This window comes from Sceloporus occidentalis, unplaced genomic scaffold (assembly GCF_023333645.1).
Source record: "Sceloporus occidentalis isolate IW3139 unplaced genomic scaffold, rSceOcc1.0.p SCAF_3, whole genome shotgun sequence".
NCBI classification, from domain to species: domain Eukaryota; kingdom Metazoa; phylum Chordata; class Lepidosauria; order Squamata; family Phrynosomatidae; genus Sceloporus; species Sceloporus occidentalis.
Genome location: NW_028316983.1, coordinates 198,434,745 through 198,578,923, shown reverse-complemented (window position 1 = coordinate 198,578,923; position 144,179 = coordinate 198,434,745). Strand labels below are relative to the sequence as shown.

General features: G+C 40.1%; 1 protein-coding gene and 1 non-coding gene across 4 annotated transcripts; both read left to right on the top strand.

Moving 5' to 3' along the window:
* Positions 1 to 25,169: 25,169 nt before the first annotated feature.
* On the top strand, positions 25,170 to 105,378 carry RB1CC1 (RB1 inducible coiled-coil 1). 3 transcript variants are annotated; one of them, XM_089517304.1, is made up of 24 exons: positions 25,170 to 25,402; positions 36,664 to 36,783; positions 37,571 to 37,697; positions 38,224 to 38,350; positions 38,434 to 38,604; positions 41,343 to 41,545; positions 42,388 to 42,823; positions 50,232 to 50,402; positions 56,613 to 56,797; positions 62,724 to 62,910; positions 63,027 to 63,108; positions 64,101 to 64,162; positions 64,490 to 64,593; positions 66,762 to 66,888; positions 70,083 to 71,995; positions 85,679 to 85,832; positions 87,387 to 87,495; positions 87,594 to 87,828; positions 88,839 to 88,893; positions 91,783 to 91,830; positions 97,795 to 97,853; positions 99,369 to 99,496; positions 100,792 to 100,862; positions 104,399 to 105,378. In XM_089517304.1, the coding sequence occupies exons 3-24, from the start codon at positions 37,627 to 37,629 to the stop codon at positions 104,474 to 104,476; spliced, it is 4,776 nt and encodes a 1,591-aa protein (XP_089373430.1). In that variant the 5' UTR covers positions 25,170 to 25,402; positions 36,664 to 36,783; positions 37,571 to 37,626; the 3' UTR covers positions 104,477 to 105,378. The 3 variants fall into 3 exon arrangements, with proteins under 3 accessions (XP_089373430.1, XP_089373428.1, XP_089373429.1); XM_089517302.1 differs by having other exon boundaries at positions 99,369 to 99,505; XM_089517303.1 differs by lacking the exon at positions 25,170 to 25,402 and adding an exon at positions 33,618 to 33,747 and having other exon boundaries at positions 99,369 to 99,505.
* Positions 105,379 to 137,403: 32,025 nt separating this feature from the next.
* LOC149317310 (U1 spliceosomal RNA) lies at positions 137,404 to 137,568 on the top strand. Its single transcript, XR_016280792.1, has one exon. It is a non-coding gene; the product is annotated as a U1 spliceosomal RNA (small nuclear RNA).
* The last annotated feature ends 6,611 nt before the right edge of the window (positions 137,569 to 144,179 follow it).

The following is a 144,179-nucleotide window of genomic DNA, read 5'->3' as shown; positions in this document are numbered from 1 at the left end:
CAGTCACTCCTCCCAGTAAGACCAGCCATGTCCTCCTTCTCTAGAGGGGATGGGAGACTGTCTACTGGAAGCCTTTATATGCAGAAGCATGGTGGTGAGAAAGCTTCTGTGAGCTTTCCTTTTTCCCTTTTGCTTACACTCTTTCCTCTTCTTCTGGTCTATGGGAGCTGCCATTTCCGCATAATGCATTTTAAAGCACCTTTTGGAAGGCTGTTTCTTTTTCTTCAGCTTCAAATGGAGGAAGGAGCTCTCAGATGGTCTCAAGAACTTCTCTGATCCTGTTCCATCTGCATCTCCCTGCCTTGCAGTCAGTGGCATCACTGTAGTGTGTAGGGAGTGTGGCCCACACAGTCTGAGACTGAGACTAATATTAGTGTAGATAGCCATGAAAAGTATGGTATGAATGAAGCTGTTACTGTTATGGTAGTTACATGTAATAATCTATAAAAATACTTTGTGGTATTAAATATGTTATGTCTCCCACGACATTTGAAAGCTATATTAGATAGACTCATGACTTGATATACAGAGATGAAAGGTATTCTTCCCATTACTATTCCATCATATGCTGGTATGAGCTAAGCAGCAGAGGCTCCCCAAAGAAATGAGGCCTGCTCCTTAATGATAAAGTAAAATGCACTGCTGGCAAAGTAAAATTGGTGATATTTTTATTGTCTTGCCAGGAATCATGATAGCTGAACTTCACTCACCCTTGAAGCAATGGTAAGGTGCTGGCTTCTATGTCAGTGTGGCAGTGAATCCCCTACAAGTTGTAGCATAAACTTTAAAAGAACAGCCTGTGGTGCTAAAGCCAAATCCTCAAACAGTTTCAGTACTTGGAACAGCTTCTTTAAATGTCAGACTAAACACTGAAGTAGATTCACTGCACTAACGTGCAGCCACATTGTTAAAGATTTTCCACCAGCTGTAAAGATACCATTGGTGGGAGCTGCAGATCATTTTCTCATCCCGCATTCTTTCCCCCCTATAGTTTGTCACTGGATCTGGATAAGAAAACCACTTCATTGTAGTTTTCTTAGCCTAAAAGCACATTAATGTTTTTCAAAGAAACAAAAATATACAATTAAATTCAGAAATCCAGAACAAAGGAGAGAGAATGAATTTAGAAGATTACAAGGAGGGACAACTAAGAAATCTAGGATTGCCTTGACAACAAGGAACACTTGAGAAACAACAGAGTGAGCTGCAAACCTGATAAGAAAAAGGCAACAGAATATAGCAAATTTATACCTAAAAATGCTCACAGAATGAAATTGGAGTAGAGATAGGAAGAGGAAATTACATAATCTTGATTTGTTCTTTTCTTATTGACTTCCACTTTATCAAGAATTGTCATCTTTACAATGAAGCACATCATCTTGATATGTTGAGAGAAAAGTTATCTTGGGTTCTAGTATGAATCCAAACCTGATTTTAGTTACATGCATCTTTAACTAATAGTACATGAATGCCATAAACAGGCATTACCTTCATGGCCCATGAAGACTTTCAATGATCTTCTCTGCCACTGTACATTTTATTTGGGTTTAGTAAAGTTTTAGTCAACAGATTTGAAAAGTGAGGCACATGTTACTTCAGCTCCCTTCAGTGAGCAATGACAGTAGTGACAATATGAAATAGATTGCCCTTTCCAATATTTTCCCCTCCAAGCTCTCAGAAGACATTTTCTTTAAATTAAAGTTCTGCTAGACTTTCTATACAATTGTGGAGTCTTTTGACAGGGTAGCTAGCAATCATGCTGACTATGAAATTTCATAAACAAGGCAGTGAAATGAATTAAGACTGCAATTCTACTTATGTGGGAGTGAGTTGCATTGTACACAGTGGGATCTCTGTAATCCCACTAAAATCCATCTGTTCTTTGCAGTGCCTCAGTGGGATAAAGCCATCAACAAGAGTTAATTCTGAATAGGCATGCATGGGATTACATTGTTAGCCAATAAAATGTATGATTTTAAGGGCACAAATTTATACTGCAGATACATCCAATGGCTATTGGTCTACATGGAATCTTCATTACACAAGCAGAATGCAAAATGTATCCCCATCATGCTAAATTGCTAGCCCTCCTCTTTTGATAAAAGAATTGCAATGAAATGCCAGTTAAGTGGCATTTCTATGTCCCTACTGTGGACACCATTATTAGAATTCCTCCTTCACATGTAGGCTAGCATTAGGGCTCTGTTTTTCCCAGACACTCTAGAGGTGGTGAGAAATGCCAACAATGGGCTGATGCCAAGGAGTCAATGACTCTAGTAGTCCTGCGTGCTAATCTCTCTTGCCTTGGAAATCCACATCCATCACTCACATTGACACCCCAGTGTTACCACCTTGGAAAAGTGACTTCAAAGTGATCCAAACCCACTTCAAAGAAGGCATCACTGTTTGGCCTTTTTCTATACCCTCAATTTTGCCCCAGGGTTGAAATTCTCTATAAATATTGGTTCCTTTCCTTTCTTTCTTCAGCTTAGTCTAGTAATAGTCTAACCCCTTTCTCACTTGTCGACCTTCATTTATCTTGGGAGTGATTGACCTGTAACAAGGAGAGCAAATATCTATTCAGGTGTAGTGTTTCTGTTAGTTTGGCCTACTCTGTTCCAATGTAACACCTTTAATTTCTTAGTCCTTGTGAGTGTGTGTGGTTGCGTGTGGTGTGTGGTTGTTGATTTCCCCCTTTAAAAATAAAACTGATTACTTCTTAGAATCCTGCCTCTTAGGAATTCTTAGTGTCTCTAGACTTCGTATAAATAGAGAGTTGGTCCCAAGGCTAAATAACCCAGCTACAATACCTTGCTACCTTTGAGCTAACTTTAATTCGTAATTCCCCAAACATACATTAGTATTTGAGTGTTCTTTTTGAACAGGTATACATCCAAGATTACATCACAAAATTCACTGCCATCTTGTATATTTGTTTCACTAGCTATCAGTTTAAAGTACCAGTATTTGAGAAGCTGTAGATTACCACTTTATCCATGGCAGTTTATTAATACACATTAAGCAAAAGCTATACCAAGCATTATTTGATGGCATCAGTATTGGCTTTATACTGAGAAGCTGTATGACTGGATGGAGCTATGGGGGAGGGGAAAATGACGCCATTGTCTTCAGTTTACTTTCATTTTCCAAATTTCTAGTATTGCAGTTAAAATTGTTTATATTTAGATCTCTAATATTTCTGTTATTTACATTCCCATAGTAATTTTATCTGCTTCTTTTCTTTGGATGCCTAAACTATAATTGTAAATGCTCTGCTGATGTTTTAATTTAATGTAATGTTAGAAATTTGAGGATTAAAGAAAAAAATTCATTAGAGGGTAGAATTTTTATAGGGGAGCAATGCCCCATCCTCCCTCACCTGACTTGGTATGGGGATGTATATCTCATGCCTTATCATGGACAATGCTGGCATGGTGCACATATAATTCTTGGTTGCACATGTTGATGTATGTTTTCTAGGTTCACAAAAGAAGTTCCAGACTGTTGTCTAGAGACCAGACACCAGCTGGCCATCCTAGCATAGTTCTACCCCAACAAGGCACTGCCAGATCTATAAAGTCTGTTCCCACCCACCCCAGAAAACAAATTATTCTTTAAAAACTGTTTTTAACTGTTCAGATTTGGCTGTTAACTTTGTTACTTTTTTCCCTTGCACTATTTTCCTAGAACAGTAAGTTAATTTAAAGTTAAAACTTTAAGATAAGGTATAAGGATAATGGAAATTATAATGAAATGACAGTGTACTTGAAAAAAGAGAGCTTTTTTTGTTTTGTTCTATACCAAATAGGGGACAGTCAATGATGCAGCATAAGGAAAGGCATGCCAAGAGTATGCTTCATTATTACCCATAATCCAATGCCTGAGATCTCTTCCCCCGGCCCCTCTTCAAGTTTTTGATGATCTGGGCATAGCCCCATATTCCTGGTACTCTACCTCTGCCAGAATTGCCTACCTAAACCTCTTGTGGGGCAGGCTGAGAAAGAGAACTGGTACCTTCTCAGTGGTCATGTCCTCGTCCCTGTTGACTAGCTGCACAGGCTTTTCTTTTGCTCTGCCCTGTGCAAGACTACTTCATTCTGCCTTTTATGGTTTTACTTCAGACTGCAGTATAAGGCAAGGCTTTTTATTTATTTATTTATTTATTTATTACATCTGTTCATTTGTTATTTGCAGTGAAGCAGATAGAATTCCTAAGACTTGCTTCTACCTCAATGCTCTGTCTTTTTTGGGGTGCGGGGGTGGGGGGACTCTGACTATCTGCATTCCATCTAACATCTAAGTAACAACAAAACCAACAACTAGGGGAAATTGGAGGGGAGAAGAGAGTTTTGCCACCTAAGGCACAAAGTGATTAAATGGAAAAATTAACAATTAGAGGCAGCAAAAAGAAATTTAAGCTAGGCTATTCAATAAAACAAAAAGCAATTTAAAGACTCAGCAAGATGTACTCAAATGAAAATCACCAACTGCCCACCCTTTACCACATCTCTCATAATCTGCTTTCTCATTGTTAACTGCAATCAAGTTCACTTGACTTACAGAGAATCTATGAATGAGAGACTTCCAAGTCACCCTATCATCATCAGCCCTGCTCAGGACTTGCAGACTCAGGGTCATGGCTTCCTTGATCAAGTCAGTTCTTCTGCAGTGTGGTCTTCTTTTTTCATACTGCCTTCTACCTTACCAAGTATTACTGTCTTTCCTAGGCTTCATTCCTACTACAAAATAAATCATTTTTTGAGTTGAACTGATGAAGTGATTTAGCGCTGAACAGACGCTCACACTATTCAAGCCACCATTGAACTACCTCTTTCAATCTAATCCACTTCACATTCAGCAATGGATCGATTCAACATGGAGTCGCCTCACAGCAGTGACCATGCCATAGGAACCGAATCAAATACAGTGCATTCGCACTTGCACTGAATTGATTCATTTCAAAAGAAGCAGGGAATGCACCAGATCCAGAAGAACTGGTTGAAATGGGTTTAGCGCTGCACCCCCCTCAGCAAATCTCACCAGAAACTCAGTGCAAGTGCAAACAAGGGCCATTTAAACCAGTTCAGATTTGAAAACTGTTTTATTATGTAGTGGGAATGAGGCCTTAGTGTCCTGTCTTCTCATATGTCCAAAGTAAGACAATCTCAGTTTATTCATCTTGGCTTCTAGGGGGAGTTCAGGCCTGATCTGCTCAAGGACCCATTTATTTGTGTTTTAGTATAACTCTTCTACAGCACCACATTTCAGACGAGTTTGTTTTTTTCCTATCAGCTTTCTTCACTGTCCAGCTTTCACAACAATACATAAAAATAGGAGATACGATGGCATGGACAATCCTAACTTCAGTATTTAATGATTTAATCTCCTAGTAACACATAAAGGAGAAATGCTGGAAGGAGATAATTGATAATACAACTTCAATGACTTCATGCAATCCCACCGTATGACAGAAGAGTGCTGGCAAAATTCCTACCCCAGACATCAATGAACAAAACCCTGCTGACCATTTCATCAATGCATTCCACTACTTTGGCATTATTTTTTTGCATCATCATGGAGGAGACAGACTATCTGGCTTTTTCCTGTTTGCTTTTAATGTCTGTTATCAGTACAAAGTGCTTTAGAGTGTGATACTCCATTCAAGAATGGAATTGGGCCAAATCATTCTGATTTAGACTTCATGCATACATATGTCCAAATTAGCACATTTTACTTTGTTATTTGGGATTTTATCAAATAGGATGCACTGCCCTAATACTAAAGCAGAAGAGCTGGAAGCTTCCAATGAACTGAATGTAAAGGGAACCTTAGACTCAGAACGAATAAAAGAAGGTTCCCCCCCCCCTAATTTCAGCAATAAAATTTTCTTTTAGTCTCTCTTTAGTCTCTCTTTTACATCGGACTGTCCTTGTATAGTGTGCCTTAGTTTGTATGCTTAGTACGTTTCTTGAATCTATAAGTATCTGTGCTTGGTGGGTTAAAACCAATAGTGTTTATTTACCTGGAAAATCAAATTTGTTCCCATACAGACTGCTAACTAGTGAGGTGCTTATTACTCTGGCATACAGAATTCATTGAAGCTCTTAAAAATTCACAGTGATGGCCAAATGCATTTTGACCATGTTGCATGAAAGAGTGGCACTTGCATATCGCCTCTACTTCAATTAGGAGAGAATATCTCTGGTTGCTGGGCAGTCTTGGCTCTGTTTTCCTTGGGAAGCTTTTCAGCAAGAGACTAAAGTAATAACATAATTAAAGATTCATTATCTTTGATTGATAGCTTTCGTTAATTAAGCCTGCAAGGACATCTAAGGACATGTCATCACAGGGAACAGCAAAAGCCCTGGTACCTTTTAAGGCAAGCTTATTTGAACTCTTTGAAACACCCTTCATCTATGAATTTAATTGGAAATTATTAAGCCCATAATTCTTTAATATGTTTTACACAGTCTCTGATATTGTTCATTATGTGGCATTATACACTGTTCTCCCACCACCAATATAATATGACGAACTCAGGGTCAGAGTATTTTGGAAGACTACATTACAAACCACTCATAGAATGCATTAGAGTGCTTTTGAAGCACCACACAGCTCTTGAAATATGAACAGGCGTTCGGTTAGAAAAGGCATGAAGTAATGAATAATACATGTATTTGGTTACTTGGGCCTCCTGCGTCAGCCACATCCACAAACATTAGAGGATTTGTGAGCATGTTGATTGCTTCCTTTCTCATCACCTTCCTATTAATCACACATATCTCTGTAATGGACACAAATCACTGGAGGGGGGGCTTGTTTTGTTGCTGTTGGTATCATTTTTATAAGTACCAATTCTGGACAGATTAAATTGCCATTGTTATGTGATTTCAAGTTGTTTCTGATTCATGGCAAACATATCATGGGGATTTTTTGGTAAAATTTGTTCTGACAGTGTTACATGTCCAAGGTCACCCAATGGTTTATAGCTGAGTGCATATTTGAATCCTGGTCTCCAGTCATAGTCCAACACTCAGAGCACTACACCACACTGTCTCTCCTACAATTGTTAGCACTGTCTTATTTTGAGTAAGAAAAGAATATGAAACTTCAGAAATAAGAATTCACAAATGGAGAGAAAATGTGGGACCAAATACAGGCTACATTTCAGCATATTCCCTGGTAGTAACAGCAGAGAAAGGGGGCAAATACTTCATTATCATTTCATCTGCTTGTTAAAACCTAGTAGTGTTTTCTGCAGTGGTATGAAATTGGCTTGATTCTGGAACTCACTGTGGCTTGACTGAAACATGTTGCTAATCAAGTCCCTTACACTAGTTTAGAATCTGCAATGGCTTCACCTCAATCTCAAGATCAGGACTTGGCAACTGTGGAAGACTAAGGGGCTACATTAGCCATCCACACACCTTCGAAGGCTGCACCCAAATCATACCTGCTGGGACATGGGGTCATATTTTAGGGCTTTCATGGGACCCTAGAGGCCAATTGGGGGCATTTTAAGGCAAATAAAAATGAAAGATTTAGCAAAAATTCATTTTGACCCCTGGGAGGTCCAGTGGGGCTCCAAATGTGGTGAAAATGCCTCCACACCCTTAGGAGATAATTTTTGTGCATTTATTTACTGCAGAAGGGGGAATATGCAACCCATGAGCTACACTTTGCCCACCCCTGCTCTAGATGTTCTCTACAAAAAAACTACAAAATAACTTTGTAGTTATTTTCATTTGGATTAGTGGTAGCAAACAATGATGGATGATCTTGGACGCCCAGCCTTTCTGCATCAGTTCCCTAAAGCAGACCACTGAGAAAGTGTACTGAAAGACCAGTCTACATGGTTGAATGTGCCATTATTGCATATTATATTTTTAGATTCTGAATATATGATAGTACTCCTACTAAAGCAGGGGTAGGCAACCTACGGCCCGCGGGCCGAATCCAGCCCGGCAAGGCCTTGGAACCGGCCCCAGCCCAGTCCTGCCGCCGGGGTCTTTGGTCTATCAGGAGGAGGTGGGCAAGGGGGGGACAAGGGGGAGCAAGCACTGGCAAGGGGAGCAAGCGGTGGGCAAGGGGGGCAAGCGGGGGCAAGGGAGGGCAATTGTCTATAGAAGCCTCAGAAACATGCATTTATATTAACATTTTTTAAAAAATCAGCAATTTTTTTTGCATGTCCTCCATTTTTTGAAAAAAAAAGTGTCCTACATTTGTCCCAGTTTATTTATTTATATAATTTTTAAAAATTATTTGATTATTTATTTTTTGGCTTTGGCCCCCCAGTTGTCTGAGGGACAGCAACCCAGCCCCCGGGTCAAAAAGGTTGCCTACCCCTGAAGTGTAGCTTTGTTCTTCAGTTTTTTCCCCACATGGTTGCAGGTGATCATTCTCTACTACATCCATCTAGATCATTTGAGTTACAGACTTGTGTACAAGCTGAACTAATGTATAAGTCTATGGCAGGTTTGAGGGCCAAAGTTATGGGTGTTGATATGATATGATTTGTGGATAGATTGAGGGTAAAACTTTAGGGATCAGCACAGGTCTCTTCAGATTGACAGTGGCTCTCTGGCATTACCCCACTGAGATGTACAGAAGTCACCTCTCTCTGTGGGACAAACACCAAATAGTTGCTACTGCTGCTGCCGCCATTTTTCCTCCCAGGCATTGCAAAAGGCTACTGGAGACAGTAGAGTTGGTGCTCCTCTAAGGTTCTCCTGGGATGGACTATGGCAAGAGCTTCTCATCTGTAGTAAAGAGCTTTTGCCAAGTTGCCAAGAAGTCTTCTTGGCCCCTATGCCTTTCAGAGGTGGCTAGTGACAAGTGAGACTGAAGAGGCACCCCACACTCTTCACCCATAGTAATGACCAGCCATGATTTCTCGCCTTTTACTTAGCTTCTCCAGCTCCTCTTTGCCACCCAACCAACCTCAGTTGCTTGCAGCTAGTCTGCCTACTGCTTACTGCCAACACTATCAACCTCTCCTCCTTGGGTGGGCAGTCAGATGACAAAGAGGCCAAAAAGGCAGGTAAAAGGCAACAAACCATGGCTAGAAGGTCAGCTGGTTTCTCATCTTGTGCCTGCCTTCTGTGGCTCCTCTTCATCACTCAACCACCCAGCCTCAGTTGTCTACAGCCAGCCACCACGATTTTTTCTAGCAGCGTTACTGTGTATAAGTCATCTCAGGTGTTTTGGAGTCAATGTTTTGGCATATATGTTTTAATTTATATACAAGTATATATATTCTCCAAGCTTAAAGCTATTAGAATACAAAGCGGAGAGGACACTCTTTTTTTTTTTTGTTCTTGTAATCATCATAGTGATGAGTTCAGCATTTTCAGCCTGAAAAGTTACCTTGAGTCCCAGGTTTGGGGAAAAGAAAGGGTAAAAACAAAGATGGTGGTGGTGGTGGTGGTGGTGATGATGATGATGATATGGACAGCTTGAAAAATACAGCCCATCACCCATTGGGTTAAGGAAGAATTCCTCATGAGTTGCTATTTCTCTTTTTCTGCCTGTGCAGAAGACACCATATTAGCACAGAACTGGAATGAGAAGCAAATAAAATCTTTTTTTACATTTGCTTTGTTCTGCAACTGAGGATATAGAGGCTGTGGGTATGAACTTTGCCTAGAGCTACCTAACTTCAGTCTGCTTATTAAAGTCAGATGTTCACTCCCCAAATGAGTCAAATGTCCTGGCATGATACTGCACCTCGAGGCCCTTTCTGGTCTTATATCTATATTTTCTCTCCAACAAAACATGGTGCAAAGAAGCCACAGCAAGTTAAACCGTCAGGAATCATTAGATTCTGACCTGAGAGAATGCAACAAAAAAAGCACAAACATTAATGTTGCTGCTAGGCTAAATAATAACAGAATGTCAAAGGACAGACACCTCTTCTACCCATTTATAACACCAAGAGTTAGAATCCATTGCTATAATCCTTGAAACATTCATTTGGCATGCAATACAAACTTAGCAGACAGTGATTTCCATCAAACCTAACGGTGTTACCTCTGAGCAGAATGCTCTTTCTTTATTTTCATCAAATGTTAAAATAAACGAAAGAAAAAAAATCTATGGTGTTTCATTTCAAGGATGGTGAAAAAAGGCATACAATTTATTCACCCCTGGATTTCAGTGTACCTGGTGCCATTCATGCTGCTTGCTGATCAATATTTTGAACTTGCTCAAACTCACATTTGATTGCTTCAGAATGGTCTTTTGGATTTTACACAGTTCTTTGTTGCCATTATATTAGACTTTAATCATTTTTTATTAAAAAGCAGAGTTGTAGATTAAATTATTAAAATTAATACTTAGAAAGAACATGAAAAGCACAGAGGAGCCACAGGGCTTATATGTCTAGGAATTAAGGATGCACTTGCACTGCAGAAATACTCTGGTTTGACACCGCTTTAACTGCCCTGGCTTAATGCTATGGAATTCTGGTAACTGTAGTTTGTTGTAAGTAGGACCACACCCTTTGCTTGCTGTTTCCTGACAGTGGCTGCATTTGCACTGCAGAAATAATACAGGTTGACTCCACTTAAACTGTCATGGTTCAATGCTATGGAATTCTAGGAATTGTACTTTTATGGGACATTTAGGTTTTTTTTGTCAGAAAACTATGGTTCCACAACAAACTACAGTTCTAAGAATTCCATAGCATTAAGCCAGGGCAGTTAAGCAATGTCAAACTGGAATATTTCTGCAGTGAAGATGCAGTTTAAGGTCTGGTCAAGGATTATTGGGAGCCTTCACCAGAGATCCCTGTGTTCCAAATGGCTTGACTAACGCCAGTGTCTTAGAAGTAGTAACCTCAACATGCCACCATCAGATTCTCCATAGCTAGAAAGTGAAGCCAGGGGTGAGTGGTAAATGCTATCAACTCCTAAAATGGTGGGAAAAGAGATCTACAGGCCTCTGTCTTGCCAGGAGCATTTTGGTTTTGACAGGACAAGGCAAGAAGCATGTATGTGTGTGGCACCTGCAGCAATACAGGGCCACTATTCACCAAGGGCTCTGTAGAATTTGCTCCAGTTGGACACTGCTAATGTTTAGCAGGAAGACTGCCTTGCATTCAAATACTCTCCAACTTTTCACAGATGAAGACCAGGACACATAGGCCCCAAGAACATCAGAGCATGGTTGAGATGGCAAGCTATTTTTCACAGATGAAGACCAGGACACATAGGCCCCAAGAACATCAGAGCATGGTTGAGATGGCAAGCTATTAGAGAAACTAACTGGGAAAGGCTACAAGAAGGGCAAGATTCCTCCATTTCCTCTTCTCTCCTCATTGATGAGTTAAATTGAGTACAGACTACTGTTACATTTTGAATTCAGTTTGGAGCAACTGACATAAGCTGAGAACAATGGCAAAAATGGGATGAGGAGAGATAAACTAGGACATTTTAAATGCTGATGAAAAAGTGGTAAAACAGATTATTATTATTATTATTGGTTTAATTTTCATTATTGTTTTAGTATTACATACAAATGAACAATAGGACAGATTATTAATTGGGTCGTACCTGCCTAATTGGGACTGTTGGAGAATTTGTGCTCAGTTCTTCTCTTCCCATTCCTAGAAGACAACACTCAGAAGACAGCTCAGTTGAAGCCTCAGTGAATGTTGCCAGTTTCTAAACAATACAGAAAAGAAGATCAGGCAGTCTCCATCTTAAATGTCCTACTGCCAGCAAATCCACTTGCTGGCCATCTAAAGTGTTATTTTTAGTGGAAATGTGGGCTGAACATAAACAGAAGCAATCTAGGACTAACAACTTGAAATCCTCAAGAGTAGAAGCAGAAAACATGTACTTCTTCAGATATATCTGGATCACAAACCCCATCATCCCACATCACTGACTCCAGTATTTAAATAATATGTTTGAAGAGCCAAAGAAAGATGGGATCTCTGTGCTGCCTCTGCTCCCTAAGGATTTAATTCCTCGTGAATTCTTCATTAATGTTCTTCTTAAAGGGAGCAATGAGTAATTTTGGCATTTTTTTTCCTGTTGAGTTTTCAAAGCCTATTTATAATTCAGGGCTCATGTGCAAAATTTGCATGTGGCTGTTCTGTACAGAGAACATTTTCTTCACAGGAAACAGCATTTTGTGCAGAATAAATCATAAACTGCAAGGATCTTCATTAAGTGCAGGAGTCTTCTCATAAGGATTTATTGATGTTTGGGATAAAAATGGGTTTTGACAATCGTTCCCGGTGCAACATCCATCAACAGGTTTGGGGCACAGCATGGAGACTTTGGATCCACAGGCAATAAGCCTTCCTAGCCCTTCACCTCTTTAATTTCTTTCTCCATCCAAGAAACAAAGGGGATCTAGGAGTCTTAGTAAACCATAGACTGAACATGAGTCAGCAATGTGATGCATCAGCTAAGAAAGCCAATGCAATTCTAGTCTGTATCAATAGGAGTATAGTGACCTGATCAAGGGGAGTAATTGTGCCACTTGGAATACGGTGTCCAATTCTGGTCACAACTTAAGAAAGATGTTGAAAAGCTGGAGCATGTCCAGAGGAGAGTGACCAAAATGGTGAAAGTTCTGGAAACCATGTCCTATGAGGAGTGACTTAGGGACCTGGGTATGTTTAGCCTGGAGAAGGTTAAGGGGTAATATGTTAACCATCTTTAAATATTTGAAGGGAAATCATACTGAAAATGGAGCAAGTTTGTTTTTTGCAGCTCCAGAGAATAGTACCTGGAGTTCAAATTACATGAAAAGAGATTCCACCTCAACATTAGGAAGAACTCCCTAACAGTAAGAGCTATTCAACAGTAGAATATGGTGTCTCGGACAGTGGTGGTCTCCTTCTTTGGAGGTTTTTAAACAGAGGCTAGATAGCCATCTGTTGAGGGTGCATTGATTATGTATTTCTGCATGGCAGGAGGTTGGACTGGGTGGCCGTTGTGGTCTCTAGGGAGGAAGATCTCACCTAGTGGCAAGATAAAAATGGTCTTAGGCTGATTACAGGGGCCTGGCAAGATCATATAATAGGACATAGTCTAAGTTTTCCTGGTCTTGGTCAAAGTCACTGTCATCTTCTTAAATGGTATCACCAAGTGGTAAAACTTTACAAGATTAGAATGATCTAACTATATTCCTATTAAAATTCCTATTAAAATCCTACCATCATTTTTTTCCATGCACATTTTGAAAAATATGAATATCCAATGACATGACAAATACTTCCTAGTGGTGAATGAGACTCATACTACTTATGCTTACATAAGTTGAACAGTGTAAGATATGGTCTTTATAAACCTCACTGTGATCAACAGAACTTCATTCCAATTTAGTGTATTAATTTACGGGAATGATATAGCCTCCTTTCATTAAATCACACAGTGAAGAAGTGTGATTATTGTGTGCCTGGTGTTATTGTGCGACTTCAAGTTGTTTCCAACATAGTGACCCTGAGGCAAACGTATCATAAGGGTTTTGTTGGCAAGATTTGTTCACAGGGGGTTTGCCAATGCCATCATCTAAGGCTGAGAATGTGAGGCTTGTCCAAGGTCACCCAGTGGGTTTACATGGCTGAACTAGGATTGGAAACCTGGTCTCCAGAGTCACAGTCCAACATTCAGACCATGCTGGCTCTCAAAATACTTGAATAAATTTAAATGCACACACATTTCCACAGAAATAATGTCATTCTCCAGTCTTATATATCTTTTTCACAAAGGATGTGGAAAAGATAAACATTTGAGAAATTCAAATTGGAAATTATGGTTTGAACTGCCCTCTAGTGGTGATTTAGAAATCTTGTACTTTGCCGTTGTGAAAAATCAGGTCATAAAACAATTGAGATATACTAAACAATACATTGCAAGAAGAAAACTAACTCATGGATTCACTACGCATTACAAGGTATCATGTCCAGAAAACGGGAAAGCCACAACTGGAGTTATATTTCAGAGGAACATTAAATTCACTTTCAGAACATAAAGGCAGGGAATTTGAGCATATTTTAGGCCACATATGTACATTCATCACTCTGTGTGGGGTGAGGGAGGAAAAAACAGTCTTCATAGAATTGATAAATTAATTAAGACCCGATAAAGTAAATTCTTTCTAGTAGCACATCACACAAATCACACTGTATGTGGGGGGCTAATCTCTCTTCCATGAAACAGATACAGAGCACCCTTCTTATCCCCAGGGGTTTAGTCACATCACCACCACTGTGGGTGAGAAAAAACACACATAATCAAGCCCCATTAGAATTAATGGGTGGCAACATGCATGTGGCCGTGTGCATGTGCACCACTGACAAGAATAGAGAAGTGATGCTCAAAGACATGAGTCCACAGATGGCTGGTCCACTGATATGTCAGGCCCACTGTACTTTGAATCCAATCCTGTATCGCTTAAGGTGGATGTAACCCAGTAGCCTGAATCCTACTGTTATTCTTCATTACAGTAAATCTGTTGAGTCAGTGAGGTTTGCTTGCATCAGAAAAGGACAACTAGAAAGGGAGTAGGGGGCATTTTATGTACCCATACTTTTCAGAAGCCCACACCACTGTGCCCAATACAACCAAAAGTGAAGCTACACCACTTCTAGGTTAATATTTGGCTAATTACAATTCATTTTGGGGGTGGGGGGTTAATCTGAGGGTTTGGGGATTGTGAGGGGCAAATCCACTCCAATTTGTAACACCTTTGACTCATTTGATGTGGGTTTGGGAACAAAAAAACACTGGAAAAAATTACAGGGGCCACACATTGCACCGTTGGCTGCACTTTAGTTACACTAACCTACATGTTGATTCATGTGATGTCATGGAGTTTTGGGTTTGCTTGTTTTTAAGAAAATGTTTTATAGTAAGGAAACATGGTTTTATATGTATTGAATAATAGAGATAATTTGGTAAGGATCTGGCAGGAAGGGGCCAAATGGAATTGATTTGAATAAAGATGGCTGTTGACTGAGAGTTCAGTTGGTGTGGAGGGATTGCTACAGTATGTGGGGTAGATGATGGTTAAGAATATCAGTTAAGTTTAGGATTTTTAAGAGTCTAAGTTAAGAAAAGAGTATGAGAGTGAAATGCCCATTTTAGATGTACTAAATTATTAATCTATTTTGTTTTATTCAATTTCTGGTAACAAAGTGTTTTTGTGTATCTATCATTTTGGCCTCCAAGAACTCTATCATCTATTTATCTTTTGTTGTTGTGTGCCTTCAAGTCATTTGCTATGTAGGCAAACCGACCATGGGGTTTTCTGGGGTTCAGTGTGTGTGATTCACCCAAGGTCACCCTGTGGGGAGTGTGTGTGTGGTGTGGCCATAGTAGTGGGACAGGAGGAAGTTCTTACACTGATGGCAGAGGTGGAGATAGTGGAAAGCCCTCACTTTTGGTGGTAGTACTCTTGGTGATAACACAACTCACCATTCAACAACTGATTCAATGATTCTACTCTAGTTGAGACTAACCAATATTTTTCAGGTCAGAAACTACATTTGACTTGTCCAGTGCTCAAATGATTGAGTGAAGGGGGTGTTGGATAAACTTAACGAAATCTACTAGGTTTTCTGCAGTGTCCAAAAACAGTTTGAGGCCGCTTTAACTGCCCTGGTTCAATGCTAAGGAATGCTGGGAATGTAGTTTTGTGAGACATTTGGCCTTCTCTGTCAAAGAGAGCTCTGTTGCCCCAACAAACAATAGTTTCCAGGATTCCCTAGCACTGAGCCATGGCAGTTAAAGCAGCCTCAAACTGGATTATTTCTGCAGAAAGTGAACAACAATGGCTTCTGGTCATATTCTGTTCTGAAAAGGATTCTCTTGGGTCTAAAGGCCCAGGGGTTGCTGTGATGGGTGCAGTCCTCCACAGTCTCTGGTAGGGGATCTAAACCACCCCTCACGCCCCCATTACCCAGAGTTGCCCACTCCTGTTTTAAAGCAAAGATAAAACCTGCATTCTTTTCCTGCACATAGTGGGAGGAAAGTGCAACATGCACGCCCACTGCTTGCTGTGACTTGTTCAGAGCCATGTTTACTCTTTTCTACAATTCCTTTCAACTCCATAATATCCTGAAAAGACACCATGTTGGAAAAGGTGTAGAAAAAGGCAATCAAAATGGTGAAGGGACAGAATAACTCCTCCATGAGGAAATATCACAATGTTTGGGGCTTTAGGGTATGACATGGGTTTGGGAATCTTTTAACTATTTGGATTTCAAATTTCAGAAGTACCAGCTATCACAGCCAATGTCAAATGATTATGGAAATTGCAGCTATTACCTCTAACGTGAAAAGTAATAGTGGATAGCAGTAATTGCACTCATGTCCTATTTGTGGGCTTCTCTTGGGGACCTGGTTAGCCACTGTGAAGATTATATAGGATCTTGGTCTGTATATAGGATTTTAATCAGTATATAGGATTTTGGTTTGATCCAATACAGCTGTTATGGTTTTATGGAAACAGCAAACCCACTTTATGCACTATTTATTTAGCAGTTTATTAGACAACTGCTCTCACCAGGCCTAGCTAGTATAGCCAATGGTGAGAAATGATAGTAGATACAGTAAGCAACATCTGGAGAGCTGCAGATACTGGCTTCACACAGAATACTGTAGCTAGTAGCCTACCTTGCCCAAAACACCTGAACCAATAAATAGATGGGGCTAGAAAAAGGAAAGCATTACACCGCTGACATTCAGCTGAACTATAGTTTCTTTCAAAATATGAATAATGGTGTCCTACACACACACACACACACACACACACCCCTCCATATTTGCGGCTTTGATATTTGCGGATTTGATTAATACATTCTCTCTAGGAATATCTAGTTCCTCTAGTGCAACTCTATGGTCAACTTTAACCAAAGATTGCACTGAAAGGCCTAGAGATTCCTAGAGAGAATACTCTGCTAGGCATCTGTAGCTCCTCCAGCGCAGTTCTATGGTCAGTGTCTGTTGGACGTTGACTACAGAGTTCCACTGGAGGACCCAGAGATTCTTAGAGAGGTGTTCTCTCAGGTAAAAAACATGGTGCTTTAGTTATTTGCAGTTTTTCCATATTCACAGGGGTCTTGTGCCCCTAACCCTAGCGAATATGGATGGACAAGTTGTTAAGGAAAATGCAACATGGGATATACAGTGAAAGAAATAAAACATGTATGTGAGAGTCAGGATGACTCAGCAAAAGCAATTAGGAGCCACACAGGTGTAAATGGTAATGTAATTAGCAAGTGCTAAATGCCAAGGGCAGAAATGCAAAGTGGATAATTGAACACACCTGAGAATTGTTAAGTGGACAAGGTGAAATGATGAAATCATTAATTGTGGGATGAACCAAGAGAACCAATGAAAGTGGTTGTACACGCCCACTGGGTGGAAACTGACAAGAGTGGGTGGTGTTTTCCAAGGGCTATAATAATTGCTATGAATCCCAATGTATTTTGTGGGTAGTAGTGGATAGTTGAGGAGTTTTGGAGCTGTATATAGTAGAATAAAGTAGATCTTTTTTATAAGACTACTGAGTTGTCTGGTGTCTTGAGTGAAGATACAAGAGCCAGCTGGATCCTGAAGAAGTGGGAAGACTTCTGTGGAAGCAAGAGTGAGAAGGCTTGGAGAGTTTGTCAGGGTCTTCAGCCTATTCTCTGTAACTCTGCTGCTTTAGAGCAAAGCTTTAACCACTGGCCAAAACTGGTCAGCGCCGGTGCGTAACAAGGTGGTGAGTTCGAGCCAGAGGTGAAGAGCTACAACTCCCATCATCCCTGACACAAGTGTGTGTGTGTGCACACACACACTCACGCGCACACTCTCTCTCTCTCTCTCACACACACACAAAACATCAATTTTTGCTGAACCAAAAATAAGATTGGAATCTAAATAATTGTTACGATTGAAGCAAGAGCAATTTTTTTGAGGTATACAAAACCTAGTCAGCTGCCAAGATTACAAACAATGACATATTTCTACAAGCAATTAACAAAAAGTAGTAGTAAGAAAAAACTGGATCTAACCCAAGTAGGTTTCAAGCGGAAAGGCAAGGAACTGTTGAACAATTTAGCCAAGAAAAGGATAACCTAGAAATGAAATCTTTACTAGCTTCAAGATGAAGAGTGAGATTTTTTTCTTCCCCATATATTTCCTATTTGTATTGAATAGAAAATTGGATTTAAAAATTAGAAAATGTTGTGACAGAAGAGGCAAGCAGCAGTAATAAAATAAATCATGCCATGAACAATCTTTTCTATTGATTGTGTCAGAGAACAGACTTCATTTGACAACTACAAAAGTAAACAAAATTTACCAAGAACTCTGTTGTGTAAGCTTAAAATATTTGGTTGCATGCTGGCAGAGAATTGTCCTCTGTCAGTGGACCAAAAGGACCATGGCCTTGGATGTTAATTAGGAAAATGGCATCTAAAAGGCTCTGTCCCACAAAACAGGAATAAAACTCAGACTTCTAGCAGGAGGAGCTGGAGTGTTCTAGCCCAGAGGATTTGTAAGTGAAGAGGACAAGTAGTGGGTTTCAGGCTAGTTCTGCAGATCTGGATGTGGCACACTGTAAAGATTGAGCGGCTAATAGATGCTAGAAAGAGCACGATTAGCAAGGCCCTTTCTAGCTAGGTCCCTTCTTGGGCCATCTGGGCCAACGTCTGTTAGAGTATGGGTTATTTTCATACTCTACAACAAGGGACTACAGCCAAGGTCATGTAACTGCAGAACATCTGGCAAGCCACCTTTATGCCCTGGACCCTTTGGCTGCATGAACTACTAAAAAACAAACAAAAAAACTGAAATGGGCTACTTTTGTTTTCAAGAATAGGTACAAGCGTACCTCAGTTAATAAAGCCTCTGGCAAAATATATCCTTTTTATGAAGTCTTTTTTTGCTCACCCAGCCCCACTTTCATTCCTTGACCTAGAGGTTTTTAACCAGCATCTTTATTTTGGGGGGTGGGGGGATGGGGAAGGAGGAAACACAGACTTTTGTAATCAGGTTTCAGCAGTGTTTGCAGTAATGAAATAAACAAACATGGGAAAGCTGACTTGGAAGAGCACGATTCTCTTCTAGCCAATCCTACTTTATCTATGTGAGCCTACTGACACTAGACTCTAGTGTCAGTAGGTAGACAAAGATAAACAGCAGCTGTTTCCAGCATCCTAAAGAAGCATAAAGGGCATGAGCAGACAGGAATATCATGGGTTAGGCCCATGGTATCCTGCCCTTGGTTCTGACCTGGGTCAATCCCTGAGCCAGCACATGAATAGGTGTTTACATGTGTGGCAGGTGTCATGCCATTGGCCCTGCCTCTGTGCACCCCTTATCTGCCAGCACCCATTGTGTCCTCTCCAAAGGCCCCTGTTGCAGCCCATAAGGGCAGAAACAGGGCTCCTGGCTACACCCACATGCACAGGTGCCCCTTTTTGACATCAGAGGTTGTGATGGCAAGTAAGCATTGTGTGGGTCCATCTGGCCTGCCAGCTATCACCAGTCTGCTGGAAACTCTGTGGCAAACACCAAGTCTTTTCTGACCAGATCTGTGTCTGGATTCCAGCCTGGCGCTAATGGCCTGTACACAGCACATAGACCCTAAAAGTCTGACCACCAAAATAGAATTCATAAGAAAAAAATCGAGTGAAATTGGAAAAAACATTCCTGGGTACATTTTGGAATAACTCCAAGTTGTTTCTAGACGTTTCAAGGTGTTTTCATTTACTTATACAGTGCGCCCTCCCCTTAAGCGGGGATCCATTCTGGATCCCTTTGCATAAGGGGAATTTCGCATGTGCTGGAGCGCCATTGGAAGTAATGGGGCTTGCGCCTGTGGCGTATGCTGAAAACCGCATATGGCGCGCCCGCGTAAAACACAGGTGCGCTGTACAAGACTTATCTGACCCAGTTGTTTCATTTTACATGTGCATATTTTGTTTTGGATAAAAAGTTGGTTGAATGTTGAACTGCTCTTCTTTTTTGTGGTGTAAGAATCTATTACTATTCTTTCCATGTTATTTCTGTCTCTACTACCAAATTTTCTGTGAAAGAAATAATGTCTAGGAATGCGTCTACCTCTTTAATGGAGGTATATCTCTATTTGTTTTATGTTAAATTACAGAGGAAGCATTGGGACCTATTTTACAAGTAAACGTACATTTTGAAGCTTCCATGAAAAGCTATTCTCCTTCATTTTTGGCCAAGAAATGGTCAGTCTGGGAATTCTGGACACAAAGTAATTCTTGGCAGCCATGTGGTCCCATTTTCCCCATTCCAGGATTTTAGGCTGGAACTGCAGTCTTTTTGTTATTGTGTTATAATAAGTTATTTGCTGCTTTGGAAGAATCAACAATATGGATCCCTATGATGGCTCAAGTTGCAGTACAAGCATAAGCAGTACAAGTATAGGAAGAGCCTCTAAGGTAAGAATAGCAGCAGAGCTGAGAGCCTAGACTTCACTAAAATATTTCATCTGGGGCAGCAAATGTGAGGTAGGTTTAGGGCCCTTGGAGAAATAGTAGTGTGGGAAAAGAGACAGGAAGGAGACTCTTGTCACCCTCAGTTTTGTTGATGTTATATTTATTTACAGCCTCCTATTCTCCCAAAATTGGGACTCAGTGGGATTCACAATTTAAAAGGACCCTAGAATTGAAAACATACAAAAAGTGAGCATTAAAATAAAATTTAACTATTACAATATTAAAAACACATCACTTAATAAAATAATAAAATGCAATTAAAAACATAAAAGCAATTTAAAACAGTATAATTAAAACAGCACAGCACCCCCTGCCTGTTTTTAAAACTTTGTTTTAGAAACCTGTCTGTACAAAAAGGTTTAGTCTGCAGAATATAGCAATAGCAAGTACATTTCTATACCGCTTATCAGTGCACTTAAACACTCCCTAAGGCAGTTCACAAAGTGTAAGCTAATTGCCCCTAACAATGTGGATACTCCTTTTAGCGACCCTGGAAGGATGCAAGCCTGAGTCGAGTTTCAGCCTTTTTACTAGTATTGAACTCGCAAGCTTATGGTTTGTGAGTGAGTGGCTACAGTAGAGGCATTTAACCACTGCGCCACCAGGGCTGGTCAGAAGGACAACGAGGGTGCCATTCTGGCCTCCTGAGGAAGGAAGCTCCAGAGTCCAGAAGCAGCCACCAATATAGTACTGTTTTATATTGTTTTATGCTGGTCATCGACCATAATAATAAATTTCATTTCACCAAGAAGGCCCTCTTTCATGTCCCCACCAACCATGGTGGTGGGACAGAGAGAAGAGCCTCTCCTGATGATCTCAGAACCTGGGCTGGCTCATACAAGGAGATAAGGTCTGGACCTGAGCCACATAGAGCTTTAGAGTCATAACCAGCACTTTAAATTGTGTCCAGAAACAAACTGGCAGCCACCTACAAATGTGGAACATCATTTCTTATATCATGTCATTTAAACTGTACTATACATTAGACTTTATGGACATGTTACTGTCTTCACAAGTGCACAAATAAATACACATACATATCATTCTCTCTGGCACATGCAAAAGCACGTAAACCTCCACATAATGTACAACTACCACAATATTGGTTATTGCCACACAACAAGTTCAACTTGTGTGTGTTACTCAATTACTCCCAACTGCAGAAATGGCAGAAAAATGAACTCTGGAGTTTCACTGCACAAAAGGTTTATTGTGTTATCTTGCAATAGGCAGCTTCCCTTCTCTATCTGGTTTGTTACACACACAAAACCTAGAGAAAGATGCAAAAAAACAAAGCCTGGATTTTCCTCCAATTTGGGGGGAAGGGAACAAACCAAAGAAAGGCGGCCACCTCAAGATTCATTGTTATTGTACACCTTGAAGTCATTTCCAACTTATGTAGACCTTAAGGCAAACCTATCACGGGTACTTTTGGCAAGATTTGTTCAGAGGTTGAGAGAATGTAACTTTCTAAAGGTCACCCAGTGGGTTTCTATGGCCACATAGGAATTTAAACCCAGAACTCCAGAGTTGTAGCCCAAGACTCAAAACACTATACCATGCTGGTTTTCCCCAAGATACAATACACCAACTGCAGAGCTTCATGGTTTGTTTAGAGACACTCCAGGTATAAACAGGAAGAATCAAACAGTATTTACAAGCATGCTCCTCTGTCATAACAAGTCAGGTTCACAAGGATCTCTGGTTTACTCTGGGAATGTGATCATTACCTGTAGCTCTGTTTAACCCCCCCCCCTTCAGTATTTTCTAAGCCTTTCTTTGATTAGCAGACTCTATAAACTATGACTAACTCTTAAAATGAGAGAAAATGTACCTTTTCCTTCATAATATCACATTAAATAATCAAAGTCCCAACTCACTGCCTGCGACATAGTGACCACAAATATATACAATATTAATCAAGTACTATTTTATTTTACATAGAACAATATTCAGAACATTAACAAGCACATATTTCCATTTATTCCAGGCATTGTCAGTCAAGAAAAAAAGGTGACCCAGGTATATATTCACTTTAAATTGGTGCTTAACAAAATAGAACCTGAAACAAAATATGAGGACCTTAACAATTAATTACAATATATAATGGCCTATTTTTTCATTGGGTGACCTCATATCACTAATTTCTGAGAGGATATGGGTAGATAAATGTAGAGAGTAACTCCACTGGACAGGACTGTTATTGTCTTCATTTACAGGTGAGTGGGGCTGTTCACCCACCCATAATCCATAATGCCTTTGGTTTTTGCATTGGCGAGCAATGGGTCAACAGAGACTGAACTTAACTGTGGGTTTCAGCTCCAAAACAATATCAAATAATCCCTTCTGGATCTAATTTACAATGGCCTCATACAGACAGGCCAAAATTAAACTGCTTCGAGTCACTTTGGAGGTATGCTGTTTAAGTGATGCATGTGTCCTAAGACTGGAGCGTGGCTTTGGTGCGGCTTCCGGACTCTTAGGATGCATGCATCATTTAAACAGCATACCTCCAAAGTGACCCGAAGCAGTTTTATTTTGGCTTGTCTGTATGGGGCCAATATCTCATACACCTCTTTCATGTGATTGGCTAGATTTATTCAATCACATTTCCCTGTACAGAAGTCACAAATGTTATCAATGTAACTCTCCCTTTAGATCAACAATTAAGCATACCTATTAATTCTTGGGAGATAAGTAGCAGGGTATGCATGCACAAATGAACAGAAAACACAATACACTGCCCTTTAACCTGGAATAACCTTCACTGAGAATATTTGTCTCTAAATCAGACTCCACAATATGCGAACGGTCAAACAATGGGCATTGGAGTTTACAAACACATATCAACTTTTCACCTCACACCCAACGTTGTTTTTAATACCTTTATTCATCATTTCAGCAATATACAAACATATTTAACATCAAAAACACCCCAAACACTTCAACATCCTATTATTCACAATAACACCACATATCTTACTGACATACAGTACCTTCACCAACATCATCCTTTCATCCGTATCAAAGCTCATTCTATTCCCTTACAGGTCTTATGCTACATATTATCTTTCCATCTTTTGTCTCCAATCCTTACATATCAATTCTACATACCTTCCTCATCTCTTCCACATCCCTTCTCACCTCATTCATCCATTCCACAAACCTTCACACTTTCAAATCCAACGTTGTTTTAGTGTATAAAAATCCTTATTATCCAACATACTCCTCTCCCAATACAAAACAAAAAGCACGAAATGATCGTTCCCAAAAGGCTAAAATCATTTGTTCTGTATCCATATAAAAATATGACGTAAATGTATATTTCGAAAGGCAGGACAATGAACTTCAGAAATCTTTCCTAAAGAAACCGCCGCCCTTTTCCAAGCCTCGGGTTTTGAAGACAACTTCTAAGCAAAGACTTGGCAACTGATGCAACGTTTCGTCATATCTGCCAGAAGAGGTATTCCTACACCGTAGTAAAACCCCTTTCACGTCTCACAAAGAAATAGCCACATTTAGAGCTTTATCCTTTTCACAAGTGACTGCTTTAACTGCCCTGGCTGAGTGCTGGGGGATTCTGGGAACTGTAATTCGTTGTGGCATCAGGGCTGTCTGACAGAGAAGGCTAAATGTCTCACACAACTACAGTTCCCAGAGTCCCATAACACTGAGCCCTGGCTGTTAAAGTGGTACAAAACCAGATTATTTCTGTGGTGTGGATGCTGCCCTTAGGATACCGAGGGAAACCTCCTCTGTCGCCACGGTGACCAAAGGTCCTCACCGCAAAGGAGGACAAGGCACCTCAGAATGGAGGACAGTCAAGGAAAAAAAGGGAGGACAATACCAAAATAAAGAGCTCAAGACACTCCTATAAATATAAATCCATGCTTCTTAGTTGTGCTCAAAATGGGGGCCGTTCAAGGAGAACATGGCCAAATCAAAAGCTCAAAACACTCCTACTATAAACATAAATTCGTGTTTCTCAAAATGGAGGACAATTTGGAATGGCTCCTGGACTGGAAGTCTGAAATGGAGGACGTGTCCTGGAAAAGGAGGACCGAGTTTGGCCAACCTAAGTTAAAAATGTTAGTATACGTGCGAATCCTTGCTTCTCGGTCATGCTCAAAATGGAGGACCTCCAAGAAAAATGGAGGACACGCCCAAAGAAAAGCTAAAAAAGTACACTCCTATTAATACAAACCCATTCTCCTTAGTCCTGCTCAACATGGAGGACGTTTGGGAATCCCTTCTGGACAGGAAGAAGGTTGAAACGAGGGTGTGTCCTCGAAAAGGAGGACACCTGGTCACCCTGAGCTAAAAAACACTAATATAAATGCGAACCCCTGCCCCTGAGTCCTGCTCAAAATGGAGGACGCGGTCATATAAAAGCTAAAAGCCCCAGACTCCTCCTGTCAATACAGATCCATGCTCTTGAGTGCTGCTGAAAAGAGAGGGCATTGGGGGGACCCTCCTGGAGAGGAAGGCGGCTGAGGCGCTTGGGAGAATTACAGGAGGAGCACGCTTCGTGCGCGGCGCCTGGAGCCTAGTAGCTCGCTCTGAGGCGTCGTTTCCTGGACGCTCTGCACTCTCCTCTCTATGGTCCCGCCCTCTCTGGGCTCTCGGCCGCCCTCTCCTCTCTATGGTTCCGCCCTCACTTCCGGTCGGGGCCCTTTCCCAGCGTGCACTGCGGCGGAAGAGAGTGACGACAATAACAAACAGCGGCGGCGAGGAGGAGATTGGAGAGGCATCGCTGCGCGTCCGTCCGAGGAGAGCCCTGCGCCTTGGCTGCCTGCCTTCGCCTCCTTCCTCCGCAGCCGAGGACGGGAGGGGCTTCCGCCGCCGGTCTCCGGCGCGGGATGGTGGTTCGCGGCCGAGGCGAAGGCGCTGCCCAGCTGTCGCTGCCTCTGCTGCCCTGGCCTCCTTCGGGTAATAAGGCAGGGATACAAGGCTCCCCAGCGAGGCGGCTTTGGGGTTCCTCTGAGGGTGGAAGGGAGGCAGCTCCGGCGGGGAAAGAAAACAAGGCGCACCGGAGGACGCTGTCCCCATGGCGGATGCCAAAGAGGGCCCGGGGCAGGAGGAAGGGGAGGACCCCCGTTCCCTCGCAGGGCCCTGGGGAGGCGGAGGAAGGGCCCCGTTAAGCCGGGTGGGAGTCTGGGGCCTCTCCTTCTCCATCCCCCCCTCCTCCTCCTCCTCCTCCTCCTCCTGTGTCGCTTCCTCCGTCCTCTCCTGTGTCTCTTCTTCCTCTCCTCCTCCCCTTCTCTGCCCTTTGCTCCTCTTCCTTGTCTCTTTCTTCATCTCCTCTTCTGTGTCCCTTCTTTCCTCCTCCTCCTCTGTGTCTCTTCTTTCTCTCTCTCTCTGATCTCTTCTTTGTTCCTTCTTTCCTCCCCTTCCTTGCCTCTTTCTTCCTCTCCTCTTTCTCCTCCACTTGTGTTTCTTTCTTACTCCCTTTGTGTGTCTTTCATCCTCTCCTTCTCTTATGTCTCCTTCTCTCCTCTCCTCTTCTCTGTCTTCCTTTCTCTCCTTCCCCCTTTTGTGTCCCTTCTTCCCTCCTCTTCTGTGTCTTTCCTCCTCCTCTGTATGTCTCCTCTTTCCTCCTCTTTTGTGTCTCCTCTTTCCTTCTCTCCTCTCCTCTTCTGTGTCCCTCCTCTCTTCTTCTGTGTCTCTTTCTTTCTCTCTCTCTCAGAGGAGACGGGATCTCTTCCCAAAACTTTCCTCCCAGGGGCATGACTCAGCCCATCCGCCCACAAGGAAGGACTCGGTTATGAAAAGGAGCCTGTGGTTTTCTGGGTGGCGGCGGCGGCGGCGGCTCTTGTTGTTGTTTTGCTCTCCTCTCTCGGTGTTGCTACTTTCTTCCTCTCCTCCCCTTTTTCCTCATTCGCTGTTGCTATTCCCCCTCCTTTTTTTAATTCGCTTTTGCTAGTTTCTCCCCCTTCCCTGCATGGCATACCTTTGTTATTCTGGAATTATACATCATAAAACAAAGTACATTGCTATGTTTGTTCAAAGGTTCACATAAACATCCTATTGTCCTATGTCTTGCTGTGCCTTCAGTCCACTGCCGAACAGCCCTTACTATCAGGAGGTTCCTCCTAATGTTGAGGTGGACTCTTTTCCTGCAGCTTGCATCCATTGCTCCAGGTCCTACTCTCTAGAGCAGCAGAAAACAAACTTGCTCCCTCCTCAATATGACATCCCTTCAAATATTTAAACAGGGCTATCATATCACCTCTTAAGCTTCTCTTCTCCAAGCTAAACACCCCCCAGCTCCCTCAATAACTCAAACTCTTCTCCTACTCCTCTTGCCCTTTCTCTTACATTCATTGTCTTCCTTTCCTTCTCTTTTCTCCTTCCCCTTCTTGCTTGATCTTCCTTACTCTTTCTTCACTCCAGCTTTTTCCTCTATCTTTACATCCTCTCGCTTCCTTCATCCTCCCTTACACATTCTTTTACCTTCATCCTGCCTTCCTCACACACAGTGTTGCTAGTTTCAAAGCTAGTTCTTTCTCTGCACAGTTGGGAAGGTTTTCTTCCCCACCCCCCTCCACAAACTTTACTTGCCTTGATGTAAATAGTTTTATTTGTGGTGTATTTCATCCAGTGTGTAGTAGTGGTTTGAGCCCTGGCAAGGACGTTCTGGAGACAAAGGTTCAAATCCCTAGTCAGCTAGGCAAGTCACAATCTCAGCATCAGAGGAAGGCAAATGGAGACTTTCCTTTGAACAAATCTTGCCAAGAAAACCCTATCGTAGGTTCACCTTAGGGTTGCCATAAGGTGTAAATGTTTTTAAGGCACAAAACAACAATAGCATTTCATATCATACTGATTTGATGACTACCTCAGGCTCAAAACAACAGTTTTGGTTGTAGCTAAATCTCTTAATGCATGGTTCCCTTCTCTCACTCATTTAGTGTGAAATCTGGAGGTTGACTAAAGTTTTGCTTTTGTTGACAAAATATGCTGTCCTTTTGGTTTTCCCATGGATGTGAGAAGATTCTTTATCTGTTTATAGATGTTGGGAGAAAATTAAACCGCAGAGAAATTAAACGTCACAAAATGAGTCTAGTACATGATCCTACCGGTTAGTCTTTAAAATACCATTAGACACTACTTTGTTACGTTTGCATACAAGCTAATCTAATTCTGTTTAACTTGGTAGTTGGGGTAAAATTAGTTTGGTTTCAATGATATGTAGGTTATGCTGGATATGTTGTAAAAAGTTTATTTGTAAATAAATACATCATTGCTACAGACTGTACACACATGTACTTAGTCCCAAAATGCACTGCAGAAATATCCAGTTTGAGGTCACTTTAATTGTCCTGGCTCAATGCTAGGAAACCCTGGGAATTCTAGTTTATGGTGGCACCAGAGCTCTCTGAAGGAGAAGGCTAAATGTCCCAGAATTCCCTAGCATTGAGCCATGGCAGTTAAAACGTTCTCAAACTGGATTATTTCTGCAGTGTGTTTTGGACTCTACAACTATTAGTATCATTCTTTCCCCCCCCCCCTTTTTTTTTTTAAGTACAAGATGCAGGAGGATTTCTTAGTGTGAGGGACATTCTGGTTGGTATTTAAAAAGAGATTTCCCCAAATTCTGACACTGATTTGCAAAAGTACTTTTGTTATTTTGTATCTTTGTTAGCCTTTTCAGTACATCTGAGTCTTTCATCAAATGAAATGTGAAGAGAAATTTCCCTAATCAAACTGATAATTAGGTTTACTTTTGTGACTTCGTTACAAGCAGTCTGTTTCTTAAATGTGTTTGCTGATGGTTGGAATATAGGTCTTATTATCCATAAATATAGGATATTCATTGTGCATTTTAAAGAAACGACAATTATTTGCACACCCCCATGCATATTCCTTCTGTATTTCCCATTATATTAAGCATGCTCTTTTACAGGAAGAAAAATATTTTCTATCTATATTCATGATTAAGATCTAAATTAAACCTGCAATAAAACCACCTGAGTATTCTTTCTATAAGAAGCCCCTATGAAATTCATGGGGATCACCATAAGTCAACAGGTTACTTGAAGGTGTGTGTATGCGCATGTGCGCACACACACATTTTGCTAATTAAAAAACAAGAACTGTGATATACAGCTCTCTACAGCATATTTTTAATGTAGGATAGACCAGTATATATAAGAGTTGCACAACTATTTGTCACTATAGATGAACTAGCAATTAATGAAGGTTGTCGGTATGTTAACAGGTATCTAGGTCAAAGGAAGCGTTGAAGTAATTATCTCTGTGTATTTGTGTTTGCACAGTCATAATGGCTTGTGATTGCATTGGATCTTGCTGCTTTTCAGTTAGATGTCACTGAAAGAGCATGATTGTTACAGTAATATTGTTGACATGAGAGGAGAATGCTCTGAAATTGAAATTGTTTGCTGACCAGATATGTGGCATGGATTAGTCTCACTTGCTGAAGGACTCCATTCAGTAGTGTCTCCTGAACCTTTGTGTAGTATTTCAGGATACAGGGGTTACCATGAGAGGAAGGGGAGAAGAGTAAATCTGCTTCTGCTAGACCAGTTTCATATGCCTAAATTTGCATTTAACTCCTGAATTTAACAATCCCTGCATTAATGATAGCATACTTTATCTGTAGATGGGCTTGACTTTGTGAACATTTGGATCTTTCACTAATCCTCACAACATTGTAGGCCGTTGTGCAGACAAAGATCACTGATGAGAGTGTATTAACTTGTCCTAGGTCCTATAAAAATGTTGCAGTACCTGGGATTTTTCCATTTTTCCTTGCCATTACATAGTCATGCTCTCAGAGAATTAAAAACACTGTGAAAGACATCAAATGAAAGCATGGAATATGTAACCCTTTAAAAGTTGCATGATGCTGAAATGTAAAATCATTTTGTATGAAGGACAATATCTGAAAAGATCTCAAACAGTTTTTTAAGTAATAGCAAAATGTGTTGGTTGTTTTGTTGTCTTTGCTTAAGGGATGATGTAGACAACTGTTGTTAACTACTGACAAGTTGACTTTGATTTATGGTAGCCCTATATATGAGAGACTTCCAAGTCACCCTGTCATCAACAGTCCAACTCAGGTCTTGCAGTCTCAGGGCCGTGACTTCCTTCATTGAGTCTATCCACCTGTAAAGAGATTTTTTTCCCCTAGTCTCTTCTGCCTTCTCATGCATTATTGTTGTTTTCCCCCCCTAATGAGTTATGCCTTCTCATGATATGGCCAAAGTACTGCATGGCAGTCTCAGTTTAATCATCATGGCTTCTAGGGAGAATTCAGGCTTGTTTTTCTCAGGGAACTGTTTATTTTTCTTTTAGGTAGTTGAAGATGTCTGCAGAACTGTCCTCCACCATATTTCAAATGAATTGATTTTCTTCCTATCAGCTTTCTTCACCGTCCAGCTTTCACAGCCATGCATAGACACTGGAAATACAGTGCCATGGACAATTGTAACTTAAGTATTCAATTATGTGTTAGTGATTGTCACTTAATATTCCATTCCCTTCTATAAATACTCTTTCTTTTTCCCCCAGCATAAGCGATGTTGCATGACAAGCATAGGGACCCTTTGACCCAGGTGCTGTAGAACTTCAGTTCTATCAGCCCTAGCCTGATGGGGCAATAGTGAGTTATAATAATAATAATAATAATAATAATTTTATTTATGTTTCCCCGCCTCTCCCATTGCATCGAAGCAGGGTTACAGACTAGATAAAATCCAACATATACATAAAAATCTTTAAACAAATTACTAACATTAAAATCTCAGCATATCAATAACAATTATCAGTTAAAATATCAGTTAACAATATAGTCAGGGAATAGAGCAGCATCTCTTTCAGCGAACATGTCAGTCAGTATATTATATCATATTGTGGTAAGCTTGGCGGAAAAGCTCAGTTTTAATCGCTTTCTTGAATGCCTGTAGTGAGATCACCAGGCGGATGTCCTCAGGAAGGCTATTCCACAAACTCGGAGCCCTTATAGAAAAGGCTCTTTGCGAAGTGGAGGCATATTTGGATTCCTTGTTTCCAATAAATTTGTACCCAATGATCTGAGGATGCGGGGCGGATTATGAAGAGAGAGGCGGTCCCTTAAGTAACTTGGGCCCAAGCCATATAGGGCTTTATAGGTAATAACCAACACCTTGTATTGTGCCCGGAAGCTAATAGGGAGCCAGTGAAGGTCTTTCAATATAGGTGTTATATGGTCAAACCTTGAAGAACCGGTGACCAGTCTGGCAGCCATATTTTGTACTAATTGAAGCTTCTGAACTTGGTACAAGGGTAGCCCCATGTAGAGCGCATTACAGAAGTCTAGACGAGAGGTTACCAGAACATGTACCACCGTTTCAAGGTCCCTTCAGTCTAGGCAGGGTCGCAGTCGGCCTATCAACCGAAGTTGATAGCAGGCACTCCTGGCCGTCGCATCTACTTGAAATGACAGCTGTAGGGACGAGTCCAGGAGTACTCCTAGACTGCGAACTTCGTCCTTCAGGGGAAATGTGACCCTGTCAAGGATGGGTGGACAAATATCCTTCCTTAGACCTTGGGGTTTATAGAGCATAGATGCCAGCCACAGATGCCAGCAAAACATCAGGAAAAAACTCTTCTAGAACATGATCACATAGCCTGAAAAACCCACAAAAAACTATAGAGCATAGACTTGGGAAACTGATTGGGGCATGGGCCATTTTTTCATATGCCCATGAACCTCTGATGGGGTTTACTGTTGTGTTGGAAATTCAGATTTATTAACCAGTCTCCCCCCCCCCCCCCCCCGGGTTTAGTAGTAACTACTGTAGTTTGTGGTGCTTTTGAATGGTTTGGGGCAATTTGAAGATGAACAATGGCCAGGTGAATTTTTGAATTTTGAAAAAAATTGTGTGTGGGCATCTTGGGGTTTTCATGGGCTGCAAAAAGTGGTCCTAGGGTTCCTTATGGCCTTTGGGACACACTATCCTTTGTCCTGTTTTAGTGTGTTTATTAAGATCTATAAAGGCCAGAGGCTCACTACATTTGTTAAAGCATACATTATTTCTTATTAAGTATTTTTAACTGCATACACATGCAAAAAGAAGGAAAATGAACCATTACTTTTACTAATATAACCATTGTATAATTGGTTTATGCATTAGCTGCAAGTTGTGCTTAAACATTATGCACTTACAGCATCATGTCATCAGGACTTACACAAACAGGAGTGGCTTAAAATTTATAGCTATAAGGATACAGTGATGTGGTGACATGTAGTAAATTGAAGTGGGAGATCTGTGCCATCATAGGAACATGAAAAGTTCCATCTGGCCTAGTACTGGAAGTCATGACAGGGATAATTTTCCTTGGTTTCAGGTAGTAGTCTTTCCTAGCCATTTCTAGAGTGTACTGGTATTTCCTTGTGGTTTCCCACTGAAATTTTCACTAGGTCTGTTCTTGCTTAGTTAACTGAAATCAGGCAAGACAAGCTATGTATGGTCTCAAAATGTGTTTTTTATTTCCTACCTTTTTATTTCCTATTAATTATTTCTGCTGCTTAAAATGAGGAAGAGAAAACATACTTTGAACCTGGATATGACATAGTTCAAATACTGTGTACCTCAGAAGAGTTTTTTTTTTAAGAATTTATATTCATTATCTTGTGATCTGTTTAAGAGGCTGGATTTCTTACATGGTTATTAATATTGAGTATTTTATTCTTTCTTGACAGCAGTATGTAAAGTACAGTAATAGCAGTTAGAAAAGAAAGCAGCAGTGCAGCAATGATGGTCTTTTCTAAAGTGTACCAAGCAGCTGTCACCACCCACCAGTCACAATGTTGCTTCTGATGAAATTAGCCATGTATGGTGAGCATCAGTTGACATGTGACAGCAGGATCATCAAGATGATGTCAGCAATATCACTTTGCACATAATGTGCAGGCACATTATACAAGTCTGTACAGTATACTACAAGGAAATGACACAAGCATAGACTTCATATCCCATTGGAACGAGAGCAACAACTGATTCTTCTAGTCACAGCCTTCTGGACCCACATAGGTGGTGGTCAAATCCTCTGGCAGATCATGTACAGCATGGAACACCTTACGAATAACACTTCTCAGTAGAGATTATGTAATCAGGAAAATAATGGGAACAATTAACTCTTACCACAATCAGGGGTGAGAAGGCCTACATTTAGAACATATATTTAATTTGCCCTCTTCAAAAATGAGAAGTCTGCTGCAGAAGGATGGTTAGTGTTGTAGGCCAAAACATCTGGTGGCTATTATGTTGACAGAAGAAAAGATCATGATGGGGCCCATGTGCTCAGGTATAACCTGTTCTCATTTCCCACAGTTGATAAGCTCCCAAATATATGACATAATTTTGAAAAGACACTGGGCTGAGTTGTGGCTTAGTAGAAATTTACAGGTTTACAGCAGTTTACAGGCTGGCTGTCAAGCTGTGGTTCTGCAGGACAAAGAATTTGGAAGAGGCACGTGCTTAGTTCAAACCAATTGTCTCATTTAGATATAACTCATTCAGCGTCACAGGGTACTTGTACATTTGCTCACATACTTTCTGTCATGGCCTCATAGTGCTAATACAGTAATCTCGGTGGTGGGTGGGTGGCGGTGGTGGTGGTTTGACACCAGAAATTGTTATCCATTATTTCCCTTTTCACCCTCCACATTGTTATGTACTTGGTTTATCATATCAGCACTAACTGTGAAGGGAGAGTTGGCATTTGCTGTATCACCCTTAATGTTAGTCATTAGCAAAGCTGTGGGTGAAATGTAGTCCCTTCATCCTGGTGGAATGAAGTAATGGGAGAACTTGTGGCCTTCATTATAAGGGTATTGGAGGTCAACAGCGCTTGTGTGTGGTCCCTCATTTGCCAAACATCTAAAAAACAACATGTTGCTGAAAAGGACACAGTCTTCATTAAACAACTTGCAGAATCAGCATCACAGTGGAATGGAAGTTGCCACACTTGTATTTTTGCAAAGTTTCTCTGCCTTTGAAAGTTGTGTGTCAGAAGATTACCGTGCATAGTTTGTCCCAACAGTGAATCCTCATGTTAAGTAAAAATTTATGTTCAGCATTTATCTTCAGGGGCATAGAAATCCTACAGGGTCACAAATGTGATAATCCTAAATAGGAAAATCTAGTTTTCAGTGGCTGCTGTTCTGTGTTTTCTTTGTAGTCTGTAAGCATTGAGCCTCTGTGAGCATTGTGTTGGCCTGGTGGCCTATGAAGTTGACAGGAAAAGTGATGCAAAGCAGATGTCAGGTACAGTAGGTTTTGGCATTGTGTGGTTATGAAGAATGGGGGACAGGCTTTTTCCATTGGGTACAGTTCCATTCTGCATGGCTCTGTTGAACAGCTGTGTAGTCACTTAGTGCCTACATTTGGACACTTACCTCTTCATGAAAATGTTAAGAAATGTTCCAGTAGAAAGAGATGCACTGGATCTTTATCTTGAACTATTTCTTGTTCTCCTGCCATGCATCCAGGGTCTGGTAATAGAAATCTGTTAGACCAGCACTGTTTCATCCAGGAGCCCTCACTGTTCCCTTTGGTGAATAATATGTCTAGAATTCTACACAGTATTCCAAATGTGGATGTACTATAAATTATATAAAAGGCATCATGATACTCATGTTTTAGTCTCTTTCATATAGTAATAATCTCTAAAATAATTTTTTTTCACTGCTGATGTACATACTGCTTTTTTCACTGGAAGACCCACATGTGACTTCACATCCTTTAACAGTTAATTTAAATCCCAGTAATGGATATGAAGCTAGGAGGGTTTTTTGCACCAGTGTATGTGACTATTTATAGTTGCATTAAATCTCATTTGTCATGTTGTATGTCTAATTTCTTTTCAAAGGTGTTCACATCCATGTCATATGGTACCACAGTGGTATCTGATTTCATATCATTTGCTAATGTTAAGTAACACCAGTCCCAATACAGATCATTGGAGGGCCACACTGTTTCCTCTGTTCTGAAAATGTTCAGTTTATTCTAGTTTACCACCCACTGTGATTTTGCGACAGTAATTCTTCATCATTTACTGTAGTGATTCCCAGACTTTGGTTCTCCAGATGTTTTGGTCTTCAGCTTCCAGAAGCTCCAACCAGCTTGGCCAATAGTCAGGCATTCTAGGAGGTGAAGTCCAAAACATCTGGAGGACCAAAGTTTGGGAACCACTGATTTACTGTGTTGGCTGACGCTCATAGGAGATACAGTCCAACAAGATGTGAAGAACTGCAGTTTGCCCATCTCGGCGTTGTTTGTTTGCTTGAAGTTCCCCTTCAGAAAGCTCCCATTTTTCTATTCTAAATTCTTTACACATAGAGGCCTAGTGTGGTGGACCCTGTCTATATTTTATAAACTGTGTTTTCTTACCAATATGTCTGTAGTCCAGATATTATGTTTTGGCTTGTTGCAGCTAGGAGCCTGTCTTCTGGTGTGCAGTGTGGGCAGATAAAGCAGAAGCCAATGTGTTGTCCTAATATGTGGTATACTTTAATCATGACACCTTCTTTGCTGATATAATGTCATACCACCATAGTACACAAGACCTAGGCTAAGGAAGGATAATATGTCAACTAGACTAGCCAATCTTCTGTTTCTTCCAAGCTGTTACCTGTCTTGTAATGATGAAGTTGCACCACTGTATGTTCACTGAATTCTATAACTTGGAGTTGCACCAATATAATGAATATAGCTGCAGTCTTATCTTGCTGATTTAATTCCAGAACAGAATTATTTAATCTATTTATATTGTCTCTCACAGCCCTAGACACTGTAAAAATTTGCAGGAATGATAGTCAGATAATATTGATGAGGACAATGTTTTGCACATATAGCAAAAATACTTAGCGCAGTTAACTTTAATTCGTGTTAGATTATCTGAAATGGAGTGATATTTATATTCTGAATATGGAATAGATATATATGATAAAGTCTTCTGGCTATATGCACTGTGGTGAAAGCAGAAAACCTCTACAAAATACATATTGCAAAATAGGAATGTAGAATTAAAAATAAAGGTAATACTCATCAAAGTCAAAACACTCACCATGCTACAAAAATATGCATTATGCTTATTTTCTGCTGCTTCAGAGAACAGGACACGGAACAATGGATGCCAGCTCCAGGAAAAGAGATTCCACCTGAACACTAGGAGGAACTTCCTGACAGTAAGGGCTGTTCGACAGTGGAACACACTCCCTTGGAGTGTAGTGGAGTCTCCTTCTCTGGAGATCTTTAAACAGAGGATTGATGACCATCTATCGGGGATGCTTTGATTGAGAGTTCCTGCATGGCAGGGGGGTTGGACTGGATGGCCCTTGTGGTCTCTCCCAACACTACAATTCTGTGGTTCTAACTATTTATAGGCTGTGACCATCCATCTACAAGGGAGGGGTAGAGGTGTTAAAGTAGAGAATTCCTTGAGTTCATGGATAGGCCACCCATTAAATAATAAATTAAATAATAAATAAGTTTCCAAGACCATCTACTGAGAAAGCACTCAGAATTTTTGTGAGACGTTCATTTGGTGACTGCCTTGTTTCATTAGAAAACCAGGGCAGATTGGATAATTTAAGATTAATTTGGATACATTTTACAGGTTATATGTTTGTTTCAGGAATAAGTAACCTTAACGCCACCCTGCACATGTAGCTTTGCTCATTTGGACTAATATGCTCTATTACTCTAATAATTGTAAGAATATATATGTTACATGTGTCACGGATGGGTATGATGAAGTGTTAGAAGTTCTGGTTTTGTCATAAACTTCGTATTGTCCACTGAGTTATGTACAAAGAATTACCTTGAGCTGCTTTAAGTTAGTGTTGTCAGTGCTGGATAGGTGGACCAGTGATCTGAATCTCGCTTCTCTTGTATGTCTTTATGGAGGAAATTGTTGGCACCAGTATGAACGGGCAGGTGGACTTGTTTTGCAAGGTTGTGTTTGCTATATTAGCTTTGGTAAAATGGCTGCACTCTTCACACAGTGGTGTGTGGCTTACATCTTGAGAACATGGATACATCTACTTTGGATATAATATCCATTTTACATGCTGTGGACAGGGGCAAGTGTTGTGTTGTCATGCATGTTTGAATTGTCATTGTTAAAGACCTTGTTGTTCCACAGATGCTTCTAACTTCATTTCTGTTTTTCTCTTTTAGGTCTTTAATGTTCTGTATTTATTATTTGGCATTCTCTTGCCAAAGCCAAATGAGAAAAATACATCGTTTTGCAGTCCACCTGTTCTTAAAGACAGTGGTACCTCCATGCAGTGCCTGAAGGTAAACTTTCCATCCTGGGAAATAAAGGTTTCACAATGAAACTGTTTAACACACGATCCACAATGGTTGTCCTTTTAGGATTTGATGTTATGTTCTTGTCATCATTTTAGAAATATTTAAGTTTGCCCTTCATCACCCTTTCAGATCAATAAGTATTTCTAATACAGCCTTCTGAAACCTAGCCTCTTCCAGAATTTTTGACTGAAGCTTGAAGAATGCCTGACTACTGACCATGTTGGCTGGGGTTGAAGTCCAAAGCAAATGGAGGGCACCTGACTGGGAAGAAACTGTTACAGTTATTTCTGCTCATTCAATATGTCAATGATACTGACTGACTCGTAAAAACATTGCCACTTAGTACTTCAAAACATCATTTAAGTGGAAGGATTACATTTTGCTTGTGTTACAGATTTCTCAAAGCATGTTTATCTGAACATGCTTAAAAAGACCACCACAGACCTCTATGCCCTGTGTGTATGTGTATGTTTAAAAGGCAGCTGTGAGCACAGGGATGTTGTGGGGGTCTGCAAAGTGCTGTTTTATCCCTCTCTCCACTTTAGCCTTTGCCATGTCTCAAGATGTAAATCTATCAACTGATAAGAGGATACACATACACCACATTGGATTGATCTCCTATTCTGTCAGCTGTTATAGTAGCTGTCCATCATAATTTTCTGGGCCTTGCACAAAAAGTTTAGTATGTGCCTTAAATTTTGGTACTTTGACCATGTGACCATGACCTCATGTATATTAATAGAACTAATTTGTGATGGCTTTTCCTCCCCAGTTTCTGAATAATCACGAAGTCAAAGGTATACGCTTCAGGAACCTGAAGAAGTCAACATGAAGTTATATGTATTTCTGGTGAACACTGGAACTACTCTTACCTTTGACACAGAACTTGCAGTGCAGAAGTAAGAAACATTTTTCCTTTTCTTCTCTAAGGAGTGTGCTATTGAACTGATAATAACAAAACTATCTGTCTTCAAGTTTCAGTGTGTCCTGAATCTGGGACTTACAGTCAAATTAAAACTACTTACAAGTTTTCTGTGTTAGTTGAGAAAATCTCTTGGACAAGTGCATGATTTCTGCTGTTACACAGATGATTGTGACATATTGGGAAAGCCTTTCCCCTTCACTCTTGCCTGCCCTTTTCCCCTCTTTGATAGTAGTTCTCTAAAATAAAGGAGAAGATACTGTATTTATGGCATGATAACTAGGAGGAGACTGTATATGTTGTTAAATAGCTAAAATGGCAGGTGTATGGACAATAGGCAATCATCATTTGTTATTACCTCTCAGTTACATTAGAAATTCAAAGATTGGATAATTGAAGTTGGCATTATTTTATACTATTCAATTCTTAGAGTAAAACTGTTTTGTATGTGTCAGTGGATCATCAGTGAAATGCACTATTTTTTAAAAAATCATTTTCCATAGTGTGGCAGACCTCAAACAGGCAATCCAGACCAAGTACAAGATTGCTATTCAACATCAGGTACTGGTTGTCAATGGAGGAGAGTGTATGGCAGCTGACAGGAAAGTCTGTAGTTACAGTGCTGGAACGGTAAATATCAGTTCTGTTTTCATTCTTTCATTTAAAAGAAAAACTGGAGTGAAAAGGAAATAACAGATTTTATTTTAACACAGGATACAAATCCAATTTTTCTCTTCAACAAAGAAATGATCCTTTGTGAACGTCCTCCAGCTATCCCCAAAACGACATTTTCAGCAGAAAATGAGATGGAATTAAAAGTTGAAGAATCTCTTATGATGCCTGCAGTTTTTCACACAGTCGCTTCACGAACACAGCTTGCTGTGGTAAGCAATTTCAAAGGTTTAACCATTGTAGTGTATTAATGCACTTAAATCTCCGAAATAGAAGCTAGACTGACAGGCTGATAAAGCATCATTTTGTAGTACAAATGTTTTATTTTTTATTTTTTTGTGCTTTTTCATATTGTGGAAATTTAATGTCTTTTGGATTTTTGTATTAGTTTAATCTGGAGTTCTGAAAACAAGTTTGTGTTGTTTCCCAGGTCTGTATCAATCAGCTTTAATATTGGTTGAATGTAATGACAAACTGGAATATCATAGGATACAGTTAAAATGTATTGTAGAAGGGGAGGACAGTATGTTATAGAGCTGGGTGGGAAGTGTGGGGTTTCTTAGGATCGTCTTGTTTGTGTTTTTTAAAATAAATCATAATTCTCTTCTTGTAATTGAAGCCACAAATAAGGGGCACATTTTTTAAAAAAGATGATATTTTAATTACCTAAAATTAAAGTAGGTTGAAGGATATAACATCTTAAGTGCAGATTCTGGGAGTGGCAGATACTCAGGTTGTGTGAACATTATTTGAGTTGTTCTATTATTGAGGTAGAATTAGGTTTCTGGAGTGTTTATAGATGTTCTCATATTTATGCAAAAAACAGAGGATCCAGAACAGAGCAATGTGACAGTAGTTGGGGCACCCTGATGGAGGAAATGTAAAAAAACCCAAGAAGTCTGAGTTTGTAATCACTAAAGAGGTGGTTTCATACAAAATAAAATAATAAAATAAAATACAATTGTGTTAACAGCTTTCAAATGGGTTCATCAAATAATTCTGTTAGGTTTTCAGAAAAACATGTAACAGAAGATTCAGATACAAAGGTTATCATGAAAGTATTTGAATCAACAACAACACCTTCCTCATGTCTCCCTATGGCTTGACTCAGGAGAACAACAGATTAAAACAGAGCAAGAAATAAAATGAGAACCCCAATTAAAAAAAATACATAAGTTAAAAGAGCATAACATTGGTTTAAAAAATATAAAGGTAGAGGTTTCCCCTTGACTAGATTGTCTAGTTGTGTCCAACTGTAGGAGTCACAAATAGACAAGTCTACTCATCTCTGTTACTTAGCTAAAGAGCCAGCATTGCCAAAGATAACTCTGTGATCATGTGTGTAGCATGACTGCAAAGAATGCTGTTACTTTCCCACCAAAGTGGTACCTATTTATCTACTTGCACTTTTACATTGTTTTGAATTGCTAGGTTGGCAGAAGCTGGGACTAGTGATGAGAGCTCACTCTGTTGTGTGATACCTAGGCCCTGAACTGCCTATCTTGCAATCCTCAGAGTCAGCATCTTTACCGCTGAGCCACCAATCCCTTGTATTAAAAAAACTTATTATAAAACAGCATGCTTATTTTAAAAACCTCATAATTTAATACCATCTGCATAGGCCTGTTGGAAGAGATTGGTATTCAGTGCTGCTTTAAACACAAACAGCTTATCCAGCTGTTGAATCTCTTTTGGCAGGCCATTCTATAATGTGGGGGTGGCTGATGAAAACATACTATGGTTAACAGTCCTCCGGAGTTTCTGAGCATTTGGGGCAGATTATATGGGGAAAAGTGTTCCCATAGGTAACCTGGACCCAAATCATGTAGGGCTTTAAATGTATCAACCAACACTGCCTGGACACGATAATGTTCAGTAATGTAATGAGGTAAAAAGATCTAGATCTTTAATAGTCTCTTTAAAAGATGTGATATGGAGTGAATTCTGTGTAGGTGTGAATTCTATGGAATTGTGATTGTCATTGAAAAGTTCTGCCTCTTATCTCCAGTATCTTGGCAGACCTTATTTTGGCCCTATGAACAAGGCGAAATCTCTATGGCTGTGCATGTTCATTTCGGTATAGGTGCTCCTTCAAATTATGAAGGAGTAAGTCCTTCAGCTGTTTAACACTGTGCTTCATTTGAAGAGAAATGGATATGGTTAGAGTCTGGAGGTGGGCTGTGGTAATGTATCTAGTATTGAAAATGATGTGTAAAACAGCAGGAAGAGGTCAGCCCTCCCACTACAAATGATAGACATAGATGTGGGAAAGTTAGCCAAACTAGGTGAACAACAGATTCTATTGTTGGTGTATAGCAGAGGTGGGCTGAGTGTGACCCATGGGCTGTGCATGGCCCTTAGAGACCCCAAAGTGTCAGTTAGAAAAAAGTCACAAGATATTTTTGCGCTCTCTCTTTCAAATGTCCCCTGGGGATGTGAGAACATAGAAAGTGAACAGGAAGATACATAGTCTAAAAAGCCTGCTTGTTGGCCTAAATGGCCAGAAGAGTGACACAAACTTGGCAGAAATTATCCCTGCACCCTTAGACCTTTGGGAGTCAAAACCTTTTTGATTATTTTGCAAGGGTATGGACCTCCAAGGTCTCCTGGGGGGTAATTGCACATTCCTAGCTTACCATGGTTGCTCTCTGCTGATGTAGACTAAGGGAGAGCAATTTATAGTCCCTCCAAATTATAAGGGTGAAACTCATATTATCCTATATTGTTCTTGAAGTCCAGTATAGGTTTAAAAATAAACACTGACCTTTGAACAGGTTTTATGAGTCATATTTTTCCTCCTAACAAATATCTAAAGTGATTCTGATAATGTGTATGTTTATATGTGCAAACCTACAGTGCTATATAAATAAAGAATAATAATAATATGTTCTTGAAAGGTTAATATGAAATCTGGCCATCCATTGATATTTATAATGTTATTTTTGTACAGGAAATGTATGAAATTGCCAAGAAACTTTGTTCCTTCTGTGAAGGTCTGGTCCATGATGAACATCTTCAGCACCAAGGCTGGGCTGCCATCATGGCAAACTTGGAAGATTGCACATATTCCTACCAAAAGCTGCTTTTCAAGTTTGAAAATGTGTATTCAAGTTACCTGCAATCCATAGATGATATCAAGCTAAAGCTTACACAGTAGGTTTGCCTTTAGACTCCTCTACACAGTTGCTGCATACTAAAGGGTTTTTGATCTCGTAAGCTTATAGTAAATTTTATCTGTCCAAATTGTTCTAGTATTATAAGCCTTATACAAATGGAAATTGCAGATCGTTCATAACAATAGCTATACTATACAGAAATCAAATTCTATAATTAAGGTTACATTCCCAGATAATTGAATTCAGTGGCCTGACAACAATTGCTAGTGTCAGTTGATTCATAGTTTTTTGTGGGTTTTTCAGATTATGTGGCCATGTTCTAGAAGAGTTTGTTCCTGATGTTTCGACAGGAACAAACTCTTCTAGAACATGGCCACATAACCCGAAAAACCCAATGAAAATTATGGATGTCGGCCATGAATGCCTTTGACTTCACTCAGTTGATTCAGCTGGTCTATTCTGTTTGGAAGTAGCAGTTGGAGTTAGGTCAGTAAGTACAACCGGCTGTAGTATAAGAAGTGCGGTTTTCTCTCCTTTTTTTATTTTCACTCAGAATGAAATTAGAAGACTAATTAACTGCTTATTTGTCAGCTAAATTTGTGGATGAATATTTAGAAACTTATTTGGCTGGTTGAATAAAATTTAAGCATCATACACCTCACAAGATAATTCTTTACATGTCAACTCAGATGTCTTGTTGAACACAGTGCCTCTTACAAGAATGCATATAGGTTTGCTGTTGTGATTATTTAATGTTAAAGCTGAAGTAACATTGTGTTAAAAACTTTAAGATGAAAGTATATTATATATGTCTTTCATGTATACTGCTATTATCTTCCTTTGTTTGTACTCACAGAATTTTTTTGTTCTTCTCCCAAGCTTAGGGGCTGCTGTTTCTATTATGGCCAAGATTCCACTGCTGGAGTGCCTAACCAGACATAGTTACAGGGAATGTTTAGAACGACTGGATACTTCTGCTGAACAGGGAGCGACTGAAAGTGAAGACACCGAGAATGAAAAATCAGCTGAAGTGATGCTTTCTCCTGAAATTCTTAACATGAACAAACAATCGGTGTTGGCATCATTTTGCAAATCAGTAGAACATCCAACCGTAGATGGCAGAGCTTCTGAAAAAATGAATGAAAATAGGGAAGGTAGTCAAAACCCTTCCATCCATGACAGTGACACTTCAGTGGAGCTTCAAGAGAGTGATCTGCCTTCATTTAATGTCTCCCTTTTAGATTGGATTAATGTTCAAGATAGACCAAATGATGTGGAATCTTTGGTTAGGAAATGTTTTGATTCTATGAGCAGAGTAAGTGATTATTTCTAATAATGTCACTGTGTTCTGTTTTGATATTTTTAACTCTCTTAAAAATACTAGTGGTTAGATGTGTTTCCCTTACATGAAATAATGGATTCCTTGTGTTTGCCGGTAGGACTATAATCCAGCAGAGGTTTCCATTCTAGAGACAGTTATTTTTGGCCTGTTTCCCCCTGCAGCCCATATACAGGGTTCCCCATCTAATTTTTGGTGTGTATGGGAGAATTTTTTATGGCTGCAGGGGAAAGAGGGAAATGTCAAAGAGTCTTTCCTGAGCAGAGTTCTTTTCATAGAGATACTACCTGAAGATCTGAAACAGATTTTCTTGTGGCCATAGTTGAATTTTTTTCTTTCTTACTTCTTTTAAAAGAATAAAGGAAATATCATGCTCTTGTTTTCTGCTAAACATTGAGCCTGCCAGTGTTTACAAATGAAAGCTCTAAGCCTAAATTTGTCAATCCCTGTGGAAGATATAACCGTCAGAGGTTGTCATTCCCTCTTCCCTAGTGTGTGATTATCTTCTTAGAGGCCATATATAGCCACTTGCTATTATTGTTGTCCTCAGGAAATGGAAGCAAACCTTGACCTAGCTAAGATTTTGTCACAATATGCCCAGTCCAAAATATACTAGATTATAGCCTCATTCCTTCATGCAGACAGAAAGGCTCTTTCTGGTGACATAAAGGCATTAGGAATAGCATGGAGGTTGTATAAGGAAAAGTACAATAAATGAAAACTGCACCCCTACCCCCACATCATCAGCAGAATGGTTTTCAGAGAACATTAGGATTGCTGGGAGAAGGAGGAGATCAGAGAAAACTGGTATTCCACTTGTGGGATCTTCTCTACCTTTGATAGGAGTTTTGCTTATAGAATCTCATAATTCAAGCCCTTAGGTTTGAACTGTTTTATAGAATAACATCTGGAAAAGTTAATTTGGTGTAATTGCTCCATTACTGTAGCTGTTATGACAAAGGCACATGGTATAATGGCAAACTATTTTATTCAGAATGTTTCCTGATATATCAAGAGATGGAAAGCCCAGGGGATAATACAAGAAATTGAGGCCTGCCACAGCTAATTTTTGTAATGTCAGTTAGGCTTATATATGATAAATATCTTCTTCCCTCTGTGAAGACCTCATTTTTGATTCTTCTGTATCTGAATTTACTGATTTAAATCAATATCTGATCAGTATCTGAATTCACACAAGCTGCTTTCTACTTGTGCAGCCTGTTTCCACATAAATTTCATCACCACTTCTCTCGTAATGAAACTTCTAATACCATGTCCTATGCCTTTCTTTATGTTCCCATGGTATCGGGGGAAAAATTAGAGAGTAGATGCAGAAACAAAGTGCTGCCATACAACCTGTTAGTAAGTCTTTGAATTTGGTCTGCTTTTTATTTTAAGAAAGAATGGAAGCCATTTGCCTTTCGTAGTTTGATTGATTCTAAAGGTTCCCAATTTGGACATTGCCATCCTTGTGTGCATACTATAGCAGATGTACTCGCGTCATCTCTCCCTCCCTCTTTTTCTTTACATAAGGGATGAGAATCATCCAACCCTCCAGATGTTGTAGGAGTGTGACTTCCAGCAGCCTGCATAACCAGTCATGCGGGGTGCTGGAAGATGTAGTCCAACTACATTTAGAAGGCGGCCCCTGTTGATTCACATCCTATTTTAATATAATGTGCTAGGGTTAGTTTTTAAAAACCTGATATCATTGTAGCTTAAATTGCTATGCAGCACAAGGTCAGTATAAGAGTATATTTTCAGTTAGCAGGAATTCTGTACAAATGAGTAAACTAGCAGGGGAGAAATTGGACTTTCCATCTCTCTACCTATTATTATTAACATTTATTTATAGAGCTATAAAGTTTGCACAGAATACCTGTCCACAGAATATCTGTCCAATTGTTTTCCATGCTGGATCATCCCTCAGCTCTGCCCCTTTATTTGCAAACTTGCTTTGTAGAAAAAAATTTACTACCTTCTTAAGAGGCTAATATCAAGCATTTCTACATTGGCCACTGAGAGAGGATTCTTTCTCCTCTGTGCCAACTTAAAAATTCAGGATACTGGCCTCTTGACAGGCTAATAACTCTTTAAGGTAACTCACTCACTCCTAGTATTGCTATATTCATGCATTCCATTTCCTTCTTTACTATGTCTAGTTTTCCCTGGCTCAAGCTTCTCACGTTCCATGTTCCAATTACATGTATAGTGTTGCTTCTAACTATGCTTGTTTTGTTGGACATGTTTTCTGGCTAGCCTAGCCCTCTCTAGTTGGTTTTTGAGCTGTCTCAATTAAAGGGTTTTGTTGGTGAAATGGTCTTGTCAGGAGGGATGCCTTTTGCCTCCTTTTGCGTAGTGCTGAAAAGTGTCGGCTATGGTGACACTACTTTTCTCTCTGTGGGAGTTGATTTCATTGTCACCCACCGCTATGCTGCAGCCCAGTAGCTGTTCCTATATTTTATGCTTGTTATTCCCTTCTTCCCTCTCTCAATTCTCTTTTCCCTTTCCTTTTTTACTCCTAAATGTTTTCCTTTCATCGTCCTCCCTACCTCCTGTTTTGTCCCCATCAGTGGCTTCGGTGGCCTTCTGGTGTTCTTGTTGGGGCGGGACCCGATGTTCCTGAGCTGCAGTTTTGAAGCCTCCCTCTTTGTCATTCACCCTTCTCGTCTCAGGGGGAGGGAAGGCCTTGATGTACCTGGTCTCCTAAGCCTGCTTCTTTGTCCCTCTGGATGGCAGCACCCTTCTGGTCTCAAGGTGGAGGGGAGACTTAGATGTCCATGCGCTTCCAAGCCTGCTTCTTTGTCCCTCTGGATGACAGCACCCTTCTGGTCTCAAGGTGGAGGGGAGACTTAGATGTCCATGCGCTTCCAAGCCTGCTTCTTTGTCCCTCTGGATGGCAGTACCGTTCTGGTCTCGGGGGGGGGGGGGAGGCTTTGATGTACCTGGTCACTTTGATTCAGACAACTATACAGAAATCTAGTCAAGCTGTGAATAAACAAGAAGGAATCATACTTTCATACTAAGGAAAGATAAAGCTGTAGCATTGAAAGGATACAACTCAAAGTCAGACTGTATATTATCAACAAAGCTTCAGGGTAAACCTATAAACATCACAATAATCAGGTATATGCACCAACCACAGATGCAGATAAAGAGAAAATTGAGAGTTTCTATGATGTAATCCAGGAAGAAATTGACATCATACCATCACAAGATTTCAACCTAATCACTGCAGACTTGAATGCTAAAGTTGCCAGCAAAGAAGGATCAAAAACAGTAGGAAGATTTGGATTAGGAACAAGAAATAAAGCAGGAGAGCGTCTGATAGAATTCTGTGAGGCCAACAATCTATTCATTACAAATACCTGTTTCATTCAACCAGATATGAGACTATACACTTGGACATCACCAGATGGTAAACACAAAAACCAGATAGATTGCATAATTGGAAGTAGAAGATGGAGAAGCTCTGTCCTTGTGCCCCAAACCAGACCAGGACCTTATTGTGGTACAGACCATGGACTGCTCATAGCAAAAACCATAACAAAAATTATGCTGCAGAATAAAGCAAAAAACATCATTATACAAAAATTTGACCTGAATAACATTTCAGATGTGTTTAAGGACAATGTAAGAAACAGATTTTTACTATTAAGTATAATTGACCAGGAACCTGAAGAACCATGGACAGAAGCCAAAGACATAATTAAGGATGAATGCACGTAAACACTTACTGTGGCCAAAAACAATGGATGAGAGTTTAAACACTTCTTGCAATAAAAGAAGAAAAGCAAAAGCAAAGGGAGATAGGAACAAAGCCAGAAGTCTGAACACAACTGTCCAATGTCTGACACCCAGGTATAAGGAGAAATACCACTTCTCTTGTATGCAGAGAAATAGAAGAAAACAACAAAAAGGGAAGAACGAGAAACCTCTATTAAAAAATCCAAGAAATTAAAGCCAAGTTCAACCAAGGGCAGGAATGCTGTAAGGAGAAAAAAGAACATAATAGAGGAACAAGAAGAAATAAAGACGCTGGAGGCAATACACAGAAGAGTTATTAAAAATAGACGAGGGAATGAATGATATTTGGAATGAGGAGCCTTATGAAGATGAACCCCAATTTCTAAAAAATGAAGTGGAATCTGCAATAAAGGAAATGGGGAAAAAAAATAAATCACCAGGAACAGATGATATCCCAATTGAACTCCTGTGGTGCCTACAGACCGGTGCAACTTTAGTGCCAACTGAAATATGCCAACAAATATGGAAAATAAAGCGGTGGCCAACAGACTGGAAATGCTCGATATACATGCCAATCCATAAGAAAGGAGATACAAAAACAAAAAAACTGCTGCAACTATAGGACAATAATACTAATCTCACATGCAAGCAAAATAATGCTCAAAATTCTGTAGCATAGACTCCAACCATACATGGAGAGAGAAATTCTAGAGGTGCAAGCAGGATTCGGAAAAGAAAGGGGCACTAGGGACCACATTGCAAACATGTAATGGCTAATGGAGCGCACCAAAGAATTCCAAAAAAGAATCAGCATGTGTTTCATAGACTACAGCAAAATATTTCATTGTATAGATCACAAACTACGGAATGCACTCAAAAACATGGGCGTGCCACTACATCTGATTGTCCTGCAGAAGAATCTGTACCAAAGAAAGGAGCCACTGGCAGAACAGAATTCAGGGAAACAGAGTGGTTAGCAATAGGCAAAGGGGCCAGGCAAGGCTGCATCCTCTCACCTTACTTGTTTAGCTTATATACTGAAAAGATCATAAGAAAAGCAGAATTATAATCAGAAAAAGGAGGAGTGAAGATAGGAGGAAGCAAGATTAACAACCTAAGATAGGCGGATGACACCATAATATTAGCAGAAGAGATTCAGGAATTGGAACAGTTTAATAAGGAAGGCCAAAGATGAAAGTGCAAAGGCAGGTCTGATGCTGAACATAAAGAAAGCAAAAATAATGACCACAGAAGAAATAAACAAATTCAATCTAGACAACGAGGAATTTAAAATAGTTAAAGAATTCCCATATCTTGGATCAAACATTGACCAGAAAGGAGACTGCAGTCAAGAAATAAGAAGAAGACTAGGAATGAGAAGGGCAGCTATGAAAGAACTGGAAAAGATACTGAAGAGCAAAGACGTACAGTGGTTCAGGCCATTGTATTCCCATTTGCCATGTACGGATATGAGAGCTAGACAGTGAAGGAAGCAGAAAGAAAACCAATTCATTTGAAATGTGGTGCTGGAGAAGAGTATTTAGGATACCATGGACAGCCAAGAAAGCAAACAAATGGGTTCTTGAACAGATTAAACCAGGGCTTTCCTTGAAAGTTAAAATTATCAAGTTGAGACTTGTAATTTGGCCACATAATGAGAAGGCACAGATCACTAGAAAAAACAATAATGCTAGGAAAGGTAGAGGGTAGAAGAAAGGAAGGAAGACCACAAACCAGATGAATAGACTCAATCAGGGGGGTTATGGACAGGGGCTTGCAGGATCTGGGCAAGGCAGTGGAGGATAGGGATTCTTGGAGATGTCTCATCTGCAGGGTCACCATGAGTCGGAACCAACTTGGAGGCAGTATTTATTTTTAGTACTGAAAAGGGCAAAGCTTCTCCAAGCTTTAGAATATAAAAGTAGGAATGACATATACATATTCCTCTGGTTATAGTCTCAACTGCAGAAGCAAGAAGCAGCCCATAATTCAGTGAAATCGTATGAGATAAGTTTATTCCCAAGTTCATTCCCTTTTGTAAGAAGGATCTTGGATAGCAGTAGTGAGGAAAGGTTTGATGGAGATCTTAGATGCATGTTGCACTTATACAATACTGATATAGATGTAGTAATTAAGTCTGTGATCTAGTCTGTGGCCATATGCAACACTTTTGCTTCCACCAAATGGCATAAATGTGATCTGGATCTAAATGTTCTGATTTAAACCAGGAGTTCAAGATTCAGTTTGATAAGAACTTGTTAAGCTTTGATCATATATCACAAGAACATGTTTCTAAAATAATAACAGTCCTTTTTAAAGAGAGCCATGCTAAACGACTTGTGAGTTAAGCAATGTATCAGAAACAAGCCAATGTACTGAGTTTTTCCTTTTAATGTAAAGCAGCTTCAGGAAATAAACAACTGGGCCTCTTTTCTATAGTGCTCCTCCCAAAAATGCTATTACTGAGGACTTGGCCACTTCACTACCACTCCCCCACCTCCACCTTGGTTCTCTGGCATGTGCAGAGAATTTAGAGAAGGGGTTTCTTTCATTTGCATTGCAGTATGGAGAAAGAAACAGCAGTAATCTAAATTGTTGCTGATGCTGCAGTCATTTCTCACCAGAGGTCTGCAGCTTTTGCCCTAGATCAGTAGAACTGGATGCATGTCTCTAAATATGTGGCTTATTAGTGTCAGTTTAAAATGTATTTCAGAGCCTATCATGTTCATTATTTTGCAGTTTATAATCTGTAGCAATAAAGTTAAGGCAAATTTGTGATAAATTGTAGCACTACTTCATTTTCTTTAACACTTTAATCTGTTTTGTCTGTACATGGAAACATTCAGACTCGTCGTAATGCAACAGGCATTTAACATTAGGGTTTATTTTACATTTTAAATTAATTTTGTTCCCATATATGCTTCTGTATTAAATTTATTTGTTTTGTTAGTTATAATCTGCCTTTTTCCTGATTCAGGGCTTTATTAACAATTTTTCTGTATTTGTCTTCTAGAACTTGACCATCACCAGTTTGTGCCTCAGATATGATTGCTAGCTATAACCATAGCAATATGATGGATTTTGTTTGGCTTTATCTGCTGCATAATAGTAGTAGTATGAAAGGCAGAGTAACAAAATTTTGTAATTTTTAAACTGTGAAATGTAAATTTCAGTACGTGGTAGTACATTGATCAGGACAGTCAAATGGTTGCAAAACATATTTTTTGTTAAAAACGTGCACACTACTTTGGTTTGTTTGGCTTGCATAATAAAGACATTGTCTTCCTTTTAGAATGTAGCACAGCTACCCTTTTGAGTTAATAGGGTTTTTTTATGTAATAAGTTTTATGGAGAATGAGGGACAGAAATCAATCAGAACTGATGACCCACCACTTCCTACACTCCACTGTGCACCCTGAAGCTTGCTCTGATGAACTGTGAAACCCTCTGGAACAGGTTATTTGTCCCCACAGAAGACTTCAGCAGGATGAGAGTCCCAACTTCACTGGTGCTGTTCCCAGTGTACACAGTAGGAGCTTTCCCACGGATGGGCAACTTTCTTATGTGCGCTGTCTGCTCTTTTATGTTTGTGGATCTTTCCCACAAAGTAATTATTCATGCCTTTTCTGTTTTTCAGCTGGATCCAAGGATTATTCAACCGTTTTTGGCAGACTGTCGACAAACAATTGCCAAATTAGATAATCAGAACATGAAAGCCATTAAGGGTCTTGAGGACAGGCTTTATGCATTGGACCAGATGATAGCTAGCTGTAGCAGGCTGGTAAATGAACAAAAAGAACTTGCTCAGGTAATACAACAGTTTCAGGCTTGTTGATAATACACTGTTTCTGTAAGGCAAGGGCATACAAGTGTGGTGTGTCTGGGGCCAGTTTTCTACTACTTGGACCTTCTGGGGGCTACATACACTGCCCCAAAATCCTATCCCCTCAAAAAAATCCCTCACAAAACAAATTAAAAACTATGGATGCCGGCCATGAAAGCCTTTGACTTCACAAATTAAAAATAGCCAGAAATTGACTTCTGGTTTGGAAAAATGGGATGCAGAGGGTGAAGTTAAATAATTTACAGGAAAGGTAGATCACCTTTGTTTTGGCCAGTAAATGTTTTGGCATGATTAAGGCTCAAAAATAGATTTAGGAGACCCAGGTGCAGCTATTGGACCTTACTTTGTCTTTGTATAGACTGTTAGAAAAATATTTTTCATATCAGTTTTTATAGTTCCATATTATCAGGCAGCTTGTTGTATTTTGTTAGAGTATGTATTTGGATATCAGTCTTTCAGATATTAAACACAGATGTCTTGGATAACACAATATGAGCAAACTAGATAAACCAGGTTCAATTAGCAGTACTTCTCATTGGTTGGAAAAACACTGGAGTGTTTTCTCTTTGTGTATATCTGTGTATGAGAAGAAACAGGCACTGAACCAAAGCATGCTGACCTCTGCTGTTCTGTGCTGTACTTTCTTTTAAGTCAAAATTATTAAATTATTCAGTTTCCTGGATAGCAGTAGAAGAACCAAAATCTAATACAGTGTGCCTGCGCCATACGCGGCTTTAACCTTACGTGGAAGGTTAAGCTGCCGGGAATATAATGGCATGCGTGCCGTGGTGCACACAGGAACGCTCCCCCATTAAAACAAATGGGGTTTGAGCATATGCGTTCTTCTCCATACGCAGGGTGTGTGTGTCTAGAACAGATCTCCAGCGTATGGGGAGGGCCCACTGTACCCAAAACTGATGAGGGCTTTTGCCTACCTGCTGTTGCAGTGTTCAGTCATAATTTCTTCCTCACAAGGTGTCCTGTCTTGCAATATGTTGGGTTTGAGTGTGTATATTGGAGTGTAAGTGTGAGACAGAATAGAGATTATCTTGTCGTATCATCCATCCTGCTGGTGAACACTCTCCCTTCTTGAGTTGGCTGAGTTGGCCTCACCAGTGGTATTTGAATCTCCCAACTTTTTGTGCTGGGGTATTCAGTATCTGTGCTTAGACTGTAGACTCTCAGGACTTTGTGTCCTCTGTGGGCCCGTGCCAAATGATATACTACAATCCACACATTAGAGCTAATTTCATTTGTTGAGTGGGATGATGGTGGAGGAACTTTTCATAGTCATGTTGTCATGGTCAGACTATCTGGTGAGGCTTAAATTCATTGGGATTTGGAGCTTCTTTAGGGGTAGGGGACCTATTAAAATAATCCAGAAGACCGATGAAATGGTTTACTGATTGTTCTTGGGGAGTTCCCTGTTGACAAGGCAGATCTTCCAGGACAGGCAAATGCAGAAGGTGGTACTGGATGACTCCTGTTCAATATCCTGGCCATTGGCCTCAGAATTCGTCTCCCCCATCCACCCTCCCACCACGGTTCATATAAATGGAATGGCTATCCATATACATGAAATGGCTAGGAGAGGTTATCCAGAGTTTGGGAGTTAACTGCTATTGCTAATCTAATGATGCTCCACTCTATTTCTCCTTTTCATTTAATTTCAAGCAAACCTTTTCAGTGCTAAACCATTGTCTGCTGTGAATAATGCACTGGATGAAAGTGAACAGATTGAAGCTTAATCAAGGCAAAACGGAGGTGCTCCTGGTCAGTCATAAGGTAGATCAGGGAATAGAGATTCAGACTATGCTAGATGGTATTAAACTCCCCCTGAAATCTCAGGTTTGTATTGTGGGTGTACTTCTGGACTCAGATCTGAGCCTGGATGCCAAAGTTTAAGTGGTGGCCAGCAGTATATTTCCACAGCTGCACTCATTTCCTAGAAATCTCTTATCCGGCCTTGATTACATCTCATTTTGGTTACTGTAACACATCCTATATGGGTCTTCCTTCAGGAGCTATCTGGAAACTTCCATGGGTCCTAAATGCTGTGATGAATGTGCTGACCAAGGAAATTTACAGGGAAAAGATAACTCCCTTATTAAAACAGCTTCACTGGCTACCAGTTTGTTTCTTGGTACAATTCAGAGTGCTTATTGTGACCTGTAAAACCTCATACAGTTTAGCTCCAGTTTATCAGAAAGACCTTATCTCCCTGTGTGACATTGCCCCCGTTCTAATGTCCTTGGAGAAATTTTTTCATGGTCCCAACTGATAACATGTGAGCGGTCTTTCTCAGTGGCTTTTCTCAGGCTGTAGAATTCCCTCCTATGGGGCTCTTATTAGCCCCTCCTTTCCTCTCCTTTCACTTTCAGGTGAAGGCCTTTTTATTTAAAAAGGAAAATTAAACAAATAGACGAAGACATATCTTTTTTTCTTGGACTTAATGCTTTCTTTTAAGATGTTGTAACTAATTGTATTGTATTTGGATAGGGTGTATGTGTGTTACTTTGGTTTTGTAAGAAACTCTGGCAGTTTTGTTGAAGGATTGTATATTATTCTTATAAACAAATACACTTCTGAGTAAACATCCATTGTCTATAATCTAGCAAACAACATGGTATACTAATGGAATCCAAAGGATAGCTCCATCTAGTTCTAGACCCAAGGAGTATCAGCTATACCATGAGCTACATTTAAGTATAGTTTGCTACACATAGGGTTACCTGTGTGAAGTGGGAGGGCATTCATACCTGTTGGCTGTCTACAGCTTTGCATATTTGCATCAGTGAGCCAAGTACTGATATCTGCCAAGGAGTACCTATGCTTTGTCAGCTAAATCCATGTAAACATGACATATTTGTGATTGGTGGTCCCAGTTATGTGGAACATATATACACGGTTGTCTGTAACCATCCACGGCCTGAAAATATTCAAAACAAATATAAATTTCAGTAAGGAAACCTTGATTTGCCATTTTATATAAGGGACACCATTTTACTTTGCCATTGTATTTAATGAGACTTGAACTTCCATGAATTTTGATATCCACAGGAGGTCTGGAACCAAGCCAAACCTCAGCAGATATCAAGGGCCCACTAGATATTGTTTTTGTTTGTGTTTTTACATTCTATCTTAACTGGTTTGGCCAGTAGGTGGCAATATGTCATAAAGCTACTTTTGTTTAGCTCCTAAATCTAATATATACCTGTTAATAAATTTGTTTAGTTTGAATATTTTCAGTGAAGACAAATTCATTTTCTTTAAAATTTATGTTTTTACAAATGTATGGAGCTACTTCATTCTGAATCAGACCACTGATGTCTGTGTTTCCTAAAGGTCCGAGGCAAGAGTCTTTTTTAATCTTGGAATTGAAACTTTTTTAACTGCGGGTGTCAAGAGACTAAACATTGGACCCTGCATATGCAAATCATCGGCTTTAAGCATTATCCTTTCCCTGGTTAGGAGTTTCACTTCAGAGCTTGTGAAGGACTGATACATCACAACTCAGATAGCCAACAATCCTGTTGTCAGCAGTGTCCACAGTTGACACATTTCATATGCAACTTTCAACATAGTCTGTTTGTGTTAGTTGAAATCAATGTGTGAATAATGTCTAGTGAATTATTAATCTTCAGCTTCATTTTCTAAATGTAAAATCGTTTCAAATGTTGTGTGTTGTAGATAGGGTTGCCATAAGTCAGGACCTCCAAACCGGGACAAATGTAGGACAAATTTTTCAAATGTAGGGCACATTTTTAAAAAATGGAGGACATGCGAAAAAATTGATGGTTTTTTTTTAAATGTTAATATAAATGCCTGTTTCTTAGGCATGATCAAAATGGAGGACATTTGGGCATTATTTCTAGACAGATGGCAGAAATGGACTTCCCTTTCTGGCAAAACACCCCCGACCTCCATTCCAAAACACACACAACAGCACATTTGGGCATTTCACATGGCTTTACTTAACATGGCTTCTTGCATCAGAGGCTTATTCCATAACCAAACCCTTGGGTTTAACACTTAGCATGGTTTAACATGGCTGTGCATATTGAACATGTCAAGGTGGTTTCACCGTTCTTGCACCAAGTGTACTTCTCAGAAGTGTGTGTCAAGGGACTTTGGTTTTTCTTCACTGCGCATGAGTTTGTAAAAATCATAGCAGTTTACATTGACCAGGCCTCAGAACCAAAACCACACAGAAAAGGCACTTTGGAAAGTCACACTCTCTCGGCTTCTGAAACAGTGCATGCATGCCTCTCAAGCTGACCCACTCATATCATCTTCATCATCATCACCACCACCACACTATCACTGTCAAAGTAAGGGAGACTTGTTAGCATTAAAAGCACCCCCAAAAAACTCACCTTGAGGCCTCTCTGGCCACTCACTCACCACCTCCTTCCCCCCCTCCTCCTCCCCCTCCTCCATTCGCTTGGGGGCTGGGGCGGAGGAGGAGGGTGGAAAGCGGTTGCACGCAAGGCGGGGAGGGTGGCGCGCGGCTGCGTGCAGGAGGCGAAGCACCTCCAGCTTCGCCTCCTCCACGAGGCCGCACGGCCTGGGGAAGAGGGGGCGGAGGAGGAGGTGAGTGGTGCGGCCGCACGGGGAGGCAAAGGCGGACGGAGCCAGCGCTTCTTGCGCGCGGGTGCACCATCCTCCCCGTGCGGCCACGCCACCTTCCCCCGCCTCCTCCGACCCCTCTTCTCCTCCTCCCCGCGCATAAGAGGCGCTGGCTCCGTCCGTCTTCGCCTCCTCCATGCAGGCGGGCGCGAAGCCTGGGGGTGAGGGGGCGGAGGAGGAGGGTGGTGCGGGCGCGCGGGGAGGCGCCTCCTCCGCCCCAGGCAGGCCTCGCTGCCCTCCTCTTCCTCCCCGCCTCCCCGAGGAGGAGGAGGAAGGCAGCGAGGCCCTGCAGGCCGCAGCAACTCGGCTGCAACCGGGGGGGGGACCCGGGTTTTGGGCTGCACCTGTGCCGGGAGGGGCCCGGGGCCCCCAAAATCAGGAAATTCACGGGTGCAGCCGGGTTATGGCAACCCTAGTTGTAGATATGTAAAGTTTTAGAGAAAGATTTTTTAGTGGTGGCCTCCATGGCTGCATCTGCACTGTACAAATAATCCAGTTTGGCACCACTTTAACTGTTGTGGCTCAGTCCTGTGGAATACTGTGAACTTTAGGTTGTCGTGGCACAAGAACTCTGACAGAGAAGGCTAAATGCCTTAGAGAACTACAGTTGTCAATATTTCAGAGCATTGAGCCATGTCAGTTAAAGTTTCAAGATGGATTATTTCCATCTTGCTGTGCAGATGCAGCCCAAGTGAAGAGACACACTCCTTCAGCTATGTTTTGCTGCCTGCTTTACTTGCTTATTGGTATTAGATTAGGATTTTTATTCAGAAGTTTTAATGAATAGTTCCTGCTTTTTATTTCATCATTTTAAATGTTTATTGTTGCTGCTTTGAAAACTTTTGTTGAAAATATTAATATGTCAGTGCTACTTTGAATAAACATGATGCAAAAAAATTAAATGCACATAAGTCATTTTCAAAAATGCATCATCTGAAGCAACTTTTAAAAGCCACTGAAGAAGTAAAACTACAGTTCAAACACATATAATAGATATTTACTAAAACTTAATAAAGTCTTTAAAAGTGCCAAGGCCCATATCCAGTGTTATCATTGAAGTAGCCCAAGTAGTGTTGGGATAGCAGTCACCTAATTCTGGACTGTGCACATGAGGGAGATGTTCTTTAGCCCTTTAAATGTAGTAATATTCTAAAGCAAAACAAATATCCTTACTGCTTCTGCTGCTGGAGAAATCAATGTAACTCCTTTAATGTAAAATAGATGCAAAAGCTGTTAATAACATAACAATTCTGAGTTTATATTATAGACTCAAAGTTACAATGATTTGCGGAACATTTTTCATTCTGCACAAAGGACTGGATGATCTGAGAATATTTGTACTTGTTTTGAGCATTTGAAGCACGGTAGGATATTTGACAGGATATTCTTGCACTTTGTGGTAATTCATACCATACAAATGATTTTTTATTCCCAAATTATACAGATAGTCATCATATGTATAGATTTCCTTTGGCATAGAGAACAGGAACTGTTTGTCTTCATTTCTGGTCACATGTATGAATTTTTAATTATTTTTTCTCATAGGGATTTTTGGCTAATCAGAAGAGAGCAGAAAACTTGAAAGATCCTTCTGTGTTACCTGATTTATGCTTGAGTCATGCAAATCAATTGATGATTATGTTAACTAACCACAGAAAACTTTTAGATATTAAACAGAAATGTACTACTGCCAAACAAGAACTTGCAAATAATCTACAAGTGCGACTAAAGTAAGTAATCCTGCAGTGCTTTTTCTCCATCCTAAAAAAGTTTAATTGCGTAAATAGTTAGAAATAACTACTGTTATTTTATAAATAAGTGTATCAATGTTAAGCTGAGAAAAATGTGAAAAAAAGGTTTTATACTAATATTACTAATACTAATACATAGCTTCAGTTTACATCCGCAGAGTACTATGTTTCATGTTATGTCTATTGTTTCTTGTGCCTTGAGTGTGGTTGGTTGTTAAGAAACCTTCTGAATTTTCATTCTCTATGTGCTGTGAATGAAACATAACTGATTGGATGATTTTCTGCCATACCTCGGGTATACAGGCAGGGTCTTGTGACTGCAGATGAAGAAAAAAGACTTGCTTCTCCCCCATGTCTTCTCCTGCCTTTGTCCAGGTTAAGTCTTCTTCGCTCTCCGTATTCAGATTTTTCTCTTTTATTCTCTTTTAATCTCCTTCCTGTTCTAATCTTCCCTGCACTTGTCCTTTGAGTCTGCTTCAGTGGGACACAAGTGCAATGTTTTGGGAGACACTGAGGTGGAGGAAGAAAACAATGGCACAAATTTTGGAGATTGAGGAGAAAGGTTTAAGACGTAGTGGGTGACTCTAAAGGGGCTCCCTTTTTTCCTATCGCTTTCTCATTCCCACATTCTCCTTTACACCAAAATCTAGCATTTTCATTACTTTAACACTACATTCAGTGCACCTCTGCCCTTCCCTCTATGTGCTCACTCAGCTTCCTCGCCATTATGTTTCTCTCCAGTGGATATTTTTCTCTGCCCCTCCTTCCTCAATCGATGATTTTTCCTTTCCTCTCAGTGGCCATTTGGAAGCTCACTTTCACAAGCTTACTTTCACAACATTTAGCATTCATAGGCAGTGTCTGCCTCTTAACCCTTTCCCTATCCTCAGCAAGGGTTCTTCATTAGAGAAACATCTAAGAAAAGCTCAGGAACTCAGGGACAAGGCTTCCTCTAGGAGCCTTAGGCAGATAAGCAACAGACCCTTCTTCCAACCTCCCTTTGTATCTAAGACATCCAGGCCTCTTTCTCCTCTGCCCCCAATGCCACCCCCAGGACTAAACTTTATAAGTCTCTGGTTTTTATTTGCTGATGCAACTAGAGACTCTTACTTTTTCAGCCCAGGCCACTGCTGTTTCTACGGTAGCAAACAGGTCAGTTTGCCTTAAACAGTGGAACAGATTTTTTGGACAAAATTTGGCCACTGTGCTGTTTGCCAGCACTCACTTCTTTTGGTAAAATGCCTTGGAATATAATCTGGTGAAGACTTTTAGAATATCAAACCCATCTGGTTCAAGTCACGCTTTCACTCCAGAATCCAAGAGGAAGAAAACCCTCTAAGTGGCAGAATAACTACTTCCTCCCTGGCAGCAGTCCAGTATGGATGCCTGGGTCCTCAACACCATCCAACAGGAGTGCTCTTTATAGCGTTAAGTCTCATTTCTCAGAGCAGGTGTTTTATCTTCTTGTCTCTAAACGCCCCAGAAAGTGGAATCTTGTCAACCAAACCCACGTGTAGGGCCAATGATACCTCTTTCTCTTCAGGAACTTAATGGGCTTTTTCCATTTTCTTCTTCTTGTCCAAATGGGGAGATTTTTGTTTCACTTTGGACCTCAGATGTGTCAATCACTTCATACAGATCCTTCAGGACAGAGTCTCTACAAACGACCCAGGTGGCCATGCTCTCCTTTGTTGATATGACAACGTACTCTCTCCAGATCTTATTCAGAATGCTCGCAAGACGCTTCTGCACTTTTATTAAAATGCTAGACATTTTTAGTTCTGAATCCTCTGCATTGGGTTAGTTTCAGTCCCCAGCACTTCACCATGTTCATGGTCTCAATAGCAGCTTTTTACTTCAAGACTTATTTGAGCAATCTTCTTCATTCTCCAACTCTCATAACAGCCAAGAGATGCCACTTAGTTACTTGCATTTGCCTGGCCAGCCATGGATTTCTGGGCAACCACAGGAAATGCAGCCTCTCACCTTCCAGACAGATTGTACATCTGAGTTCCCTGATCGATACTCAGAAACACTTCATTTCTCTTCCTCCAGACAGAATTGCCAAACTTTCCCAAACTACAAGTTCTTTCCCTCTGTACACCTCATATTCCTGGTTCTCTTGTTAAGATTAATGATATCCACAGTAGCCATAGTTTCATAGTCTATGTTCTATTCCAGGCCTCTTTAGTGGTTAGTCCTCCTTTACCAATGCCACATAGCTAACAAACAGTGTCTTCTTATCCAACTTACTGCAGAGGTGAACACCTCTCCTCTGTGGTGGTCCAACTCTTATAATTTTAGCAAGGATATCCCCTTCAGGAGCCTCCCTCAAAGCATCCTTGCCACATTGCCAGTCTAACAGGGTGGGGAGCTCACTGTTAGGGTGATACAGTGATAAAATATTACAGCCTATTCCCACAGCAACAGGCAAGGAGGATCCCAGTCCTGCTCCCTCCAGCAGTGTGGCGGCGCAGTGGTTAAATGCCTGTAGTGCAGCCACTCACTCACAAACCACAAGATTGTGAGTTCAGTACCAGCCAGGGGCTCAGGGTTGACTTAGCCTTGCATCCTTCCAAGGTTGCTAAAACGAGTAGCCAGCTTGTTAGGGGCAATTGGCTTACACATTGTAAACTGCTTAGTGAGTGCTTAAGTGCAATGATAAGCGATATAGAAATGTACTTGCTATTGCTATTGCTATTGCTATTGCTATTGCTATTGCTATTGCTATTGCAGCAGGAGAGGCAGGAACAGGAGATTTCCTCACCAGCAGACTCAGGACCTGGGTGAATGAAGCCTAAATCAGTCAGTCTTCTCTCAGATAGTTAACTTTGTCAGCCTCTGACAAGTCGATCTGCTGGCATTTCCACAGAATATAAAATGGCTTAGGTTCATATCCAGATTCCTCTCTCTCCCTTGCAGAGGCCCAAGATGCTCTGTCTGCCCATTGGTCCCCAGATTAGAATGGGCTATAGGCTCTACTGGCTCTGCAAGCCTTGGTTCTCCAAGATTCTTTAATTCTCCCTTTACAGGCCATGGTTTCTCTCCCCACTCCCTCACCAGCTCTCAAAGGCCCATCTTCCACCCAAATCCAGAGTGGCAATATCTAGTAACTCACATATCAAAGTAGACTATTCTGCCAAGTTAATAAACACCTTTCTGGCCTTCAGTCATTCATCTACTAACCAAAGATATGAAATTACCTGGAGAGCCTTTATTCACTGGTGCAGAAAGAAGACCATCAACCATTCCAGAGCTAATGAAAAGGAGATCTTAGAGTTTCTTCAGGCAGGCCATGTCTTAGGCCATGTCTTAAACCAAATTCCCACCAACTTCCCATCAAGAAGTTCCTTCCCTAATGTCTCCTCCAGTTGTCCATCATTCCCCCACCAGAAGGTTCACATGGTTCTTAAACTCTCACAAACTTACCCTCAGGACTCTCTGCTCCATTTTTCTGATCCTGTTCTTAATTGACATCATATATACTAGGAGTGTCTTAGAGTTGGGGGCTCTTTCAGCAAGCCCAGACAGATGAACTTTTAAAAGAGACTCTTGTCACCTACTCAATTTTGTCTTTGAGTGCTTCCTCTCCATTAGTTTCCTTTTACCTTCACCCTTCCTTCTGAAAATATCTGGCACACACTCAGGGCTATCAAAGTTATACTTGGCACATCACATCCTTTAGACTAGTGGTTCCCAAGCCTTGATCCTCCAGATATTTGGGACTTCAGCTCCAGAATTCCCAATTGTTAGCCAAGCTGACTGGAGCTTTGGGGGATTGAAGTCCAAAACATCTGGATGGCCAGAGTTTGGGAGCCACTACTTTAGACAATCAGAGGCTATATTTACCTTCCCCTTTCCTACCTTCCTTGGAAATACGCCCTAGCTTAAGGTCTGCATTTTCATATCATAAGAATTTCAGGGTCTACCAAAGGCAATCCTTGTTGCAGTTCATTCTACCATATCAGTGGCCAATCTGCAGCCTTTTCAGCTGATGCTTCAGGGAGAGATCTGCATAGCTGGAGTATGTTTCAGCCTGTCCACATTGACCAGACATAATACATTAGACAAATGCACATACACTTTTGGCAGAGAATTGTCTAGCAGATGATTCCTCTTTTACTGATTGTTCCTCTGCTGCATAGAGAGAATAAGAGACACATCGTGTACTTACTGTGAAAATCCATTCTTTCTGCAAAAGAAGGAGACAATCTGTCACACCTTTACAGTGGCTACCTTCTTACTCTCTAAACCTGTCTAGTGCCTTTTCTTAGGCTTCTTCACTCTCTCTTTCAGCTTCTGGCCCAACTACGGTAAGGAGACAGCAAGCTAGTCTTTTTTTCTTCATATATGGTTTGTATTCCGAAAACTTCATACAGTGTCAACAGGGTTAGACTCTAAGGAGGAGTGAAGATAGGAGGAAGGAACATCAACGATACCATAATATTGGAGGAAGACATCAGAGACTGGAACAGTTACTAAGAACAGTCAAAGATGAAAGTATGAAGTCAGGCTTAATGCTGAATACAAAGAAAGCAAAGATAATGACCACAGAAGAAATACATAAATTCAACCTAGACAATGAGGAAATTGAAATAGTTAAATAATTCCTGTACATAGGCTCAAACATAGATCAGAATGGTGACTGCAGTCAAGAAATAAGAAGACTAGGAAGAAGACTGGGAAGGGCACCTATGAAAGAACTAGAAAAAATCCTGAAGAGTAAAGATATACAACTGAGCACTAAAGTTGGAATTGTCCAAGTCATTGTATTTCCCATCACCGTGTATGAATATTGCAGCTGGACACAAAAGAAAGCAAATAGAGAAGAGTGCTTAGGAGGAGAGTACTTAAGATACCGTGGACAGCCAAAAAGACAAACAAGTCCTGGAACAGATCAACCCTGAAATCTCATTGGAAGCCAAGATTATCAAATTAAGGCTGTTATGCTTTGGTCATATAATGAGAAGACACAGATCACCAGGAAAAAAACAATAATGTTAGGAAAGGCAGGGGCTAGAAGAAGAAGACATCATGAGGTCACAGGCATGAATTTGCAGGACCTGAGCAGAGTAGTGGAGGATAGGGGTTCTCGGAGATGTCATACCCTCAAGTTTGCTGTGAGTCAAGATCAACTTGAGGGCAGCTAACAGCGACAACAATGGTTTGTACGATTGCATGACTCTAGCTTAGCTGGAAATTGACAGACTAATTCCAGCCAGGATGTCTCTTTCTTTCACATACAAGAGTGGATTTTCACAGTAATGTACTACCATTTTCAGAAACATCAGTCTAATTTGTTTTCCAGAAAATCTAAGGAATAGAACATCTAGTGGCATTAACTGTTGAGAAAATGGGTAAGATTGTGTTTCTGTCTTCTGTAATATCAGTCCCTCTTGGTAGTTGATCAGCACTTGGGTGTGTGGACATGAATAAATAAGCATAATAATTGTGCTTTACAGAGCGCCCAAAAAGGGTGCTCTGCCGGCGCCCATGTTTGCTGCACGAGGGAGCTGCAGCGGACAAACCGCGCAGCTCCCCTGCGCAGCAAAGAGAACCCGCAAAAAGCGGGTTCTTCTTGCAGCGCAGTTGTGATGCCACAAGGCACCAATGGTGCACTTGCAGTGTCACAACCGCGCTGCGACATGCGGACGCTAAACGTCCATCATGTCAAAATGGTGGTGTCCATGTGTATAGGGCGCCGCCATTTTTACATCCCCAGTACGTACTAGGGGTGAGGCCTGATTGGACGCTGCGTACTTGGCCAACCCCTAGTACGTACTGGGGGTGGAGCAAAGGCCCGTCTGTAACGGGCCAATATTAAGCAGAGGTTTAAACATTCAGGAGAGAGTTTTTCATAGTAAAATCAGTTTGATATGCTACAGCAACATTTTATATTCCATAGGTGGTGCTGCTTTGTAATGCTTCATGCTGACCAGGATGGCGAGAAACTGCAAGCCTTGCTTCGTCTCGTGACAGAGCTGCTAGAAAGAGTGAAGATTGTAGAGAAGCTTAGTAATGTCCCTCAAATGTATTGTTTGGCTGTTGTTGAAGTTGTAAGAAGAAAAATGTTCGTAAAACACTACAGGGAGGTAAGTAATCTGAGTGGAAAATTCAGACTTCATACCTTCATGGGAAAATAACGTAGTCCTTGAATGCAAATATAGACATGTGTACATGTCTTTAACATGGTATGTTTTCCTTATAGTGGGCTGGTGCTTTGATAAAAGATGGGAAGCATCTTTACGACTCTGAAAAGGCCAAAAGGGAATCTTTTGGGAAATTGTTTAGTAAGTATTACTTTTAGTCTCCCCACCCTTCTGAGCTACAGTGGCACAAACATTGGTGTAATACTTGTACAAACAAAACTACTGTCTTGAAGAATGATATTATATTTTTTTTTGTCCAGCATATAGAGCGTACTTTAAGTTGTAGCATATGGTGACTCCTTCCTCATCCTGAGCCACTGATGTGCAGTAGTCACCACTCAAATAAGATATATGTGCCAGTATCGACCATATATCATTCACATGTGTGCTGCCAGTAACGTTTACAAAATAGATAGAGAGGTGTGTGTATAAGTATGAGAAGAAACAGAGGGATCATGGACCACTTCTTACCCTAGCATCTAGTGGTCCATTGCAACAGCCATTTTCGTCCAGCCCACTTCCCTTCCCTTAAGAGTTTGGCTGGGAGAAAAATGCCTGAAATGATGGATAGTGGAAGGCAAAATGGAATTAGAGTGTAAACTTGATTGCCCCTTGAGTGTGGGCATAGAACCACCTTTCTCAATCATTAGCAAGGCTATGACATGTTTATATTATTTATATTGTATTGGACAATTTCATCTCTGTGGCAATGGTACAGTGAAAATTGATTTGGCATAGCACTGCAGTTTAATAATAATATCTGTGTTGTCATAATGTAAGTTGTATTTAAGTTATTTTTATGTGTGTTAACATCCACAACACTGCTTAAGCTTTCATAAGATTTTACTTTAAAATACTTATAATCATGTTATATCCTAACGGTTGTGAAATAGAAAGGGAAGAAAATTGCAAGACAAACAGTTTTAAGCCCAAAGCATTTAGAACATAAGTTCCCTTGAAATCAAAATTGGCTTTCCTTCTCTTCTTTTTCCTTACTGAAAAGCTGTCCAACCAGCAACTGAAGTGGAAAGTGTATTTTCTCCATATAGTAAACTGCTAATACATTACTTTTGTATGTTAATAGATTTTCTTTCATATATGACTATAAAAGTAATATTCATTTCTTTGCACAGGGAAATCTTTTCTAAGAAATCGTTTGTTTAGGGGACTTGATGCATGGCCTCCATCCTTTTGTGTGAGTAGATGTTGTTTATTGTTTTTTAGTTTAAACAGTTGATTTCTTCCAATGAGTTTTGAGTATATACAGTAATAGGAATCTAGGAAGAATTTTGTAGCAACTCTTAGTACTGGCAAGTATCTATAGAGCAAATATTGAAGACAGTTGGTATATATATATATGCTGTGTGACCCTGGATGAAGAGGAGTGGTTCATTAGTTCATTCTTTTAACCACTCCTCAGTAGCTCTTTTTTAACTCCCCATATTTTATTCCAACATTCAATCATTGGATTCAATTCCATAATATAATATTATATTTAAATATAATACTTATTTTACTTTAGACCAAGAAACCTCGCAGATTTGATGGTGAACTTCCAGATATCTCATTATCTGATCTACAGTTTCTGCAGTCCTTTTGTCCTTCAGAAGTACAACCATTACTCAGGTGAGATGAATTAGGGCAAGCAGAAGACAAATTAGGATCTTATTTTGGATCTGTAGGTGAGTCACAGTAGATTTGCATGGATTTATTTGATGAAAAGCAAAAGGCAAAATTATAGGAAGTTAATTTAATAATACTTGATTAAAAAAACAAGTCAACTGATAGAATTAACATTGGGCTAACTGCTTATTCTTGGTATTCTTCACTTAGAGCAACTTTACTTTCTTTTCTTTGAACTGGTCCTTGTGCAGCTCTGGCAGTCCAATTTTGGGCTAGTGTGTTAGAAATAAAGTAACATGTTTACATAAACTAATGGGGTATAGTGGTTTGAATGTTGGACTAGGACTTTGGGAAACCAGAGTTCAAATTCCTGGCTAGCCATCAGATCACACTTGGTGACCTTTGAAAATTCATACCCTCTAGACCTTGGATGTATACCATAGCAAACATTCTCTTAATAAATCTTGCCAAGAAAACTCTATGATAGGGTTTCCCTAGATCAGAGTCGAATTGCAGGCACATACTGTAATAGCAAGTTAGAACCCCTGACTTGTACTGATTTTCTGATCTCTAATTGCTTTCATTAATCTAGTTTGTGCCATATAAACTAGTACGTTGTTGGCTGTTGGACTACTGTTTTACACTTTGCCCACCACCAATCTCTTGTGCATTCAGCAAACATGGAGCCTGCAACACTTGCCTTTTGCAGTGAATCCTTGCAGTTTGGCCATTGTAGGGACACAAGATGAGGCTGTCTCTTTGATTTCTTTTTAACTGTCTCCAGATTTCCAGGTTTTTAATACCTGTTCCTTGAATAATAGCTCAAATTACAATTTGTTGGGCTTTTTATTTTTACATTTTTATTTGTTCAGGTTTTTTTAAAAGATGTAGGTCTTAAGTTTCCTTGTCTTCTTAAATGCTTTTGAGATCCCTCTCCACCCCACTGCTTGAGCCTTCTTAACCAAGCATATGTGGTTTGGGTTTCTATCTTCATGTGGGGTTTAAACAATGCTCAGCTCAGGTCTCTTTCTGCCTAATACTTCTGCCTACTCAGTCTGACCCTAGCATTGTCTCTATTCCCTTAAGTCTGGAAGAGATTTAGGAATATTTTTTGGCATCCATTCTTAATAGTCTGGAGGTTGATGACAAGAAGCACACTGTACATCAATAATACGTAGGCTTTTGTATTCTTGCTGAAATAGCTTTCTTCAACAATTAATCTTTTCCTCCCCATGTCCCCACATACACTTCAGATGTTGCATCCCCTACAACTTACTCTTGCCCTGCCTCAATTATTGTATGCTGATACACAGTGTCTTAGAAACAGTCTCTCTCTCCATCTGGTCAGCATTTTACATGGCATTTAAAAGGATATCATCTATCTACACCCTGAGATAATAAAGATAGTTTCAAATGCTTTATGGGATTTACTTGGGAGACATTCACCATTATCTCCTTAGCTTCCAAGCTCTTAAGAAGATTGGAGCATAGTTTCGATCCAGATTCAGCTGTGTTGCTGCGAGTAGATGGTTGTACCATTTCTCTTCCAAGGGTTTGTAACAAAGCTAGCCAATTATGTCTTCAGTATTTCCATACAGTGCCGAAATCATACCTTTACAACATTATGGAATGGAAATAGAAACAGAAACACAAGTTTTTAAAAACCAGCTTAACTATCAGCCCAATGCTTCATATATTTTAATAATTGTAATATGTTTAATACATTTCAAATGCCACTTTTCCCTATTTGCTCAGAAAATATAGTGAGGAGAATGACTACAGACTTGCTTCTCAATGCAAATAAGATCAACCTTGGATAGGGAGGGTTTAATGTATTCTCTTCTTCCACAGACAAGTGTTTTCTCTGTTGAATCAGCATATGTATGCCAAGATTCCTGTTTATGTCCTGAGGGTCTTGGAATGTTTAGCTTCTTCCACACCAGCCTCTTGCAGGCCCTAATTTCAGTACTCCTGGAAGTTAGCAAACTTAAAGATTGCTTCTGACTTAATGCTAGAGATCAAGTTGCAAGCTGAAATCCTTAAAATGTTTTAAATACATGCAGGAGGAACTTCAGATCTTAGGTTTACTACATAGGTTTTTTAAAATGTAACCTAAAATGTAATTTGCTCTCAAATAAAATTAATGCATATGATGTATTTTATATTTTAAGGGTCCCCATACTTTGTGATTTTGAACCTCTCCACCAGCACGTGCTTGCTCTACATAACCTGGTCAAAGCAGCGCAGAGTTTGGATGAAATGTCACAAACAATTACAGATCTGCTGAATGAACAAAAGGTATCTTTGGGCTGTGACTGTGACAGTATGGAAGGATGATTGTAGATTGTAGCCTGAGGGCAGGGAACCGTCCAATTAAAAAGATTGTATGTACAGCGCTGTGTAAATTTACAGCACTTTATAAATAAAGGTGAATAATAATAATAATAATAATAATAATGAAATCTATAGCGTGCTAGACCCAAGCACAGTTACTTGAAATAAACTATGTTGTCAAATGGAATCAGTGAGGATTGTTTCTGTGAAATGTATTTTGAATTGGGGTGTTTTCAGGTAGAATTTTTTTGTATATTTGGATCATAATCCTGAAACTAGTATATAGTAGTAACAGGAGTATTATATTTATTAATTTATTATTGTTACTTAGAGAAATTGTTGGTTTGTCCATTTCCATTTCAAATCATATATACTTTATATAGATTAGTTTGGATATAAATATACACACACATTATGCGTGCACATTCAAGTCCTCCAGGAGGAATTTACTGCAGTCTGGAAAAACTAGACTGGTGGTGACTTCCCGGAGGGCCTTTTCAGCTGCCGCACCAAAAATCTGGAATGACCTGCCGGAGGAGGTTCATCAGATTACATCTCTCAATGCTTTTAAAAAGGCGACAAAAATGATCCTCTTCCAGCATGCCTTCCCAGACTAACCTCTGTTAAAATAGAATCAACTGCCCGATTAACCAGCCCCCCCCCATATAGCTTTGTTATTGTTTTACTGTTATTTCCTGCTGAGCTGTTTAACTGTTATTATTTTAGCTAAATGTTTTATCGTTATTAACTGTATTGGTGGGAGGGAGGGTAGAAGGGTGAGGGTGTTTGGGGACTGTTCTGTTATTATTTTTTGTGATTTTGTATTTGGTATTCTCTTTGCTGTTACCCGCCTCGAGCCTTAAATGGGAGAGGCAGGATACAAATAAATATTTTATTACTATTTATTATTATTATTATTATTATTATTATTATTATTATTAGGCTTTATTTATAAAGCGCTGTAAATTTACACAGCGCTGTACATACAATCTTTTTAATTGGACGGTTCCCTGCCATTATAGAGAGAGAACTAATTGTTTATATATGTGTGTATGAATACAAAAGAGAGCTAATATGGTGTAGTAATTTGACTGTTGGACTAGGACTCTGGGAAACAAAAGTTCAAATCCCCACTAAGTCATGGAAGCCCACTGGGTGACCTTGGGCAAGTTACACTTTCATAGCCTCAGGGGAATGTAATGGCAAGCCCTCTCTGAATAAATCTTGCTAACAAAACCCAATGCCTTAGGATTGCCATAAGTCAGAAGTTTGATGAACAACAAATACAGTATTGTATTTGTGATATTTGAGATGAATAATACTCCTAAATATTGTTCTTAATAATATAAATAACAGGGTTGCTGCTTGAGAGCTACTACTAATATCTACTATTTTGTAAGGCTTATTCAGAGACAGTGTGAAGTTGATACAATGGATATTCAGTGCAGTGCGGACAGAATGCACAAAGGACATTTATTACACAATTTATTCCAGCCTCAGCCCCTTCACTCCCAGCAAAGCTCAAGGTTGTGCCCTATTTTCAAAATCTGCCTTACCCCATGGCTCAGACTGTTCATGGTTCACCCACTGTCTCAAGAATTGAGGCAGGAATTTCATTCAGGAGGAGGGGGAAAAACATTTGTGCAAGGATCCTTGTGCTTGTACGCAATTGGATACAGTTGCACAGGTGGGAGGGAGGTTTATGGTCCTGTTGAGTGAAATGATCCACTGTGTTGATTTATTGCTATATTAATGACTTTATTGGGTTTTTTAAGCATTGATTCTCTTTTCTCCCATTTGGTATTGTTTCTGTGCATGTGCTTCTGTGTAATAGTTCTACAGTTGTACTTTTAATCAACATTTTCCCCCTTTTGGTATTTTTTCTATGCACATGCCTCTGTGTAATTGGTTAATTAAATAATAGTAGGAAACATGGCTGTTTACTGATAATTCTTTTTAATAAATTACAGTTTTACTGAGACTGTTAAAGGTGACAGTGCTACAGTATGGAACTCTAATTAGACCAGTTTATATATGTGTACCTAGTAATGTCTGAATTCATATCATAGCTTCTGGTAAGGCTCTAGATCCCAGTAGCTGTGAAGGGATGCAGTTTTAAAGGAAAGGAAATTTCCAATGCATCCCTAAGTTAACTCTTAATTGGATCACTCTCTAAAATATACATCACTTCTGGTCTGATGGTATGTTTTTTAATCTCGCACATGCCTATGTTTAAATATATAGGCAAACTGCCTATAGTCATCAGCTTTCCCCTATACTAAGTTTTGAGTAGCCCCATCAGCTGAGTCCTGTATTTACATTAAGAAACTAGATGGGTCAGAAACCTTTAAATATTACTGTCAACTGATGGTCCTCCTTTTCTTCATAAAAATTCCATTATTTTTTATATATATAATAAGCACAAGCTTACTGGACATGCTGAAATAGTGAATGAAGAGCTGACTTCCTATCCCAGTCTCTTCAACAATAGTTTGTAGTACTTTGAATATAAGACTCCTCATCATATTACTTGAAGTGGTACTTAGCAGACTTCTGACTTCATTCTCAAACATCTTAGGTTTACCAATGCTTAACATACTTAAGCATCAGTAACATATGTCTCAAAGCATCTGTTGTGAATCCACATGCTTGTCACCTCATCAGGGGTCCTTTGGCTGTTTTTACAGCAACTTTTACAGCATCTTTTTGGGGGAGTAACATGGAGAGACTTAAATGTATGGGGTTTTCCCCTCCCCCAATATTTTGCCTTAACATCCTTATTCATTAGAGTCTTATTTACATTTATACACAAACCCACACATTATACACACACCCTTGGACATTAAAGGGTCATTTGGGAAAATCAGGTCATCCCTTATATTTATCCTAACCAATGTTATGTTATATTTATAAGATAGGAGTTCATATTCATACATTTCATTAGAACTTGCCTGTGTGTGATGTACATATTATGTTGGTCTGATAACTGCCTTGAGCCATAAGCCATGAGGTTTTAGGAGTATCTGCATCTCTAAGAAGCATAAAAAATTTCAAGAGTACCACTGCATATATGAATCTTTCTGTGCTTGGTTTGGCTCTTGTATTGGAATTGTTACAAAAGGATGGTGTTTTAACTCTGGCCTGTTTTATGCTTTTAGGCTTCCAACAGTCAAGTCTCACCACAATCTATCACTACACCAAGGATGGAAAGTACAACAGGAACAATTGCTACCTCTCCTAAAACTCCTCCACCACTCAGTCTTCAAGGACCTCTGTGCCCTCCTGTGTGTCCCCCAGGTCCTTTGGAAGAATTATCTCCAGACAGTATTGATGCTCATACATTTGATTTTGAAACAATTCCTCATCCAAGCATAGAGCAAGCTCTTAAGCAAGGGTCTTTAGACTTGGACTCATTGGCTGAAAGTCCAGAATCTGATTTCATGTCAGCAGTAAATGAATTTATAATAGAAGAAAATCCAGTATCTCCAAATGTTATAAGTGATCCTCAAAGTCCAGAGATGATGGTGGAGTCTCTCTATTCCTCAGTTATCAATGCAATAGACAGTAGGAGGATGCAAGACACAAATATACGTGCAAAAAAGGAAATTTTAGAAAATTCTTCTGTAAATGTTTATATGGAGAAATGTAGAGATGTTGCCCAGGAGTCCCAGCTAAATTTAATAAACATCAAAGAAGATCTTTGTCACTTTAGAACATTTGTGGAAAAAGAACAATGTGAGTTTTCCAGTTCTTTAAAATGTACTTCTATAGAAATAAGAAATATTATAGAAAAGGTAAGACTTTCTCTTGAAAAAACACTAAAAGATAAGCATCAAAAAGAACTGCAATCTTTAAAAACTGAATATGAAAGTAGATTGAATACTTTAGTTGAAGATGGTAAAGAGAACCAAAAAAAGATAACAAAATTAAAGTGTGACTTAAAAGGTCTTGAAGATGTTTTGCATCATAAAGATAATGAATTTGCAGTAGTAAAGAATGAAAAGGAAGCAGTTGAGATTTTACAGAATGAAAAAGATCAGAAGCTACTTCGATTGGAAAGCCAAATGCAGAATCAGACTTGTGAAATTAAGGAACTAAGGGAGTCCCGTGAAAGAGTGTTAGAAAGTCTGAAACAACTTCAAATTGAAAATGATGAAAAAATGCAGCTTTTGAGGGATGAACTTCAGATTTTGGAAAAAGATCACTTAAATGAATTAGAATCTAATCTGCTTGTCAGACATACACAAGAATTTGAACAATTAATGGTCAAACACAATGATACTTTAGAGAAATTGAAAAAAGAAAATGTACACCGACTTGAACAAATGCAAGAATCTCACACTGCAGATGTACATGCAAAAGAACAACAGGTTGAAGAATTAAAGACCAAGGTCTCAGAACTTTCTGACTTGAGGTGTAAATTAGAAGTTGAACTTGCATTGAAAGAGGCAGAAACAGATGAAATGAAACTACTTTTAGAAGAGAACAAAACTCAGCAGCAGGATAATCTAAAACATCTTGTTGACAAGGAAACTGAAATGTTAAAGAAAGAGATAGATAAATTGAACCATATAATTGAAGTTAATAATGATGAATATCAGGTGGGTTTGGCAGAGCTAAGAACTCTAATGACAATTGAAAAAGATCAGTGCATTTCAGAATTAATTGACAGGCATGAAGAAGAAACAAATTTGCTTAGAACTGAATTGAGCAAAGTAACATCATTGCATCAAAAAGCTCTTGAAGCAGAAAAAAAGTTGGAAGAACAAATAACAGAATTGCAAGGTAAGCTTGAATTGGAAGTGAGCACCTTAGAGAAGCAGAAAGAGGAAAATTTGGCTTTGTGTGAACAGCAGAAGAAATATGAAGCCACTATCAGTAAGCTTGCAGAGGAGAAAGAACTACTAGTAACTAACCACGAGCAGGACAGAAAAGTACTTGTACAGAAGCTTAATTGTGAAAAAGAAGATGCAGTACGAAATGCCTGTAAAGAATTTGAGTTGCAGAGGGAAGCAGTAGAAAAAGAACTTTTGGAAAAAATCCAGCAACTTGAGATGCAAGTTAATCAGAGGTACTGTATGAATTAAGTTGCATTTTAATGTTTGAAATAAAACCAACTATGCTGAATGCATCTTGTAGTCAGTGGAGTAAGTGTACTCTCAAGCTCTAGAAGTATTTCTCCAGTCCCGTACTTCCTCTTGAATATTGTCAGTGTACTCCCAGATGAATCCATACTTTTGTCATTTAATGGCTTCTACTTGGGGCACATGAATTCTGCATTGCATTGTCCTTTCTGTTTGTTTATGCTCCTGAACTAAAGAACGATCAATTCAAGCCTACCTTAGAGGGTGGTCACCAAATGGTGTCATTAAAAAACTTAAATCCATGTGAAATTTATGTCCCTATTAAAAAGTTACCATGAGACAGAGGGAGAGCTTGAATAGTATCTTCTCTAATACAAATGGCTGTTCAGTAGCTGAAAGGAGCACTTTCAAACAAATAGTCCTTTCTGTACGTGCATACTCAATCCCAATACATTAGTACATTTGAATTTACTACAGGAAATTGAAGAAAGAGCAGTGAAATGCAAAGGTTTGTGCTGATGGCCTAGTTGTGTGACTATTTTCCTTCTCAGCTTTTTGCTGCAGGCTGCTCTAGGTGGGATATTCACTTTTGTTTCAAACAGACACTTTAAATAATTTAGCTACAAAACCATATAGATCATTTCATTATTAGATCAATCATGTTTCTACTTCTGTTGTTTATTTTGGAGTTTTTGTTTCTTTGGTTGGATGTGCTAAGAGATTAGTAGTTTCTAATCCTGACGTTTGGCTATGTGTCGCCTTCTTAATATTTTGCCCACTAAGATTTTTTAAAATTAAAATGTTACTTTTAGTTTGGAGGGAAAGGTACTTTTACAGTTAAGATATAGTATAATAGATGTAGCCTTTGGAAGAATTATTTTGGATTTTTCTGAATGAAAAGCATTATAATGGAGCATACTTTATGGTTGATGATTAGAGCTTCTCTAATGCACAGCAACAATCTGCAGATCACATGTGTTGTTTCCCAATTCCTGACCCAGTTCCAGAGGCAGGACTTCCAATTTCTTTTTCTCCATTTCAAGTTTCAACAATTGACTCTTTACTTTCCCCTCTCAATTTTATTTTTCCTACCTTTCTACTTAAGAAGTTTTTCTGTGGTCCAAAACAAACTGCAGAAATAATCCAATTTGAGACCACTTCAACTGTCCTGGCTTAATACTAGGGAATTTTGGGAACTGTAGCTTTGTGAGACATTTAGCCTTCTTAGTCAGAGAGCTCTGGTGCCACAATAAACTACAATTTCCAGGATTCCCTAGCACAAAGCCAGAGCAGTTAAAGCGATCTCAAACTGGATTATTTCTACAGTGTGTTTTGAGCCTATCTCTCCTTTCACATCTTATCAGTTTAGGTTCAGCTGCTTTCCTTTCTTTTTCTTTTCCTTGAACCCCTTTCTCTCTCTTTTTAAATTCTTTCTTCTTTTCCTTTTCCTTATCTTTGATGGCTTCAGAAATGTCATGCAAAGCAAACGAGAAAGGGAACAGAGATGGCCAAGAGTGTGGCAAAAATAGCTTAACTTCCCATGAGGACATGCAGGGACCTGGTGAAGAGCCATCTCCACAGAGAGTTCAGTTGACTACTTTCAAATAAGTGTGTTTCCAGAGAGAAATCTGCTGATTCACTTGCTTCCATGCAAGTCTGTAACCAGGATAAGGAGGGAAACTTAAAGAAAACATTTGACTGTAGGAGCAAGTCTGAGCCAAAGGGCAGATTGAGTTGCTTTTGCAGCAGCAGTTTAAGAAAGAACAGTCTGCTACTGAAAAGTAGTTCAAACCAAGGTAGGTTTGGAGAAAGATAAAAAGCTGAGGTGGAAGCAGATGATTAGACAAATCTAAAATAAAGGATAAAAGCAGACCTGCAAAGGTGGTTTTAATGTAGGGAGAAGTACAGTATTGATAAAGAAAGCTATTAGGGAAAACTGTCATATTGAGAGGATTACCAGAGTTACCAGCCATTCCAACAGTTTGTCTATGACGCAATCATTTCAGAGAGATGTGTTGTTGGAGCAGACATACAATGACAAGGAGAACTTTAAAGACCAGAATGTTCTAGTTGAAGGCAGGGCAGACAAGAGTTTGGATTTCTCCTTGAAATAGTGTGACTCAGAAAATTGCCTTGCATACTTTCTAAGACTTGCTGTGATTTGCATTTCTGCTCAGGGATGCGAAGCAGATTTTTCTGACAATCTAACCCAGATTCCATCTAGATAGGGGCAGTGTTGGGGGAGTTGTCAGAAAGAACTTGTATGTAGTGTATGTTAAGACAATTAGTTACTAAAAAGTGGATAATCAGTCTGTGGCCACATCATGAGAAAAGATGACTCACTAGAAAAGTCAGTAATGCTAGGGAAGGTAGAAGGCAGCAGAAAGAGATGAACACCATATGCCAGATGGATAGACTTAATCAGGAAGTTCACAGTCCTGAATTTACAGGAACTAAGCAGAGCAGTGGAAGCCAGGAGAAGCTTGGAAATGTTTCATCCACACTGCCACCGTTACTCAGGCTCAGCTCAAGAACAGCTAACATACACACACAGAGAGAGATTCAGTTTTAGAGATAGGCAAAGGCAAACCTCTGAACAAATCTTGTAAAAAAGAACAAAAAACTTTAGGACCATCATAAGTCAGAAACAACTTGAAGGCACACAACAACAACAGATAATCAGTTTCAGTCATTGACACCAGCATTTCATTCATACACTTTTAAGTTAAGGAAATTCATTTAATTTAAGGAAATTAAAATGTATTTATGTTTAACTTATTTTAATAGAAGGAATTCAAATGCATGTGATTTAATGAATGTATATTTGGTTTTTTGTTAGTTTTATTTAAAATATTTCAACTACATAAAAAAGAACATTAAAACCACATAGAATACATGGGAAAAGAAAAACAGAAAGAGAAATAAAAAAGCAAAGAACTACAAATTGAAAAGAAGAAAAAGAAATAAGAAAAGCAGACAAAAAATGATTTCCAATCTTCTCAGCAGCTATTAAAGTATGAAGGGCAAGTTTTAAGACCAATTTTAAGACCAAAATTATGGCCTTTGATATGACCTGTGGATAAGTCGAGGGTAAAACCTGTGGGTATGTAACAAAGGATGTAAAGGATGAAGACAACGCCAAAGAACATGCAAAATTCCAGGAGGCATATCTGGTTGTGCTCATACTAAAGGCTAGATGGATGAGAGAACAGAATGAGGTGCCTGTGCTTCCAGGACAGATTATGTGCTTGCCTTTCACAAGAAGATAGTTCTTTTTATATATATAAGAGTTAAAGTACAGTACTTACACTGACCTGTGGGTAAGTCGACTCAGGTTTTTTGGGTCAGTTTTTTGATTAAAATTTCTAGACTTATGAGTATATACAATAAATTATGTATAGCTTTCTGTAACCTGTATCTGTTCATAATCATGGTCAGCACTTATACAGTCGTCCCTCCATATCCACAGATTCTTTATCCACAGATTCAACCATCCACAGCTTGAAAATATTTTAAAAAATATATACATTAAAAAAACCTTGTTTTACTCCTTTATATAAGAGACACCATTTCATTATACCATTGTTTTTAATGAGACTTCGGCCTGTTACAGACAGCCAAAATAAAGCTGCTTCGAGTCACAGTGGAGGTATGGTGTTTCAATTATGCATGCGTCCTAAGAGTCCAGAAGTCGCACCAAAGCCACGCTCCAGTCCTTAGGGCTGGAACGTGGCTTTGGTGCGACTTCTGGACTCTTAGGACACGTGCATCATTGAAACACCATACCACCACTGTGTCTCGAAGCAGCTTTATTTTGGCTGTCTGTAACAGGCCTTCAGCATCCACAGATTTTGATATCTCCTGAGGGTCCTGGAACCTAACCCCAGTGGATACCAACTGCCTACTATACAAAACATATTTATGTTCTCTACAGAAAATCCCTCGATAACACTTTAGTAAATATTAATACATATTAATAATCTCTATCACTCTGTAGTATAAATCATCACCTAATTTAATCATACAGACTTTATAAATCTTCTATTAATCTAAACAAATTCCCCCTCTCTCATGAACTTGTTTTAAATTGATAGCAATCTATCATTCCATCAGCTGTATTTCCCAACCACTCAAAAAATGAAATTACAGTTTGCATCCTTTTCTTTCCTTATTTACAGATATCCTCTCTCATGATCATATACCTTCTAATTAGCAAGCCCACAAAGATATCTGTATAACTCTACCTTAGTACTATTTTAAATATTTTTTAAAAATCCACCAGTCTTACTTTGTAAGCATTTCATCTACAGTAAATCATCATCCAGCAATACAGAACCAATTTAACATCTTAAATACAATAAAACCCATTCTTATTTCTTTACTCTTTCATAATTTGAATGTCATCCTTGGTCTCTTGCCAAAGCTTTGCAAGTGTCCAAATTGGACATCCATTATCAAGTTACACAGAATCTGGGAAAAGAACACACCATATATACATGGCTATCATGTATAAGTCGAGGGCAGGGTTTCGGGCCAAAATTATGGATTTTGATATGACCCCTGGATAAGTCAAGGTTAAAATTTAAGGGCATGTAGCAAAGGATATAAAAGATGATGCAAAGGAAACTGATGCCAAAGACTTAAAAAATTCTGGCAGGCATAACTCTTTGCGCTCATCCTAAAGGCTGGCTGGATGAGAGAGTTAGAGGGGTGCTCTCAGGATGTACTTTTTGGTTCTCCCAGGATGGACTCAGCTTTTACCACTTTATTCAGAAAAAGGGGATAGCTATATATTTAATAGTTGAAGTACAGTACTTTTATTGACCCATGGTTAAGACAACCCAGTTTTTGAGGGGTCAATTTTTTTGACTAAAATTTCTAGAGTTATACATGAGTATATACAGTACTTACATTTTTAAAAAACCTTCCTGCTAGTCTTGTTGCCTCCACCCTCATTTTTCTTTTTCCAGAGATCTATTTAGAAACCAAATAATTTTATTTTCCCTGGTCTTCCCCCTTACGATTCTGTTGTCTCTCCTAACATATGTTCATTCATATCCGCACCATAGATCCCATTGGATCTGATGTTCTCCTGCAGTTCTTTTTGATTTACTTTGAAATTTCCAAAATTCTTTTGGTCTGGCTTCAAATCTCCCCTGTTGTTTCTTCACATTCTGAATTGCAACCTCATTGACCATCTTCCATATGAAGTCCTGTTGCTGCCCCTAGTTCTGTGACTTCATATCATCCATCAAGCTAAATTGCAATCTAAAATTCACTCTAAAGTTTTTGAAATAATCCCTCATCAATTTCATTTCCTCTTGTATCTCCTGCCAAGTTGCTTGATCTCATTCCTCTTCTGGGGGTTACATCTTTGCCATCCTTCTGCTAAAGACCTCGATATACAAAGAGTTAACATTTTTCCCTCCACAACAAGTGCTTCTCTCCTTTTGTTCTGATTGCTTTCAATGAACTACATCTCAGCCAGAACAAATCCAGCTTCTCCATTTTTGCTTTAAAAGCATTTACAAATACCAGGTTTAAAAAATTGCATCCATTTTTTTCCCATTTCAGTTATATCCAGAAGTTGTTGGGGTTTTTTAAGTGCTTAGAAAATAAATGTAGTTGCTGGCTTAGTGTCCTTAAAAGGATACATACAAAGGCATGAGTGTTGATGGAATTTTACACACACACACACACACCCCACTTCACTCACAATCGCGTGTTGCTGTCCCTGCAAATTTGGTGTGGGTCTCAGACCTTGGTGAGCAAACTCTGTATATTAATCATGGTGATTCACAATATTTTTTTGGTGATAGCACAGTCATGCTTGAATCGGTGAGCTGATCAACACATGTAGAAACTTCAAAAACAAACTTCAGCATGAAAGAGCTGTGGTGCAGTTAGTCAGGAAGATCAACTCAAATGCTGGTGCTGTTCCAGGAGCAAAGGTTTTTGTGTATTTGTATTGTAGTCACATAGTGTATATGAATTAGGTAATCATTGCAAGGACAACTGTCTTGTGAATGGCCACTGTTAGTAAGACAACATTGTTGTCTATACCTTTGTTTCCTTTGACCCTCACTGATTCCTATTCCAAATATCTGTAATTGTGGGTGTTTCATGTATCTTATGAACTCAGCTGCAGATAATAGTAAAACACTACTAAAGAGTTACAATATTAAAATACATTTCAAAATAGTCTAAAAACATACCAATTAAAAATTCAGAGCACATTCATTAACCCTTTTCTTAATATTCTGTTGCTTGCTGAAATGCTGCCTGAATACAGATATAGCCCAGTGAACAAGTAGGTGTATTGCTGGGCATTACTTCTTTAACAGATAATTTGGTGCTGGTTGCTGAAATAGCATGGAAAGAATAAGAATCCATTTCTACATTACACACACACAAAGTAAGTCAACAAGTTTCAGAATAACTTTTAAATACAACCAATATGTGCATGTGAAATGAAACAACCAGGACACATAAGCCTTGCATGCATAAGCAAACATTTTATACCTTGTAGACAGCACTTCAAGGCTTCTTCCAAAATGAATCTCAGGATGCCTTTTTACTTTACCAGCCTCCTCTACTTTTATGATTTACATTTTGGTGACCAGACTTATACTGTAGATCTATGCTTCCCCTGCCCTGAATATGCTGGGTATAGCTAGTAAGGCTGGCTTATCACTTCTCTCTCTGTCTCTCTTTAGTTGTTTATGCATGCTCAATAACAGATTCTGAAGGCAGCTGCTGCTTGCCTTGCCTGTTGCAGGCAGGTGCACACTTCTGTAACAGGATTGTCTCTAGAACAGAATCCCTCTCACAGCTGAAGCTTTGTGTAATGTATTGTTTACTGCAGACATTTTGCTGCAAGATGGCACCAAAAGTTTGTGTTTCTACCTTCCTCATTCACTCTCTTCTTGTGGTGCTACAGCTAAAACTCCTTCAGCTACACTGGGCCCAAGGAAGAAAGGAGAGGGTGGATGGGTATAAAAAGACTTTAGAAAAAGCTTCATTAGCAAAGGTTTTGTTAACTGAGGTATGCCTGCACCTTTAAGGTCTTTGCCTAGTACTAGAGAGACTGCAGTGATGAGCAGACAACTGGAAGATCCTTTCTTGCATATGTATCATAAAATTACCTAACAGGTAATTTTTATAGACCATGAAGCCTTTTGCAGGTTTGTATGGGAGAATAGGTTCTTTCAGGTACAGCCTTATTCAAGTGGCCTGGATGCAGGCCATATAAGGCTTTCGAGACCATAACCAGTACTTTAAATTGTGCGTATGACTGCTTTGTTAACTGCCATGAAGTCACCTTCAGCTTATGGCAACCATGTGAATGAGAGAATGTACTGTATAGTGATTTGAGCATTGGACTGTGACTCTGGAGACCAGGGTTTGAATCCCTACTCAACCAAGCAAAACCCCCCAAAAACACTGGATGCCTTTGGGCAAGTTACTCAGCCCCAGAGAAAGGCAAAAACAAACCCCTTTTGAACAAATCTAGATAAAAAAAAACCCTGTGGTCACCATACGTTGGAAACGACTTGAAGACACACAACATGAGAGACCTCCAATGGCCCTGCTCAGGTCTTGCAGACTCAGGGCTGTGCCTTCTTGATTGAATCTAACCAGCTGTAATGCAATCTTCCTTTTTTTCCTACAGCCTTCTGCTTTCTCAAGCATTATTGTCTTTTATAATGAATCATGTCTTCTCATCATTTGTCCAAAATTTGATTGTGTCCATTCAGAATTCAAAGACATAAGCATGTTGGTCTGAATAAGTGTGCAAAGGTTCTTGTAGCTTTTTTGAGAATAACAGAGAGAAAGAAATTAAGTGTACTTCTTCAGATCGTTGTTGTGTGCCTTCAGGTCATTTCCAACTAAGGTGACTCTAAGGCAACCCTATCATAGGGCTTTCTTGGCAAGTTTCTTGAGAAGAGGTTTGTAGTTGCCATCCTCTGAGGCTGAGACAGTGTGATCACCCCATAGCTGAGCTGGGATTTAAACCCTGGTCTCCAGCATCATAGTCCAACACTCAGACCACTATGCCATGCTGGCTTTTGATGCATGGAAGTGAAGGGCCTAGGAACAGAACTTAATTGCCATGAATGAGCAGGTTTTATGAGTGAATAGCAATATAAATTTAAAACCTGTGGGTATGGTGATGAGGTGACAAGTTTAGTTTTAATTATGGGTTTTGTGGGACAACAGCAAGAGGAAAGATGTTACCTAAAGCCAAGGTGAGTAGATATCCATATGAATAATGTAGGGAGTTATTGGAATGTTGTGTGATGCTGTCTGGGAACCAAAATGGAGATGTGATAAACTGGCCAAGAGAGCCCTCATGAAGCTGGGGTGTTAACAAGTGCTATAATCTATGTAGGTCACCAGGAAATCATTGTCTCTGTTCAACCTGCTGTCATTGGACTGGCGTTTGTGGATATTCCCACTCCGCTGTTTCTTTGTTCAATCTTCCTTTGCAATTTTTTTTGTTGAAGGACTGTTGTTCTAAGATCCAAGATGGAATGCCTAGGGAGATTGAAGTGTTCTACAACTTTGATGTGTGTGAATTCCCATTCTTAATATCTGATATATCTCCATTTAGCCTCTGTCTCAGAGACTGGCACTTTCCTTGACTTTCTTAAGTAATTGTTCCAAATCCTAGCTAAATGTTGTTACTAGTATGGTGTTATCTGTATATTTTAAAGTGTTAATGATCCTTCCTTCCATTTTCACACTTCCTTCCTCCAAGTTCAATCTTCCTTTACATATGATATGTTCAGCATGCAAGTTAAACAGATAGGGCAGTGATGGCGAAACTTTTTAGGCCTGTGTGCCTGGGATGGGGCTTCTGCCCATGGGGGGCTGAGAAAGATAAGTGGGGAGGAAGGGGACTGGGCACATGCCCTGTCCTCCCCCCCCCCCCCCCAATTGGCTCTCTGGAGCCAGCTGGAGGGCAGGAAAAGTAAGTGGGGAGACGGCACTGGATATGTGCCCTCTCCCCCACAGACCTTTCCTGCCTCCCAACTCTCTCTGGAGCCAGTTGGGAGTCAGGAAAGGTAAGTGGGGAGGAAGGGAACTGGTCACACGCCCACCGCTCTCCTCCATGGACCTTTCCTGCCCACCAACTGGCTCTCTGGAGTCAGCTGGAGGGCAGGAAAGGTCAGTGGAGAGGAGCAGTTGGTGCATGCCAGTGGTGGCTCCTCCCCACGCTCTTTTCCCAGTCTCCAGCTATCTCAGATAAGCAGTTGAAGGCCAGGGGAGGGCTAGGAGGAGGAGCCAGAGGTGTGTGCCTCTGGCTCCTCCAGTGGCATTTTGTGACTTTCAGCTGTCTCAGAGAGAAAACTGGAGACTGGGAAAAGGCAGGAGGGAGGAGGAAAAGGCATGCACGTGCCTCTTTCTCCTGCTCCCTGGCCCGTGCATGGCGAAATGGCATTGCCTGCCATTGTGGCACATGTTCCATAGTTTTGCCATTAGGTAATGCAGTTTGACTGACATCCTTCCTGCTACACCATCAGTTGGAAACCATTCCATGTCTGGAATTGCTCCAACATATAGAATCATAGTGTTGGAAGACACCAGAAAATCCATCCAGTCTATCCCCTGCCATGCAGGAACACACAAAACACTCCCGATAGATGGCCTTCCAGCCTCTGTTTAAAAACCTTCAAAGATAGAGACTCCACCACAATCTAAGGGAGTGTGTTCCACTGTCAAACAGTGTCCCCCTGCTGGTTGTATTTCATTTTCCACTTATAGTTTAAATATCCCTTTGATATCTTGGATCTTATGGAATAGATCTGTTCTTTCTTTTTATAGGGATCTTCTTTTTCTCTGTATTGATTATTGTACCACTTCTCTTTATCCCTGTGCACAAGTCAGTGAACAGTTGCATTCAGGAGTCTGACCCTGTTTCTCTCCCCTTTACTTCTCATCTATCATTAACTGCTTGAAGAGTTTCATCTGTCATCCACTGAGGTGTTTCCTTTTTTGGCTACAGGTACAGTTGGCCCTCCTCATAGGTGGGCTTGCCTTCCGCGGCTTTGAGCTTTCACAGAAAACAAACCCCATTAGAAGTAATGAGGTGCGTACCCGTGCCGTGTTCCCACACGCTGCCGCAAATACACGCCCCATTTCCTGTGGCGCTTGAGCATACGCTCATTTCCCCCTACACTGGGAAGTCTGGAACGGATCCTCTGTGTATAGGGAGGACGAAGTGTCTTTTTGTATTATTGCCTAGCGATGCACTTGGCTGCAGTCCAGAATTTGTCTGGCTCCTGGTCAATTAGTCTTAATAATGCAAATCTATTTTTCATGTTATCTTTAAATTTGACATGATGTTCTTCAGGTTTTATTTTGGCATAATGTCTGGTTTAATTTTCTTCTTTAGTTTTATTCTAATTTTTGGTATCAGCAGTTAATGGTCTGTGTCACAGTCTGCTCCTGGTCTTGTTTTTTCATCTTTTGCTTCCAATTATGTAGTCTATTTGATTTTGATATTGGCCATCAGGTGATGTTCATGTATACAGTCACCTTTCCTTGAAAAATGTGTTTGCAATGAACAAACTTTGGCCTTGCAAAATTCAGTCATTTGCTCTCCTGCTTCATTTCTTGATCCCCAGCCACATTTTCCTAGAATCTAAGTCTGCTCTGTTTGCTACTATGTTTTCCAGTAGCCTTTGATTAACAAGTCTTGTTTAGGTTAGGATTCCATCATAGAATCTTTCAGTTTCTTCTTCATTTGCTTGGTTGCCAGTGAAACTATCATAGCAAGAGAATTATATACTTCCTGTGACTGGCCTAGCAGTCAGCACTCTGGCAACTGCCCTCTGGACCAAGTGAAGTTTCCAATATTCTTCCACTATAGTGCCACGTAGAGTGATGCAAATGGAATGTAACTAAAGCATATTTTATCATAGCCAGAACAGATACTCCAGATCTGATACCAGATTTTAAATCACAACTTCAAATTTCTTGAACCAGTAAAGTTTTTGTTCAGGGATGATGGAAGTTTCAATCCAGCAACATTTGGAACAGCACACATGTGCCATAAGTGTTTTTTAAGGACCAGAGATGTTTTGCTTTTACTACAGCAGACTTTGGGATAAAGGTGATGCAGGGATTATAGAAATAGTTGGAAATTTTTGAGTTTAAAAATAATCTGTAATCCTGGTACATTTTCCATTTTGTACTTGTCATGAAGTTGCAGCTGTCACTGTTAGGATCTGAAGCAGCTTTGGACCAAGAACCATAAGAACTGCAGGCCAGAATTTCCAGGAAGCTCTTGAAACATTTTGCCCAGAAGATCAACACATTACAGTACTGTTAATCTAGTCCAAAACATGATTACTAGGTAAAACTAAAACTCCAGATTATGTCTGAGGATGTGGGAAATTGATAAAATAATGGATGAGTTGAGGACAAATGCAATGAAATGATGATGAATGCAGAGAAGCCAAGCCTGACCTGAGTGTATTTATGGTAGTTGTTACTTGGCCCTGGCCTGAATATATTTATGATAGCTACTGTCTGAAAGTGGGAGGGGAGCAGGTGAGAACTCTATAGATTATAATAACATTAGTCTGGATCAGTATGCAAAGGGATCTTGTAGCATCTTTGAGATTAATTGAGAGGAAGAAGTTGATACCATAAAGTTTCATAGTCTTAAGTCTGATTCATCAGATGCATGCACTGAAGAGAGCAAGTAGTGAGCTAAGTCTTTGTGATTTATTAATTTAAGTCACTTTGCTTCCCAAATTATATAATGGGAGCCATTTTGATAAATGATAAATATGGCAAATATAGTAAGCTATATGATAAATTCAGGGGGCACAGTTTTGTGACCATTCTGCTTAATATGTTTGGTCAGCTGTATACAGTGTAGGAGCATCTTCATTAGTATCCTCTTTGAAGTGCTCTACCAGTGCTTCCTTACTTTGTACCAGCTTCTCCCTATCTTTTAGAAGCAGGGCTACATTTTTTTTCTGTTCTGCATAATCTTCAAGTGGCTTTGTTTTTATTTCATAAATATACCTGTAGCCAGTAGTCTTGGGTATTTCACATTACATTAGGTATGTGTTTAGATTGTAAAATACTTGGACTGAAGTTAGTAGTTTCTTGTTGCTAGTGCATGAATTTATGGGGTCCCATCCACATTAAGATGATATGTATATTAGGCCTGCCAAAAGGGCACGAAGGTTTTAAATCAAGTAAAGGTGTTGCTGAAATCAAGTAGTGGGGAGAAGGAGGAGTTTGGATTTAAACCATTATCTCAGGGGACTGTAAAGATTCAATGATTTTGAATGTTAGACTATTTCTTTGATATACATGTTTAGTTGTTGCAATCGAGTAGTTTCTGAAACATAGCCACATCAATGTTTGATGCCCAATAGTGCCAGGTTGTTTCATTCTATTTGATATTGGAAATGTAATTTTCTTTTTGAAATTGGTTAAATTGTAAGAATAATCTGTAACGAGCAGGGTAGAAATGCTCTTAACCACCAGACTTTGTAGCTAGACTTAAATGTTGGTAAAGGGCATCTGAATAATTCCATCAGCTGTGAGATACATCTAATAGGATAAATTCACTTGCTTCATATGTAGTTTTTGTGTGTGGAAAATAATTTTAACTGTCACTGCATGTCTGAGGACAATTTAAAAAGACAAAATAGGAAGCACATCCTTACTACATTTGGCTTCTTTCAACACTCCATTAAAACAAATACATGTTGTACTCCTTATGTGGTCTGATCATGTGGCAACAGTTTGGTCATGCTTCAGTAGGGGAGGCTGGTGGTTAGACCTGATTCATCAACACACACATTCGCCTACTGTCATAACGGAAGATACTTATTACTGTTAGCTTAGATTACTCTGGTTTGAGCAACAGCAATGTGTGACGGAGTCGTAGTGGTGGAGAGTGCAGCAAAATACTGCAGCATATGAATAGTTTGTGGAAACCAGCCATTCCATTTAACTCCATGGTCTTTGAGTGTGGTTAGTCCTTGTTGGGCTTTAAAGAGGAGGTTCCCTAATAAAGATTTCTTAAATATGTTTTTATTTGTTGTTTTATTTTAGGAAACCACATGGCTTCTTTGACACTATTGATTCTTGTTATCTCCCTTACACCAGTGCTGTTCTGTCAATTCCAAGACCAACAATGAATGGATTAAAATTAGTGGAGATTATGATGTGGTTGTACTTGCTAGCAACCCATTTGCACTATTATACCAAGAATGGTGTATGTTGAAATTTATACAAGACCTTTATTGTTTGTTTTGGCTGCAAAGGAAAATCAGAATTTTAGCTCCTATTCCTTTGTACCATGAACATACAACCTTGTTTTACAACTTCTAAGCATCCTTCAGAGCATTCTGTAAAATGAAAGGATGAATGTTTTTGTTGCATGTTAGGAATTTTGCATCACTTTTCTCCTCTTTTTAAATAGATTTTTTAAAAATCCCACATCGAGTTGATTTAATCTTTATGCAAAGCTTGTGGCTATACCTGGCAGCTGATGTTAGCCAACATAGTGACACCCAGACAGGAGGTAAAATGGTTTAAAGGTTTAAATCTTTTGCCTTTCTTTTGTTTTTTGTTTCTTTGTCTGGACCATGTCAGACCGTTTCATGATTGTGAATATTTACCATTTTCTCCCCAAGTTCTGATGAATCATCTGCATCAAGCTTGGTTGCAGAACTTCAAGAAAAGCTTCAGGAGGAAAAAGTGAAGTTTTTGGAGCAGCTTGAAGAACATGAGAAAAGGAAAAATGAGGAAATGCAAAACATTCGAACATCACTCACTGCAGAACAGCAGGTAGTATAAGATGTTCTGTAATTTTATATTAGATACCCTTGTTGTGGTATGTTTTAAAATGACTGAGATTCTTTGTTTTTGACAACCTGCACAGCAGATAATCATTCATCATTTTTTTCCAGGATCCTTTGACGGTATCCTTATGTTGTCAGTTGTAGATTTTTTGGCTGTTACTAGTTTTCTTAGCTGGTGCATATAGTAATAATAATAATAATAATAATAATAATAATAATAATTTGTTTTATTTATATACCGCTATTCCAAAGATCATAGTGGTGAACAGCAAGTAAGCTAATTTGCCTCCAACAGTCTGGGTACTCATTTTAGCGACCTCGGAAGGATGCAAGCCTGAGTCGAGCTTGGGCCCTTTTGCTGGTCTTGAACTCGCAACCTTGTGGTTTTGAGTGAATGGCTGCAGTACAGGCATTTAACCACTGCGCCACCAGGGTGCAGTGAACCAATTCCTGCTGCCACACAATTCCAGTTCATTTCAGTGATGTTTTTACTGAGTTTCTTTACAATTTAGATTATATTTATTGGACATGGTGTAGTGAACAACTGATTTTTAAAAATTTAGTTTGGATTAAATCAGAAAACAAATTATTCCACTGAAACCCAAAAAGTTCTGTGGTATTCAAAAACCAGGTCCATCGGACTCACAAACCAGATTTTCTTGCCTTTTCTGACAAGATTCCTTCACATTTTGTAATTCTTTTATCTGATTGAACACAGTATGTTTAAGATAAATATAAAGGAATGGGATTTCAAAGCCATTTTGTCTCATTGATTTCAAAGGGGCTTTAATATCTTTAACTCCTATTAACGAAACATCATGAGGTACATTTGCAATGCATATTATTCTTCAGCCAATGAAATTCATGGCGTTTCCATAAATCCACAGGTGACATAAAGGATACATGCTCACTCTCTCTGTCTCTCTTGCTGTTTATGTGTATGTATGTGTGTATATAGATAGAAAGGTATAATTGAATGAATGAATGAATGAATGAATGAATCTTTATTTGTATACCGCTATTCCCATGATCACAGCGGTTTACAACAGTAATAAAAACTGTTGTTTCTATTTCATTCACTGATTTGGATTTTTATTACTATGAACCATCTTGAGAGTATAGTGGACACTTCATATTGGCAGTCTGGTGATCCGAGGATTTGATGGCGAACGAATCGCCATTCCCCATGTTGTTCAGTGGTGACGCATACGTGTGGATGTGCTGATATGTCCATGTGCACATCACCACCACTGAATAATATGGGGCACGACGGTCTATGTTTTTTTGCCACCCATGGGTGGACATTCATGGGAGAGGTCCATTGTATTTGCAAGGTGAATGGTATATAAATCTATTGAATAATTTTTTAAAATGGCAAGAGTAATGGTGAACACATTCTAGAGTTTGGCTGCTTAATATTTTTAATGCATTTTTGGTTTTAGGCATAGGAAAATGAAGAAAAATGATGGTGAAGAGCCTTCCATTATGCCTTGTTTTAGGTATTGTCTTACCTAAAGTAATGCTGTTTCTGTCTTTTCAGACTACCTTTAACACTGTTCTAACAAGAGAAAAAATGAAAAAAGAAAACATAATAAATGACCTCAGTGACAAATTAAAAACGATAAAACAACAGCAAGACAGGGACAAAGGTAAACTTGAGATATAAAAGTTTCCAGTTTAATTCTAAATTATTTTCATGCAGTATATTGAAGTATTAACTTTGAATTGCTGATTTCCTTTTGCTCAGATCTGATTGAAACACTTTCTGAAGACCGAGCTCGTTTACTTGAAGAGAAGAAGAAACTTGAAGAGGAAGTTAATAAATTGAGATGCAATTTTGTTCCATCAACCTATGTACCTCCTACTTCAGAAGCTGGAGCTTGTGCAGCTGATTTTTCAGCAGAATCTGAGCGATTGACTTCAGAAACAGCAGAAGAAGGAAGAATGGATTCCGCACTAGAAACCAGTATGATGGCTGTCAAGTAAGTAGCTACATCATTAAATGTTGGTGGCCAAATAAGGCATTTGGTTTAAAAACACATCTATGCTTGAAATGTTCCCCTTCTTTTTCATCCTTTCAGGAAGCAAATATTTACTTATGTCATTGTTTTGTGTGTAATATTTGCTCATTCATTTAGAAAGTCTGTCCCTGAACCATTTATCTGCTGATTCTTTTGAGAGGCAATAAATAGTAATATTTTAAACATGGAGTTTGAATCAGGACCAGAACTTGATCTGTGACATCACTCATCTTTTAAACCAAGTCTTCTATATTTATTTAAAATACTGTAATGCATTTCCATTCATTCAACTTTGTTTTATTTTTAGAATATGTGGTGTTCTTTTAATTGGGGAAGGCAGGTTTTTTGATGGATGGAAGAAATTGCAACCCTAACTAGTTTTTCTGTGATGTATTCTTGCCACATTTAAATACTGTTTTAAACTGCAGTGATAACTTTTTTCCTGAAAATCCTTTTTTCCCATCTGGTAATCAGAACGTTTTGTGTGTGTGTGGGGGGGGGGGAGGCGGTGTGTATGTGTGCTGAACACATAGGTGTGCACAGTTCTATTGCCACCCATGTGCACAACGTGAAACACTACTATCTCAGGCTATTATAACATATGGGATAAAACTACTATATTGTGTCAGAATTAATAGGAAAATAGTCTTTTGACATCTTCTGTGTCAAAATTTATTGCTGAATTAGTGCTGAAATTCATTGTAAAGTATTCTGGCCAAGTGGTTGAAAGAGCATAAAGTAATATTGTATATACTTTAAAGACATTGTGATAAACTATGGTGCCACATATTTTGTCATCTGATGTTTAACAGTGGAAAATCTATAGCTTATCCAGTAAACTGGGGAAGAAAACATAGAATGTTAAGATTAATGAAGTGGTTTAGATCAACATGACAGTAAACTAATATGTCAGCCAGTGGGATTTTAACTAAATATACATGTTTTATTAACTGTTTGTTTGTTTGTTTTAGTGAAAACATGCAAATGTTGTCTGAAGAAAAACAGAGGATAATGATGTTAGAAAAGGTGGGTGGTTTTCCCCTAGTACTACAGTGGACCCTGGTTATCCACTGGGGTTTGGTTTCAGGACCCTCTGTGGGTACCAAATTCTGTGGATGCTCAAGTCCCATTAAATACAGTGGTACAGTAAAACGATGTCTCTTATATAAAATTGCAAAGTCAAGGTTTCCTTATTGGAATGTATATATTTTTAAAATATTTTCAAGTGGTGGATGCTTGAATCCGTGGAAAAAAAATCCGTGGATATGGAGGGATGACTGTATTCTACTTCTTAAGCATTACCGAGTGGTAATATGTGTCATGTTACTGCTACTATCATGGAATTAGATGAATGAAAATACATTCTCATAATAGGAGCTTAGAGCTAGCGCTTCCAGGCTGATACTGTGCTGTTCAGTTAGGACAGAGATTCCCCAACTTTGGTTCCTCAGGTTATTGGACTTCAATTCCCATAAGCCTCAACCACCATGGCCAATGTCCTGGAATCCTGGGAGTTGTAGTCCATAACACCTGGAGGATCAGCATTTTGGAATCACTGAGTTAAGACAATTACGTACATTCATTCACCATACCTCTTAAACTGGAAATATAGAAATAAATAAGTTTTAGATACACATCTGCAGTTCAAAAGATACTATGTAACAAGACTGGGAAAATATTTTGTACTCTAGGCCAGTGTAACAGTACTGTTTAGATCAGTGATTCCCAAAATTTGGTCCTCCAGGTGTTTTGGACTTCGATTCCCAGAAGCCCTAGGAAGTTTGGCCAATAGTCAGGAATTCTGGGAGCTGAAGTCCAAAATATTTGTAGGATCAAAGTTTGGGAAACACTGGCTTAGATATATGTTTAGTTTTAAACCCTTTGTACACTTTTCATCTAGGCAGTGATTTAGAAGTACAGCAAGACAAAGAAATTCTTGGAACCCTCTCACCATCCCCAAGAAATCAGTGGGAGGGGGAGCAGCAGTAATTCTTGCATGCCTAGTTGCCCTGAGCCAAATTAATTAACATTATTGAAATGTACATGTCTGCCTTAAATCCTCTGAGGATATTTTATTTTTAGAATTGTCAAATTCTAAAATAGTCAAAGCTGTCTGCTTTACTATTGCTTTACTATTTAGGAGAAGGGAGTGGTGGAGGAAAAGGGTAAGAGGCTGGACCTCTTACCCTTTCCCTCCACCACTCCCTTCTCCTTCTGTGTCATGTCTTTTTAGATTGTAAGCCCGAGGGCAGGGATCCGTCTAACTAAAAAGATTGCATGTACAGCGCTGTGTAAATTTACAGCGCTTCATAAATAAAGGTTAATAATAATAATGATAATAATAATAATAATGTGAAAGAAAAGAAAATTCCAACTTCAGTAATATTAAAATTACGTTTAAATTCCAATTCTATGATTCTATGTTTCTAAGTTATGAAACTGTTCTTCGGGGGAGGAATCAGATCTAAGGGCCATATTTCAATCTGAGCATCAGATCTCACGAAAGCCACATCTGTTTTGAACGGCTCGTTTTTTAGGCCATATCAAAGCTGATTTTCAAACAAAGGCCTGTTACAGACTGCCAAAATAAAGCTGCTTCGGGTCTCTTTGGAGGCATGCTGTTTAAATGATGCATGCATCCTAAGAATCCGGAAGCTGCACCAAAGCTGCACTCCAGTGCTTAGGAATGGAGTGTGGCTTTGGCGCATCCTCCAGACTCTTAGGACCCATGCATCATTTAAATAGCATACCTCCAAAGAGACCCGAAGCAGCTTTATTTTGGCAGTCTGTAACAGGCCAAAGAAAGCATTACAAAAGCCTGTGTAATGTGGTAGAGCTGGCTTATGTTAGGTTTTCTGTGCTTACATCCATACAGAGATATAAATGTGTATTGAATTTATATCTTTTTGTTTTTTAAAAAGACCTGTAGCAGTATAGTCATCCCTCCTCGTTTAAGTATTGACAGATTTGATTATTCATGGATTACTGTACAGTAATTTGGTGCCGCCACCTCCCTAAACCATTTTTAATAGAGGCTTCGATAACAAACATTGTTGCTGGAAGGAAATCTAATTGGGATGATTGGGCCTAGCCACACATGTGTTCCCTCATTTGAGCAGGGGGAAGGGGATGGGACAAGGGAGGTTTCATGTTTTCACTCAGTCACTATCTTAGGCCCCATACAGACAGGCCAAAATAAAGCTGCTTCAGGCCACTTTGGAGGTATGCTATTTAAATGATGCATGTGTCCTAAGAGTCCAGAAGCCACGCCAAAGCCATGATCCAGTCCTAAGGACTGGAGCACAGCTTTGGTGCAGCTTCTGGACTCTTAGGACACATGAATCATTTAAATGGCATACCTCCAAAGTGGCCTGAAGCAGCTTTATTTTGGCCTGTCTGTATGGGGCCTTAGACAGGCTACAGCGGGGTGGAAGGGGGTGGGAAGGGATGGAGGAGTGCAAAGTGGGCAGAGGGCATGCATATAAACTTGTTTATGTGGGCAGGAAAAATGGGGAGGGGGCTTTGTCCCTCCTCTCACCCCATTCCCTCCCCCCTACTCATCCATCCTCCCAAACAATTCAATAGGCGAATAAAGGAGTATACCTATGACTGGACCCAGCCTCCCCACCACTCTTCCAGTACAGGTACTTTTTTTGTGTTAAATACAATGGGGGAGGGGCTAGAGATATTTGTGGTTTTTCCACTTTCACTGGGAGCTGTACCCCTAAACCCCATGAAAATTGAGGGCTGACTGTATGCTTACACAGAGCTAAGAACTGTTGAACTGAATAAAATGTTCTTGCCGGGTATCAGATTGTAGCTGTAAAATAACTGAAATTATATGTATGCAGGACTATAAGAAGAACATTTGTGTTTTAAAGCATTGTGATACACTTGTGTTATTTTGTTTTATAGACTCTGCAGCTGAAAGAAGAAGAAAACAAGAGGCTAAATCAAAGATTGGTAAGTTTTAGAAAACAAGATGCATTTAACCAAGAAGTTTAAGGTCAAATTTTTAGTAGTTTCTTTGATGTCTTAGGATAGAATCCAGTGTCACACAGGTGAAATTCCCTCCTGTGTCTTTCAAAATCTGTTCCAGATGGTTTTCCAAGCCTTCAGAGCATCTGTTGAGCACAAGAGTGAGGGCTACAAAGTGGAGAAGGAATCCCTCAGTGGAATGAGCTAATTATTTTCTACCCTTAAAATATTATGACTGTGAAAAATATGACTGAAAACTATGTCCATGAAAAGTAACATAGCTCAAGACAATGTGCTTTATTATAAGGATGTGTCAGGACAGGCTACCTTAGAGGGAACTGAGCATTCCATTGGAGTGACAGAAGAAAACTCCACTAAGTAAAAATTACAAAAAATAGTCCTTCAAAAATATATTTTAGATTAGGGTTGTCGTAAAGTGGAAGTGACAGACATGCAAAAACAACAACTCTGTGTTGGCTATATTTTTTCCCTACAGTTTATCTTAATATTATTTTTTTCTAAAAAAGTCTGATATTTTACATTAAAACAGAAACTACAAAAAATAGAAGAATAAAAAAAATCATGTAGAACTGTCAAGAACCTGTAATTTTAATAAATTAGATTTTTTTTAACAAGTAATTTGTACAGATTATAGAAACACAGAATCATAGAAATGTTTATCATTGCTGTTTTTCTGAGAGTGTTGCTATATAGCAGTGGTGGCGAACCTATGGCACGTGTGCCAGAAGTGGCACTCAGAGCCCTCTCTGTGGGCACACACTCTGTCACCCCAGCACAGAGTTTGCCAGAGTTTGTTACTAGAAAGCCAGAGAAACGTGGCACTTAAGTGGGCTTTGGGTTGCAGTTTGGGCACTCAGTCTGTAAAAGGTTCACCATCACTGTTATATAGTTTGTGTTGGTTTGTGGTATGTCCTTTGTATCTGATGTTACATACTTGTTGAGAAACTGGAGCATGTCCAAAGGAGGGCGACTAAAATGGTGAAGGGTCTGGAAACCATGCCCTATGAGGAACAACTTAGGAAGCTGGGGATGTTTAGCCTGGTGAAGAGAAGGTTAAGAGGTGATATGATAGCCCTGTTTTAAATATTTGAAGCGATGTCATATTGGGCTGCACGCCCAATGTGAAGTCGCACATAGTGTGCAGCTACTCTAAATGAAAGTGCTATTGGCAGCTTCAGCTGTGAAAGATAAAACAGACCAGGCATATGTTTTTGGAATGTTTTTCAGTTTTGTGTATGTTTGGATGGATGGATTTTTGTATTTTGTAACTACGTACATTTTGCCAGCATTGGAAACATATGAGGCTAAAGTGTGTGGAGAGGAATAAGGGGTTAAGGGCCCCTTTGAGGATCATGTCTTAAGAGGTTATGTCCATTTTATATTCTCTTACCCAGGAGCAAGCCCAGTGAAACTCAGTTGTACTTCTGAGTGGTGTGATATCCTAATACTGGGTCCAGTCAATATAATTGTTCCCATTTTGCAGCTGGTTTGAATGAACTAGAATATGACAACCCAGTGAGCTAGGAACAAGCTTCTTGTGCCTGGTACAGATGGGGAAGAGTGTGGAAGGCTGAATGAGCACTAAACTGGAGGGAGAGAGACCAGTGAGTAGGAAAAAGAGATGGAGGGGGAAAGAGAGAGATTAGTAGGAAAGAGAAGAAGCATTTGGAGGTGCAGGCTAAGAGTATTCAAGCCTATGTGAAGCTGGTACAGAGTGAGCAAGTGACATAGAGGAAGGAAAGGATGGAAGTAGGAAGTGGAAGAAGAGGAATAGCAATAGAGTGGGCTAATGTTTTGAACCTAGAAGATGCTGAGTATTTTAATAAAAGAGAATGTGGGTCAATATCTCTGCTATAGCTCCAAGATCATGATACTTAGATGTTGGGTGCAAAGATGAATACAGAGGAGGCTCCAAGAGTGTGCATTTCAGAGCATTTTGTTTCTAAAATGGATTAAATATTTTTAATGTAAAGTCGAAGTCTTTCATGGCCGGCATCCATAGTTTTTTGTGGGTTTTTCAGGCTATGTGGCCATGTTCCAGAAAAGTTTCTTCCTGACGTTTTGCCAGCATCTGTGGCTGGCATCTTCAGAGAATGAAGATCATTCTGAAGATGCCAGCCACAGATGCTGGTGAAACGTCAGGAAGAAACTCTTCTGGAACATGGTCACATAGCCCAAAAAACCCACAAAAAACTATAAATATTTTTAGTTTAAAAATATATATTTGTAGCCTGAAGTTCCATTTTCATTCACTAGGTGCCAGACTTTCCTTAGCCATGAGAGACAAAGCTAGAGGCAGACCTAGCTATAGGTTCATTTTTCCACAGTACTAGGAAGACTCTACAGATAGCAGCAGGTGGGGAGGGAAGCAGTTGGCTATGGATGTTTGAAGAAGAAACAGAGGGAAGGATTGATCAAGTATCAAGAGAGCAGAGGGGACGAGAATATGAGAGCAGAGGAACCAGCCTGAGTTTCTGCCCTCATATGATGCTAGTACAGTACTTCTGCTATTGTTTAAATAACTGTACAGGTTTTATTTTCTAGCTCTACATGTCTTTGACTGCCTTTCTGAAAGACTGGTATCCAAAGATTTCAGTGTGCCAGCAAGAAGGCACTTATGTGCTTCAGTTGGGTGGGTTTGATCATTTGCATTGCATACCACTTCAAAAGGCTTCAGTTCTTTGGATTGTGGCTTTGGGACACAAAGGGCAATAATAAGGGTGAACAGTTGGTTATCCACTATTCCCCATGCACACCTCTATGCATATGGATTCTTCTCAAGCATCTAGATTTTGGGGCCCAATCTGTTGTGTAAAAGAGAAACACCTTAACACAGTGGTACTCTTTTTTTTTTTTACCCTTGTGACCCCCCTTTACATCTACATGCAGGTGTCACACATACACACTCATTTGCTGGAATAAAAAAAATTGCTAATACTTCCTCTCCTTGGGCCCTGTACAGCCCCCTTCCTTCATTACTGAAGCAGCTTGGCACACACCTCCACTTGTGAGTGGCAGCCCCTAGCTGGCTGGCCGGGAGGGTGGAAGTGGCACTGTAAAGCAACAGGAAGCCAAGGCACACAGTCTGCTCCGGTGGCTTGCACTGCTTCTCCTTCATCAGCTAGTCTAACATACAGTGTGCCCTTGCCTTATGCAGGGATCCGTTCCAGACCCCTCTGCATAAGGCAAATCGCGCGTGTGCTTGAGCCCCATTGAAAACAATGAGGCTTGTGCATGGCGCACACCATTTCTCCCATTTGTGCAGCTTTCGGTGTAAGCCGAAAGCCATATAAAAGGTGCCCACGTGTGATGCAGGTGCACTGTATTGTTCATTTAGCAGCAGAGCCACCAAGGCCACTTCTCTGCATCTAAGAGGGGACCCAGCCAGATCCAGGTAATGATGACAGCCCCAACAAGAGGTGCCCCAAGCCTCCTCCATTGCAGGGGCAGTCATGGACACTGGGTCTCCTTTGGCTGCCATGCACCTAAGGTGCACTCTGGTCGAGGGTGCACTCTGGGTTAGGCTGCAGCAGCACCTCATCCTGAGAACCAGGGCAATGAGGGGACAAATTGACTCAAGGTGTGCCTGGCCAGGATCCAGGGATCTTCCCCACTCTCTTTCTCCACCTCAGGCAGAGATGGCTGCTCCAAGCACCCTCTCACCTTCCTCTTCCCCTCCCAGACAGAACAAGTTTGAGAAGGAAAAGAGGAGAAAAAGGATCATGAATCCAGGGCTCCATGTCCCCTCCCCCTTGAACAACTCTGTTCTGCTCCACAGTTTGAGAACCACTGCCTTATCATGAAAATGATCCTTTCAAATAACTTCTTTATTTGATTTAGTATTACTTCTTTTCATTGGAAACAAAGCTTTAGAAATCATTAGAATTTATGTTGAAATCAGAACAAATCTTAATACGTTTTTGATGGTGGTTGAACCTAAAATTTCCATGAAATTGACCTTTAAAGCATATAAAATTCATCAGTTGGAGGAAAGAGTATTTTATTTAGGGCTTGCAGTTTCCTGAAATTCTCATGTACTGAATAGTTACTTAAGAATTACAGTTCAGAAAGTGTTTTATTTAGTTCTTACAATCTGGACATTTTAAAACAAGCATGAAAAGCACAAAGCTACTGTGCAGCAATTCCCAGGCTTCAAACCACAGCTTAGTTCTGTATAACAACATCCTAGGCTCCATTTAACAAACCTGTTTGGCTTCAAATACAGGTTGAGTCTCCCTTACCTGGAATTCCAAAATCCGAAATATTCCAAAAACCAAAACATGTTTCATGAGTGGCTGACATAGTGACACCTTTGCTTTCTGATGTTTCAGTGTACACAAACTTTGTTTCGTGCACAAAATTATGCATTGTATAAAATTACCTTCAGGCTATCTGTACAAGGTGTATATGAAACATAAATGAATTTTGTGTTTAGACCTAAGTTCCAGCTCCAGGATAGCACATTCTGTATGCATTTGCAAATACAGATATAAAACAATGTGTTCAAAAGACATTGATACTTATTGTTGATATTTGGGTGATGAATCTTGTCTGTGATTCTGGTCTGATGGCAAATGGATGAAGACGTCAGTTATCTCTCTAACACAGGAACAGAGCGAAGCTATCGGCTTGCTTGGAAGAATGCCTGGAGAAACAGCTGCTAGATCAAAGAAACATTCTCCAGCAGTTCACTCCTGAGAGGGCTTTATTTCTTTGTTTCAAACAAACACAAGCTAATCACCACTACTGTACAAAATCTCTTACCAACCGACACACCACACTATCCCACAATCCCACAACACAGCATTTTTGCTTATATACAGAATTACTATGAGGCGACCACTAAGACCAGCCTCTTCCTATACAAGTTGCTATGCACCATAGACACCAATCCCTCTTCAGACTAGTGACATAGCATATTTACATTTAGTCCAGCTCAGTTGATCTTGAGCATCCGGCTGCTGCTCTGGACTCCAGCTGTAGCCAGTTTAGGCTTCTGCAACCATTGCCACATCTGAACATTTTCACCTTCAATATATTAACACTTATTTATTCAGTTTATACCCCCCCCCCCTTTCTCCCAACAGGGGCCTCTCTCTTTTTTAAGCAGAGTTGAATCCAGAATCTTCCTTCTTTCAAAAAATGACTCCACCTCATTTCCAAAGATCCATACCCAAATATTTGTCATATTTGACAGGCTTGTAATGAGGGGTCCAAACCATATATGTGCAGTCAAGAACTACATAGCTGCTCTTCATACAGTATTAAAGTCCTAATAATTGTCTTGAGGCACAAGTAGCTGTGATGATGAACATGTCAGTTTCTTTACTTCTAGATTAGGCAAACTTATATTTTTCTTACCCAATTCTTCCATTGAAAATGGCCCCCAGAGTTACATACATGACAATGAAAACAAGAGAATTTCTGCCAGCAGACCTAGACTCTTTAATACATGACACAGAGACAAAAATATTTGGAAGGAAAAGGGGAGGCAAACTCTGTTTCTTTTCTTAATGTTGACTAACAACTCTCATAATGATTAATTGGAATGGAAATGGTTGGCTGAGAGGGAAATCTAAATGAAGCTGTCTTTTCAGCAGAGTTAGCAAAATGAGTTTATTTTGATGAAATCTGATGAAGTTTTCTGAGACTGCAAAAACCAAGGAAGAAGAGTTTAACTTGTTCCTCTCCTGTTAATGCTCTGAGTTCCACCATATTAGGGTCTTTTGATGTGGTGATACTCCCTCCCATTAAATTGGCTTTGGGGTGGTACAATAAGTACTAATAGAAAAGCAAAAAACAAAAACGGGGTTGTTTGTTTCGTTTTAGCATGTTATGAGTGTGGCCTTGTTCAACCTGTTATTTGAACACATGGCATGACAGTTTGACAGAATAAGAGAATAATCACACTTTCCCCATTTTTTGCAGATGTCTCAAAGTATGTCTTCAGTGTCTCTAAGACATTCTGAAAAAATTGCCATTAGAGAGTAAGTACATGTGTTGATAATTGTCAAATAAAACCTTTCTATTTTGTTCTCTTTATAAAAAAAACCCTAAAGGCCTAAATTCTGTTTCTAGTCCCAACTAAAGTAGGCCTGCTGAATAAAATGGGAGTAGGTCTAATCTAATCTAAATGTGATTAACATTTGGATTGAAGCCAGTGTACATTCTTCTAGAAAACTCTTATAAACAACCAGTTCATATAACCCTTGCATGAGTAAACAAAATCACTTTGAATCTTCTTAAGACCATGTGAACATTTCTTCCAAAATACATCCTGGAATATTTTTGTGGGTTTTTTGGGCTGTGTGGACATGTTCTAGAAGTGTTTGTTCCTGCTGTTTCACCAGCATCTGTGGCTGGCATCTTCAGAGAATGCTGGCATGGAAATGAGTGGGGTATACGTATACTGTGTGACCCTGGGTTGGGAGGAGTGATTTCCATGTTAATCTGTGTATTGTTCTGTTGTTGAATGGCAAGGCCTCAGGGTGGAAGGATATGCAAAGAGGATTTGTGTTGGTTTAATTAGAGATCCATTGTCTGCTCAGAAAACCCCTGTCCATGGGTGATTTTCATTTGCATTTGCTGGGTATTAATTTTAGTGTTTTTCAAGAACAGGACCCAGCAAATGCAAATGAAAACCACCCTGGGTTAGGGGTTTTCCCAGCAGACAACGGATCTCTAATTAAACAGACACAGATCCTCTTTGTATATTCTCCTACCCTGAGGCCTTGCCATTCAGCAACACAACAATACACAGATTAACATGGAAATCACTCCTCCCAACCCAGGGTAACACTGTGTGTGTGTGTGTGTGTGTGTGTGTGTGTGTGTGTGTGTCATGCCAGCAGTTTTCTTTCATCAACTTCCCCATTCGGATGCTGCTAAAAATTCTTCCAACTAGATAGAGAATAAGTAGGAAAGCGGGGCTGGACAGGTAGAAAACAACTTGGTAAAATGGCTTTATTAATTGAGGTATGCCTGTATGGCATTTTGTGCCTCCATTCTCCTTATTTATATCTCTATCTAGCCTCTTTTTTTTAAGGAGTAAAAGTTTCTCTTCTCTCACATGCCTGTTTTGCTCCTTAAAGTAATCATGTGAGATAGCTTAGGCTTGACAGATAGTGACTGGTCAATATCCACCATTGAACTTCATGGCTGAGCATGAATTTAAACCTGGATCTCTCCAGGCTTAGTCTAACAACTTTGTCTCTTAAAAAACAAAGCAAAACAAAAACTCTAGAGTTCATTTTGAGGTTTATTTTAACTATTTAACAAAGTCCACTCATATTTAAAGAGTCTGAACAGTTAACCTATTGGAAAAGGAAAACCTATGTGGTAATTCAAAAGTACACCAGTGATTAGCATAAAGGCTTAGGCTGCAATCCTATTCCCAAATTAACTGATAGTCAACCGATTGAACATAACAAAACTATATTGTGAATTACTATGATTAGAACTGTACTGCATATCTGCTACTGAGTCTTTTTCCTTTGATTTAGTTTTCAGGTTGGTGATTTGGTTCTCATTATTTTGGATGAACGTCACGACAACTATGTATTATTTACTGTTAGCCCAACTTTGTATTTCTTACATTCAGAATCTCTTGCTGCACTGGATCTCAAACCAGGTGAGTGTGGTAAGTGTCATAACCATGAAGAAAGTGTTCATCTAATACATTAAAAACTTAATTACTTATTAGATTTTCTAATTGTTATGTATCCATGTTCATATGTATTTATGCATATTCATTCATATTAGGGTACATTTCTTGTTCAAATCAATTCCAAATCAAGAACCATATCAGGGTGAATCAGAGGTATCTGATTCATCCTGAAGTAGTAGTCCAAATCTCAGCACTATCCTGAAGATATTTTAACAATTTTAGTTCAGAGGGACATAGAGACACAGGTTGTCTCCAAAACTTGATTTCTCTACAAACTGGCCATATAAAGAAGGCACCAGATTGAATAGAGAAATGTTGAATATTATCCACTAATTCTCTGTCCTACCAGCAGCGTTGCTAAAAAAGCTTTTGTACAGTCTATAGAATCTTGGAAGGTACAATACTGGGTACTTGAAAATACTAGATGTTTTACTTTGTGTTCCATAACCACCACCACCACTCCCCTTCATTTATACTTGTGATTTAATGCCAGTTGACCAGAAACATTTACATTCTCCATAACTCTCATATTGTTCTGAAATATTGTAGGTTTCTTGCTTAGAGACACCTATGTGACATAAAATCTTGGTTCTGATGCATATTTGTCATTGTTTTGTGTGTGCCTTCAAATCATTTTGTTAGGGCAACCCTATCATAGGGTTTTCTGGAGCTGAAAATGTGTGTGACTTGCCTAAGGTCACCCAGTGGGTGTTTATTATTGAGTAGGGATTGGAATCCTGGTCCAGTGCTCAAACCACTACACCACACTGGCTCTCTGGTACTTATATCTGATATATAAAGACATGTAGACAAGTACACTTCAGTATATCACAGTATATGAGTATACTTGTTAAAACACAGTATCCATATATATACTTTGGGAAAACTTGACAGTTTGAAATAGGAGGGGAATACCCATTATGACTGAGATCCTTTTGACAGGTGAAGATAGAGAAAGCCATTACTGTCAAGAGAGAAAGCTCCCCTGCCAATTCCTCACTTCAGCTACACAACCCAAAAAGCACATTATTCCAGCATAACAGGCCATTATGATGTATAAAGACTGAACAGGATTCCAGCTTACATATCCTATAATATGAAAATACCATGAAGTGTATGGGTGATAATGATGCTCCTGCTATTATTCTTTCAGATAATTAAAGTGGACATGTGATTGCTTAGATGTATGGCATTGGACAGTGTTGTGCACATAGGGATAATCATTTGCATATCATGAGTAATGAATATTTTCTTTCTAGCTTCAGGTGCAACTCGAAGGCCCTGGGTGTTAGGAAAAGTAATGGAAAAGGAATATTGTCAGGCAAAAAAGGTAAGCTTTAGAGATCTGAATATGGGTCATTTAAATCAGGTAACAGGATTCCATTGTGTGTTTTCTTTGATTTTTGCTCATAATTTTGTATATCTAAAAAGTAAGTTTTAGGAGCAATACTGAAAGTAATTTAACTTTTTCATTCACCAGTCAGCTTCTGTATGCTATAGTATAGTTCATCCCAGGTTACATTTTTCACCAGAGCCTGGGATGTTATTTTACAAGCTAACACATGAACATTACTTTTATTAAACCTTACTTTTTACCTAATGATCATTATGTATAGCATTGCAAGTAATGCCTTATTATTTTTTTTATTTTTTAGGCCATAAAACTAGTGTCAAAAATGATCTCCATAAGACAGTGTTTTAGAAGTAATGAATTAATGCTGCTTAGTACACCCAAAAAGTAATGACTGATTACAGTCATTACATTGTTTCACAAAAAGAACATTGTGCACTTCTTAGTGCCAAAAATAGCACCTTACAGGCAAATTACTTGTAAACTACCACTTCAGTGTTCTGATTGTCACTAGTATTTTCTTATGAAAGTGCTCTTTATCAGCTCCTAACACTAAAACCACTTCTGGGTCTAAAAGCATTCTAAATATTGGATTTATATTAAATAATTAAGGAAGACTATTCACTAATGTATTGTGACCAGTCTGAATACATTAGTGCTGACTTGGGTGCTGTAGTTTACATGACTTCTATTTCAGCAATGGGCAGAGTGTAGCCCTCAAGGGTGTTTTGGAGCTCTCAGCCTCTCCAGACTTACCTTTCCCTGACTGAAAGAATGGAAGTGTCAATTCACTTTTTAAAGGGGCCCTCAGCACCGTTTATACATTTTCCAATATCAGAAGTTCATTTTTAGCCATATCCGGTTTTTTCTTCTATTTTTCTTCCCTCTCTCTATCTCTGTCTCTCTTTTTCTTTCTTTCCTTTGGGATTTTTTTAAGTCTCCTGCAGACTTGCTGTGGTTCCCTTTCCCAGTGTAGTTGATTAGTTGGCTCTTGCTTATCCAGTTATAAAGGATATTTTTCAGTTAGTATGGTCAAAGGATGTGGAGCATATAACAGCAGCTAAAAATGCTTCCAAAGTAATTGTCATTATATCAATGTTTTCTACATGTAGATAAACGCATCAAACTCTGTACCAGAAGTTTGAGACTCATATGCTTCCTGTAGCCAGTCCCAGGAGAGAATGGCTAGTTGGAAGTGGATAATAGCAGACCCTTTTCTGCAAGAGGTTATGCATCTTTCACAATTAAAAGTAGTGGTGATCATACTATTTAAAACACAGACATCCCCCTTATTTAAAACTGCCTTTAAAACACAGAAAACATCTCCACTACACCAGCCTTCATCATCGTTATTGGGCTTGAATGTCTGGTGATGATACATAAGACAATCCAGAGTTCCTAAATGAGGCAGATTATCTATATTCATTTAAGCCTGGCTTCAGACTTGGTAATGGGATAAAGACTGCTTTGGTTGCCCTGGCAGCTTCCATTTGTATCAGCATGGATACAGATGCTTTTAAGGGTCCTGCAAATTGACAGCAATCTGGTTTCATTGATGAATTAATAGAAATTCCATAATTAAAAGCTGGTCTTAGGTTTAGACATTGATCACAAGAGTTTTCATAACAGAATCCCTAGCTCAGTGGAAAACTATGATAAAACAATAACCTCAGTGGGAATTAAAGCCTGAAAGTAACATATTACAGGTAAGGACTTTATTTGTGCTAGAAATTGCTTGGGGTGTGTGTTCCTGTCAGTTATGTAAGTATTTTCTACAGTTTTCAGTACCACTGGCCATGGTATTGTTTTTGGACTGTGACTCCAATCCTTCTTAGAGGGATGGTTTTATGGAACTCCAGTTTGACATCCTTACTATTGGATTATGATGTCCCTTAGGGTTTCATCATGTTTCTTCTGCTAGGAAGCTTTTCAAGTTTAAAATCTGATTTTGGTAAAGAGCTAAATGGGGGCAAACAATCTGAAGTTGAACCTTGATAAGTCATACTTAGCCTCAAAGGAAGACAATGGCAAACCCCGTCTGAACAAATCTTGCCAAGAAAAACTTGTTATAGGTTTGCCTTAAGGTAACCATGGTGCTTTACAGACCGCCGCTGCTGTTTGCTCCGCGAGGGAGCTGCAGCAGCCAAACCGCGCGACTCCCTCACGGAGCAAAAAAGAAGCTCCAAAATGGAACTTCTTCCTGCGGCGCACTTATGACGCCGCGAGGGGCCAATGGTGCCCTCGCGACGTCATAAGCGCCACGTGACGTGAGGACGCACAGTGTCCGCTACGTCAAGATGGCGGCAGCCGTGTGGAATGGCCGCCGCCATTTGTTACAGACAGAGTCCGTAACAGGAGTAGAGGCATCTAGAAGAGACGCCCCTTTTTTAAACTGGGATGTCTTGGGGACGTCCCAAATGGCAGTATGTAACCCGCCATTAAGTCAGAATTGATTTGAAGGCATACAACAACAAAATGGGGGGGAATCCAGCTTCTTATATATACTGATGGGGTATAAGTTGGCACAAAATGATCAAAATCTTGGGCAGGAGTGGGCAACCATGTGTGGACCAGGGGGCAGTGTCCTCTCACACTGAGACTCCTATGGAATCCTCCTCCGTCCCACAGTAAGTCCAAAGGCAACCACCCTCTGAACAAATCTTGCTAAGTAACTATGATAAGTTCACCTTAGGGTTGCTGTAAGTTGGAAACAACTTTAAGGCACATGAGACACACATACATGCTCTCTTTTGCACAGGCACACAAGGCTAGTTCACCAGCTGTGCCTCTTTCCTTGTAATATATCAGATCTGGTGATTATGGCACTTCATTCTAACCTCCTTTTTGGACTACTGTTATACATTCTACACTTGTTCAGAATGCTGTAGCCGGTCTTGTTTACTGGGAATGGCTACAAAAAGCATGTGAGCACCAAGTCTCTGGTAGAGAGTTTGATGGGTTTTTCCACCTGTGGAGAATCTTGATATAATGACAATTACTTTGGAAGTGTTTTTAGCTGCTGTCAGTAGCTAGTAGAAGCAGATGCTTTCACATGGTATAAAATGCTGTGGTGTTTTTTTTTTGTTTGTTTGTTTGTTTTATCCTTTGTACTAAGTAGGAAAACAGGTACTATATCTCAAAAGGAGAATTTCACCCACATTCTGGTTCTCTCTTAACTTGGATTTTTTATTTTTTCCCCCTCTGTTTGACTCTCTATCCATTTGAATATGTTAATTCGGATTTTCCCAGCATGCATATTTTGTATTCATGACAAGTGGATATTGTCTGCTGAGACAGTTTGAGGGCAATTGATTTACATTTGGCTAGTTTTGTTGGGGAGAAAGTGCAAACATTAGTGGCTATTGTAAGTAATAGCGAAACTGTTGCATAGCAAGTGCACATTGAAAGAATGTGAAATGTTATACACTTGACAATGCCACTCCTTAAAATAATGTTTTATATGCTGATTAGATTAGGTACAGCATTTGAAATAATTCTCTTTGTTTTCTGCTTAGGCACAAAATAGATTTAAAGTTCCTCTTGGTACAAAATTCTACAGAGTAAAAGCAGTGCCATGGAACAAGAAAGTATAACACTTCATGGAACTTCAGCTCAATACCACCTTTTTTTTCTGGCTTGGCCTTCAGGTCTCATTTCTCACTCCAAGCAGCAGGCCATCTTTTTATACTGAGGTCACATGACAATGCTTCACAATAGGATACTTTTTTCTTTTTAATGTGTTACATTTGAAAAACAAGCATCTCATCACAACATCTGGCCTAACTGTTCCAGTTTTTTACCCAAATAACTTTAGAAGTGTGGACCAAATGAGTTCATTTTCTGAAAGGGCAAATCTTGTGTATCAGGGCTTATTTATTAGCCATTTTAATTGCCTGTTAAATATACATTAGTTCATATTAGGTGTTAAATGTTAGCTGTCATTACCAGCATATGTCCTTTGTGAAATCATTATCAAAGTACTTGCACTCTTTAACAGATTCTTTATAATATGTATAAAATACATCAGCTATCTAAAAGAGGAGTGTTCATTGCATGCAGATAATCATAATTTTCTTCAACATGTGATTGCCTCAGTAGATGAAAAGGTAACTACTACAACTTGCTTAATTGCATTTAAAAGCCCTTTAATATAAATGGCAGAGAAAAGGAAAAAGTATCTTGTTAGGCTGATATGAATCAGCCCTAGGTCAATCTCCAATCTTCAAAACATGTTGAAGGATTGATCACAGATTTTGAAAGGAAGTAGGTATGTTCTTGTATTTAAATAAAATGCCTGGGCCTTCCCAGTTCACAGAGAAGTCTTGTATTGCTCTACTTAGAAAAATCATATTGATGAAATTGTATTTCATGGCTGAGGTTCAGGAGGAAGAAGAATCCATTGTACATTAACTATAAAAAGGCCATTTAAGTAACAGATTATTGTATTGTAAAAGACATGTAGAATTTTAAAACAATAAAGATTTGAACCTGTAAATGTCTCAATGGTCTGCATGCTTTTTAAATGCCACTGTAGTACAGCACTTCTATCCAAGACTGTTCTTGTAAATTTTAAATTAAAATGTATAAGACAATTTGTATGAATATTTAAAAAAAAAGCTTGTATTATTCCAAAAGAACTACATTCTGAAAACTTCAGTGTATGATTAAACTCATAATTTAAATGACAATTTTACGTTTGCTCAGCAAAGTTAAATGGTTCAAATAAATTGCTTGGGATGAGGTAAAATTACGGCTTTGTTCTAACCATTTTTTCTTATTTGGTGATGGAATCTGTTTTTTTTTATTATCATTATTATTATTATTATTATTATTATTATTATTATTATTATTTTGTCCAAGAATCTGGTGAAAGTGTATATTACTGTACTTACTGTCACCACACAAAAACAATAGCAGTCTGAATCTATCTAACCTGGAAGCAGTTGTCTGCTCTGCGTAGTTGGTGACAGTTTAAGGCCTATGCAGACCTCTCATCGGGTCTTTGGGTTTAGTGCGGTCCTTAAACTGCATGGCTCCTTCTGACATCTCATGAGTTGAACCATAAATTCTGCAATGAGGAGCCTTTTTCATCCATGTGCTTTAAACCCCTGGTTTTCTATTACTCTAAACTGGAAAAGTAGCCTTCCTGGATTGCCCAGTGGAAAAGCTCTGTCTCAGCCCATGAAGGCCCAGGGTGAATTCTCCTACCCATTTCTGTCAATCTTAACTGTACAACCTACATAGAGCTTTAATAATTCCTTAAACAAGTTTCCTTTAATATCCAAACTAGGCCTGATTTAAGATCGCACACAACCAGAACTGATTTTCATATCCTAGTTCCTTGAGAGTTTGTCTTTCCCTATTAATATATCATAAATATTGAAAGGGAAAATGCAAAACCAAATACCACTTCTGCATCTACCTGTGAACACTTCTCATATCATTTGAATATATTTGAGTTGCATATTTTAAATTACTTTCAGCATGGGACATATGTTCCTGTAAATATTAATTCTGAAAAGAAAATGTGTTGCTTGCTTTACACAGGCCTCTAAGAACTTGAATATTACGTCATGCATTTAGAATATAAATAACCCATGATGGCCTTGGTTTTTCAGGAATATTTTTCATATTTCATTTTATAATCTTCATGTGTATCTAAAATGGAAATTCTGTCAAACAAAACCCTAACATATTCAGTAATGATTCTGAGCAGTCATCTGAAAAATATTTAGTTTACATACTTGATGAATATCTCAGCCTGACTAGCCTATGAAAGTATGACTACTATGTACTGCCACCTTCTTTCATCTCGCTCCACAACAACAAAACTATGTATCTTCATAATTTGAATAAACACCACACGGAAAGTGAGGAGGATGTACTAAATTACACAATAATGCATTCTCATTTATGTACATTTTTTTCACTGATTGGTATCTCGTAAAAGTCCTGATATAAAATTAAAAGCAATTTTTTTTTATTTTGAACAAAAATCATAGTTAATCAGCTTGCTTGCATTAATACTTTTCATTTTTAATTGGAAGAATCATTAAATAGTAATAGAAAGTCCATTCATGTGCCTTATTGTGCAAGCTTAATTTCCTCTATGATTCATTATTTGGAGTATATATGAAGGCAGCCTGGGATGAGAAACTGTTGTTGTACTGCATGAGTTGGGAAAGGATGTTTTGGCAGTTCCACAAGCAACACTAGTTGCCAAACCAGTAGTCAGTTCTTTATATTAGTTGAAAGCCAAGAAGATGAACCAATATAGTTGAGTGAACCTCCAAATCCTTGAGTTAAGATCATCACATGTGTTATAGCTTCAATATGGAGACTGCTTTAAATCACATAGCATCTGTCTTGGTGTGGTGAACTGCTAGTACGGAATGGCTCCCCACACAAAAGGAGGATTTTGTGAAAAGGAGGCATCTGTTCTGTGTGGTATGTGTCGTCTTAGATTCCAGGAGAAATAGCTCTAGCAACTCACATGAGGAAAATGGAACATCTAATCCACTTATTACATAAGAGAAAATGAAAAGCACGTACGACATTTGTTACCAAATTGGATGTTCACATGAAGTAAATGCCTACTCTGCAAAGCATCTGTAGAAGTATTAAGTTTCACTTACAACAGGATCTTTAAAGTGATTTATACATGCACACACAGCCACATGCATTTTACATAATTATCTTTCCTTCTGAACTTTGGAACATTGAAATCGTCAATTAAAAAAAAGTTTGGAAGTCAAAATTCACTGTTGCTAAAACTGTATAAATGAAGTCTAAAGCACTCTGTTCTATCACACCAAAGGAAAGTTGAGTCACAAAATATAGGTGACTAAAGTAATGATTTCTACAAGTATCTGTGCTTGTTCATCTTCCAGCCAGTAATGTCAATAGGTTCTTTACAGGCTTCCACATGTCTGATTCTCAGCATTTTATCATTGTCAACAATGCAGGTTATCAAGTCAAACATTAATATTTTTGCCATGTTTGAATACAGCACTTTAGTGGACTGACTGAATGGTGTGTTTTACAATTAGGTCATGACATCATATGCCTTTAAGTACCAACAGAGTTGTTAAAATAAATTTCAGGAATTATTGCATGACTACTAATTCTTGGCAGAGTAATAAAAATAAAAGGGTACCTTAATGAGGGCCATATGTGCATCTAACAATGCATTTCTGAAAAATTAAACATATGTTTAGCACTTGGTATCCATTGGGGTTTGGTTCCAGGACCCTCTGTTGATAACAAAAACTGTTGGTGCTCAAGTCCTAATAAATACAATGGCATAGTGAAATTTTGTCCTTTATTTAACATGGCAAAATCAAGGTTTGCTTTTTGGAATACACACACACACACACATCACACATATATAATATTTTCAAGCCGTTGGATTGTAGATATGGAGAGATTACAGTATATTCAACGGCATGAAAGCATATTATATATATATGAAAATCAAGGGATTCTGTAGTATATTCTTTGGGAACTGGTACCCAATTGATATGAAAAGAATATAAAAGTGCTAAAATGTATTATACTGCAAAAATTCGACTATATCTCTCTGCCTCTACTGCCCAAGATCCTGGTCTATGCCCTAGTGGTCTCACGACTTGATTACTGTAACGTCCTCCTGGCTGGGCTTCCTCTTTCTCACCTCCGTCCTTTAATTTCTGTCCAGCATTCAGCTGCACGCATTATCACATCTGCCCACCGCTCTGACCACATCTCTCCTTTGTTGGCATCCCTTCACTGGCTCCCCCTCCCTTTCCGCATTCAGTATAAGCTCCAGCTGTCAACGTTTAAAGCCCTCCATGGGCTGGCCCCTCCTTATTTATCAGACCTTCTTTCTCCTCACCTTCCCACTCGGGCCCTCCGCTATGGTAGTCAAGGTCTGCTGTCTCAGCCCAGGATTTTCTCTGCCCCATCTTGGATTCGCCCCTTTTCACTTGCTGCCCCTCACTCCTGGAACCTTCTTCCCCCACAAGCAAGAGCCATCACTTCTTTAACCAGCTTCAAAACAGAGTTGAAGACCATCCTGTTCAGAGAAGCGTTCCCAGGCATTGCGTGATTGTCACTTGCTATTTGATGTTCTTTTGTTGCCTGTTTTATTGAATCATTTCCTGTATTGCTATGTATTTTATATGTATTATCCTATTATTTCTTAGATTGTACGCCATAGGCAGGTTTACTCTTTTATATTTATTGTTTTTATGTACAGCACTGTGCAAATCTACAGCGCTATATAAATAAAGAATAATAATAATAATAAATACTGCAAGAATAATCCACTGGGAAAATGAGTAATTTGCACCCTATAATATTTTCTTTTGCAAATGAAGAAATACTAATTATATCATAGTTTATCATAGATATGTGCTCTCAAGAGGAAGCAAACATGCAACTTCTGCTCTGTGACCCTGTGGCAGAAGAATACTTGTAGAGAATCTGTGCCAAGTACCCATTGGTGGAGTTCAATTTCCATCACTGGTAAGGGAATGGGGTTGTATTCTGGCACTTCACTTGGTGCCCCAGAAGCTCTCCTTAGCCCACAATATGCCCCTCCCATCATTTCTGAGCAAGTAAATTTCTAACTTGTAGCTTTTAGCTCTCCTAAAGCTAGATGAGCAGAACAGAGCTTGCTTAACATGGTTAAGCTGTTCTCTCTATTATAGAAGGGAATTTCTGCACTGCTTATTCATTGCATTCCAGGTCTCCCACAAGGAAGGTCTCACAAAGACAAGAAAAAGGAGAGAACTTCTCTATTCTCAATGTAAATCAGAGAATAAACACAGCAATCTCATGATCTTTTCCAGTACTGAGTCTTCATTAAGTTGTAATTTCAACAGCCAGCGAAGAGAATTCTGAAGGCCTTTGTGATGAAAGAGTACAAACTACATTTTGCACGAATGTTAACATCTCTTCTTCACCAATTCCTTTGCTACAGTAGTTTACCTCTCGTGGAGACAGTCATGGCTGAACCAATTTCAAAGCCACTAAGAAAAATCTCTGGTGCCAGATTCTTTGCTAGGTGGAGTGCAACTCAAACATAGAACCATGGCTACAAATGCCTTGTCAGGTGTAGAACCTTGCTAAGACACTGGAAAGTGATCCTTTAATTTTCAGCTTACTTCACAATTAGATTCCCCCCCTCATTGAGTAACCCATGGAAGCAGTCCTGGTTGGATTAAAGATAAAAAAGATGTTCACAGTTTAAAAAGAGTAATATTGAGAAGAAGAATTCCTTATGTATCTCGAGCCAGCCTAGACAGCAAATTTTAACCCAGATGATCAAGACTCAAGACTAATCAGTGCTTTGTTTGGTCTCATCTTAAGGCTTCAAGTAACAAAAGAAAGTAAAATAGATGGACAGGCCTGATCAAAAGTCACATGCTTCTCATCACCTGAGCCTACAAACGTGCAACATCATTAACTGGCCATACATGGACACAATCCCTGAAGTGTGATGGCACTTTGGACCAAACCAGATATAATGGTGGCATTCACTACCAAATCAGCTGATGGAAAGGAGTACTTCCTAGGTGCCAGCAAACCCAGTAGCCACAGTGCAAAGAAATGCTGGATATAATTGCCAATGACCACAGCAACACAGTTGAATTCAAACCAGCTAGATTGACTTTTCTGCATTTATTCTCCTACATAACAGGAGTAGTCAGTTGTTTCCAATATTTAGTATTTATACTAGTACAGTCGGCCCTTCTTATACACGGATTTTTTATACACGGATTCAAGCATCCACGGTTTGAAAATGTTCAAAAGTATAAATTTCAAATATCAAACCTTGATTTTTTATTTTTATAAGGGACACTATTTTGCTATGTCATTATATTTCATGGGACTTGAGCATACACGGATTTTGTTATACACGGGGGATCTTGAAACCAAACCCCAGCCTATAACAAGGGTCCACTGTATGCTAAAATTGATGCAGTAATTTTGTAATAATCATACAGTTCTGTCTCTGTACATGGAACTTGGTGCATTTGTAAAACATTTTAGATATAAGAGAAACTGGTTAGAGTCTGAAATTGGGTTTGAGACAGACTTGGTCAGTCTTAACATTAATGAAAAGTTCGATATGTGATGGTGGAGCAGGCGATCTCTCTTGCACAGTTTTGTCTAGAAGTTGTCTTGCAAATAACGAACTTATGTGATTTCCACAGTGGCATTAGGATTCAACATCTGTCAAGAAAGCTGTTTTTGCAAGAGTTCCTTGCAGTTCAAGAAAATTAGTGTTACTTCAAGAAAATTAGTGTTAATGGATTTGTTAATAGACAGTAGTAGTTTGACAATTATCACTTTTTTTTAGCTTTACAATAGTTTGTTATTTTTCTGCTCATTTTTGCAATAGTAGTGTTAGGCTTTGTTGAACAAAGAGCCAAGGGGTTTGTAATCTGTCTTAGCAAGATGGTCTTGGGTTTTGCCTGGCTTTAGAAGTAATCTCTGAATTTTTATACCAATTGATTTTCAAGAATGATGAGCAATTTCTTTTATCCATGCATCATGTTCTATGACTCAGAGAAGACACTAATCACAAGGCAAATTACTCAGTTGTCCTTTCTGGATAGTCACCTCACCATTATAGAAAGGACCTCATTCTTTTGTATTGAATTTGTTGTGAGATGTCACCTATCTCTACATGGAATTCTCTCTTCATTTGCTTCATAATTTGTTCCATGAGCACAGTCTGTCCTGGAGGACTGAGTAGGAGGCATAGGCGTCAGAGCTCTCCAAAATTCCTCCTGACATACTATAAAGTAAATGTTTAAGAAACCTAAATATAATCGCTTGCCACCCTTTCTTCTCTGATACCTTAGTATCTACAATTCATTTCCTGAATATGAACCTTCTTGTGAATGACATGAGCTGTACTCATAAGAGCACTTCAGACTCTGTCCTGCCACCATCTAAGATGGTCCCATTTTTCTCCCTATGTTATCTTTATATAGAGAGTGCATTTAACTTCAGTGATAGAGCAGTCATGTTAAAATGGTATGTGAGGAAAGTACAGCAGGATATGGCACTTACTAAGATGGAGAATTCATAGCCTTGAAACCCATCATGTCTTTTCTAGCATGCAGACTTTTCTATCACGCAAACTATATTTCTGAAGCAGGAGTATTAGGAACTGGGTCCACTGCATTGTGGAGGACGTTTATTTTAACTCTTAAGATTCATTACGTGGTGCCAAAAACAGCCACTGTAAATTTAAATAAACATGTACAGACTCAACATGACCAAACTATCTGGTAGAAGTTTTCTTTCACTGTAGCTTGGCCATATGCAGTTCTATCAAATGGGTAAGAAGGCGGTTTCTAGGGGGGAAATATTCCTGATCTTATATCAGTTCTGTTTTATCCACCATGTTATTACTGATTATACCAATTCTGTTGTATCCACCATGTTAACACTGATTCTGGTGTTCCTGTTACATGATGTCACTTTTTCTGTTTAAGCAAGCACATCATAATTTCTTTTATTTCTCAATTGTTCATGTGAAGAAATTGACAAAATTCAGCTCTGCAATGGGATGTGGTCATGAAGGCTGTTTTTGCATCTATCTTCTTTCGATCACAAGTTTTCTTGGAGGGGAAAGGAGGGAATGGTACAGACAAAGGAATTTTGGGCATTGTGAATTTCTGGGTTTAAATTTTTGGGAGATGCAAGGAATTATCTTGCAAAATTAATCTTCAAGCAGGCCTGTTATAAGGCTGGCTGACCTATGGCTGAGCTTCTTATTTTAGCCAATGCATAGCTAAACAACTTGCAGTGAAATAAGACTGCAGCATTATTCTGCTTACAGACAAAACATTTCCTGACATGTAACAGGTGTCTGAGTGTCATAATAAAATAAGCCTTATTTCCATTCCATACCTGCTTTACTGAATATTTTATTTTCCTTTGTCAATGGAACCTTGTGTGCATTCCATGAACATGTGTCTTTTATAGCCAGAGTCCTGCTTTTCCAGCTATTTATCCTAGTCCTTCTACACAGAGTGAATTATGTAGTGCATAAAATACTCCTGCTGCAATGACAATAAAATATCAGTCATTATGTCTGCATTTTGTTGTATTGTAACTTTGATATGTTAAAGAGACACTCCAAAATACCATCCATTTTTCACTTGTTCATGTGTGCAGCCTGGCTGTGCTCCTCTCTGCCCTGGCGAGGAAAGATTGAGAATGGTAGATTTTCGGGAAGGTGAGTCAGGAGGCAAAATGTTGTTCCACCTGGCAGAATTTTATGCCATGGCGACTTGATGCAAGATATCCTCTATAAACTACAGTTACACATTTTGCTTCCCAGCAGGGATTCACATTAGCAAACCAAAACATAGTATCAGAATTGAAACTGATCACAATCTAATCCTGTGGTGGCGAACCTATGGCACACGTGCCCTCTCTGGCACACAAAGCCATTTCTGAGGGCATGCACAGAGATGGAAGGGTGGGGGAAGAGTAGGAACAGGTGTGTACCTGTTCCTCTTCTTTCCCCCATCCTCCTGGGCCTACAGCTGTCTCTAGTGAAGTCCCTTCACCAGAGCTTCTGCCCCTGGGAGGCAGAATTCCCACCCCCAGAGGTCCCAGTCTTCCAGGATCCCTGAATACACCTTTTATCTATAATTTTCAGGGCCTTACCTGGGTTTTTGTCTTTATTTATTGTTTTGGTGTACTGTTTGTTGTCATGTTTTGTTTTAGAATGTATTGATTTTTTTTAAAAGGAGAAACATCCTAACAGGGCTGTTCGACACTGGAACACACTCCCTCAGAGTGGAGTGGAGTCTCCTTCCTTAGAGGTCTTTAAACAGAGGCTTGATGACCATCTGTTGGGGATGCTTTGAGTGAGAGTTCCTGCATGGTAGAGGATTGGACTGGATGGCCCTTGTGGTCTCTTCCAATTCTATGATTCTAAATCCAATCACTTCAGTTTAAATATTTACATGCACAGCAATATTTTATGGTAAGATATATTTAATAATATTGAGTAGAACACAAAACAGCATGCTGAATTTCCATTCCAGGGAACAATTAGCACAAAATTTGCAAAGGAATGACACACATCAAATGCCTGTTTATAAGCTGCTATTTCAGTAGCATAATATCTACAAACACCGAACAATGAATCTTGCAAGGAATATTTTATGACATCACAAAGGAATCTCTCTGTTTATTTTAAAGAAAGACCTAAATGGAAGTATTAGCATATTCTTTCTGGCATCTGATACTGCCTAATGGATTCTTTCAGATTTGTGATCTTGTTTGCCACTTGGTGTGAGTGGCTTGAAAATGTGTATCTGTCAATAACATAAAACTCATGGACCAACAATTATTGCCAGCATTTGTAATTATAGCTCATGGCAAGTTACTATTCAGGGCTAGATGATTAAGAAGAAAATATAAAACTTTACATCTCAAGCACTGCCCATAAGAGGCAACCATATATTAAAGTATGCTATAAAGCTGTCTGTCTTCATCTATGATGTCTTCTGAAACAACAGGTAAATAGCAACATGTGTGCTGCAAAGCTGTCCCCTCTGTATTTCCTGTTGGCAATTCCTGCTTTCAGCACTAGGATGAATGCTGTTAGTGTGAACACTGCCCTTTTCAGTGGGTTACTTTCAGGGAGGAAGAAATCAATTGTGAAGCATCTTTGTGAATGTGAGTCAGTGTCTCAAAAATAAATGTGCTGAAAACCCGTTGTGGGAGGTCCAATGAGAGGATCTTCAAGGAGGCCTGAAATAAATTGCTACATAGCAGAAGTTTGAATTCAGAGTAGATCTGGCTACACATGATCATCTTCTTGATAAACTGAAATGTCCTGACACAGTACTGAAAGGTGATTTCCATCCACAATATGTTCCAGGGTAATGCACAGGAATAGAGGACAGTTACTATGGTAGGTCTAAACAAATGCTAACAGTGATTCCCATAACTATTATAAATTGATCTCACAGCATTAGTTTCAGAACATATCCATGTAACCATCTCAAGGTCAAGCTTTTGAGAAGCAGCATCAAACTTACAATATTTTGTCCATGTTCCAGAGGCATACAAAGCAGTATGGTTGGTACCGTTCTTAAATCCTTGCTGATTGGATACCACATAGATAAACTCTGCTTCAGGTAACTATTGCTGGCCAAAGATTTCTTTTCTTCACACAACAATAATATTCCATAAAAATGTTTATGGTAGCTTCCAGGTTAGCAGATATTCAAATACTGATATCTCTTCTTTCACCCTAATAACAAACCATTAGAATGGTTGACAATAAGTAACACATTAATTTATAATAAACTTGTTGTTATTGTTTTTGTAAAACAAACACACAAACAATGGTAGCATAGGAGGATTCACGTGGTTTGACAACAAAATGTTCAGGAGATGGCTGGGCCCATTGATGCAAGCATATATATTCCCTTATATAGTGTCTAGTGGTAACAATGGTGTGTGATCATGTACTATCATCTGCAGGGAAATTTCTAAATTTGTTTTAAGTGGACAAAGTAGGAACCATGCTTCCTACCTCACCTGCAAAGGCATCTTGAGACTAAGTGAAAGAGAAAAGTTGGTAGCATGAGCTTTCATAGACTTGAGCTTACTTCCTCAGATACATGGAATAGAGTGGATAGTCAAGAGCTCTTCTTTATCCATGCATCTGAGAAAGTATGCTCAAGTCTATGTAAGCTCATGCTACCAGCTTATCTCTTTCAGTTAGTCTCAAAGGTGCTACAAAATCCCTTTGCATACTGATTTTCCAGATTAAGAAAGCTATGTCTTTGAATTATTCAATAACAGTATCCTCCACAAATTCCTCAAGACAACAGCTTAGCTATTAGAAAGACTCTTTGGGCCCTTTCACACTAAACAATTACAACACTATGAGTCCACATTTATTCCACATTTATGGCTGCATCCTGTGGAATCTTGGGATTTTTAGTTTGTTAAGCACTCTCTGTCTTAAAATTCTAAATACCCCTTCCATAAATTAAAAATCCCAGGCTTTTGAAGGATGGAGTCATAGCAGTCAAAGTTGCAGCATAGTGCTATAACTGAGGTGTGAACGAGCCCTAGAAATGGAGGTGTGGGGGAGTATACAGTGGACTGAATTCACATTTTAGGTGTGTGCAACTGAATTTGTAGAGTTTCTTGTGGCAGTCCCTTCAGCACCTGAAAATGCTACACAGAAGATGAGCTACCAAGTACAGACCTACTTCACAGGCTATAATCTTCCAGGGAGATTTGTTTAAAGCAGTCCTTAAATGAGTGTTGTTGTTTTTTAAGCCACAGAGTTCTCTTATTGTAAGAACCTCTAGTCCAGGAGTTCCCAACCTGGGGGTCGCGACCCCTTTGGGGGGTCGCCAGGTTGGGAATCCGCCCCGCCTCCCCTCTCCCCCCTCCCCTTCTCCCCGTGAGTGCCAGTGCTGAAGCAGGCATCGCGTGGGGAAAAGGGGAAGGGGCGGGGCTCCCTCCTTTCCATTCTCCCTGCGAGTGCCCGCCCTGGCACAGGCACGTGCAAGGAGGAAGGGAATGGAGGCGGGGCCGCCTCCTCCTCTCCCTTCCTTCCCGCGGGTGCAAGCACCCACAGGGAGGAAGGGACGGGCGGGCCGCCTCCTCCTCTTCTCCCCGGAGCTGCCAGGAAACCGCGGGGAGAAGGGGACAGGACTGCAAGCCCCAGCGGGCTTTGCGACCGGAAGTCCCACCCCTTTTCCCTCGGCGGCATCCCTAATTGGTTGGGAGGCCGGGAAGGGTCGGGACTTCGGCCACAAAGCCCGCTGGGGCTTGTAGGCGGCCGAAAGTCCTGCCCCTTCCCAGCCTCCCAACCGATCAGGGAGTCCGCGGGCGGGACTTTCGTCCCCAAAGGGGGTCGCAGCCCAACAAATGTTAGGAACCGCTGCTCTAGTCAGTCATGACTAGTAGCTTCCATGTCAGTAGGGCAGTGGAACTACTCTAGATTTTATTCCAGATTTTTGGAAACTCTCCAAGATGCTGAATCTGATCCCTAAAATAGCTTTAGCTCTCTCGGAGAGTGTTTTCCCCCAACTAGTGTAATACACCAACAAAATTCAGGCCTTGATCCGCTGGGAATGAGTTGCTTCACTTACAGCCCCTAATAAGTATGGCGTAGTTATCTTCTGCATCACTTTCTGCATCCCTTTATACTTCTTGATAGATAATTTAGATTTTTCTCTAGTCTTTCCGATTACACATAAACCATCTTTGGATCTTGTAAAGATATAATAATAATAATAATAATAATAATAATAATAATAATAATAATAATAAACTGTTTATTTATAGCCCGCTTTTCCAGATTCATTTTGGTGTAGAGTCATAATACACTTGAATGATGTCCCGTCTTCCTCCTTTATTTTATTTTAAATATTGTTATGAAAACAGAACTAAGATTTCTCATTGGGGGATCCACATAAAAATCCACACATTCCAGTCTCTTCAACAGAAGTCAAATGAAGGATTAGTTTAATCTGTTTTAACTATGTGAAAGCTATTAATAAAGTCCTTCCAGATTTGTGGCATTTTTTTTGGGGGGGGGGGGATATCTTGTACATCATTTTTCCATTAATACTGTTTATACTACATGCTTTCATGAATAAGCTGTTACATTTCATTTGTGAATAAAGCAAGGTTTTCTCCCCTGTTAGGCATGGTTGAATCTAAACATCAATTTAAATAGAACTGTTCCAAAATTAGACTCATTTTAATGAAGGAAATATGTCTCTTATGTATAATATTTGCTTCAGTTGTTTTGGCTAATATCTATGCGTTGGGGGGAATCTACAAAGAGGAAAAATCAGGACCGGTTTTTAAAATTATTTTACAAAGGAAGTTTTCCAACAGAGTATAAAAGTATGAGTTTTTAGTCAATATATTTTGAAAAGAAAAAATACAAAACAAAACATTTCTTCAGGTGAAACTAATGGTCACATTTTAAGTGACTTTATAGTCAAAAGGATTTGCACTGCAGTCTTGTACATGTCCACCCTGAAGTAAACTTCATTTTGTTCAATACACTTAATCCCAAGGGTTAGGGTTTCTTTATTCATTTCTGTGTTAACCTTTCTATGATCAGGAAGATTTAAAAGGCACATTTTGCAGCACTTAAGTGGAATGCTGATGCCAAGTGTCATTCCAAGTTTTGTTCCAGACAGCCAAAGATAATCTTGAAACAGCTGGAAGATCTGCTTGCCTGATTTGTTGCAGGTGGCTTGCATGAAGTCTTTTTAGTATGGTGCCTTTGATTTGTATGATCTCACCAGGAAGCGTTAAATCATTAAACATAGAAAGCCATCTGATACTGACACAGCCTATTGGCTCATTTTGCTTAAAATTTTCTCTAATACAGAGAAGCTCTTTCAGGGTTTTGGACAGAGATCTTCCTTAGCCCAGGCTACTTAAGCTCTATTAACTGCAAATGTCAGAAGGAGCAGCAGTGTCTACCCTAGCACTGGGGAAAGAAATAGTTTCCATCTAATTCACCAGCTCATGAATGCCTTTTGTGAGGGAGCAACACTGTCAAATTGCCCTCTCAATATAAGTGGACACACAGGTATCAACATGTTTTCTTTTTAATTAGCATTCTAAGGATTTTACAAAAAATAAAAAATCAACAAACAATGCAACTGAAATCCTGTACAATGAGGTGTATGGAGTTCCCAGCTAACACAACAACTATGGCCCGTTACAGACGGGCACTTTAGTACGCGCTCTGCGCGTGCTAGAGTTAAAAAGGGGCGTCCTTTCCGGACACCCCCAACTCTAGGACGCGCAGAGCGTGCACAAAATGGCAGCAGCCATTCCACACGGTCGCCGCCATGACGACGTCACGACCGCGCCGCCTCTATACGGGGCGGCACGGATGTGACGTCCTCGCTCCGCACCAGGGCGCTTAGTGCACCCTTAGCGTGGAGCAGGAAGGAGCTCCGTTTCGGAGCTCCTTCCTGGTTTGGTCCGCTGGACGCAGCCTTCACACGGCTGCGCCCAGCGCACCAAAGGAGAAAGGGGCCAAGCGGCCTCTTTCTCCTCCTCCACGCTGCCACGGGGTGTCCTTGGGGCTTGAAGCCCCAGGGACACCCCTTTACAGGCTGCAGGGAAGTGGCGTTTTGCCGCTTCCCCGCAGCTTGAAAAGCAGCGGATCGGGGCCTCAGCGGCTGCCGTTCTACCTGCTGAGGCCCCAATACACCGGGGAAAGGGGCGGGTACAGCCCACCCCAAATGGGCAGTCTGTAACCTGCCAATAATACAGGATCTAGCCAAAAATTAACATGCAAAGAAGGACAAAAGAGAAGACTCAAGTTCTGGAATAACACAGACAGCCGCAAAAAGGTGCATTGCATTTTGGGAAATACTTGGTTAATTTAAACTGGCAGGGAGAGTAGGAATGAAAATCTTTGGTAATGGCAGAGTGAGTTGACTGGCTGGTTGGTTTAAACAGGTGTTTGTTTGTTTTAACCAGGTGTTTTGAGGAATTTTTGCATTGTTTTAATGAATTTTTTTGAATGCTGTTTTTTATATTAATACTGTGAAACATTATTTTATGTATTAGAAAGCTTGATCAACCATATTTTAATGCTTTTTAACATTAACAATCCAACATTAATAGACTTTGATATGATTTTCATCTTTCAGTGGCGGGTTATAGACTGCCCATTTGGGGCGGTCTGGACCCGCCCCTTTCCCCGGAATATCGGGGCTTCAGCAGCTACACCGGCAGCCACTGAGGCCCCGATCCGCCGCTTTTCAGGCTGCGGGGAAGCAGCAAAACGCCGCTTCCCCGCAGCCTGAAAAGGGGTGTCCCTGGGGTTTCAAGCCCCAAGGACACCCCGCAGCGGCGGGGAGGGGGAGAAAGGGACCGCTTGGCCCCTTTCTCCCTTGCTTCGCTGGGCACAGCCATCTGAAGGCTGCGCCCAGCAAAGCAAAGCAGCGCCGCGGACCAGGAAGGAGCTCCGAAACGGAGCTCCTTCCTGGTCCGCGGAAAGGGCACTCTAGGCGCCCTGCCGCGGATTGAGGACATCACGTCCGCGCCACCCCGTCTAGAGGCGGCGCAGCCATGACGTCCTCAGGGCGGCCGCCATATGGAAGGGCCGCCACCATTTAGTGCGTGACGGGCACGCACTAGAGTTAGTGCGGTGCGGAAGCACCGCCCTTTTGTAACCCTAGTGCGTGCTCATCACGCACTAAAGTGCCGGTGTGTAACCGGCCAGTATAAAACTTTGAGAATTATATTGACAAGCTAGTAGCCTATATATAGGAGTATTTGTAGTATAGGACTATACCAATTTAGGACTAAATCAGAATCTACTAGCAACATGCAGTTTAGAAGCTATGGCCACTAGGTTAAATAATAATTGTTATTTAACAAGTGCTCCTTTAAAGCAAGTTGTTTCGGTTGAAGTTATGTTCACTGAAGAATTTGTCTCTGAATAGCATTTCTAGCAATATAAAGTGATTACAAAGAAGCAAGTGACATTGGCTACTAATCTAACAATTGATAGTTTATGTCAATAAATTGTTCAAGTTAACATGTTTAAATGCAAAAATCATTGTTGTTCCAGTAAGAGGGTAAGAAAACAGTAATAATATTCAGACTTTTAGTTTAAACCAATCAACCCTGCTGCAAAAAAGTTGTGGCTTTATGTGGCTGCAGAACTCCATTTTGCCCACCTCTGCTTGAATATTTACTTTTTTAGTCCATGCGAAGTGGCATTAACTCATGGTGTATCCATTCTGTATTCTTAGGTGGGTTACAGACTGCTGCTTTGCGGCGGTCTGCCGCCGTTTGCTCCGTGCAGGAGCCGCAGCAGCCACACCGCGCGGCTCCCGCACGGACCAAAAAAGAAGCTCCAAAATGGAGCTTCTTTAAGCGGCACCTCATGACATCGCAAGGTGCCAGGGGCGGACTCGCGATGTCATAGACGCCGTGACATGTGCGGACGCACAGTGTCCGATACGTAAATATGGCGGCGGCCGTGTGGAACGGCCGCCGCCATATTGTACGTACAGAATACGTACTAGGGTTAGGGGGGTGCGGAAGCACCGCCCCTTCCTAATCCTAGTACGTATTCATTACGTACTAAATGGCGGTGTGTAACCCGCCTTAGTTCACACTGTTGTCTTTATACTGTTTTTGTTTTTAGAGTGTTATTGCCATGTTGTCCCAATGTTATTTTATTATTTTAAATTGACCTGTGGCTAACCTAGAAATGATGCTAGATCATAGCCAAGATTCTGCGTTGTGAAACTGTGTTATGAGCCCTTAGCTATGTTGTAGAGGCACAATAAAATCCTGTTAGTGAATTGTGAAAATGTGCATCAAGACATCACTAAGAGTGATCCAATATCCATCAGACACTTCTGATGCACACCGGGCATTTCTGCATCAGGCACTCCTGTTGGGCTCCGGCACTTTGTAGCTGGTATTCAGATGTCCCAATGTATATTGGTGTCCATTCTGCAATGGATGCCTGTACATAGTAATGTCACAGCAGCCTCTAGGTGAATACAGATGTTGAAAAACTGCTAAGTTCTATTGCCTACACACCAAACCCACTTATGAAAATATAAGTCCCATGCTGAATTCCAGCTATCTGTTTTAAGAGGCATTCAACAAAACTGCATTCAGTATTCAAACTAAAGCCCTCTAGTATTATTGGATAAGTTTCAGTTTTTGCAGCCTGAGGATATAGACAGGATCATTGGAGAAGTGAGGGCCACCACACCCATACTGAATCCTTGTCCTTCCTGGCTTCTGGAAGCAGCTATGGGGGACTGTTTAAGTGGACATGCCTCACTGCAGCAGGGGAGGTTTACATGCTGCCTAAAGAAGGCTTTGGTGAGTCCATTATTGAACAAGACCTCCCTGGACCTCACCATTCTGGATAACTATTGGCCAGTCTTCAACATTCCATTATTGGGCAAGGTTCTGGAATGAGTGGTGGCCTCCCAGCTCTAGGAGTTTCTGGATGAAACTGATTATCTAGATCCATTTCTCTGGCTGTGAGACAGAGATGGCTTTGGTCACCTTGGTGGATGACCTACTGGAACTGGACAGGGGGAGTGTGTCCCTGTTGGTCCTGCTAGACCTCTCAATGGCTTTTGATACCATCGGCCATGGTATCCTTCTGAGCTACCTTTCTGGAACGGAATTTGGGAGCACTGTTATGCAGTGGTTCCGGTCTTTCCAGGAGGGGCAGACCCAGAAGGTGATATTAGGTGACTCCTGTTCAACTCCTTGGCTGTTGGCTTGTGGAGTGCCTCAGGGTTCTGTTTGGCCCCCATGTTATTTAACATCTACATGAAACCCCTGGGAAAGGTCATCCAGAGTTCTGGCATGCAGTGTCATTAGTATGCAGATGACAATCAACTCTGTGGCGGGTTACAGACGGGCAAAAAGGGGTGTGTTCATGACGTCATGAAGGTATAGCCTTCAGACGGCCCTTACCTGAATGCCGCCATGAACACGCCGCCCGCACGCCCCAAGCGGGAAGAAGCGGCATTAAAAATCTTTTCTATATACTGCGCAGCTGCGCATATCCGTCTGTAAGCTGCTGCACCGGTACGCCAGAATTGTTACACCGCTAATTTAAGTTGCCCATTTAAAAGCTCCGAGTCAGCTGCGTCGCATAATGAGTCAGGGTCCTGGAACATGCGCAGTTTGCACCGAGGCTCTAATTAGAGCGTCAGATGCCATGCAGATGTGGAAGCTGCAGCACAGCTGCACTCTATTTTAATGCTCGTAACCCTAACCCTAACCCTAACCCTAGAGCAACATGTATGCATGCGCTGCTAGAATTGGGGAAAGTTTGGAATTTAAAGTGAACCCCTACACACATTCCTGTGCCATTTTCACCTAACAATAAAAACCCCTAAAACTTTAAATATTTACATATGTACAAGGGAGGTGATGGGGGATGGCAGGGGGACAGCGGTGGCAGCGGCGTCAGCTGTGGCTGTGCATTGCAGATTCAGCAAGAGCGTGGGGACCAAAGGAGAGGAGGCATCCATGATGCTGGTGACACTACCAACGTGCAAGTGGACAAGGATGCCAACACCAGCTGATCACCAGCTGGCAGGAGACCACCATTGTTCTTGGGCAGGGTGAGGGAAAAAGTTTAAAGGGGCCTGGGCGCTTTAAATGTGCACATAGGCTTTCTGCCGCCGGTGCTGAGCGCCGCAGCTGCGCAGCTGCGCATCCGCCAGCCGGCAAAAGAAAAAAAAAGGCCCGTTTTTGGCCGTCCGTGCAGAAGCTGCCTCTCTCTTTGCAGCGTCCTCCGAGGTGGCGGTATGGAAACTGCGGGTCAGAAACGGCCCCAGGTGAGGCGTCTTCACTGCCCCCCATGTGGAAGCCCCATACACCTGAGCCACGCCCCCGGGGCGGGCGGTCTGGAAGCTCCGTATTCAGCAGAATACACCTCCAAGACGTCTTCCCCTGCCCGTCTGTACCCCGCCTGACTCTCATTTTCATCTGGTTCCAAGGAAGTTGTCTCTGTACTGAACCAGTATCTGCTGTCAGTAATGGACTAGTAGGCTCAAGCAAAAGCAAACTGCTGAAGCTTCTCCTAGCTTGTGTCTTCATCTATATTAAGAGCTTTTGCCATCATGATCACAGTGATGTTGCTTGGCCTCATGTATCCTGGCTTGCAGTTGTGCAATGTTGGAGGGTATGCTGTTGGACTATAGCTCCCATCTCTTCGAACAAGCTTAGCCAATAATGAAGGATGATGAGAGAGCCACATGTGCTACTTTTTGACAATTAGTACTACTTCCTGTCACTGCTAATTCTTTTCTGTTCAGGACAAGAAAAAGCAGAAGAGGAAAGGGATGCAAATTCTCTGACCCAGGAATACTCTGTTGTGGAGCAGTAAACACAGTGATTGCAAAAGACCCATAACAAAGTGCATGTTTTAGTATCAGTGTGAGTTTATTTATTTAGAATAGGCTCTCCTTATATCCCATATTTCCCTCTGTAAAAATTAGATCTCCTTTAAAAATTTTTTTTAAAAATACACATTCTTTTGACATGCTCTTGCAAATCTGTGGGTGCTTTATTCTGTGTGCCAAATCCCAAATTACAAGTGTTACATGACACAGCAAGCCATCTGTAGGGTACAAGACATTTTACATACATTTTTGTTTGCCTTGAATGCATGAAATGCAAGTGCTAATCACATCAGTGCTACTCTTAAAATAAACAGAACAAGCTGCCCCATAGCTAACCTCAAATACTATGGTCCAGTAAATTTTATTATGTGAAATATGCCTCATGGCTCATGTACAAGTCTACATGAGCTATCCATCAGATGATTATTTCTTAAAACCCCAATAAGCCTAAAACTCAAAATCTGAATCTCAAAACCAAAACTGCTGTCTTTGTTGATCAAAATGCCTAGTCCTCAAATTCTAATCCTTTTTCATTATATTTCAGATACAATTAAGAAATACATCTTGGCCCAACTTGATTTGACAGGGAGTTTTTCTGGGCATTCATTCAATGTAAATGAAGTAGCTGTTCAGAAAGGTTGAACTACAGTGTTAACCCTAACAAAATGTAGCCCTGGACTGCTTGGTAGGGCCTTTGGATTCTCACTTCTGCTTGGATGCTAATATTGGCGCGTTCCTGACGGGCCCTATGGGGTGCCGTTGTTACGTGCGAGGGGCGGTGCTTCCTGACACGTAACGAGGGCATCAAAATGGTGGCACCCTATACTGATGGGCACCCCCATTTTGATGTGACGGACGCTTAGCGTCCACACGTCTCGGTGCCCTTGTGACGCCGCAAGGGCGCCATTGGCGCCTTGTGATGTCACAACGGCTCCAGGAAAAGAAGCCACTTTTTGCGGCTTCTTTTTCCTGCGCCAGGGAACCATGCGGTTTGTCCGCTGCGGTTCCTTCATGCAGCAAAGAAGGGTGGCGGCAGACTGCCCTTTTGGGCAATCTGTAAAACGCCATTGTTAAGAGTACTATCCTATAGATGTCTCCTCGAAATTAACTATAATTGAGTTAAATGGGATTACCTTCTGATTACGGTTTTGGAGCACATTCTATGAGGAGCTGTGCCTAAAGATGGCTAGGAAGCTTCAGCCAGTGCAAAATGGAGTAGTTAGATTCTTGACTAGAAAGCTTATAGAAATCAAATTTAAAGGAGTTGCACCAGCTACCAAACATGTTTTCAATCTGAATTCAAGGTTCTGGTAAAGACATTGAAAGCCCTAAATGGCCTGGGACCCGATAGTTGAAGAAGTGCCTCTCCCTACACATACTTGCCTGAGGCTTTAGAACTGCTGGAGTAGTCCTCTATTGTTCCACCAGTGGGAGCAATATCTATTACTTTCTCCACTGTGGCACCCCATTGTGGAAAGCTTTCCCTTTTGAGCTTTGATTGATGTCAATGTGGTTTCGTTCCACAGCCAAGTTGGCTTTTTCATAAAGCCACTGGATGAATTCAACCAGATCTGTACAGATCCATGGTTTTCAATTTTTTAAAAAATACCTATGTCTATATAAAGTTTATATTATTTTTTATATATACTTTTATAAGATTTAAAATTGTTTCAATCAATTTTACTGTAACCCACCTCGAGTTCTGTATGATGCAGGGATGGGTTATAAGTGTTTTAATAATTTTAATCTCTGTTGGGGACTAATAACTATGCCAGTGGTGATGTCTGGGGTGTAACGAAGCAAGTTTTCCAAGCTCTAGGAAATGCTTATGGAACACTTTGGTCTCAGGCCTTCATATAAATTATCCTCTGGATTTTCCTAGTTACATCCCACATTTTCAAATTCCAAATTACCTGGCCTCCCCCCCCCCCCCACAAAAAAAAAGATGGCACATTTAGAATTCTTCATTGTTTATTTATAGAATCCAAATTGTATACCAAGCTCAGTGTACATGCAATTCGGCCTTCAGTCTTACTTAATGTGCATATTGATGAAATACTAGCACAAGTGTTTATAGCAGGGAGGAACAACTTATAATCCTGTCCTCTGGATATTATTGGATAGCAACTAATCAGCCCTAGCCCGCATAACCAATTATAATGGACTTGCAGTCCCACAAAATCTGAATGACCACAATTTCTCCACCCCTAATGTGTTGGATTGCAAGATATTTTTCACCTTCTTTTATAAACGCCAATATAAACAGCAGCAGTGGGGTTGGTGTCAAAGTGTACTTGAATGGATAGTTGCAACAGTTTTGCTTAGGATGATGCCATATGCTGAGAATCATGACCCACATGCCTTGTTCCCTAGGACAGTAACATGAGGCAACCAACCAGATAACTGATGATCTGTTGGGAACCATGATTTAATGGGGCAAGAGGAGGTCATGGATTAGAAGCATATGGAAAGAGACATCCTCATACAACTTTTTGCTCAGTACATTTGTCCTCCTCACACAGTTGTACTCTAGACAACAGACAAAACAGATGTGCGTTGTATAGACTATAGGGTACTTTAGTCAGGAAGGCAATTTAAATTGGAAGAGAATGCACAGGGACTCTGTACAAGGATGTTGACCTAGTCCACTTGGCCTTGAAAATCCAGAGGTGACCAGCAAGTGACACTGTCTAAGCTTCAGAGGATGGCAATAGCAAACCCCTTCTGAACAAATAGTGCCATGAGAGGGTCATCTTAAGGTCACCATAAATGAAAAATGATGTGAAGCCACACAACAACAACAGATGTAGAACAAAACCACTTATCAACTTTACACCCTATTGTGAGATCAGAGTCCAATGAAAGCAACAAAAGATCACTGTAATGTGGGCAGTTTACAGACTGCCCCTTTCCCCACCAGATCGGGGCCTCAGCTGCCACAGCGGCAGCCTCTGAGGCCCTGATCCGCCGCTTTCCAGGCCGCAGGGAAGCGGCAAAAGGCCGCTTCCCTGTGGCCTGGAAAGGGGTGTCCTTGGGGCTTCATGCCCCAAGGACACCCGACGGTAGCGGGGACAAAAAGAAAGGGGCCGCTTGGCCCCTTTCTGCTTTGCGTCGCTGGTGCAGCCATCTAAAGGCTGCACCCAGCGATGCAAAGCGTCATGGAAAGGGCTCCCCAGGTGCCCTTGCGCGGCGCCAGCACGTCACTTGCACACCGCTCCATTTGGAGGCGGCGCGGTCATGATGTCCCAATGGCGGCGCCCATGTAGAATGGGCGCCGCCATTTTGACCGTACTAGGTACGTACTAGGGTTAGGGCATCCAGAAAGGACACCCTTTCCTAACCCTAGTACGTACCTAGTATGTATTTTGAACGTATCTGGAACATGCTGTACTTTGTCATTAAAGAAGGTCTAGAAATTTCACACAATGCAGACTGTGGCTATTAGAACTTTAGTAGGAGCCATTTTTTGTGTGTGTGAAACTGTTTTCTCTTGTTCTTTTTCTTGTAAAGCACCATGTACAGTGATGGCTCTATATAAATAAATGAGGAGGTGGGGAGCTACATCTATTCTGTGCTATTTACATTTGTTGCCTTTTTTCTGGGCCAGTTTTAAGATGTGTTTAAAGTTTGACACAATGCTCTCTGAAGAACTGCAAGAAACTGCCTGTTCTCTCCCACTGATGAGTGAGAACTGTTAGATTAAGCACCAGAACAGGGTGGAATGCCATAATTAAGGATATACTCATGGTCCTTTTTTTAATGACCTTTAGTAGAAATTTAAAGACCCCCCCCATCCCTTTTTTAAAAAGATCCATTACAATGTGGAGATTTGTGTGACACTGTCCTTCAGTAATTGCTTTATATCTTGTTGCTGCTTTTGAATATTATTAAATTTTTGTATTCTTCTAATAGTTTGAAAATTTTCCATATTATTCCTGTCATATGACCATGGCATAAACTGCCTAAGGAGGGTTAGAAATCAGGACAAATTCCAGTCCAAATTAATTAGTGAGTTCATTTAAATACTACATTTCTCAAGGCAGCTCACAGTATAATAATAATTCAAACAAAATACAATTAAAACAATGGTTAATATAAAAGTTAAAAAACAATTAAACAAGCTATTATATTTTTTAAAAACAATATAAAACAGTTTTAAAATGCAATTAAAATGCAATAATGAATAGTTGCAACAGTTCCAACATATCCCAGTTAAAAGACCTTCTGCAACAGTTAACAGTCTTGAGTAAATGGCTTGAGTTAAAAGGCTTAGGAAACAGAATGGTTTGGGCTTGCCATCTTCACCTGAATCTATTTACACGGGTTAAGGAGATGTCTACATTAAAGCAGAATTCCTGGAATATGATCAGGGCACACTCCTATTAAAACAACATCCCAAATTAAATATATAGAAAAACCATCTTTTTTTTTTAAAGGGATCACCTGTTTCTTTAATTCAGTGAACCCGTCCTTTACAGTCTTGCTATACTATATAGCATATCAGGGAGCGCATAGTTTTACACCTTCACTCAAATGCCTTGTAAACTGAAACTATGCACATGTTAAGCATTAAAAAGAGTGGTTTCATGATGAGGCTGCCCATGGTGTGAGAGAATATGGAAGAAGTGAAACTCATACAAACAGCATTTGTCATTGTGTGCAAATGAAATCCAGCATTAAATCGGAACCTAGCTTGAAACAGGATGAAAGACTAACCAACCATGGGGAGATGCTATTAAGTGGTCTCTGCTGTGTTACATTTTGTTTTGTTGTTTCATTTATGTACTCAGCCTCAGTTATCACATGCCAGATGTGTAAGAGCTTCCTTTAGCTGGATCTCATATTAGATGAGGCAAACAGATAGTTCTTTGACTGTCTGAGTAGTTCTTCTGCTTCTGTTGATTCCACTGAACCTTGGTATGTCTTTCAACTCTGCAATTATCCATTTTTCTCTAATATTATCATGGACTTGTTAACTGAAATGTGTACAGCATTTGATTTCCCATCATTCAAATGGATGCGTGAATGGACTCAGTTGATAAATAAGGTAGCAGCAGTGATATGAAAGCTTTATTATATCTCTGATCTGAGAGGCCAGGTACCAAACAAGGAATAAAATATCTCCAAGTGGGCATGCCTGCTTTTTTTTTTCCCATCCAGAAAGGTGAAGTACGGATTCAGCCAAGCTCTGGTAGTCTTTTCTGAAACATTGTCTGTCTATGATACTTTATGATACTCTAGGATGTCATGGTGTGAAAGTAAAAAAGATGAGAGGTCATCCACCTACTTGTGACCCATGGTCCAAAATTGGGGGGTGGGATTCCAAACTTTATCCCAACAACTGTGGGGTTTTCTACTTGGGCAATCCTACTAGTGCCACCAATCATGAGGGTTCCTCTGAGGAAATCCCACCACTGTGACCAAATTTAGAGTGCTTACCCTTTAGCGCACAAAATTTGAAGACTTCCACAGTGCTCATTGCAATTGCCAAAAGTAAGGGCTTCACCTGATCCCCACCTCTGCCACAATGTAAGGATGTCCTCCTATCCTAACTATATGACATCAACTGTGGGGACTGTCTAAATGTGTTGAAGGTACCTATCAGAATGTATGCAACTTTTATTCTCAATGACTACCACCTCTCTATATTCAGTACTGCTACCACAGCCACTTGTGTAACTCCATGCTCTCAGATAGCATTTCCAGAGGCCAAAAGTGTATAAAAAAATCCCCAAATTTTATTTTATTTACAGAAGTTAAACCTAACACAGTAGACTGTTTACATTTAAAACACAACACACCCTCTTTTCCCCTTTTTGTCAGAAGCATTGTTGAGTGAAGTATGCTTGTATACAAGCCTTGTTTAACTAAATATGAACTGGTTTCCTATAGAAATGTTGTACTCAAATTAAGCACGTAGATTTTTTTTTCCAAATCCAAACAACACTTAGAACAAAAAATGATGAACTGAGGCCACCTTTTATTCTTCATAGTTTTCATATTCATAAAAAAATTCTTCACATATTTTTTTCATTTTGCAAGAACCTATGATATTCCAACTCAGTACATTACTCTTTCCTCTGCCTTCAAGTCCACAAATTACAAACACATTTCTTTCAACATCAATTAATATACAAGGAAGAAGAAGACTAAAAAAGCAGACTAAGGAAAAATATAGCAGAATGGCAATAGATATGGCTAAACAAAAATATGTACCCCTTTTTGCTGCTGCTGTTGTTGTTATCCCCAAGGGTGGTTGGTGACTTTGATGTCATTCAGATGGTAAATCAGTTCTCTCATTTAGAACAAACTTTAAAGAGGTTCTCTAATATAGACTCTGCACCTTGACCCAAAACAGATTCACCCTTTTCCCCAACATGGAAACTACCAGCTACTACTACATATCCCCAATGGCAAAACTTTCCTTAATATTTACATCTATAGAAGTAAGGATACCAACAACATACTTCCTGATATATGAACCTATGTATTTATCATATTTTAATATAATAAACGATGGTTAAATTATACTGTAACTAGTCAAGGGAAAAGGAAAACATAGAGAGATAGTTAAATCAATAAAAATATACATCAGTCTAATATCTCACTCTGTAAATTACTATGAGAGGGAGGAAGAACCCAATACTCTAAAGTAAAATGGGAAAGAAAAATCATCACTATTTTAGCCACCCCTGCAGACAGTTTTGGATTTTGAAGTGTTTCAGAATTCTGGATAAGGGGCACTCAACCTGTAATAGTGTTCTGTAAACCAAGCAGGTACCCAAGGCAGTCCGAGATGATGGCCAAGGGCCACTCTCTCTACAGGACCGTAGCCAGCCAGCCAGCATGGCTCAATCAGCAGATCATCACTAGTTTTCCTAAAAACTACTAACACACTGATACAGCCACCACAACCTATTTCTGGTCCTTTCTACTTTTGTGGGCACTGGGCAACCATCTAGATTCTGTGTGGCTCTGAACTGAAACTCTCAGCATCCCTTACAGAAGCTGGCTACAGGCCATGGCATCTGGAAGTCGCAGTTCCATTCCCAATCCTCTACCAGAGCCATATTTACTATTTATTAATTAAATTTGTTAAACCCTGCCTTTTTGTCAAGACAATGTTGCATAAGGCAGTGGTTTCCAGACATTTTGCAACTTTATAATAAAAAGCTAATCAAGAAGGGCTAGTGAGTTGTTTTTTAAAAAATAGACAGCACTTCCAAACTGCAATATGAGTACCAGTTATTTATTTATTTATTTATTATTTGTATACCGCCCTGTGGCGAACCAATCTGGGCGGTTGACAACAGTAAATATAACAAGAGTAAGATATAAAATTAAAAACATTATAATCCCTCCCCTCCTTAAGAAAGTATTAAAAAATATGACAGATTAAAAACACAATATCAAAGCATAAAACATAATTAAAACAAACTAAAAACCCTGGTGTCCCTCTGGAGATCCTCAACCATCACTAAAGATGGGGCCACGAGAGGAAAGAGGGGATCAGGGAGCCCGGGCCAGGATGGTTAATCTGGAAAGGCCTGCCGGAAGAGATCTGTCTTGACAGCTTTTTTAAAGCTGTCTAATGATGTCAACTGACGGATCTCATCCGGCAGGTCGTTCCAGAGTTTGGGGGCGACAGCAGAGAACACCCTCTGGGAGGTTGCCGCAAGCCTAGATTTTAGAGGCTGCAGTAAGTTCCTCCCAGAGGACCGGAGAGCACGGGGAGGATTATACGGGAGGAGGCGGTCCCTGAGATAGCTTGGACCCAAGCCATTTAGGGCTTTAAAGGTAATAACCAACACCTTGTACCGGGCCCGGAAGCTAATAGGCAGCCAGTGGAGGGACCTCAGAACCGGAGTAATGTGGTCCCTCCTAGATGTACCAGAAACAAGCCTGGCTGCCATATTTTGTACCAGCTGAAGCTTCCGAACCAAGCACAAGGGTAGCCCCAAGTAGAGTGCATTACAGAAGTCCAGGCATGAGGTTACCAGTGCGTGCACAACAGTTTCGAGATCCCTTACTTCCAGAAAAGGGCACAGCTGGCCTATCAGCCGAAGCTGATAGCAGGCGCTCCTGACCGTCGCATTTACCTGATTTGTCATCAGGAGCGACGAGTCAAGGAGCACCCCCAGACTGCGAACACAGTCACTGGAGGAGAGTGTGACCCCATCCAGGACTGGAGATTGCAACCCAATTCTTGGTTTCCAGGCCTCTACCGTGAGCACCTCCATCTTATCTGGATTCAGTTTCAATCTGTTTTTCCTCATCCAGCCCATTACCGCTTGAAGACATTCATTGAGAGAAGAGATGCCATTGGAATTCGAGGTCGACGAACGAGACATGGAGAAATAGATTTGGGTGTCATCAGCGTACTGATAACACCCAGCATCATAACTCTGTATTATCTCACCCAGCGGCTTCATATAGATGTTGAATAACATCGGAGACAGAATAGCCCCCTGAGGAACCCCACAAATGAGGTTCCTCTTACTGGAGCTACAGTCCCCGAGCAGCACCCTCTGGGACCGACCCGAGAGGAAGGACCGGAACCACTGCAAAGCAGTGCCCCCGATACCTAACTCCCTCAGGCGGTCCAAGAGGATGCCGTGATCTATAGTATCGAAAGCCGCTGAGAGGTCGAGGAGCACCAACAGGGTCACACTACCCCTGTCGATGCTCAGACGCAGATCGTCGGTCAAGGCAACCATGGCAGTCTCAACCCCAAAGCCTGTCCTAAAGCCAGTTTGAAATGGGTCTAGATAATCGGCTTCATCCAAGACAGCTTGGAGCTGAAGAGCAACCGCCCTCTCAACCACCTTGCTCAAAAATGGCAGCAGTGACACAGGCCTATAATTTCTCATATCCAGGGGGTCCAGGGAAGGTTTTTTCAGAAGCGGCCTAACAGCCGCTTCCTTTAGACAAGATAGAACATGTCCTTCCCTGAAAGACGCATTGATGATATCCGTGAGGAATCTCATCAATGCATCCCCCCCTGAACGGCCAGCCATGATGGGCAAGGGTCGAGAGGGCAGGTCGTCTTCCTCACCTTACCAAGCAGCTTGTCCATGTCCTCGGTACTCACAGATTGCCACTGATCCAGTATAACTACATCGGCGGAGTCACTTGACGCCTCGCCTATCGACTCTGTTTCAATGTTGGCATCTAAGTCGGCTCTTATCTGAGAGATTTTGTCTGCAAAGAAGTTGTTAAATGAGTCACAGCAGGCCGTCGTCGGGTTAAGTAAGGGATTTGGTGCAGGGGACACCTGCGTCATCTCCCTCACCACCTTAAACAGCTCTGCTGGACGAGACTCTGCAGATGCAATACGTGCAGAGGAGAAAGCTCTCTTCGCTGCACGTATTGCCTCCCGATAGGAACAAAGGAAGTTCCTATGGCGAGTTCTGTCAGATAAGAGGCGAGTCTTCCGCCACCTGCGCTCTAGCCGTTGTCCAAACCGCTTCATCCTCCTCAGCTCTGGTGTATACCAAGGCCTCCGATTAGAACCGGGATGGCAAGGGCGCTTGGGAGCGATCGTGTCGATAGCCCTGGTAAGATCGGTGTTCCAGGTATTGACCAGAGCATCGACAGGATCCCTGGCATTCCCAACCATTAAACCCTCTAAGGCTTTCTGGAATCCAATTGGCTCCATCAGCCTTCGAGGGCGGACCATTCAAATGGGTCCACCACCCCCGGAGGAGCAGAAATTGGCTCTGAGTTCTGTCTTGACCAGGAAATGATCCATCCATGACAATGCGGAGGTGCTTGCCACCTCCGCCCACGGATATGCCTGTTCGGTACAGAACACCGCATCGAGTGTATGACCCGCACAATGTGTAGGCCCGTTGACCAATTGGGATAGGCCCATGTTTGTCATGGTATCCATGAACTCCCGAGCCGCGCCTGTTAAGCTGGTCTCGAGCGGGATGTTGAAGTCCCCCAAAACTAAGAGTCTGGGGGTCTCCAACACCAGCTCAGAGACCAGCTGTGTCAGCTCGGTCAGGGAGTCTGCTAGACAACGGGGTGGCCGGTAGACTAGCAAAATTCCCATAATTCCCAGTTATGGGAATAATTTTAGGATCAGAATCACACAGAATGTCCAAAACCAAGTAAGGAACAAGCACAACCTGGTTAAAGGTAATTGGCATTCTGATAAAAGTATAAAAACACAAGTAGTGCCCCAGTGTCATATGAAATAATGAGTTGAAAATAATGACTGGAAATAGCTTGGTGAGTACTGAACACTGTTGACCATGCATATAGAATTTATGAGCCATTGTTCCAGTGTTCTTTGCTAACTTGGGAAAAAGACAGATCCTGCTAGAGAAGTATCTCAGCTTGTAAACATCAGTGATGAATGATACTCACAGAGTCATGAGGATGTGTGTTGAGGGTCACAAGGGCCAGTCTTGAGTTTTCATGGATTTTTAACTATGACACACATAAGAAATGGTGAGATTTACTGCATGTGATTTGGCTGGTAGCACCAGAGGTCACAGCTGGCAACACTTATAATTTAGTGTGTGTGTGTGTGTGTGTGTGTATGTTTCCAAATTTACTTTGATTTTGTTGGGTAATAGACAACACAAGCCAAATTCTTTTGCTGATTTCTGATGTTACTGATGCTAAGAAGTGGTTAAGCCCACAGCCTGGAAATGTTCTGGTTTGGACTACAATTTCTAGAATTCTCCAGTCTCTATGGCCATGGTAGTTGGGAATTCTGGGACCATAGTTCAAAAATAACTTTCTGAATCTCTGGATGGGCTTGTAGGTGAAGACAGAATTCCTGAAGAAGAAGAGCCCTCCCTCCATACCATCTGTCATCATCTGGCTGGGGTGGGGGAGTGAAAAGGCAGGCCCCACTCCTTCAGTACTAGCCAGAGCAAGAAGAAGGGCCCTCCCTCCAGTCCATCTGCCATGTCCAGGCCTCAGAAGAAGAGACAAACCACTGGACTTGATCCCCTTCCCCACCACCATTCCCTCCATGTCATGTCTTTTTAGATTGTAAGCCTGAGGCCAGGGAACCCTCTCAATAACTATCTGTAAGTTGCACTGAGAGCCTTTAGGGCTGAAGAGTGGGGTATAAATACAGTAAGTAAGTAAGTAAGTAAGTAAGTAAGTAAGTAAAATTCCTTAGATGAAGCCTAGCCAGAAAAAAACTTTTCAGTCACCCTGTAATTATAAGAAGAATAGCCTTTGCTTGGAACTGTTATAAAGTAAGGCAAAAACTTTCCTTCTAAGCATGCTACATCATGTTTCCAGGTTACTTTGTTAAATCATTGACATCATGATTGGCTGAAATGTTGGACTGAGATTGGGAAAAGTTGTCCAAAAGTGTTGTTCCAAGTCATAATGATGGGAGGAAGTCCAAAGTAAGAGCAATAGGTTCAAGCTTGGAAATCGAACTTGTTGGGATCAAACTCAAAGGGGCAGCAGTAGACCCCTACTGTGATAAATCTGCTATGCATTTCAGGGGAAAAACTATTCATATTTGTATAAGACTGGTTGTAGCCTTGCAGCAATACAAGGAGAGAATACAAACAATATAACTAACCAAGTTTTTCTTTCTTCTTCTTTAGACATGATCTTATTGTGGAAGTATCTGGGGAGATTTTCAGACAACCATATGTTCAGGATTCGTGGGATAAATTTAAATTGCTGCAGTCTGATACACAAGATCCTTAAACTGGTCTGTCTCGTTGTTTGCCGGGGAGTAGGGTGGGACAGCTCTTACAAAAATGCTAATCTCCATCCATTTATATGTAATATGGCCCAGAGGTGCCACTATTGCCTAAAGTGTTTTCTGAGAGGCACAAGATTTGGGAGTATAACACATGATGTCTCTGAGGATGAAAAGCATAGGTTTTATAGCCCTGACACCCATTGGGAAGATATGGTCTCACATAAGAAAAGATGGTCCCATGCCATTTACATTCCCTCCCTGTATTAGCCCATTGTGGTATCATGTGATCCAGGTAGGTATTACAGGTACTAGAGGATACCTAACAGTTTATTCTGGAACAGATACGTAAAGATGGAAAAAAAGGCAAAGCCTTCTTGGGTCCCATATTAGGAGAAAAGCAGGACAAAAATATAAAATAAAATAAAATAAAATTCCATAATTTGTTTGAACTTTTTTAAAAAATCAGTTGCATGTTAATTACTAATAGAATCTAAAGTTTTTCATTTACTGCATATGGTATGCTGAAATGGCACTATTTTTTATTTTTTGGTTGAAAAATAATTACTTGCCTTCCACTCTTACCTATCTATACCAATAATCAATTAGGGTTGTCAGACTGAAATCTGGAGATGGCTTCTGTACCATTAATGGTTTTATAGAGGAGGGAATTTCAGCAGGTCTTGCTTCTTATCTGGTTGCATGATAAGCAAACAAACACAAAAAGGTATAAACTTTCAAACATAGCAGATGAAAATAGTGACAATTCATGTGATGATTTTGCATAATTAGAATTAGAATTAAAGTAGTTTGCCTAATTAAAATAAACGACAATTTGCAATTTATTTTTAAAACTGGAATTTGCATAATATGCACCTTAGATGTCTGGATTTGAGGAAGTGGAATATGGCAACCTTGTCAAGTAGTGGCATTCCATGATTTGTTGTTTTTCATTTTTATTTTAAATGACATCATGTCAAAGAATACCTGGCCCAAGGGAACTATCATGCTAAACCCCTGCACTAAAGGCCAGGAGGGAATGCAGATCATACCAGATGATACCTCAGAGGACAGGTGACAGCCAGTCATGCTCTCCTCTCACTATGTGCACGTGAGTGCGTGGTGCTGCTGCACCTAGTGCCCACCCATTCTGCAGAGGAGTCTCCACTGTCTTCGCATGGCTTTTCCACTGCCCTTGCTCTCTCTGAAAGGAGGAAGCCATGGTAGTGGAGGAGGGGGGTGAGTACATCCCCTTCCATCCCCTCCTGCTGTTTCACTTGACCAGCTGCCTTGTATCCCTAGGTGGGTGGGTGACCGAGTGAATGAGTGAGTGAGACACTGGGAGGGGAGGAAGAGCAGGGTAAGCCAGCCTCAAAGTCCTTTCTGGGTCTAGCCAGACTATGAGCTTTATCACACTAGTGATATCCTGTGAGAAAATGGGAGTTAAACGAACGTTGTTTAAATTTGAATTTAAACAGAACTTGCAAATTTGGAAAGATTATTGCACAACGTTGCAGTTAACGTGAAATAACACGAAGTTGATCCTCAGTTGAGGAAACCAGCAGCTTTTTAAATCCTGTTTGTTCCAAATTTAAAAAGCTGCTGGTTTCCTCTGCTTTAACTATGGATTAACTTTGCATTATTTCACGTTAACTGCAACATCGTGTGATAAATTTTGGGCATTTCTGGGTTATCTTTGTGTTATATCATGTTTAGCTCCTGTTTTCCTGTGGGATCTAGATAGTATGATAAACTCCTATGGGTGGTGCACAGCTGGGGAGGTGGGCAGGTGAGGGGAGGGCTCCTTACCCTCAAAGGAGCTCCCACCACTCAAAACAGGATGTTCAAGAAAGCCTTGTTAATACAATGGGAAACATGATTATTTGTTGTGGCTTCTGGGTGTGTTTTTATCTGGCAGGGGAGACACCATGATCACGAAGGTGGTTTTCCCAGAGTGAGGCTCCTCCATTGCACTCCGGGTGTGCTGACCTCCGCAATTTCCCCAAATATGGGAAGCTCAACTGCATAATTTGTGGTTTTGAACAGCCTGTCTTCAGACTCTTTTGCTTATCATTAATAATTTCCACAGGCTGTAACTACCTCCCTTGACTATATTTCAGGAGATGAACTTCTACTTGACAGCTCCCTCCACCCCCCCAGAGATTGTTCGCACATAAGCAAGCTATTTGCATAAAAGTCTGGTAGCATGTCAAGACATTCCTGTCCTCAGTTGTGAGGAAAAAGAGTGAGGGAAATATTCCAGTTAATTTCATCAGACAGTTGGAAATAAGTTCTGATAACCAGAGTCTTTCGCCACCAGTTGGGTACAGGAGCAGCAACAGGAACATATGTGTATGAGAAAGAGCATGTGTCTATCAGTATTTGTGCTGGCTGACTTTTTTCTCTGACTAGTGATTACAGAAAATTCATTACTTTGGAAAATCCAATAAGAGGCTGCAAAACCCACACATATAATTTTAGGGTGATTTATGTTCACTAAGAATTATCTGGAATTCCTGAGCTAGTGCAATATGTCAGTTAAAGGATTTGTCTTACTTACCAGTCAGTTGAAAGATAAATTGAAGTGATTTTGTGGCTGCTTCAGCTAACAGAGAATGCAAAATTCTTCAGACAGTAAATCCACAGGAATAGTTACACATTGATCTAGTGTACCATAACTGGCTCTGTGATCCCTATTTGTACATGCACGGAGGGAATACTCAAAAGCCATCTATGTAAGCAAACCTCAGTGGCATAAATCCAGCTGCTAGTCCCAACTAGGTCTATTCTAAGTGGGATTAACAGTTGGGTTTATGTCAATGTGCATAGGTCAGATATAAAGTAGAAACACACTTTTTGTCAACTAGGTCTCACAACTATAGGGCCTAATGTTAGCCCTAAAGACTCACCTGCTTATCTTGGGCTATAATTGAGTTTGGCCTCTACTGGTATTGCCAATACATACTATTTGGTTTTAACAATTGGTTTTAACAACTACATTGATGTCATTGCTACATTTGTGGCTTTAAATCATCACCTTAGGAGTATTTACCCTAAATGATTGCTTATAAATTTTTAAATGAACAAAATAAATAGCTAGGGAAAGTGTGTTCATAGAATTTCAACCACACAGTCTTCTATGCACATACAACCTGTGTGTATCTAATTGTATATCATTCTCTCTCTCTCTCTCTCTCTCTCACACACACACACACACACACATGGAGAGAGAGAGAGAGAGAGAGAGAGAGAGAGAGAGAGAGAGAGAGTATATGTATTGTGGAGTCAGTGTGGCATTGTGGTTTGAGTGTTGGACTGTGGCTCTGGAGGTCATGGTTTGAATCCCCACTCAAACATGAAAACCCACTGGGTGATATTAGCCAAGCCACAAACTCTGAACCCTCAGAAACCCCTGTGATAAACTTATTTTAGGGTATCCATAAGTCAGTAATGGCTTGAAGGTACACAGCAGCAGCAGATATACTGTATGTATTATACTGCATATATTGTATTGCCTCTTCTAGAACTTCCATTCTTTGAGAAAATGGAGGGGCCAAGCTGAATTAAACAAATCTCAGTTAAGCTCCAAAACCTGTTTAAAAAATGCCAGTTTGGAGCTATCCAAGCTCCAGACTTCTAGGTACTCTCATGAGCATCCAGGACTCATGACTCCAATAGGAGAATGGATTAGCTAGTCATGTCAGGACTTTTAATTGTTTTACTGACTTGGCTGAAGCTGATCCAGACTAATCTGTAAACTGTAACTTTCCTATATTGCCTGAAGGGAAGGTGGCCCTTCATGCATATTTCTTACTTAGAATAAAAGCCTTCCTTTTAATATATTTCTCTCACACACGTCTTTCTTATACATTTTGCTCAGTTTCATCTCTTCACCAGGGTTGGAGGGGGAAGACGGTCTGTAGCATTAGAGATGGAAAGTGCAAGTGAAATTTCAAAGTAACTTCCTACTGGGTTACTAACAAAGGGGGGAGGGTTGTCAGATGAGCAGGTGGTGGCTGCTCAATTTGTTCAGATGTTTTCAGGGTTTCCATCCAACTCAGGCAGAAGCAGGAATGTATTGATGAGCCCTCAGCCCATCCCACAGTAAGGGTTGACATGCATAGGAGGACAGAAACACTTAATTTTTAAAAATGGCTGCATAGGGAGAAAAAAGACAGGCTTTATATGGAGTACGGTGTGCAGTTCTGTGTGTAGTTTTATAGCAAGATTGTTGAAGAACTGGAATAGTTTGAGAAAAGGGAAATGAGTGTGGAGAACAAGTCCTTTGAAGAAAGGTAAAAGAAAGTGAATATTTTTAGCCTGGAGAAGACAAGTGAAAATGGACATATAAAAGAATCACAGAATCCTAGAGTTGGAAGAGACCACAAGGGCCATCCAGTCAAACCCCCTGCCATGTACGAAGCCTTTGTTTTATTTTATATAAATAAAATAAAAATATATTATATTATATATTTTTCTCTTGATGAGAGGTGTGTGTGTTGTCATGTTAAAACACATCACTGGAAAATCATTAACTGTGAATCGTTAAATGAAGTGTTTAGTTCCCAAGAGGACAAAAAGATTAGCACTTTCCTTGCCTCTTCTGTCTACCCACATTTTGTTCATTTCCTCTGCATTTAGGCCCAAAACTAATATTTTCCATTTTGTCAGTAAAGCACACACTCACAAAGTGAACAGAAAAGGGTTATTGAAAGCATGCAGGTAACCCATCCATTGCTTATACTTTTCATAAAGTTCCTGCAGCATGTTGTAATTTTTGCAATTTGCATAATTGTTCACTTTACAAATAGGAATTGCTTCCAAAAATATGCCAAAATGTATTACTTTCTTGCCCAGTGAAGAGGGGGGAAATGGGGTTTTTCCTCACAGTGGCTAAATTCTTCCCGACTGTTAAAATGTGTAAGACTATGATATCTGTACTTGTGTAACAATTAGCTCTGCCCAACAGTTTTTAACACCCTGGCTGTTTTTGTAGATGCTAATTAATATTTTATATTTTTCATTATGCATGATTTTGGCTCATGTGATAATGATAAAAGTGATATTATATTTATAATACAAATATTTATCTTTGTTTTGTTATATTGCTAGCTGTTTTTTAACAATTAATATGTTTAAAATATATGTCTTATACAGCTTTTTAAAAATATGTTTTTGTATTTAATGTACTGCGTGATGGTCTGTAGATTGTAATAAAAGGCTCTTGTTGTTGCAGTTGTTGAGTTTTGCCTCATTCTTCCTTGAAAGAACAAGAAAAGCAGGGATTTATATCTACAAATAACATACTGTAAATATCTGGTGTATGGTAGCTTTTATGTTACAGGCCATAACATGATCCCTAGGACTAGATCTAATGGGATTAAGCTTTAGGATGATAGACTTCAGCCAACACTGGGAAAATGTCATGGTAAAAACATTTTGGTAATTGATCCAATTAGTGTGTTAGAACTTTAGTACACATAGCCAATGATGTTAGCATATCTGGCAAGGAGTGGCACCTCTTATTAATTTAGAACTGCTATGTAATCTACAAATGATCACTGTTATTTGTATCTATCTATTTGCAAACACTTGAATATTAGGAATGATTTTTCAACCTCTATCTTAGTTGTTTGTGCTGGACATTATAAAATGTAGATGCATTACAACTACAACTGCAATGACAACTACTGTACCATATTATTTCTTGTCACTGTTCTACCAGCCCTCTTAGTGCTAACACATTGTATGGTCTGAAATAGAAGATTCCACCAGTGTGAAAGGTGGTAAAGCTAAAGGACAATTGGAAAAATCCATGATGGCCACAGTCAAGGTACAGTCAAGTACTTAGTGAGTTCATTGTCAATGTTCTCATAATCTTTATCTTGGGGTAAACAAGGTCACCACAGGGAAAAAGGCTTTTAGCAGTGGTTAAATCCCAGAATAATGACCAATTCATTCAACTATTTTTAGTACTCTTTGGGTAAACCAGCATGGAAAAGCTCAAAGAAAGCTTTCAGTAATCCTGAAAATTTGCCCCAGAAGGCAATCACTAACCCATTTTCTTGGGTTCAAAGAGTTCCTCCCAACTGGCATGCAACATTCATATATAAGTCACATGGCTGGGGATTCAAATCTCACACTCAGGGACAAACATGGTTATGCTAAAAGTGGCGAAATTGCTGTTGGTTTTCGTTTGGTTTTTTGTTTTGCTTTTTTAAAGGCAGCTGGGCAGGAGAGTGGCATATTTGGCTCATGTTGCTTTCCCAGCAAAAATCCCCCCTGCCTTCAAGCTGCTGTCTATATTTGACCATGACCTTGTTATTTTCTGGAAAGTTTGTATTTTGGAGCCAGGAACAACTTTCTCCTTCTCCCAAAGCAGATTTCTGTCCTCCATTACAAACAAACAATTAAGCACCAAAATGATACAGTATGTCAGGAGACAGTTTCTCAACCATTAATTCATATTCTGTTTTGTCTTGTTATAGAGAACACGTAAAACAATTTGTGAAAACAGCTTCACTGACTACAGATTCGTTTCCAGGTACAATTCAAATGCTGATCATGCCCTATATGGCTCAGGTCCAAACAATTTGAAAGACTGTAACTCCTCCATATGAACCTGGTAGAGTTCAAAAATCTATAGTGGAAGGCTTTCTCATCATCCCAGCACTTGGGTGAGGAGATGTCAGAGAGAGCTTTCTCAGTGGCATACAAATGAAATGAATAAATAAATAATAGAATAGGCTGTGGTTCCCACATAAGTGATATCCTTCAGTTCACTCACATGTCAGTTGGGGTGTTTCCCATGATAAGATGTTTCCCACATCATTGTTGGAAAAAGGAACATTGGTTCCTAGCTGTGAGCTGCTTCTTTTCAGTGATTGAGGTGGAAGCATCCTCCTCATCCAGAAACCGAAGGGGCTTTTTTTCCTTGCAAGGGTGGTTGCCAGCTAGTTACTTTTGAGTTTGAGTTTCTGGGCCTTTCTATCTATTATACTTTCCTATTGCATCAAGTGCTCTCTTAGAGGCTATCTGCATGGGTCGAAAAGGCTGTGTTCTCCCTGGCTTTGTGTCATCCTGTTTAGACAACACAGACCATTAGCCTTGGGCTAGGTCGGGCTCTGATCCAGCAGACTGACATGGATCCAGTTGATCCAGGCCAATCCCAGGGCAAATGGGCTTTTGTTCTATGGCAAACCTCACCATAACAGACAGCCCTGTGCACCCTTACCTTACTTAGCCATTGCCGTTGGCGATAACCCCCCCCCCACCAGGTCTGATGTGGAAATGGGGTGCCTGGTTGCAACCACATGGGCAGACACCCCATTTCCCCATCAGACACAGCAATGGAGAGGGGAGGCTTCACACTCGTGGCAATGGCTGTGTAAGGTAAGGGGAGCTCAGTAGTAGAAGGCCTGTGGTGTGGGGATGGATGGGCATGTAAACACCTGCCCATCTCCACACCAGCCAAAGCACTCATCCAGGTTGGCACCTGGGTCACACAGGATAGACTTGGCCTGTGCTACCCTGGGCCATCTGCTGAGAGCCTAAGTTTGTAATTATAATATTTATTTATTTATTTTGTGGCTATTTTTCCACTAAAGGACATGAGATGACTCATTGACCAAGATTAAAACATATGTAATATAACCCAAAATCACTTATGATAGTATATTCAATTGGTATTATTATTATTATTATTATTATTATTATTATTATTATTATAGCTATATTTTAAAATGCACTGAAGTAAGAACAGTTTCAAAACATCAAAAATAAAATATATAGGAAAAGATAAAAAGCACAGTTAAAAAAATAACCCACCTTCAGCATCATCATCCTAGTGACCAAAAGTCTGTCAAAATAAAAAGGCATTAGCCTATATTTAAGAAAAGACACACAGTTCTTTAAACATATTTTATCTGAAACCATGGACCACTAACATGGTCCAAAGTTGTGACTTGCCCCTCTCGGCTACTTTTTCTAAAGAATGAAATTTGGTCCCTTCTTTGGCCCCGAATGTGAACTTTGGATCTGCAGCTTTGTGACTTGTATAGTATATGAATGCAGTGTGTCAGTTGGGAGAAATTTCTTGAGCTCAAGAAAATGGGCCAGAAGACAAAGAGAGACGATGTAGTCAAGAGCTACACTGTGGTTTTGAACATTAAAAATCTGAAGGATAATTACATTCCTTTACACACATTAGTGTAAGAGATACGAGTCACAGGAGTCCCATCTGAAATTCCCAAGAACGAATGCACCAACCCTATGTATCCAGATTAGCATTTTCCCCCATATAGTTTCTTGTTAAAAAAAAAGGAAGAAAATCTCCAAAACACTATAGGAAAATAATTAACATGTTCTATATTTCTAGAATGACATCTTTCCAGTAGGATTCTATAGAATCCACCCCCCGTTAGATATGTATATAATAAAAGAGCCATCAAAATAATGAACCAGTGGTTTGTAAAGATATTAGTTTGGATATAATATGTTTGTCAAATTTTAATCCTTGTGGTTCCATGATCTCATTTCATCAATGACACCAGTAGGCATGAATTCATTCACTTATAAAAGAACGCTCATCCGAGAGTATTTGAAATGATAATGCGGACTACAACATAAGTTGCAATAAAACCCTGGAAGATGACAGGCAGGAAGGAATAATTTGGTTAT

Excerpts from the sequence above, each read along its gene's own strand:
- RB1CC1 (XM_089517302.1), top strand. The coding sequence starts at position 37,627 with ATGAAGTTATATGTATTTCTGGTGAACACTGGAACTACTCTTACCTTT. Across the intron at positions 37,698-38,223 it reads ACAGAACTTGCAGTGCAGAA|TGTGGCAGACCTCAAACAGG; the intron begins GTAAGAAACATT and ends CATTTTCCATAG. Across the intron at positions 99,506-100,791 it reads TCTCAAACCAGGTGAGTGTG|CTTCAGGTGCAACTCGAAGG; the intron begins GTAAGTGTCATA and ends TTTTCTTTCTAG.